The following is a 144,179-nucleotide window of genomic DNA, read 5'->3' on the forward strand; positions in this document are numbered from 1 at the left end:
TGTAAGGAGGAAGCGAGAAGCAGCTTTCCTGGTTCAGGTAAGGATTTATTTTCTCTCTCTGTAGCAAAAATTACAGTCTCACAGTCTTTGTGTTATGCACTAAGTTAATCTACAATCACACACCGCTTCACAAAATAAACTCTCATCATTTGTAATAAAAACTCTTTGCTTCTTGTTCGGGTCTGTGGTGCCCAGGCTCTCTCTCTCTTCTATTTGCGGTGTGTCTCTATTTATGCCGCTCTTCCTGTGCTTACTGAAATTAGAGACAGGTGTTAGACATCATTTATCTCAGGTGTAAGCGCCCTTACCACTTTCTCTCTCTCCGGAGAGATGCTTGACCACGCCCCCGCTGCCACATATCCCCACCGCCCGACTCAGGCCGGGGCGGCATCCGGCCTGCCTACCACTCCCCCCCATTCCTGGAAAGGAAGTCGGCGACAGCCATCTGCGCCCCTGGTCTGTGGACCACCTTGAACTTAAACGGCTGAAGAGCCAGGTACCAACGGGTGATCCGGGCATTGGTATCTTTCATGCGGTGGAGCCACTGGAGTGGGGCGTGATCGGAACAGAGGGTGAAGGCCCGCCCCAACAGGTAGTATCGGAGAGTGAGGACCACCCACTTGATGGCGAGTCACTCCTTTTCTACGGTGCTGTACTTAGTTTCCCTCAACGAGAGCTTACGGCTAATGTACAGCACTGGGCGCTCCTCCCCCTCCACCACCTGCGAGAGTACGGCCCCCAGCCCCCTGTCTGAAGCATCTGTCTGTAAAACAAAAGGGAGAGAGAAGTCAGGTGAATGTAAAAGCGGCCCCCCGCAAAGTGCGGCTTTAACTTGCGTGAACACCTGTTGACACTGCTTCGTCCACTGGACCGGGTCTGGAGCTCCCTTTTTAGTGAGATCAGTCAGCGGGCTGGTGACGTCCGAATAATTAGGTACGAACCTTCTATAATAGCCAGCCAGCCCCAGGAACTGTCTCACCCCCTTTTTGGTCTTGGGTCTCAGGCAGGTCACAATCGCCGCTGTCTTGTCAATTTGGGGACGCACCTGCCCGTGACCCAAGTGGACCCCAGATACCGTACCTCCACCCATCCAATCGTGCACTTCTTCGGGTTCGCTGTGAGTCCCGCTCGGTGCAGAGATCTCAGAACCGCCCTCAGATGTTGCATGTGCCGCTGCCAATCATTGCTGTAAATGATGATGTCATCTAAATAGGCAGCGGCGTAAGCTGAATGCGGTCTGAGGATTCGGTCCATGAGACGCTGAAACGTAGCCGGGGCCCCAAACAAACCAAATGGAAGTGTCACAAATTGGTGTAATCCAAACGGTGTGGAGAAGGCGGTTTTCTCACAGGAAATTGGTGTCAAGGGGATCTGCCAATAACCCTTCGTCAAATCCAATTTCGAATAAAAAACGAGCAGTGCCCAACCGATCGAGCAACTCATCAACGCGAGGCATTGGATACACATCAAATTTAGACACCGCGTTGACTTTTCTATAATCCACACAGAATCGCACAGACCCGTCGCTCTTAGGCACTAGAACAACTGGGCTGGACCAATCGCTGTGGGATTCTTCTATTACTCCCATATCAAGCATCGCATCCAATTCTTCCCGAACGATTTTCTTCTTGTGTTCGGGTAATTGATAGGGGCGGCTACGTACCACGAGCCCCGGCTCGGTCTCGATGTGGTGATGGATGAGGTTTGTACATCCCGGTAGAGGGGAGAACACATCCGCAAACTCCTGTTGCAACCTAGCAACCTCCGCGAGTTGACTCGGTGAGAGGTGGTCTCCGCAAATGACCGGGGTGAACTGTTTATGTTTTGAACTCACCTCCGGTCCGAGCTCCGCCTTCTCAGGAACTACCATAGCCAACATCACGGGAACTGCCTCCCTCCACAATTTCAGGAGATTGAGGTGGTATATTTGACGTGCACCCCCTCTATCGGTTCGTTTAACCTCATAATCGAGATCTCCCACTCGTCGTGTGACCTCAAAGGGTCCTTGCCACTTGGCGAGTAATTTAGAGCTCGATGTGGGAAGCAATACAAGCACTTTATCTCCCGGTGCAAATTCCCTTAGCTGAGTTCCCCTCGGCACTGTCGTTCTTGAGCTTGGAGCAAATTCTCCTGTGTTAGCTGCCCCAAAGTGTGGAGTTTTGCTCTAAGATCAAGAACGTACTGAATTTCATTTTTACTGTTTGAAGGTCCCTCCTCCCAGGCCTCTAGCAATACATCAAGCACACCGTGTGGGTGTTGCCCATACAGCAGCTCGAATGGGGAGAAGCCAGTGGAGGCTTGCGGGACCTCTCGTACTTCAAATAACAGGGGGTCGAGCCATTTATCCCAATTTCTAGCATCGTCATGTACGAACTTACGAATCATGTTTTTGAGGGTTTTATTAAATCGTTCCACCAGGCCATCCGTTTGAGGATGGTACACGCTGTTGCGAATCAATTTAATGCTCAACAATTCATACAGCTCACGTAGTGTCCGTGACACAAACGTTGTGCCCTGATCGGTGAGGATTTCTTTCGGAATCCCCACCCGGGAGATTATTTTGAAGAGTGCCTCCACAACACTGCGTGCTGAGATGTTGCGAAGAGGCACTGCTTCTGGATATCGCGTTGCATAGTCCACTAGGACCAATACAAAGCGATGTCCGTGTGCTGACCTTTCTAACGGCCCAACGAGGTCCATTCCAATTCTCTCAAAGGGGACCTCGATCAGAGGGAGAGGATGCAATGGCGCTTTTGGGGTGGCCGGTGGGTTAACCAGCTGGCATTCGCGGCATGCCGCACACCACCTGCGGACATCGCCGCCAATGCCTGGCCAATAGAAATGGGCTATTAGACGGTTCAGTGTCTTCCTTTCTCCTAAGTGACCTGCCATGGGATTATAATGAGCCGCCTGGAATACCATTTCCCGACGGCTCCTTGGAATCAAAAGTTGGGTTGTATCCTCTTTGGTCCGAGTGTCCTGTGTCACTCTATACAACAGCTCATTTATAATTGCAAAATTGGGGTATGAAAGTGCGATGTCAGGCTGGAGTCGTTGACCATTGATGACTCTCACTTGGTCAAAGGCGTGTTTGAGGGTTTCGTCTCGTGACTGCTCCAAAGGGAAATCCCCCTCAGGGAACACGCCGGGCGGTGGCACTGGACCCACTCCGCCGTCCCTTTTGGCAGTCGATGTGTGAATTGCTCCAGTACCACCTGATCGATAATTCCATCGACGTCGCGGTTCCCCGCTAGCAGCCATCTTCGGCAGGCATCACGGAGCCGCTGGGCGAAGGCAAACGGGCGGTCGGAGCTCTCCAACTTCAAGCTCCAGAAGAGTTGACGATTTTCCTCTGGAGTGCGACCAACCCGTTGCAAGATGGCTCTCTTTAAATCTCCGTAGGCCAGGAGGCTCATCGCTGGCAGTTGTTGAGCCGCGAGCTGGGCTTCCCCGGACAATAGTGGGATCAGTCGGGCCGCCCATTGGCCGAGCGGCCAGCCCCAGATCTCGGCGGTCCGCTCAAACAAATCCAGGAAGGCCTCGGGGTTGTCCGCCGCCCCCATTTTCTGTAATGCGGGCGGGGTTAATGGCGCGGGAGTGTCCGGGGTCGCGGCTGAGGATGCCTTCTGGCTGAGGAGGCTCCGGATCGCCTGCCGGTCTTCGGCTTGAGCGTGCAGGAGCTCGATAAACTGGTGATCTTGATCTTGTCGGAGCTCAAGCAGTGTCTGCTGGTGGCTCTGATGTAGGCCAGCGAGGGCTTGGAGGATCTCCGCCAACTGGGAAGACTCTATGGGACGACTTCCATCCATCTTCAACCCAAACTTCAATTCCTGGGTTTCGGCACCAGTTTAAGGAGGAAGCGAGAAGCAGCTTTCCTGGTTCAGGTAAGGATTTATTTTCTCTCTCTGCAGCACAAATTACAGTCTCACAGTCTTTTGCGTTATGCACTAAGTTAATCTACAATCACACACCACTTCACAAAATAAACTCTCATCATTTGTAATAAAAACTCTTTGCTTCTTGTTCGGGTCTGTGGTGCCCAGGCTCTCTCTCTCTTCTATTTGTGGTGTGTCTCTGTTTATGCCGCTCTTCCTGTGCTTACTGAAATTAGAGACAGGTGTTAGACATAATTTAGCTCAGGTGTAAGCGCCCTTGCCGCTTTCTCTCTCTCCGGAGAGATGCTTGACTACACCCCCGCTGCCACAGGGACTTACGAAAATAATTTTTATTTTTTTTATAAACCAGGGGTGAGCTGAATCTATTTTATTTTTTAATTTTTTTCCCTTTTCTCCCAATTTGGAATGCCCAGTTCCCACTACTTAGTAGGTCCTCGTGGCGGTGTTGTTACTCACCTCAATCTGGATGGCGGAGGACAAGTCTCAGTTGCCTCCACTTCTGAGACAGTCAATCCATGCATCTTATCACGTGGCTCGTTGTGCATGACACCACAGAGACTCATCTCACGGCGAGTTCGACCTCTTGTTCGGAGCCCGTGAAGCTGATGAGCTCTGAAGCGCAGCATCAGAGATCGGGCTCGTCCTGTCGGATGCAGAAGCCTCAGCTGGGCTCCCCCTCGGGGACAATTGCCCAGTCACAGGCTGATGCAGAAATGATGGACATGCTTTCCCGGGCGGCCGCGAGTGTCGGGCTAGAGTGGAACCCTCCGCTCTTCCCTGAACCCTCGCGGCTTGATGATTGGTTCCTGGGCTCGCGGTGCAGCTGAAAGCAGCCACACCACGCTCCAGTCCCTTTCTTCCCGGAAGTGCACGAGTAAATCGTGGGAGGCACCTTTTACTGCCCGGTCCTGATCTTTCAGCTCCCCTGCCCTCACTACCCTCGATGGCGGGGCGGCCAGGGGCTTTTCGGCGATTCCCCCGGTGGATAAGGTGCTCGTGGTGTACCTATGCCCGCAGAGCGCCGCCACCTGGCGCGGATGCCCAAAGCTCCCATCCAAGGCCTGTAGGTTCACTTCGTCCCTGATGGCCAAAGCCTACAGTGCCGCTGGACAAGCTGCCTCCGCCTTGCAGGTCCACCAAGCCAAGGTGCTAAAAGAACTGCACAAGGGTAGTTCCGCCCCAGATTTGATGCAGGAGCTGCGCTCGGCGACCGACCTCGCTCTCCGGGCGACGAAGGTCACGGTGCTGTCTCTCGGGCGGGCGATGTCCACCTTAGTGGTCCAGGAGCGCCACCTTTGGCTCAATCTGGTGAGGCCAACAAGGCACGGTTCCTTGCTGCCCCTATCTCTCAGGTTGGCCTATTCAGCGACACAGTCGAGGACTTTGCCCAGCAGTTCTCGACGGTGAAGCAGCAGACGGAGGCTATCTGGCACATCCTGCCCCGGCGCAGCTCAAGATCACGCACCCTGCCTGCTCATCGCCAAGGGCGTCCCCTTGCGGTGACTACCCGCCCCTTCAGCCCGGCCCCGGTGTGGAGCCCACCGTAGGAAGCAGACGCCACCCGTCTCACGGCCGGCCGCCAAGAACCCACAGAAGGCTTCGAAGCGCCCCTGAGACAGGCGACCCAGCGACGACGAAACCCACCTTGGAGCTGGTAAACAGACTACTCCATCCCCTGGTGGAGGGCCGGGAGGAGAATCTTTTGTTGCTTTTTCATTTAATTTCATAAATAATGCCTAAGTGGCTGTTCAGCAAAAGAGCAGTTTCCTCATTCCCTGGGTCACATCACCGGTGTGCACGGCCGTCATCACGACCACGTCCACCTTTTTATCTCCCCACCCCTGCGTGCCCAGCTGTGGCACAAATCCGCCCCCAATGTGACAGTCTACACGGGTCGTGAGGACAGGCCTCTTCCTCCCCCATCCCAGGCTGTTCTGGGGGTGGTCACAAGGAGCCAGGAAAGTGCTTCAATGTCCCTGGACTCAACATGGTGTGGCACCTCAGGCTCCGCCCTGCCGCGAGGCCCCACCTGCCGGTACATCCGACGAGATTGTCCCTTTGGTCCCCATCACTCGGAGCTTGGATGCGTGGCTCGCACTTTCCAATCCGTCGCGATGGTTGATCCGGACCGTCCAACTCGGCTACACGATTCAGTTCGCCAGGTGTCTGCCCAGGTTCAGCGGTTTCCACTTCACCTTGATGAAGGACGAAAATGCTGCTACCTTGCGCGCGGAGATCACTACCCTCCTACGGAAGGATGCGATAGAACCTGTCCCTCCGGCCGAGATGAAGAAGTGGTTTTACAGCCCCTACTTCATTGTACCGAAAAAAGGCAGTGGGATGCAGTCAATCTTGGACCTGCAAGTACTGAACCAGGCTTTACACAGACTCCCGTTCAAGATGCTGATGCAAAAATGCATTCTGGTGAGCGTCCGGCATCAAGATTGGTTTGCGGCGGTAGACCTGAAGGACGCGTACTTCCACGTCTCGATTCTACCTCGACACAGACCCTACCTGCGGTTTGCATTTGAGGGTCGGGCGTATCAGTACAAGGTCCTCCCTTTCGGTCTGTCCTTGTCCCCTCACGTCTTCACGAAGGTCGCAGAGGCAGCTCTTGCTCCGTTAAGGGAGGTGGGCATTCGCATTCTCAACTATCTTGACGATTGGCTAATCCTAGCTCACTCTCGGGATATGTTGTGTGCACACAGGGACCTAGTGCTTTTGCACCTCAGCCGACTAAGGCTTCGGGTCAACTGGGAAAAGAGCAAGCTCCTCCCAGTTCAGAGCATCTCTTTTCTCGGTTTGGAGTTGGACTCAGTCTCATTGATGACACGCCTCATGAACGAGCATGCACAGTCAGCGCTGACCTGTATGAAGGTGTTCAAACAGAAAACAGTGGTTCCACTGAAACGCTTTCAGAGGCTCCTGGGGCATATGGCATCCTCAGCGGTGGCCACTCCGCTCGGGTTGATGCATATGAGACCGCTTCAGCACTGGCTTCAGACTCGAGTCCTGAGATGGGCATGGCGCTGCAGGACACATCGCGTGGTCATCACGCCAATCTGTCACCACCTCTTCAGCCCTTGGACCGACCTCGTGTTTCTACGGGCAGGCGTTCCCCTAGAGCAGGTCTCCAGGCGCGTTGTGGTCATGACAGATGCCTCCAATACAGGCTGGGGCGCTTTTTGCAAAGGGCACGCAGCTGCCGGCTTATGGACGGGCCCGTGGCTGTGTTGGCACATCAACTGCCTTGAGTTGCTGGCAATTCTGCTCGCCCTGTGGAGGTTCCGGCCGTTGTTCCAGGGCAAGCACGTGTTAGTTCGGACAGACAACATGGCAACGGTAGCATATGTCAACCGTCAAGGCTGTCTGCACTCCCGTTGTATGTCCCAACTCACCTGCCGTCTCCTCCTCTGGAGTCAGCAGCACCTCAAGTCACTGTGAACCACTCACATCCCAGGTGACCTCAACACTGCAGCGGACACGCTGTCACAGCAGGTAACCCTCAGGGGAGAGTGGAGACTCCACCCTCAGGTGGTCCAGCTGATCTGGAGTCGATTTGGACAGGCACAGGTAGACCTGTTCACCTCCCAAGAATCCTTACACTGCCTGCTCTGGTACGCCCTGACCGAGGCACCTCTTGGTATAGATGTGCTGGCACACAGCTGGCCCCCTGGACTGCACAAATATGTGTTTCCCCCAGTGAGCCTACTTGCACAGACCCTGTGCAAGGTCAAGGAGGATGAGGAGCAGGTCATCCTGGTAGCACCCTACTGGCCCACCCAGATGTGGTTCTTGGACCTCACGCTCCTCGCAACAGTCCCCCCCGGTGAATTCCCCTTATTTCTCAGGGACGGGGCACCATCTGGCACCCGCGACCAGACCTCTGTAATCTCCATGTCTGGCCCCTGGACAGGATGTGGAAGAACTAAGCGGTCTACCACCCGCGGTAGTAGATATGATCACTCAGGCTAAGTCCCCCTCTACGAGGTGCCTGTATGCCTTTAAGTGGCATCTGTTCGCTAAGTGGTGTTCTTCCTGACGGGAAGACCCCCAAAGATTCGCAGTCGGACAGGTGCTTTCCTTCCTGCAGGAGAGGTTGGAAGGGCGGCTGTCCCCTTCCACATTGAAGGTGTATGTAGCTGCTATAGCGGCACACCATGACACAGTGGACAGTAAGTCCTTAGGGAAGCATGAACTGATCATCAGTTTCCTGAGGGGTGCCAGGAGGCTGAATCCCTCCAGACCGCGCCTCGTTCCCTCATGGGACCTCTCTTCAGGGTCTACGTAGAGCCCCCGTGAGCCTTTGCAGTCAGCTGAGCTTAAGGCACTCTCCTTGAAGACTGCCCTCCTGACTGCGCTCACTTCCATCAAGAGGGTAGGAGACCTGCAAGCGTTCTCTGTCAGCGAAACGTGCCTGGAGTTCAGTCCGGGCTACTCTCACATGATCCTGAGACCCCAACTGGGCTTGTGCCCAAGGTTCCCACGACCCCTTTTAGGGATCAGGTGGTGAACCTGCAAGCGCTGCCCCAGGAGGAGGCAGACCCAGCCCTGACGTTGCTTTGTCCGGTGCGCACTTTACGCATCTATTTGGATCGCACACAGAGCTTTAGAGTCTCTGAGCAGCTTTTTGTCTGCTTTGGTGGACAGCGGATAGGAAGCACTGTCTCCAAGCAGAGGATCGCCCACTGGCTCATTGACGCCATAACTATGGCATATCACGCCCAGGATGTGCGCCCCCGGTAGGGCTACGAGCCCATTCTACCAGGGGTGTAGCTGCCTCCTGGGCCTTGACCAGGGGCACCTCTCTAACAGACATTTGCAGAGCAGCGGGCTGGGCAATACCCAACACCTTTGCAAGGTTCTACAACCTCCGGGTGGAACTGGTTTCATCCCGTGTAGTGGCACGCACAAGCAGGAAGTCCGGGACAACCGGCCGGGTCTATCGCTTGCACATAGTGCTTTTCACCTCCCCTGAGCTGAAGACGTGTGCCATTAACTCCCAGTAGTGTTCACAAACTGTGTTCCCTGGTTGACTTCCTCTGAGCCCTGTGATAGTCGAGTTTTCGGAGAGACTCGCTGCCGGCCCAGTACACGTGCTAACTAAAGCCCTGTTCTGGGGTAGGTGCTCTGCATGTGGCGGTTCCCCGTAGGTAACCCCATGCGATATATATCTTCTGCTAATTCGTTTCCCTGTTGGCAAACTGCGTCTTCCTTGGGCAGAGGCCTCTCTGCCCCAGTCTCCATGCTTATAGTAACTCCTCCCCCGTAGGGTAGGACCTACCATGGGACTTCTCCACATGGCATACTTCCAACTCGGCAAGACCATGTGACATATTTCCACTTAAATACCCCCCCCCCCAGGTGAAGTGTGGTCTCCGCAGTGTCCTCCCCTTGGGATAATCCCCCTTTTTTTTAGGGAGTGGGAAAAAAAGGGGATAAGAGGCCATGACTGGGCTAACCCGTCTCTCTCTTTTGGGTAGTCGACTTGTCCCAAAGGGCTGTTCGACACTCATAACAGTGTTGGGGGAGGTTACGTGTTGACCTGGTGCACTGGCTACGAGGCACACAGTGGTCTGCCTGTCACACACCGCCAGTTCACGTAACATAGTTCAGCCAATTGCGCCGTTTTGTATAGGGACCCCTAGTGTCACTACATCGACACAACGTCGAGTGAGTGACAGATAGGGAACGATGGAGGGAATGATGGAGGGAATGAGACGTTGTGTCCCTCCTGCCAGAACGCTGAACTGCCCACTGAAATGGCCGGACCTTGTCTCGGCTCCTCAGCATAAAACCTGAATGAGTGGTTGCATACCAGCTCCTTTTATACCCGTATGTCCGGGGGAGTGGTATGCAAATACCACTCGCCAATTTTCATTGGAGGTGTCTCGGGCTCCAAAGAGTGACCCCTAGTGTCACTACATCGACACAACGTCTCGTTCCCTCCATCAGGGAACGGAGGTTACGCAAGTAACCAGTTCTCCCTAAAATGAAAACTCTCTCATCATTTACTCACCCCCAAGCCGTAAATCTCCACTTTAACATTCTTCTTCTTTTGTTTTTGGCGATTCGCATTCTTCGCACAAATCGCCACCTACTGGGCAGGGAGAAGAATTTATAATAAAAAAGGACTTAAATATTGATCTGTTTCTCACCTTCACCTATCATATCACTTCTGAAGATATGGATTTTACCACTGGAGTTGTGTGGATTGCTTTTATGCTGCCTTTATGTGCTTTTTGGACCTTCAAAGTTCTGGCCACCATTCACTTCCATTGTATGGACCAACAGAGCTGAGATATTCTTCTAAAAATCTTTGTTTGTGTTCTGCAGAAGAAAGAAAGTCATTTACATCTGGGATGGCATGAGGGTGAGTAAATAATGAGAGAATGTTAATTTTTGGGTGAACTATCCCTTTAAGTCTCCTGCTATGATGAAAGAGCAATAAACACCTCTGTAACTTAGTTTGAGAATTAAAACCTTTCTCCCTAAATAGAAAATACACTTTATTGAAACTAAACTGCAAATATACATTATTAGTTTGATATGAATACTTTAATATCACTTAGTGCAGTTATTTTATTGTATCAAATATTAAATTCAAATCAATGACAGATTGTCATAATTTTTAATTCAGCCATCTAACATTTCCTTCCTTATCTGTCAGCTCTACCCAAACGGTTTTGATTGATTCAGACAGGAAATGCTTGTGAAAGAGATTTATACCTCAATTCATCTGCAAAATAATCAAATCATTACCAGCTAATGACAGTCAGATGACTGATGATATGGATATTTGCCTGGTCCCACAATTGGTAGACACATCCTATAGACACACACGTCACAGCAAGACCGTAATTATGTTTCTGCAGTTCTGAGATCGGTCGCGCTCACAATCCCGATTTAATGAAGTCATCTGAGGCAGCAGCAATTACTGACTTCTGTCGCTATCACCGGGGGCAACGAGGTTTGGGATACACGTTCTCTTTGGTTGAGGGATCCCCCATTGCTTTCAATGGAGTGATGTAGAGCGCTTGTCAAAAGCAACATGGAATATCAGAGGATTAATTGGTAGGAGAGAAGAAGTGGAAGTCTCTATCATGACAGCGTAATTGAAACTCATTTAATTCTTTGTGTAATCAAACCAGCGCTGGGTTGAATTGTTTCTATTGGCTGATATTAGCCAGGTTAGATTTTTTATTTGGGCAGTGTCCTGCTGTAGTCCATCTAAAACTATTTCAAATGACATTGCAGTCTACATAGAAGAATTGTGCTCATAAAAGTGGTAAAAATAGTTCACCCAAAAATTTAAATTTTTGTCATTATTTATTCCCCCTCGTGTAGTTCCAAAACTATTTGCTGCTATTAGTGCTGTTCTGTTCCAAACATTTTGGAACCAACTCAGATTCCAGGTTTTCAGAATTGATGGAATCAATTCCAAGAGTCGATCTTAGACTAATTTTCTTGATTCATAAGAAAAAATGGAAGGCAAAGTAAAATCTTATAATAAGCAGTGCAGTATACAGTAAGCAAACTTTATTTATGATTTATAGTATGAAGATCTTGACATTTTCTGTGCAGTACTGTATATTCTTATAATAAACATGGGTCTACATATGGAACTCTTGATTCCCAAATGTTTGGAATCAAAGAATCAATTCTTTTTGGAATCGATTCCCAGTATTAGCTGTTATTTTTTCTGTAGAACACAAAATGAGAATTATGAAGTATATTCGCGCAGGTCTTTTCCATACAAGGACAGTAGTTACTGTACCACGTCTGTCAAGTTCCAAAAAGGGCAAAAACAAAAAACACATAAAAGTAATAAATTGTGTGCTATATTCCATATGCTAGCTTTTTTTGAGGAACATACTGAAATTTAAGTTGTTATATTGCTAAAAAAAAAATTCCCTCCTCCGCTGAAGCTATGAAATTTTATTTTTTGAATTTCATTTTGCTCAGATTCAAAAATGGCAACACATTGCTCCAGGTTTGAGCTTACTGGTAACCAAATACAGCATGTTAGAAATACAGTGGCAAGAAAAAGTATGTGAACCCTTTAGAATTAGCTGGTTTTCGGCATTAATTGCTCATAAAATGTGATCTCATCTTCATTAGAATCACAAGAATCGATAAAGCACAATGTGCTTAAGCTAGGAACACACAAATAATTATAATCTTTCATGTCTTTATTGAACACATCACATTAAACATTCACAGTGCTGTGGAAAAAGAAAGTGAAACCCTAGGCTAAAGACGACAAAAAAAGCTAATTAGAGTCAGGAGTTGGCAAACCTGGCATCCAGTTAATTAAAACGAGATTGGAAGTGTGGGTTAGAGCTACTTTGACTTATAAAAAGCACTCAAACATTTTGAGCATCTGCTGACGCGGACTGTTCCTCGCAAAAAAGAGATCTCAGAAGACCTACGATCAATAATGGTGGCTTTGCATAAAGCTGGAAATGGTTACCAAGTTATCTTGAAAAGCTTAGATATTCATCTGTCCACAGTTAGACAAACTGTCTATAAATGAAGAGATGATTTAGTACTGTGGATACTCTCCCTAGAAGTAGCTGTCCAGCCAAGATGACTCAAAGGTCACTACGCAGAATGATCAATGAGGTAAAAAGAACCCTAGAGTGACAGCTAAAGACTTGAAGGAATCATTGGAGCTGGTTTACATCTCTGTTCATGAGTCTACTATACGGAAAACATTAAACAGGCATGGTGTCCATGACACCACGAAGCCGCTGCTTTCCAACAAAAACATTGCTGTGCACCTGAATTTTTCCAAGGAATATAATTGTTTGTGTGTTGTTAGCTTAAACACACTGTGTTTGTCTATACTTTTGACTTTGATGAAGATGAGATTGGACACATTATGACCAGTTAATGCAGAAAACCAGCTTATTCCAAAGGGTTCACAAACTTTTTTCTTGCCACTGTATTAGGTATGGACAATGAGATTTGAGAGCTGCAAAGTAGGTGACATTTTTCAGAGAATTAACAACTTAAATTTTGGTCCAACCCGGTCTCATGGCAAGATGACAAAATCGTAAGAAATCATACATGTTGGCTAATACAATAACAAACAACTTTTACTCCCATAGGGAAAAACAAACAAACGAACAAACTGTTAAAGTTTAACCCCTAACTCAAACCTAAACATAACCACGATTTTAATATGAAAATTAAAATTACCACGAAAGAAACAATACATAAGCATTTGAAATGAGACGAGGGTAGCGTATTACAGGTTATTGACCTACATAATTTGTATTGCATAAATATTGTACATTTGTTCACTGATGTTTCCTTTCTTTAAATAAATAATTGGTTTGATAGGAGGCTGGCAAAAATCTGATGCATGTTTTGTATTGATTTGAAATTCAGTTTGTTGATTGGTTGGTCTCTTTTTGTACGTGCCAGGTCGTATGATGCAAAGATTTTGCAATCTCTTACAAATTATTGCGAGTTGTCATGAGACTGAGGGCCGGATATACTGGGTTGCTGGGGTGGGCTTCAATGATCCCAGTTGCCCCCCAAGCACAAGTAAAACAAAGGGTTGAATTGTATAGTCATAGCGCTAACCCTTACCGTAAAGCTAAATTAAAAACTTTCTGTCTAACTGTCATTTGATCTTTGGGTGCTAATTAGGCCTAATTTTTTTTATTATTTATTTTTTTTATTTTTTTTAAATGCAGCAAAACTGCCCTCTTGGATGCCCTTATGGTAGATAAAACATGATAAATTGCCCTTTACGGTGGCCCAGTGTGTAAGAAAACGTGAGAAAGTGCCCTCTAGGGTGCCCCAACGTGCGAGAAAACGTGATGTGCCCTCTAGCGTGCCCCAATGTGAGAGGAAATGTGATGCAGTGCCCTAATGGGTGCCCTTTCAATGGAAAGATTGTGATGCAGTACCCTCTAGGATGCCCCTATGTGTGAGGAAATTTGGTAAAGTGCCCTCCAAGGTGCCCTTATGTGCAAAACAATGTGATGAAGTGCCCTCTGGGTGCCCTTCCAGTGGAGAAAATGTGATGAAGTGCCTTCTGGGTGCCCTTCCAGTGGAGAAAATGTGATGCAGTGCACTAATGGGTGCCCCTATGTGTGAGGAAATGTGATTAAGTGTCCTAGTGGGTGCCCTTCCAATGGAGATAATGTGATGCAGTGCCATGTAGGCTGCCCTACATGCTAGACAATTAGTTGGCCTCTACGTGCTCCTACGTGTGAGACAATGTGCCCTCATGGGATGCCTCTATAGTGGAAAATGCCCTCCTGGTGCCCCTGATTTTATTATATATATATATATATATATATATATATATATATATATATATATATATATATATATATATCTCCTTTTAAAAAACAGTTTAGTGGCAGCATGATTCTACCTCAATTTTATTTCTGTTTGGAGCCAATAAACTCATCCAGACAGTTTTTAGAATCGATAGCATGTAGAAGTGAAAAAGCTAGCATGGAGAAGTTAAACATATCTTTAGAAAGAAAAATGTCAAAACTGTCTGGATGAATTTATTGGTTCCAAAAGAGAGTGCAAATGAGAATAATCTCTTGGGTGGAGTACCCCTTTATTTTTGGTACAATCCTTACACACACACACTCAGCCACACCCCCTGAGGTGTCAGTGGGTTTAGTGCAGTCTGAGCTGTAACCTTCACATCCCACTGCAGTGTGTGAGGTAGGTTACATAGCAATATGTTTTACACTTAAACCAGCTTACTAAAGATGCATTACTAATGTGTGTAGACTGCATTTTCTGGTTTGGTTTATTTTTTAAGCTGTATACCATGTTATACAACATGCTAGAGGATGCCTTGCTAGGTAGCTAGGTAGCTTGCTTAGCCATTTCTATGCTAACTGGTGGACTCGATCAAACTCAAATCAAGCACAAAGTGTACTAATATCTTTAACTTTTATCCTTGCCTAAGGGATTAAAGGGAACTATATGAGGGTAAATTGTAGACTTGCCACGATATCATCATTTTCACAGCGGTGTTCATGTTCAAACCGACTAACACTGGTATTACCGCTGGCTAGATGCTAAGTGGTACTATGGAGTAATTTTCGTTACGCAATTGCCTACACAGTAACACAAGGCAGCTTGATTTCAAACTTTGAACTTATTTATTTTAACTAAAAATTCAAATGAAACTAAAAAAAAAAATGAAGCGCAATTAGAATTGTGTTGTTTTTGAAAGATGGCTTTTCAACAGTTGTGAAGGGCAACATCTCTTTGGCAATGAACCTACTTCATCCGTGCATTCTCTCCATCATGGGCTACCAGACGGGTATTTCGTTGTCCGGGCAAATGCATCGCTTATTGTGGGTTGTTGTGGGTTTAATGTTGGTGTTTTGTTACCTTTCATCCCAGGACCCAGTTTAGCTGCTTCAGAAGGGTAATGACTTGAATATGTGTGAATAAATTCATTTTTGTTCCCTCCTATGGGGCGATATGTAAGAAATACAGTATGTTCACAATATTTTTATTATATACTAATATATATATATATATCACAATATCTAATTACATCGTCAAACCTCTGGCTGAGGGATCGATGAATATTCTTGCTTTAGTGATTTTGCATTGAAAATTAAATTCATTTATTTAAAAAATGAAAAACTTCAACCAAAGACATTTCTAAATTCAAACTGCACTTCAAACGAAACGAAAAAGCAATTAAAATAAAATGTGTGTGTGTGTGTGTGTGTGTGTGTGTGTGTGTGTGAAATAAATAGTTAAATAGTTAATAGTTCCCTGTGTGTTTTTATTACAGAGGTGTAGCAGTTATACTTAAAATATGAGTCACATAATAAAACAATTTTAATCTTAACCAGGGTTTGGAACTGTTTCACCATAAATGCATCATGCTGGTGCTCCACCATATGCAGCTGGTGCCCTTTTTATTTTTTATTTTTTTGCCCCTGACCCACAGACAGCCTGAGTCTGCCACTGAATTAATCTAGAGCATGTCAAGGCTGACTGGCTGGATGAGTCCCATGAATCTATATTATTGCATTATTATGTACAGTATATTATTGCTCGTTTCAGGACATTCACTGCCGAATTCAGACTACAATAAGTTTCCAATTTGTTCTGGGAGGGATTTTCTTTCTCTTTCTTTTCATGTTTTTTTGTATTTATGTGCATATTTTCAAGCACTGTAACACTTGAGATAAATGTGACTTTATTACAGTAATTTTAACAGACAAACCACACATTGATTCCTAAAATTCCATTGAAGTTTGAAGTTTGGCACTCACAAAGCGAGTGATTGCCTGCCATTAAAAGCATTTGACTGACAAGCATGAACACATCGCTTGGCGAGAGCTTTTATGAGGGAAACTTGCCGCCTATGGAGACGATCGATGACTACAGTATATTTTACCTGTTGTTAATTTGTTCATGAGTGAAGATCATCTATTCTGCATAATTGCATATGGCTGTAAAGCAGGATGTAACCATGGCAACATCTGTAAGCAATACAGCACACTTGTGCTCAAGTCAATCAAGACCATATTGGGGCAAGAACACAGAAGAGGTGAATTGTGGCAAACTGTTGGATTCATTACATTCATCAAAACACTTTACTGTAGCATTTAAGACCAGATTTCATTAACATTCATCAAGAAAATTACATTTACCATTTAATTCATGGACATGAACTTTTTTTTTCAACATTAAGATTTTAAGGATTCAGTTTACATCACTTTATCAAGATTTTTATTTTATTTTTTTTTAGATGTTATCACCATTTTAAATAATTATCACCAATTATTTAAATGAATAATTCTGTAATTATTTACTCAGCCTCATGTCATTCCACACTTCTATCCTGATATTTTCAGTGGAACACAAAAGGCAATTTTTTTTTTATTCTCTTTTCCATACATGACAGTTACAAGCAGTATGACCAGGCCCAGATGGAATCTGCATACTTTTCCCACATTTTCTGCGCAGATTTTGATAAAAAAAATTTTTTTAAAAATCTGTGGAATTCTGCAGAAGGTGAAGACATTATAAAATGTGTTTAAAACAGGTTAACCCTTTAAGCTCTGAAGTTGTTTTTAAAGATTTCCTGTTTCAGTGGCATGCCCAAAATGAATGGCTTAACTCGACAGAAAAAGTGTTTGGTATCATTGTAAAGAAGCATTTTCAAATGTTTTAATGATGTAGATTATGATATATTATGAGACTCTCAGCCTAAGAAACTGCTTAAAATCCCACAAAAAATTAAGCTAAATCTTTACTTTTTTCCTTATTTTTCTTATATGACATTCTATATGTCTGGGTGTAAATAAAGTGGCTTCGAAATACTGCTTTTGTTTCGTTCCCAATCATGTCAACTATATCTGAGAAAATGTTTGTGTTGATACGACAAAGCAATCAAAAGTTATAGCATTGCAAAAATAATTTCTCATAGTGTCCAAAAGCCTCTCCAAACAAATGAAACATAATAATTGTACATAAAAACTAATTACAAATGCAAACACAACAATGACTAAAGGTATGCATAGCATACAGGCATGATTTTAGTACTTATATTTCACAGAAAGAGTGCCTTTTCACTCAATGACGGCCGGCGGGCCCGTTCGAGCTTAAAGAATCAGAATGAGCTTTATTGCCAAATATGCTTACATATACAAGGAATTCGTCTTGGTGACAGAAGCTTCAAGTGCACAAACAATACAACAACAAGACAGAGATAGTAATAAAAAAATAGAATAAACATAAAAAGTGAATACAACTTTTAAGGATACTGTACATAGAAATGCAGAATGAGACAAAAAAAATATAAATATAGATGTATGTACAAATACAAATCTTTTATATACAGTGCAAGGGAATGTAATGGCAGAAGAGGTAGGATGTGTTGGATAAATATAAATAGACTAAGCTGTGTATTGCACATAATTATTGCTCAAAGGGGCAGTTTTAACTGTTCATGAGATGGATAGCCTGAGGGAAAAAACTGTTCCTGTGTCTGACGGTTCTGGTGCTCAGTGCTCTGTAGTGTTGGCCAGAAGGCAGTTCAAAAAGTTCAAAAAGGTAGTGGGCAGGGTGAGTGGGGTCCAGAGTGATTTTTCCAGCCCGTTTCCTCACTCTGGAAGTGTATAGTTCTTGAAGGGAGGACAGAGGGCAACCAATAATCCTCTCAGCAGTTCGAACTGTCCTTTGCAGTCTTCTGATGTACGTTTTCGTAGCTGAACCAAACCAGACAGTTATTGAAGTGCAGAGGACAGACTCAATGTCTGCTGAGTAGAACTGTATCAGCAGCGCCTGTGGCAGGTTGAACTTCCTCAACTGGCAAAGGAAGTACAACCTCTGCTGGGCCTTTTTCACAATGGAGTCAATGTGGGTCTCCCATTTCAGGTCCTGTGAGATGGTAGTGCCCAGGAACCTGAATGACTCAGGTTCTAAACAGCTGCCACAGTGCTGTTTAGAATGGTGAGGGGGGTCAATGTTGGGGTGTCCTAAAGTCCACTATCATCTCCACTGTTTTGAGCGTGTTCAGCTCCAGGTTGTTTTGACTGCACTAGTGAGCCAGCCATTCAACCTCCCTTCTGTATACAGAGTCATCGTCATCTTGGAAAGGGTTAAACTTTGGAAAAATCTTGTTAAAAACCCTGATATTTCTTTTTCTTCTGTGTGTCAGAACAGTTATTTTCCTATTAATATCATGGTTAGGTTTAGGGTTTGGGTAAGGCTTGGTCCATCCCTCTGCCTTTGGCCGACAAACAGAAATACCACCTCAAACTTACACCATTGGTTGAGCTACACTATATCAATCAAATAAACAGAGCGATGTTTTGAAAGCGCCACAGTGTTTACACTTTTGGGGATAATCAACCAATTAATGGGTTACTTATAGTTTTAATTTCGCATGTTTTTGCACACAGGATTTCTAAGTACATTTTAATGGTATGAAATTAAGTTAAATCTACTTAACTTCATGACATGACAAGTTACAAAACGTAACAACAATATCAACAATAAAAACAGTGTAAATAAACTTGCAAACAGTGAAACCATGCAAGCTCATTAATTATTTAAGCCAGGTGCATGCTGGGAAAACCATTTTCGAAATGTTAAGTAACATTTACTTGTATTTTTCAAATAAATATGACATGGTTTTCTATTTTACGATTGATACATGATGATGCATTGTAAAAATAACAAACAAACATAAATATTATTTACTTATAATCAAGAGAATTTTAACTTATTCAATGTAGAAAGTACTTAATCTTCTCTGCTATATTTACATATAAATACATATAAAATCATTGTTTCCAGTGCTGCACCTTTACTGCATAAAGACAGTATTTCAAAGGTGGTGGTTTACAAAGAGACACATTTTTAGACTTAACATTCGTCTCTTGCTGAGTTTTGTGCTTCTGTTACTTTTGTGCTCGACTAATAACGTCCAACCAGGCAAAACAAATTCTTCTCATGGACGATTCTTTATTTGTGCTGAGCATATTTGAGTTCAGATTCATCTGTTTAATTAAGCAGCAGTAATGGACTCGCTGCATCTCGCATGTCCTGCTGGGATTCATACATGGGATGCATGTCAGTAATTTTGTAGTTAACAAAAGGGGATAAATATTAAAGGGATAGTTCACCCAAAATGAAAATTGTGCTATCATTTACTTGTCCTTATATCATTAAGACCTTATATTGTTATTAATTTTGTTTTAGTCGTCAGAGAAATACAAAGTGAAATGTTTGGCAGAATGTCAGAGCTGCTTTATTATATGCAATAGAAGTGGATGGGGATTTATACTATCAAGGTTAATATATATATATATATATATATATATATATATATATATGTGTCTTCATAAATTCCATTGAACTTGTGTGTTTTATTCAAAGTCTTCTGAAGCCTAACAAATGTTTTGTGTGAGGAATAGACTGATTTTTTTTTACTTTTTGAACTTAGAAGTATAATTCACTATGGACTTCTGCCTAACATCTCCATGTTTTTTTGTATTAAACTTTTAAAGTGTATTTGTTAAACCACTAGTCACTGTCATTATATGGAAAAGAGCAGCCAGTACATTGATCAACATTTCTCAATTTGTGTTCCATGCAAGAAACAAAGTCATACAAGTTTGGAACATGATAAAGGTGAGTAAAAGATGATTTTTTTTAAAAAAATTTATTATTATTTTTATTTTATTTTTGGTCTTTAAGAGTACATTTTTTCTCACATTCTTTCTTCCACACCTCCTCCCTTTTTTATCCACAATTACAGATATTTATCTAGACTGTAGTGAAAGACTCATGTGCAGAGTTTGCACTTTTATAACAGATTGTTGTTGTAGAAAATATCTTAGATGGATTGTTTGTAATGTTAAAATGTTATTAAAAATAATTTAGCACACAAAGCGATAGCAGACTATTAAAGTGTCAACTTCCTATGAAATGCAGGTTTTTGTATATTTTGCTTGCTCATCACTTTCACATAGTAGAACCCTCTTCCTATCTCGAGAAATCTTCAGATCAACATCCTGTGAAGGTCTTTCATGGGTGGCAACTCTGAGAAATGGGTTATCAGCATCTCAAACTGTAATATTACAATGTCTGGAGTGAAGAGTGTAAAGGTTAAATCATATCGGCATCCCAGACATCATGATAATAATTTTGCTGGGTCACTATATTCTTCTGTTTTCAATGTATGGTTTGGAGCCCACTCCAGACGATCATCTACCATAAACATCAGGGTCCCGGTGACATCAGCCTGAGATAAAATTTCCTTTTAACTCTTCATATGTTTTTGTGAAAGTGAAACTAGCCAAGTCACATACTCTAAATACTGTACATTGTTCAACATGAACAACAAAATAATAAAACATTATAAAATTAAGCCAGATGTCTGATGTTTTCTGCATATTTTTTTTTTTTTTTTTTTGTGTGTGTGTTGTAAATGTAGTCTGTAATTAAAATGTACCCACTTGATGAAAACCTTACTTCTCATTCAGGATAGTTGTTAATCGTAAACATTAATTTCAAGGTGTTGTGCTTTTAAAATCTACAGCAGTTTATTGTCTAAAAACTCAAAGGAGGGCGAGAAGCTAGAGCCTGAACCTTTACTGTTGCTTTTTATTGATTTTTATTTACTTCAGTTTGCACAAACTTCTAAGTTCTTTTTCAATCATGCATTTTAATTTTACTCTCCATTAGATTTGTCTGGCAGAAAAAATGTGACTGTCAACACAATTAAGCTCACTTCCTGTGTCAGACACCCATGCCGCCACTTTCACACCTGCTGTCAGTTTGGGGATCTGTCCCTTCACTGCTAATACTGCACTGTTAGCGACTTCAACACATGCGTTCAGCTGTTATGGCAGTCTTGGCAGACTGTAAAATATTAAAGTCAACATGAAATCAGAAACTGACCTTATTTACCTCCTTAATGCACATTCCCGTTCTTACTGTGCACAATTCATTGGTGCACATGGTTCTAAGTTTAAAAGAATATGTTTGGCATTTTTAATCTAAATGTAGCAATTTGCTCCACATCTGAAACGACTCCTTTCCGGCTGACGTCATGAATCCCTCTTATTTTTCAACCCCTCTCCGCCAACCATCTGGCTTAATACTGGTATGCAACACCCACCCCCATCCAATCTATTCTCAAGGATAAAATCAAGCCCCACCCTAGATTTTTTCTCATTGAATATCCTGTGTCACTTGAGCAATAAGGTTTGAGAAGCCATGGTATTTTGTGAATATAGTCATGGCTAAAGAGCATTACAACCCCTTCAATGCTAAATGCAAATAATAAGATGCAACTAACCATATAATCATGCATAGTTATAGGTGCTGTAAGTGATTTTTTTTATTTTATTTTTTTATGGAAAATGATTCAAACAATGTTCCTACTCCCTGAAAGATATTTATGAAATAAGTGTCATGATATCTCACCAATCACTGTGACCGCTCTAGACTCTGTAAACAGCAAACAAATATGTGTCTGCAGGCCACAGTCTCTGAGGCTTTCTGCTTGTCAATCATTTTGCACGTTCTCATAGTATGTACTTACAGCAAATTTTTGAGGCTTACTGCCATTTTAATGCCATGTTGTTCATAACAGTTGTCAGCTGAGGGCGCTATTTTGCTGCTGTTTTTTTTAGCAACAGTTTCTGCCTGAAGTCGGTCTCAATAAAGCTCATTTCGTATCTTTGAAGTGCCGGGTTTTGGAAAGAGGTGACGTGGCTAATCCAACAGCTCAGTTTTGTGGAAGTAGAATGGCTAAAATCGCTTACAGCACCTTTAAGATTGCAAAATAAATATCAACTTTTAAAAGGGATGAGAAAATGATTCCCATAGCTTTTGTTGGTGACTTCAAAGGCTGGGTGTCAAACTCTGCTTTATTTTGGTGCAAAGTGTTCATTTAGTGTTTTTCTACGGATGGAATGCTGTTTTGAACAATCAGCATTCAGAACCAGATTATAGTAGTAAAATGCATTGCGAAATGGCATTCCTTGTTGACTTTTATACCTGTTTTGTTCTGCCAGTTAGCACCTACAGTATAAACTTACCAGCCTGATCTTACATTATTTTTTGTGACTGGTGACAATTTTGTACAATTATATTTCATGGTTCCTAACACATACTGGAGTGGAGTTCCAAGGTAAAATCTCTAATGGGTGATAATAAAAGGGAGTTAAATGTTCTCTCAAACAGATGAGGTTTTTAAGGTTAATGTTCTATCGTGTTTTAAATAAACAAAACTGATCTCCCAACCCTTACCCTTAAACCTAAACCAGATAGTGTCATAAAAAGCAAATGTGAAATGAAAAACACAATTGCTGTAGCATTCACATCATTTTGTGGTGCTTCTATGACACTTTCAGCCCACGTGTCATCTTGCTTGTGTAATCGGTCCGAGGATGCTTAAGGCTAAAGCGCCTAGCGTCAGTCACTAGTGTGCCTCTTGAGACCAGGGGAGTGAGGTTAACACAGTGTACAGCTACCTTTTACTCATGATTTGTATGAAAGTGAATAAAAAGTCACTCTATTGTTCATTTCACAAGAAAACTGCCTCAATACATACAACGAGCCACATACAAATCATTTTGATTAAATGTAGGTTGAATTAAAAAACATTCTATGAGACCAGGTTGAAACTTACACATGTTGAATGTAACTAAAATATACTGTTTCTTGTATGCAGTTATTTAGACCTGGTGCTTAATTTAAAGTTTTAAAGTTAAAGGGATAGTTCACCCAAAAATGAAAATTCTCTCATCATTTACTCCGCCATCCCAGATGTGTATGAGCTGAATACAAACAAAATTTTTAGAAGAATATTTCAGCTCTGTAGGTCCATACAATGCAAGTGAATGGTGGCCTGAACTTTGAAGGTCCAAAAAGCACAGAGAAATTATAGTAAAAAGGACTTGACTGTTGATCCGTTTCTCACCCACACCTATCATAACGCTTCTGAAGACATGGATTTAACCACTAGAGTTGTATTGATTACTTGTATGCTGCCTTTATATGCTTTTTGGACCTTCAAAGTTCTGGCCACCATTCACTTGCATTGGATGGACCTACAGGGCTTGAATATTCTTCTAAAAATCTTCGTTTGTGATCAACAGAAGAAAGAAAGTCATACACATCTGGGATGGCATGAGGGTGAGTAAGTGATGAGACAATTTTCATTTTGGGTGATCTGTCCCTTTAAGTTGCTGTAAGCGACTTCAGACGTTTTGCTAACTTCACCCACGCGACCTCTCTCCAAAACCCTGCCCCCAAAAGACATGTCAGCAAACCCAAACGTGCAAAATGATCGACAGGCAGAGAGTATTTCTGACTGGCTAGAAAAGCGTGGGTCACTCCCCTAACTCTATTTTGCTGATTACAGAGTCTAGAGATGTATCAGAGACAGGTGCAATTTCTCAGCACAACCATTTGAGTGGTTTCTCAGGCAGTAGGGGGATTTTAAAAAAAACACACACATACAGCTTGTTTAATACAGTAGCTGTACAAATCAAACCTTATCAGTGAAAACTGTTGGTCTGAAAAGGGACATTGCGGTTAAACAGACTCCGCACATACGGTGCCCTCTTGTGGTCACTTAGTAAAATGGCACATCAAAGTCTCGTCCACTTTTTGACCCAAACACCATGGTGACTGCAATACAAAGCCCTCTTGTATAGTGTCAAATATTCTCTATTACATATTACTAATTCAGACTCTGAGAGCTTTCTCCGATGTCTCTCTGTCTGTTTCTCTCCTACTCGAGGTCTCTCCCCTGAAACTAATATGTGATTATGATTCATAAAGAGAAATTGAAAATTATGTATGCCACTGATAAATGAAACCATTATGGCTTTTGTGGAGTCCCGAAGCCACTATTTGGGCGAGTTTTCTGAGAAGCAGTTACAGTGGAGGTGTGACAAGAAATGGCTCTATCGACAGCAAGATGCAATTGAGCTAATACTTGACTAAGATGCTACATAACTATACAGTAATTGCAAGTAAAACAGCTTGATTGACATTTTTAATTCATTTTATTTGAATGCATCCTTCTTTATCTGTCTTAACCATTACTCACGCACAGTATATTCAATGATTTTCCTTAGTTCTCAGCAATGTTTTTGTAAATGATGGCCTAGTTATTAAGTCTGAGGTGTCAGTGTATTTGGAAATTTACACAAGCTATGTTTCCATGATGTGAAGTTGAAGATTTCACACTTTAGCAGCCACCTTTCCGTTTCTTATGACAATAATACCACAACAAACAGACAGAAGCACAAACATATTTGGACGAGCGCCCTTGACCTTACTGCTGCAACAGGTGATGCCTGGCCAAGTTCGTTCTTAAAGGGCAGATCAGTGCATTGTATTCACTTAAGGTTTGTTTATGTTGCAGTTTCTATATCATGACATTACAAGTTTACATGGCAGGAATGAATAATTGTGCTGATTTTACATTCTTAAAAAAGGAAAAAGTTAGGAAATGAACTTTTGACATATCTTGGAACCTTTTGATGTTTGTTTTTGCATCTGTTGAAAAGGAATAGGAAAAAGCTGCATTCACTTTCTGATTGATTATCCAAAATATATCCGATTATGGAAGTAAAACTGCTGTGAATGATGTTTCTGTTTCTGCACTCTTAAAAAAGAACACTGAGACTTAAAATGAGCAATTTCTGGAACCTATAGGGTTTGGTTTTGCCGGTTGGGAAAATGTGCAATGAAAACGTCCTTTCAGTCAATCTAAACACTCATAATGGCCCAAGTTCAATGATGAACCACAATATTTAGCCACAATAAAGGTTATAAAAAGAACCCATTACAATATGCAATAAAGTGGGCTTTATAGAAGTTCAACTCTCAACCTGATATTTAGAAGTTCACATTTGAGCTCTTCTCTTCTCTTCTCTTCTCTTCTCTTCTCTTCTCTTCTCTTCTCTTCTCTTCTCTTCTCTTCTCTTCTCTTCTCTTCTCTTCTCTTCTCTTCTCTTCTCTCCTCTCCTCTCCTCTCCTCTCTTCTCTTCTCTCCTCTGCTCTTGTCTTCTCCTCTCCTCTCTTCTCTTTGTCTTCTCAGACTGTACATTTAATATCTCTTTGGTTGAAAAGCAACAATGTGTCTTTTGAGAGAGAGAGAGAGAGAGAGAGAGAGAGAGAGAGAGATGTTTAAAATGCATGGGTATTTTTACATCAAATCTAAATGATTATAAAGGACTGGCGTTCTTATTCTAATTTCAAACTTGGATGTTTAAGATCAAAACGTTGCTTCCGTAATCAAAACGCAGTGTACCGTTACTTAGATTACCTTCTTCACAGGGTGGAAATGTTTACTGGAAATCTTTTGCACTCTCTTTACTGTCGAGCAAATGGTAAATAAGCTCATGTGCGAGATTTATATCGGGTGAATCTGCTTTGAACGAGTAAACTAAAACCTTTCTAATAATATGAGTCACTATGTCTGTGCGTCTCTTCCTGAATTTGGCTTCGGATGACTCACATTTGAAAGAATTCATTCTCATCGTATCTGACAATAACCTGTGCGTAAAAATAATAAAAAAAACTCCTTACAATTTACCGTTTTGACCGAAAAAATAAAATGAGCTAAGTTTATGATTTTTATGATGCGTAAACAGGTGTTTGAAACCGTAGTCCGATTTTAAATCAAAATCAGGCACTCATGAGTGATTTAAATAGGCAACGAGACTCTTACAAAGTGCAATTAAGGATAAATTATAGGCTACAAATCGTTATTTTAAAGAAGAATAAAACGTCTTCAATTTGCGATAAAAATTCAAACGAACCATCCTAAATGGCCGCTTATTAAAAGACAACATTTTATAGGCTACAAAAAATAAAAATAAAAACAATAACAAAATCATGTCAACACACTGACAAAATCTAACATTAGTGAGATTTTTTTGTTATTTATTTTATTTTATTTTTTTTAATTCTATATCGAAATCAAGGAAAATATGTCTCTTACTCCAAAAAAAAAATAAATAAATAAATAAATAAATTAATAAAAAAAAAAAATAAAAAATAAAAATAGCTTTACTTTCATCCGACCTAAAGTGGCAAAGTAGCCACAAATAATTATTATAGCTTATATATGATAATTATTTCATATTATAAATGCTATATAATATATATTAAATCAAAGCGCTATAACGCATCTCAACATCAAATGCGCTTTATGGCAAACTCTTTAACACATTTCTTCTTGACAAGATTTTGTGCGTCTTTTCTCTCTTAATTCTATTCATTTTAATTCCAAACGTAGCTATATGTGCCCATGTTGTAAACATGTTAATTGATCAATAAACAAGCACATGTGCATTCAAATGAAAAACCAGTAAATGTTTAATTTTATTCTGGATCAAGATGTGCTAAAGTGTCAAAACTGCAAATGTATGTAAAGTCGCACCTTATATGTAATAAAACGACTAGAAGTGTAAACACACTCGCGGCTGAGGATGGCAAGTTTTGAATAATTTTCTACAGTCCTCCGTTCTGACATTTTTAACATGTGGTGTGTAAATATGAGAATGGCTTGTGTGAGAGTGTGGATGAATCCCCAGAGACGCGCGCGCGCCGCTCCAAAAATCAAAGTGGGGCAAGAAGACGCGCTGCGCCACAGCTGGCTGATCGTCTTATGGAGACGGGGAGGGGCGGTTCGTTTACCTGACACCCCTATCGTCGAGCTCAAACCCTCCTCCTCCTACACCTCCTCCTCCTCCTCCTCCTCCTCGTGCGCTTCTATCCCGCACCGCAGCCCACGTTGCGCGCAGTCCGTGCGCTCCCTAACTTCAGCGTCGCGCGCAGTGACAGCTCTCCATCGCCAGCAGCGAACAGTGATTGTAGACGCGCTCCGGCTCTGGATCTCTCAAGGTGGAGACGAAGTTAACGCGCATTCGCAACTTTTGGATGGAAAACAAGAGGTTTCGTGGAGATTGCTAAGTTCTCGAAGGTATTGTTGTGTTTCCTCGCCTTCTTTCTCCCTGATGTCTTGAGCATGGCACGTTCGCATGCAAGAACATCTGCTCCGAACGCAAAGCTGCTGTATATTTAACGAACAGTCACTTCTGTTTGCTGCCTTCTCTTATCAATAGATTGCATGATAAAGAATTGATAAAGCAAAATTAGGAGAAAATGTGCGTGCATTCTTTAACGTGCCAGTGATTTTTTTATTTATATTTTATTTTTTTATGTATATTCAGGAATTGCTCATGTATTGTTTTGTATCTAAATTTAGATGTTTGGCAATAGTTTTTTTTTTTTTTTTTTTCATAGTGTTATAACAAATACAAAAGAAACATTTACTTTGCACCGTAGCTTTTGGGATATGCATCCCAAGATTATAAAATAACATTCGTTTTGTATTCATTTTTAATATTTTTAAAAAAAAATGACAATCTGGTGGTCAGGACCAAGTTTAACCCATAATATTTACACTTCTATACATGAGAAGGGTGTGTGCTTTTATATGCACAAAATGTAAAATTAAAAGAACGAAAAATCTGACTTCAGGGAGTCAAGAGGCAGGCATACTTTTAAAAGCAATAATGTTGCAAAGAAATGATTTGATGTAAGACTATATTCATCACATTAATTTGAAAGAAATGCACAACATCAAATGCACATTAGTCAATATGTCTAAACAGTGCATAACAAAAAGTATACTGTCATGCATGCTTCTTGCAGTTGAGTTGTGATTATATTTACAGTTTTCCATGTAAAATCGTCATAACTGAGTGTCAATAACTTCATTGAGATTGGCACTAAAATAATTGCACACAACTAAAATGATTCCTGGTCATTTCTGCATATTTAGCTTGAGATGATTGCATTTAGTCACTCAGAACATGTAAAATGAATATATGTGCATATGTGTGTTTTTAATGTATATCTAACACACTAAATTGGCAATTATATGGGGTGTGATAGAATTATATTAAATTATATTACAAAGATTAAGTGTTACACTGAAATGCATGTAAATCAGTGTTATGGTTACATTTCTGTTAATACGTTACTGTTATGCACAGTGATGAAGTGCAAAGAGCTGAAAGAGTTTTAGGAAGTGATGTTCATCTACACCTCCTCTATTTATTGCGTTACTCCTCACAGTTATTCGTGGTTAAAGTGCTGTCCTCAAATTATATTTGCAAACAAGATCATTGCACACTGTAAGATTAGACAGGGTGCATGCAAAATGACTTGTAATAAATGCAGAGTGAAATCAGTGATCATTTTGACTATTTAGAATTACACTGAAGTGCATGGATGAAATATTACACATGTAACAGACACTGTTTTCGCAATGCAAAATGATCTGATCTGTTATTAAAAGGGCAATGCGGTAAAATCGAGGTTATTCATCTTGAGAATACTCTCAACCTTGTTATTTATCTGGGTTAGAATTAGTGTGGTTGATCTGGTCAGTGTTTCTCTGAACAGAGCGACTGAGCTCTTCCTGCCAAAGTCAGGTTTGCTTCTTGTAAGTGCCGTTCAACATCAAAGTTGCTGCTATTATGAAGGTTTCTCTTCTCCTGTTTCATTCTTACCATTTTTCTCGATGGTGACAGGTCGAAATGTACAGTCTGCTGATGTGAAACCGTGTGGGTCCCCTTGATGTTGACTCGAAAGTTAACCATTTTCATTGGTATGACTTAACCTCATTTCCACGGCTGGTTGTTGTTGAGATACTTTCCCTGATGTGATAACCATGCACTCTGATTCATCATCTGTGGCGATATCTGTGTCCCAAATCTGTGCGTGGTGGCATTGTTTGTTACAGTCTGATGGACTGTATAGAATAGGCATAAAATAAAGATGTATTTAAACAGATATTATAGATTTAACATTTGCCATGGACAGGGATAGTTCATCCAAAAATAAAAAATGTCTGTCTTAATTTACTACAAATCCTTTCTTTTCTTTCTTAGATGGAACACAAAAGGAGATGTTAGGCAGCCTCAGTTAAAATTCACTTTTATTTAGGTTTTATTTAGGTTAAGTTTAGTAAACAATGACAGAATCGTAATTTTTTGGGTGAACTATCCTTTTAAGGTCACTGTGCATAACACAATAACCAGTCAGGGCCCTAAACTGAATGTGTTGCACATCCTTTATCTGCAAAAGACAGCAGGAAGTCAGAGTTGGTTTAGAAAAGTCTGAAACGCAAGGTGATTTTCTTGCCCCTTCACACCATACATTCCAGCTTAATTGACCTTCAATTTGTCAGATCCCATCTGCAGAGAGCAAAAAACTCAGGTCAGAGAAGCCAAGCGTTGAAACGGCTCTCTGAACCCATGATAACACATTGATACACTCAGTGGTGACCAAAGTAGCATCGTTGTCAGAGAGAAAACACACAGCGTTTGCCCTCCGACCCTTTGAGACCAATTATCTGGCACGGTGCATTGGGGAAAAAGCACCCGAGAGCATAATCAGCGCAACTTGTCCTTGATGAATTATTTCCACTTTGTCTTGCTTGATTTGTCATGTTTTAAGTGACAGCAATCAAAGCACACACCCGTTCATATTTCCATTGGAACCGCAGGATGAGTTTGCAAACCTTAAATTCCTTACCTCCCAGTGGGATGCAATGAATGTGAGACTTGTGAACTTCTTCTTGGTTGGTCTGTGTGCCTGATTTGTTGTAGTGTTGAAGTCAAGAGTGATATCTGGGGTAAAACCATTAATTGTCTTTACCACTGCGGTAATGAACGGCAGGGTGGAATAACAGCTCAGCAAAGGGAAGAATTATACTTGTAGTTAGAGGAAGGTAAATACCTGTTTAGCTGCCAGCGTATGCATTTATTAGTCTGTCGCCAGCAAATAAGAGGTCTGTCTCGTTTTTTAATATGTGGCTGCTTGGAGATTCCACCCTGTTTGGAAAAAAAAAAAACGTATGATATGATTTCTAATAGTTAGGAAAGGTAACAATGAATCAGAGAGTTCTGATGACATGCTCAAACCAGTTTGGGGAAAAAAAAAATAAGAAAAAAAAAATAAGGATTGTTTGTGCATGCTTGGGCTCTGAGTCAAGCATTTTAAAACGGCAGGCGATTACATACATACCGATACAACTGTAGACGCATTTAATATGTAACTCAAGACTTTGGAATAATTTAGCCAACTTTTTAAAGATGATTTACATATTTCAGTATGTCGCACCGATTTGATGATTTTGTGTTGTTTATTTCCTGAAGCAATAACTCTTTTCATTGGGCCCATTTTACCTCGTGTTAAGAATCGTCGCTGGGTCTTTTCAGAGGACAAAGCGTCAAAAGTGCGTCATGTCAATTTTGTCATGCTTTGGCTAAATGACATTTGTGTAAAATTGGAATAGCAATATTATCATTCTCCACAGCACTATAACTAATAGAATTTGAAATACACACTCGGAGCAACCTTAAACCGTTTTAAATTTCGCCTAAGCTAAATGCAGACACTCCATATGTTTTGATCTCACGTTATTGTCTGGTATTTCAATGCTTGTCGTTATCCGATCTGTGTTGGTTTTCTCGAATCCTTTGTTCTGGTAAAGCAACACAATGAAAGCTGTATGTATCACAGGAATGCACATACTGCAAAAGATCAGGGTTTTAATACCCTCCCACATACTCTGAAGAAACAATTAAACAAGATACTCTCTTTTACAGCGAGCACACACTTATTGAGGTTTGGAGGGACACAGATTAACTCGCAGTGAACACTATACAAATCTTTTCCTTTGCAGTATTGTAAACTGAAAAGAAGCAAAGAATTTCATTTGTTGCTTTTGATTTGTCTTGCACACACTCACACAAAAAGATGAAAGTTATATTGATAAAACACCGCAAATCCTCCGTATTGTCACAAGGCCTGCAATGCAGTTGATGGTATACAGTCTACATACCGTATGATAACTATATTGGTTAGCGCTTTTATTCAAAGTGACTTACAGTGTGTTCAAGATATACAGGCGAGACTGGGGATAGTTGTCACACTTTTTACTCAAGTGAATATTTCTCAGAGGTTTATTTTTGAAAGGCAAAATACATTTCTGGCTGCAAAAAAGCTATTGAATATTGCCCATGAAAAAAGATACAGTTCATTGAACACACATTGACCTTTTGGGGCAAATTGTCCCAATAGCGGGGCATGTTGTCATGTTGAAAATTGTCATTAAATCAGTTGTGAAGGTGAAAAATGTGCTCAACCACACACCTAAACAAAATTTATACCTCTCTTTAAATATATACTGTACGTCTGCATTAAGCAGCCTGTTCAAAATTTTAAAAGTAAAACAATAATGACAATAAACAGCATAAAAAGGTAACACATAAATATAAAAATGTTAATTTGGCTTACGAATATTGTAATTGATAAATTGGATATTTTTTTATGTTATTTTTTGGCATTTAAAGCATTTAATGTGACAATTTTCCCCGACCTGACTTTCATGTAAAATACATTTGTCCTAAAATAACATTTAAACCTGTTGGTTTAAAATCATAATGTAGTTGACTCTTGCCTAAATACATGCAACTGTGGTTTTATTGTGTTTGCTTGTTTACCCAAAGGCTATAATGGCAATATATTGATAGTGAAAATGTATTTGGATGGTAGAATTCATAAAAAAATATTCTAATGTAAGACTAGCAGTTTAAAAACCAACGTGCAAAACCTCTGCTAGAGAAAACACACATTTACGCAATTGGACTTTTGACTCCAAATCTTATCGGTACTGATATATAGCCATTGTGAAAAATAGCCCTGGTCTCCTCTACATTTTATCAGTATACTGTATGCGTTCTCTGGGAATCGGACCCATGATGTTGGCATTGCTAGCCTAGCGCTTTGCTCTACCATTTGAGCTACAGGAAATTGAAGCGTTGCCATCGTTTGGCACACTAAACTAACTTGTATACCTTTCAGCACATCCCAAACACGTGCACCACAAACGAGTGTCAGATCTTACAATCAATACTCAGCACACTCAGCGGTAGGCAAACTGAAATCCGCAGACTTTTGGTCACACTTTCTGTGCCGTTTTAGGGAATGTGTGCAGAATTCTGGATTTAAACATAATAAACTGTGTTAAACAGAGCTGAGAGTACTACATTCTTAATGTTTGCTGAATACATTATCATATTAGCCAAATTTAGCTGAAAACAACATGCATAGAACTTTGTGAATTTCTCCTAAAAGTTCTGCTGGTGCAAATTCGTTTGCCCATGCATTACATACTGTATGTTTAAAACCTCAACAAAGCCTGGACAAAGAGCTTCACAGCGTTTTTTTCTTCTTCTCCCTGTTGCTTTAAATCTATTAATTGTTGATCTGTTGCAATCCACGAGGCAGAAATTAGAGAGCTAATTATTTGATCATATGATGCTGCCCCGCTGCAATGACAGAAAAGTAATTTCCAGGGCCTTGAAAATTATCATAGTTGATTGTTAGGCGACGGATTTCTTTTTTAATTCAATAAAAGCAAGATATAAACAACCGATGAGCTGATAAAGAGCCACTCTCGTGCACAGAGAGCGAATAATTGTTTTTTTAAATAATTAATACGGATTCCTTTGGGCATTCAAAAAGAGCAGGAGCTTATTTGTTGTCGTTCAGCTGTGTAGCCGAACTTCAGGACACCATCTCTCTCTCAAAATAACACTCAAACACACATACACACGTGTTCGCACAAACACATTCATTGATTTGAAAATCACACACATAATCTGGTTCATGTTCAGGTGCAAAGAAGCCACAGGGGGATTTTTACAATGTACACTACAGATTCAATGACACAGTGTGCACTAGAGAGAAATTACTGTGCACTAGGCTGCATCAGTCTGGTCTATTTTTACTCCAAGTGCTTATAAAACAATTAAATAATTAGTGTGAAGATGAAAGAGTTACAGAATCCTGCCCACTTTGGACGACCTCAGAGCTTCACAATATGTGAATAACTGCATTACTGCTGTTTACCTTTTATTCAATACACAAGTCATGTGAGTCGAGCATAAGTCAAGTGCAAAATTATTTTGTCAACCAATATTTAGGCGCTATAATGAGTTCCACGTTTTAATACTTCCAGGAAATGTTGAACGCAGTCGTGTTGATGTTTTAATGGATATTTGTATACTGCCCATTTGCCTTGGCACTGATTGGCTCTCTCTCATCAGTATGAGGTGGGCACTGATGATTCTACCCCATGCTGTTTGTGATATCAAACTGCCGAGATGCTCTTGGCTCTGATTTATCATACCTCAAATAATCTCGTTAATGCACATTTAACATTGAGGAAGTGGCAGGCACATAGACTAAACGACACCTACGCGTGCGAGCATTTGGAATAGCGCTGGTGAAATGTGCCGAGTGATAAAGTGCCTCCAGTGTTGCTAACTTTGGATGTAAACATAGTGTGTTACTGTTCCTTGACAATAAGGATAGTAATGAAAACAGGATATTCAGCATCTGTGTGACGCATTAAACAAGCATCATGGAAGTTTTAATGTGGTAAATTGTTTTGTTACTTGTTAGATGCGTTGAAGGAATTCAGAATGGCTTATTTCTAAACCTTACTAACTTCTAAAAAAATTTCTATCAAGAAATGAAATAATGCGATTTCAATATGACCAACAAGTTGTAAGAACATATGTGACAGTATGAACTGACATAAAATGAAACATGTCCTTGTAATCATGCACATGCATATTGGTTTAGACACTTAGAATTCCTAGATAAAATAGTTAACAATATAAATAGTGCTAAGAAATTAACATCTTAATTTGTTTTATTTTTTTGTAATTGGACTTATTTTATAAGTCAAAAATATTATTTAATATGACTGAATCAACTTGACTACATTAGGTTACACCAATGAAAGTCATTTTTAAGGGTCCGGTCAAATAGAAATAGCTTTTTAAGGCAACAACTTTACATTTTTACAGTGTAGTTTGTGTATTTCTTTGTTGAAACTGCATTATCATGCATTTATTTGTTTATATTTGGTAATCAGAAAATGTGGTAACAAATTTTAAGTCACAAATATTATTTAATATAACGGAATCAACTTGACTATATTAAATTATACTAACGAAAGTCGTTTTTAAGGGTCAGGCGGGGTAGAAATATCTCTTTAAGACTAGAACTTTAAGTTTTTACAGTGTAGGTTGTGTAGTGTTTTGTTATATTGCATTATCATGCAATTCTTTTTTTTCAAATGGTCTTCTTTTACATTTTCACTCAACAAAGATGTATTCATTATTGGTTGCCTTGAGCGTGCTGCAAATATTGGCATTTGCAACTCTTCAGTTGTGTTTACCCTTCTTTAAATAGGCTGGAGCAGAATTCTAACCACAGTTGATCAAATCATTTCTGCTCGGTGAATCTGTGTGCCCTTCTGGATGTCAGAGTTGGTGTAGTTGGTTGGTATGTGTGTGCCAGGGCTCTTGGCACTGTGTGCACCTGTTGGCAGCATCAGCACTCTCCTGGCAATGCCCGCAGAAATGGTGTGATGCTCTTGTACAAGTGCAGGGGAGATTGCACGGCACGTCAACATGGCGGCCACGCTCTGCTTACCACTGCGCTCTGCTGGCGTTTCCATTTTAGGGCGAAGAGAAAAGGGGGAACACTACAACTGCACAATACATTTGTGATGCTTCTTGATATTGAAATCAAAAATCTACATGCAGTAACCCGGTGCAATGAAGTGTCTTATAACAGACATCAGAAGTCTAAGTTGTCATAATGCGCAAATAGCATACTTTCAGCATCAAAACTGTGCTGAATCTGACTTTCCTTAAAGAGCTGGTGTACATAAACTGTTTATAATAATATAAAGTTGGCCATATTAGTTTTGACGTAAAGTGATGTGCAAGTGTTAACATCTCAAAACTGCCAACTTTTTGAACATTTGAAATATTAGGATGATAATGAAACCAGAAAATAAACTATTCAGATTCCATGGGACACCCTAAAACAACAGTGAAATTAAAGTTTTAATACATTAAAAAGCATTGAAGACATTCTCATAAACTTTGCTCTTTTGGTAACTCTATAAAATAGACCTGTCTCGTTTTGTGCACTTTAGATTTATGTGATTAAAATATGACCAAAAAGTTGTAAGAACATGTATGACAATATATGCACTGACAAACAACAAAACACTTTCTTGCAAAAACAAACTATTTTCAGTGTTCTAAAGTTGACCATATTCGTTTTGATCTATTCTACGCCGTAGCTGCTACGCCGCCCACTCTCTTGCACAAGGGCTAACACTTCAAGATGGCAAATTCGCATCAACAACGGAAATGTGTTAAGCACCCTTCGTTTGACATATCAGACTTTGATATGAGGGATTCAGCTGACCAACACTGAAAGACTTGAAAATAATTCAGAAAAACTGTAGGCCTATAGGCTACTCGTGTTGAAATTATGAATGTATGTTATGTACTCAGCGACCTCTTGAGAAATGTAGCCACTTTTTAATGTCATCGCTCTTCACTTACATTTCCTGTTTTCATATTTTCAAAACAGTGATGGTTCTAGTTCACCACCACAGTTGATTTCATATAGCTTGATCACTTTCATTTCATGTCTGTACATGTTACACACACTGCTATTTAAAAACAAAAATAACAAAAAAACTGTCACTGTCTCAACTATAATTAATTATTGGGCTATTCGTCATTATGATTGTTAATGCTGGTGTAAACCAGACCCAAGCTTTTTTTTATATGATCAAATAAATGATAAATACTAGTTTCAATTTCACTTGGCATCATGATCATATACAGTGGGAGATACAGGAAGTATCTATGTTCTAATATACAAATATGAATGTATACACTGTAAAAATGTCAGATAACCTAAAATGTAGCTACATTATGTGGTAATATTAGTTTAAGTCAAAAAATGTTATTAAATTATATCTGATGCATGGTTTCCACTACAGCAAACATATTTAAAAGCAATTTTTTAACCATTCAGAGTGTAATGTTACATCCAAACCACCATGGATGATAACCTTTGACCTTCACCTGTAATTCTAAATCACTGATCTCTTTATGTGTCATTATATTTTTCATATACGGAAACATAAATTCAGAGTCGCTCTGGAATATCTACCATCTTATATTACAGGAGATAGTGTAACTCTTTCAAAATACACCATTTTCCAACCAAAAAAACAAACCAAAAAACAAACAAAAAAACAAAAAAAAGGTATTTATTTATTTATTTTTTAAGTAAAAAGATTTATATTTACTTTTGTTACTGAATCATCCATGCAAGGGGGTTAACTCTTTCAAAATATATAATTTTCCAAAACAAATAATAATAATAATAATAATAATAATAATAATAATTATTATTATTATTATTATTATTATTATTTAATTTACACAAGGGATTTAATATGACAATCAAGCTGACAACAATAGGTTACAACAACAAAAGTCATTTTGATGGGTCAGATTGGGTTTCAGATTACATATTTTCTCTCTAAATGACTTTGAAAACTGCTTTAGAAAGCTATATTAATAAAGATTGTTATTATTACTATATTTACTGAAATGTGATGTATGTGTGAACCTTTGACTTTTGCTGTCACCTGTGTGTGTGTGTGTGTGTGTGTGTGTGTGGTTTATAAGGACCTTTTGTAGGTTATAAACTGGTAATTACAAGGGTATTATGCTATAAATGTGGTTTATGAGGACATTTCTAGTGTCCCCATAATTCAAATCGCTTAAAAAACATACTAAACTATGTTTTTTGAAAATGTAAATATGCAGAAAGTTTTTTTGTGAAGGTTAGGTTTAGGGGTAGGGTTAGGGTTAAGGAATAGAATCTATGGTTTGTACAGTATAAAAATCATTATGTCTATGGAGAGTCCTCATAAGGCTAGCCACACTAACATATGTGTGTGCGTGTGTGTGCGTGCGTGTGTGTGTGTGTGTGTGTGTGTGTGTGTGTCGTGCACCAGCATCATTGACAGATGGCGCGTCATTTTGCAGTAAGAAATATTGTAGCCTACTACTCTTCAGGCTTTTTGCAACTTTTAAACCACAATTGTGTTACAGAACTGTTATAACCAAACTGATTGATATGATCTCAGAGGACTCAGAAATGTACGGTTGCGTGCATGCTGATTTTGATGATCAGTTAACATCTACACACATGCAACCACGAAATCCAGTATGCACACACACACACACACACACACACACACACACACTCAAATCGTTTATTTTGCAGCTACCAGTCGTGGAAGTGTAATGACGACACCGAATTTCATTTTCATGGCGTGTGAATGCTTATTGCTGTCTTTTCTGTCTCCCTGTGTAATCGAAAACAAAACACTACTGTACCGATGCAGCAGCGAGCCTCATACAAGCACCCTTTATCCTAGAAACAATATCGTGTGTTGTGTGCATCCAGTGTGTTTGTGTGTGTGTGTAGATGTATGCGTTATTATTCTGTAATAAATGCAGAACCGCTTCACTCTAATCAAGCTGTTTAAAAATCCTGCGCGCATGTACAGGCGGAAATCGCGCATCATCATCATCTCTCGCTCCTGCGTGTTTATTTATTTATTTATTTATTTATTTTTTCACTTTTACTTTATTTTCGAGTCCATCCTCCTTCAGGACATCGACCGACGCGGGAGGACTCGAAATCCGCCTTGAATCGCGTCGTTTCGGAGGTTTAATTCGCCAGTAGAGATGAGGAACAGGCAGTGCGCGGTGAGGGGAGGGATGAGTCAATGCAACTAATAATTTAATGGAGAGAGAGAGAGAGAGAGAGAGAGAGAGAGAGAGAGAGAGAGAGAGAGAGAGAGAGAGCAGAACAGAAGGGAAACAGAAAGAAACGGACCGAACGCGAATTGTTTGAATGGAACAAATGGAACAAGCGCCGGATACATTATAGCGCTTATTAAAGGCAGGAATGCGCGGAATGCTTTGATGTTGCGTTCGACGTTCGAAAGTGTATCGCGGACTTTTAAAGCTGTTTTCGGGGATCCGCATATCGGCTTGAGATGAGAAGGCAGATCGCCGTGGCTTCGGTGCTGCTGTTAGGACAGATGAGTGGCTATTTGTGTGCGTTTTGTTTTCAGAAAGGCTCGTAGTGTTTAAGCAGAATGGGATATGTCGGCAAGGCGGATGGTTACTTTTATTTTTGACGGTTATTTTGATCACACAACGCACTAACGTCCCGGTGGATGTACCCCAGTTGTCGCCTATAAACTCTATTGAACTCTATAGACTTATTGGAGGTCGGTGCAAATAAGGTTCATTTCAAGCATCTACATTTTTCTTTAGGTTTCTTTAGATTTAAAGTAATAAAATAGGCATTGCGGTTCATAAATATAGTTTTAAGTCTATTATATGCTGAAATGAATGAATATATAAGATCTTTGGTGTGGAAGATATGGAAATGTTGTATGTTTTAGAATAGAAGAGTTGTCATTTTTCATCACCGGAGGAGTGTTGACACAAGACTGATATTAGAGGGAATAAAAGTGAAGTTTTTCCTTCTCCTGCCAAAACTTGAAGGCGCTGTTCATCTAGAACTCCTTATATGCACGTCTTAAAGTGGTGAGTTGCAGCCTTTTTGTTTTTTCTCATTATTTCTTATTCTTTTTTTCCCTCTTATTGAATGGCTTGAATGTTTGTAGTCCTGTTGTTTTTATTTTATTTTATTTTTTTAAGGCCTAAAAAAAAAAAAAAAAAAAAAAAAAAAAAAGGAAATATTTGTTGACACCTGCGCAAGTGGATTATTTCTTGATCATTTGATCCTATTATATACATCAACATTCAGTTTTGCATAATAGTATTTGTATATAATTGTATATAATCCAACATGTTTTATTGTTAATTGGTAGCAGATTATTATTTTTTTTAATACAATGTAAAAAAAAAAAAAAAAAAAAAAAAAAAGAAGTTAAACAAAGACGTACTTCATGTAGTGACATTTAAATGAACTGTTTTTATTCAGGTCAGAAACATTATTTAATATGACTGATTCAACCTGACAAATCAGGTACACAAATGAAAGTCATTTTTAAGGATCAGATCATCCATGAATAGCAAACTAAACTCAGAAACCCATAGACAACTGCGCACTTTCTTTTTTACAGTTTATATACACTATACCTGTTAAATTGGTTCTTTAAATGAAGCCACATAAGTTCACCTTGTGTTCAGTGCTGTGGAATTTATCGTTGCATGTCTGATGTCTTGTTTGGCCTGTTTGATGTAATCTAACCCTGTCTGTCTGGCGCTAGTTCTCTTATCAGTGTAAAAGCAAAGCAGAGACAAGGTGGATGTCCTTTTTCTTGTAATCCTGGATAGTGTATGTACCTCTATGTTTTGTGCTGGCATTTTAAAGAAACCTTTAAAAAAACAAACAAACAAACAAACAAAAAAAAAAACAAGATGCCTTTGAATACAAACAAATGAGATATTTCAAATCTTCACCAGGATTTTCACTGTTGTATATGTGTCTTCACTCTCATGTGGCATTTCGGTTGTTTCAGAACAGTCTCATTTCTATGCAAAGAGATTTTAAACACTGAATATTTTACATTTTACGTCCATCTTGTTCTCGATGGAAAGGTTTATTGTACGGTGTGCTGATCATTGAAGTGGACTCCTCTGCACATTAATGCGATTGCACAAAAACTAGCTTGTTTCCTCTCCGCATGGGATTCTGGAGCGGATTACACATACATAATACATGCACTGAAGAATGGGAACATGATCGTTGCATGAAACATTGTAAATGCCATGTAACATTAAGCTTGATTTGACATTTCGGTCTGCATGGAAGAGCTGCAGTTTAAAGGGATTGTTCACACAAAAATGAAAATTCTGTCAACATTTACTCACTCTCATGATGTTCTAAACCTGATATTCTTTCTTCTGTGGAACACAAAAGAAGATGGTAAGCAGAATGTTCAGTCTCAGTCACCATTCACTTTCACTGTATGGAGAAAAAAAGCTGTGTCAACACTTTTCAAAATTTGTGTTCCAAAGAAGAAAGAAACTTTAAAAAGCATATAGGTTTTAAACAGCATGAGGGTTTCATTGTTTCAGGTGAATAATCCCTTCAAGTTGGATTTGTATTAATTTATTTCTTACCGTAGCAGTGAATCTATTTTTGTGTTCTTTTGGTTTAAAAATATTTTTCACCGTTTACTGAAGAAAAAAAAAAAAAAAAAGTTTGGATGTCAATATAGAGTTTTGATTGCATATGCAGGATATCGCCACTTCATTGACACCAGGCTTCTCCCAGCTTTCCTAATGCCAATGTTCTCACTGATTTTGTTTCTCAGGTGACCGTGAGTAGTGGTGCTGAGAACCATGGAGCACCTCAGCGAGTCATGCCTGGGGAAGGAGAACTGTGAGATGGTTAACAGTATGAACGACACCAAGGCCCCTCCAGCCAAGCTGGCCCGACTAGAACAGAACGGAAGCCCACTAGGAAGGTCTCGTCTAGGCAGCACTGGAGCTAAACTCTCGGGAGTGCCCTTCAAACCGTCTGGACATCACCTGAAAAACTGCCACAAGAGGGGTAAGCTTGCTTTTTACCAAAAATAAAAATCCCGTCATCATTTACTCACCCTCATGTCGTTCCAAACCCGTATAACTTTCTGTCTTGCGTGGAACACAGTTTCCAAGCTGCTATAGTTGTGGTCACCATTCATATTGTTTGGAAAAAAGCAGATTGAACATTCTGCTAGATATCACCTTTTGTGTTCCACACAAGATAGAAAGTCGTACAGGTTTATAATGACACTGAATTTTCATTTTTGCGTAAACTATCCCTTTAACACAGTGATTCTTGACTGGTGGGTCGCAGGTCTGTTTGTATACGGTCACGGACAGCAAGGAAAGAACACCGCCAGGGTTATCCCTCCATTGAAAATTGTTTGGCAGCCACCCAAGTGAAATTTCGAGCCGCTGAGGCAAATGTAATTGTAATCTTGCGTTCTTCGCTTTATACATGCTAAATATGCTTCTTCGCAGTGCAATTAAAGGTTTTCTTGCTTGTGTGGCGCGAGCCATCACAGAACCATTCGTGTCAATGATCTACTCTTAACTGCTGTATTTCTGGAGCATGCATGTCAACTGGCTTCCCTCTACGTCGCAGTGCAGATCACAAAACTGATTCGACTTTTCTAGTATAAAGCGCAATGGAGGAAGTCAAACCTCTCAAACAGACAGCCCTGACATGCTTAAGAGCACAGAGGAGGAAAAGATACAACATTCTGCAATGCGCCAAAATAAGGATTTTACAAATTACACACTACATCATCATCCTTACTAAAACTGATCACGATATAACAGTTATAATGGTAACTGTGGTATTTCGACAAAAGTCTTAAAGTTTTGTATTAAAGTCTATTGTTTAGAGCTATTAGACCTACTTTTTATTACAACTGTGGCAGTTGTAGTTTAAGTTTCTAAATGTGTTTAGGCTATTTTTTCATAACCAATACTATAATTGTTTTTTATATTATTATTAATTACTACTCTGACCTAACCAGGGGAACGAGGAGCCGTCCATGGTTTTACATGAGCTTATATGGCATTGCACTGTAAATATAAGGGCAAGTACATAAAGGGCTTTAAAGTCTGGATCTCCAAGACTTATGACTTCAACAACAAAAATAATGTCACTTGATACATGCCCTTATACTTGAAAAACATGAATAAAACTACGCAAGATAAAAATGTGACCCAGGCTATATTAAATACAGAAAACGTTTTCTTACTATGTTGGTTCGCCACTTTATGTCCAATGAAAAGTCTGGGTCCTGAAACACCAATTGTGCACCACTGCTTTAACATGTATCCTAACCAGGTGCGATGCTATACGATTCCATGACAAGCAATTTTTTGCTCCGCACTGAACGTGAAACTGCTGCTTGCCGTGACATAATCACAACCAATTAGAACCTGATGTTTAACGTACAGATCTGTAGAGTGGAATTTTGGACCAATGACGTTTTGAGATGGCGGGGCTACCCAGCGCAATGCTGTTAAAATAGAAACCAAGCAGCCGACAAAATGAGCATGTTTACATTCACACCAATACACTGAGAGCTATCAAAAAACACAAGACACATTTACATGAGATTTGAAATCTTGGGGTTGTTCTCTGCTTTTGACGTCAAAATGTTAAAAGTCATGCGCACAACATATGCCGGTAAGAACGCTGGCAAAGGTGTTTACATGCAATGCAAAAGTGCGGTAATGGGCAAAAATCTATGTGTGCTGATCATTTATGACTTCACCGCGATAAAGGAAAACCGTTTAAGGCGTTTACACTTACACATTGTCGGCTCATTAAGCATAATGGGTGTACAAATGTGCATGTAAAGGCACTCACTGTCACTCGTCACTTGTCGCATCGTGACTGGTTAGGACAAATCTCAGATTTACATGGAAGAGATGGCTTTTATTGCTTGTTGCTTTATCGCGTGGTGCATGGTAAGGACATGCAGATTGATCAAAGAGCTTTGTTGTTTTCCGAGTTCCTGCCGACACGTAACTATGTGTACGATTAGCATTTATCATTAGCACTTGTTTGCAGACGTATTTGTCTCTCGCTTTAGTGCATCAAATAAACCATTTTGTTGAATTTCAATGTTTAGTAAATGCTGACGATTTATAGGTTGCTGATTTCTCGTATTAACGTGTTGATATTTTTTTAGCCCAATCACTGCTGCAGAAATTTTAGAAATCTGCAGTGTATAAGGTTTATGCCATAACAACTAACATCAGTTTTACATAGTCCACATTCTATAGGTCTCTGGGCAACCACTATTATTATTTATGGGAAAAACAGAACTTTTGCTGAGTGCTCGCTGAACTTTGGAAGCTACTGTATTCATTGTTTTCATCTGAATAATATTTACCATGGGCTTTTCTCAGCTCTCTGGAAACAAAGCATGTATTGATCCTGAAATGAACCGACACAGCAGTCTTTATTGTTAGATCTTTATCTATTAAAATTGGAAAAGCTTCAGTTCAGCACATTCCTTGGCATCTGCTTATGATTTACCCTATTTATCGATTGTTTTCCAGAAAACGGTGGCCTTCTTAGGAAACTGCGACTGTGAGGAGCAAAAATATGATTTAATGCGATTGCCCGGATAGACAACATTGATATTACCCCCATACTCTAATAAACCTTGTAAAAATAAAGGTCTTGGGTCAAAGAGATCACAAAGTTCCTGATATTTCTTCACCAGAATTTCTTCACAGCTGGCTGGTATTATGTGATATTTGCGCTGTAAACCCGAACACATGATAGAGGCTTTGGAGAGAGATTCTTCGTTTTTTCCCTGATAGCAGCGTGCTGTTTACACAGACTCGTAAACCTCAAGGCTATACGGTGATGCGTTGGGAGCCGTTGCATGGCATAGGGTACTGGGATCTGCCTGAAGAAGTATTCTAATGTGATTTCAGCACCTTAACAATAAATAAAGCGCTAAACCCTGAAGAGCTCTAACCTTTTAGCACGCTAACACGTTTAAAAAAAGAGCTGTTTTGTTGATGCCGTCTTGCCTCATTCAGCATTCTGATCTTATTATATACGTTACAATGCTGATTTATTGTAATACCATTATAGCATCACATCAATTGATAATTAGATGTGTTTGCTAAGACAAGCATTTCTATTACTATTGCTCATACTTAGTTTTAAGGATTTTTTAAAACCCTAAATTGCAAATTCTGGCACGCCACTCATCCTGCACCATTTGTGCTACAGACATGAACGATATTTCCAATCATACGGCTTGTTGAGGAGAGTTGTGCTATTACTTTTTTAAGTGATTGGATTTGATAAAATGGGCAAAATAATCCCATAGATTTACATGAAAGGAGTGACTCAAACTATATCTACAGATTGAATTGGACCAGTCAGGAACTACCCAAAACACCCTAAAGAAAAAACATTAAAGGCACCAGAGAAAATTCTAGCATAATGGTGGTGAGTAGATTTTATTGTTAGCTTGAGTATGATTTCCAAGACATACTTAACCTAAAATGCAACACGAATAATAATACTAAAATGCATTTTTGCATGTCCCTCTTGTGGTGAAGTGTTAAGCGTGCCCTCTTGTTTTCACAGGTAACATGCTGCCAGTGTTTTGCGTTGTGGAGCATTACGAGAGCCCCATCGAATTCGACAGCAAAGAGGAACATGCTGAGTTCGTGCTGGTCCGAAAGGACATGCTTTTCAATCAGTTGATCGAGATGGCCCTGCTCTCGCTGGGTTACTCGCACAGTTCGGCTGCACAGGCTAAAGGTACAGTGCGCTTTCGCAATCCAAATCCAAAACTTGGTGATAACACACATAGACAACGACATTATTAGATTAGATTGCTATTGCTTTTATTTCTTTTTAATCTCCAATTTTTATTTATTGCAGTGTTTCAATCATGCAACCTTTGTTAAGTGAAAAGGTTTAAATGCGAAAACGAAGGTCGCATGACCGAAACTTTGCAATAAATAGTTATTATTCATACACATTATAGTAGTGCGTGAGATATTTTCTTTTTTTCCTTTACCATTTTAATAGTTGATGTCTACTAGTAACGTTTCGAGTGTGTAAGGTCAATTCATTTATTGATCTCAAATGTATGCAATTAATTCAGAATATTAATTTGGTACAGAATTAATTCAGCCCAAACTGTGCGGGTGGGCCTTATATTGGCTAAATCAATATAACGGTTGAAATATGTCAACCGGTAGAGGTTTTTGTATTGTTTTTATCGCGATTTTGCAAAATGCCACTGCACGGGGAATGCGTGTTCCAATCAGAAGTTGTGCTACAAATACTCATTATATTATAACAATTATATTATTGTTATGCGTCTTTATTTATTTTTGGGTAATTTTTTGAAGGTGCCTTTTTCTCATGGATGAGGGCACTTTCATGATACTTTTCATTAATATTCTTTTAGATAACTTTCATTATTTTGGGGAATTTCTTTTTAATCACTTTCATAAAATGAGTATATTGTGATATATATATATATATATTGTTATCGACCAAAACTTCAACCAAAGAATATTGCGATATTCATTTTTGCTTATTTCATCCACCTCTACCGAAATGCTTACAATTGTTTTGTTCATTATTTCAGTGTTAGGTGTACTATTGGACCCACTTTATATTAGCTGGCTTTAACTACTATGTAATTAAGCATTTGCTATAACATACTTATTATTTACATATGTGTTGTTGCATTGTACTTACAGTTAAAATACCTGCATTTAATTACATTTGTAGTTACACATTTAACCTTACCCCTAACCCTAAACCTAACCCCAACCCTTACCCTAACCCCTAACCCCTAAGCAGCAAATGTGAATCTTGTGAAAATGTTGCAGAACAACATGTAGTTACACAATAAATACAATGTATTTATGTATTTTAATGTTAGTACATAGTAGTTAAAGACACCTAATATAAAGTGAGACCGTACTATTTATTTTTGTTTTTGTAAATGTTATACTTTCTAGAACATTTGAAGACCTGTGACATCGCTTGGCTGACTTTCATATGCTGACGTACTTCCTATTGAAACAGGAAGCTCGGGCAGGGAAATATCGAAGGGTTTGTCCCTTGTTTTAAATAGCCAATAGGCTTTAGGTTTAACAATCTGCTAATTGCTAGTTGGTTGCAGATGGTATCAGGGGGAGGGACATTCGATTCTAGAGTGCATTTGATTGGACCAAAATCTGTGTGCAAGATGAGTCATCAATATTTTTGGTCAGTTTTCCCAGAAGATAAAGAATGTTTTAAATATGTAAATATCTGCAAAAGGTTAATTTTGTCAACTTTGAGAGTATATTAGCTTATAGATAGCCACGTTAGGGTTAAGATTAAAATTTGAAAATGCAATTCTCATTCTGCGAGACACAGAAGTCGCGTGATTCTCATGGACATCAGTCAGCAAACAAGACGAATCAATGCGTCTTTTAAACTTGGTAACACTGTCCTTTTGCAAGCACCGCTTATACCTTTTTCCGGAACATTTACACATTACCTTTAGATCAGAATCATAAGTCATAGAATGGCAGGCTCATGTATTTTTGGGCGCTAAACAGATCAACAAATCATTTGTTGGCGCCGTTCTGGTTGCCCTCAGCAACATGGTTCTGCTCGGGCTGACCTCATCCAGGGGTCAAAGGGGGTTGTGGGTAGAAGCAGGAACACACAGGTGCACCTCAGCTTCTACTGCTCTCTGTAATCACACTTTTCTCAATGGGAACGAGTGCGGAGGTGGGCCTGCTGTTTCTAATTGCTCTCTTTATGGAACCAGGGGCTATTTTAAAAGCTGTAGCCTTCAACCTGTAATTTATTGCAGGCTGTCCATCATATTTTTTCTTTGGATGTTCTGGATCTAGTTTTTTTTTTTTTTTTTTTTTTTTTAATCACTCATTTATTGTCAGTCAAAGGGACTATATGGTAGAGTTATATTTTTTAAAGAGTGAAAATTGCCTCTCTTATGTCGCAAAAATTCCCACGGTATTCAAGAAATTAGAGGGAACAAATGTGATCATGTAAGAATCAACCATTAAAAAACCAACTGAGCGAAACAGTCTGGTCTTGGAAGTAAAAATCCCATTAATTTTTTCCATAGGGGATTATATTATTAAAGATAACTTAAAAACCTTTAAATACAGACCTACCATGAGCATGAACAAAGTCATGTTTAATAGCAAATTCCTGGTGGGAACTACACTACCCATGATACTGAAGAGAAACATCCACCAATCAGAGAATCACTGCAAACAAAGTGCATCAAAAGAACTCTGCAGCGACACTCGCACGACACACTTGTGAATGACACAGTCAAGTCACTCTCCCTACATTCTCAAACTACTTATATATTTGTATATTAATATTTTGCAATATAGTGCTTCTATACTTAAAATCAACAAATTTAAATTAATAGTTTTATAGATTTCTATAATCTTTCATTCGATGATGCCATTAGCAATGCTCCATGGGATTGTAGTTCATTCCATCATGAAATACTTTAAGTACACAAGCCTTTGATGTTTTTGCTTCAAAACAAAGTTTTGATTCACCTCGGGGCTGGTTGGTTTGGTTAATGGCTAAGAATGCTTTGATGAAGGATTTTATGAAATCCCTACGGAAAAAAACCCCCAAAAATATGGGAAAAACACTTCCGGATCCAAGACAGCTGGAAGGGCACTGTTGCCCTCAATAGAGTTTGCCGTTAGCATGTTGCTAAGCTAGCTATTCGATACTCTAATAAGCATAAAAATGAATAGCACACACAAATATTGTTAAATAGTCCATTTTTAATAGATTTTTATTTACTTTTCTATTTGCCAGTTGCTCACTTGCCTTCTCCACAAAGAATACACATGCAGTGTCATCTTAGAATTTGGCCAAAAGAAGGCATCTTTGTGTAGGGAGCATGCCTACAGGTGCATCTCAATAAATTAGAATGTCGTGGAAAATTTCATTTATTTCAGTAATTCAACTCAAATTGTGAAACTCGTGTATTAAATATATTCAATGCACACAGACTGAAGTAGTTTAAGTCTTTGGTTCTTTTAATTGTGATGATTTTGGCTCACATTTAACAAAAACCCACCAATTCACTATCTCAAAAAATTAGAATACATCATAAGACCAATACAAAAAACATTTTTAGTGAATTGTTGGCCTTCTGGAAAGTATGTTCATTTACTGTATATGTACTCAATACTTGGTAGGGGCTCCTTTTGCTTTAATTACTGCCTCAATTTGGCGTGGCATGGAGGTGATCAGTTTGTGGCACTGCTGAGGTGGTATGGAAGCCCAGGTTTCTTTGAAAGTGGTCTTCAGCTCAACTGCATTTTTTGGTCTCTTGTTTCTCATTTTCCTCTTGACAATACCCCATTGATTCTCTATGGGGTTCAGGTCTGGAGAGTTTGCTGGCCAGTCAAACACACCAACACCATGGTCATTTAACCAACTTTTGGTGCTTTTGGCAGTGTGGGCAGGTGCCAAATCCTGCTGGAAAATGAAATCAGCATCTTTAAAAAGCTGGTCAGCAGAAGGAAGCATGAAGTGCTCCAAAATTTCTTGCTAAACGGGTGCAGTGACTTTGGTTTTCAAAAAACACAATGGACCAACACCAGCAGATGACATTGCACCCCAAATCATCACAGATTGTGGAAACTTAACACTGGACTTCAAGCAACTTGGGCTATGAGCTTCTCCACCCTTCCTCCAGACTCTAGGACCTTGGTTTCCAAATGAAATACAAAACTTGCTCTCATCTGAAAAGAGGACTTTGGAACACTGGGCAACAGTCCAGTTCTTCTCCTTAGCCCAGGTAAGATGCCTCTGACGTTGTCTGTGGTTCAGGAGTGGCTTAACAAGAGGAATAAGACAACTGTAGCCAAATTCCTTGACGCGTCTGTGTGTGGTGGCTCTTGATGCCTTGACCCCAGCCTCAGTCCATTCCTTGTGAAGTTCTCCCAAATTCTTGAATCGATTTTGCTTGACAATCCTCATAAGGCTGTGGTTCTCTCGGTTGGTTGTGCATCTTTTTCTTCCACACTTTTTCCTTCCACTCAACTTTCTGTTAACATGCTTGGATACAGCACTCTGTGAACAGCCAGCTTCTTTGGCAATGAATGTTTGTGGCTTACCCTCCTTGCGAAGGGTGTCAATGATTGTCTTCTGGACAACTGTCAGATCAGCAGTCTTCCCCATGATTGTGTAGCCTAGTGAACCAAACTGAGAGACCATTTTGAAGGCTCAGGAAACCTTTGCAGGTGTTTTGAATTGATTAGCTGATTGGCATGTCACCATATTCTAATTTGTTGAGATAGTGAATTGGTGGGTTTTTGTTAAATGTGAGCCAAAATCATCACAATTAAAAGAACCAAAGACTTAAACTACTTCAGTCTGTGTGCACTGAATTTATTTAATACATGAGTTTCACAATTTGAGTTGAATTACTGAAATAAATGAACTTTTGCATGACATTCTAATTTATTGAGATGCACCTGTATAGTATGATGCCTTAAATGCTGCCTACGTAGGCAGCTCAGTAGGTTTTGGAACATAGCCCATCATGTTATTTTTATTCATGGCATATGAATGTTTTCGAACAGTACCACAGTATATGCCAAAGTACCATAGTGTAACCATCTGTAATACTTTTTATGAGAATCTGTCTGTGGTAAATCATGCTTACCTGCGTGGTACGTGTTCCCTCACCGCAGGTTTGATTCAGGTGGGCAAGTGGAACCCCGTGCCCCTCTCCTACGTGACGGATGCGCCCGACGCCACAGTGGCGGACATGCTACAGGATGTGTACCATGTGGTCACGCTGAAAATCCAGCTTCACAGGTCAGTGTGTCCCATATACTGTACCCACAACACAAGAGACAAGAGACACCACATATAGTGTTGTTTCCCACAAGCCACTGCTGTGGGCACACACACACACACACCTCTTCCTCTCTCTGCTGATATCCATGTACACCTGTCTGTCTCTCGTCCCCCTGAGGGTTTATAGCTGTCTTACACTTTAAGGTGTCCCTACTGTGATCTTTCCTTCTTGGTGTGTATCTGCAAACATAAACGTGTTAATTGCACGTTACAGCAGTACTAGCTTGTATCCAGTTAATTCCTTCATATATTTTCAAACCTCCAAATCATTGACAGATTTAAGGTAGTCGCTACTGATATTGTTTTTAATTGCAGATACTGATACCAATGTCTAGATGGTCCTATGGATGATATAATTGATGGATATATATATATATATATATATATATATATATATATATATATATATATATATATATATATATATATATAGTATACATGTATATGTATGCATGTATATACAGTATATATATATATATACATACACATACATATGGGTACTTTTGCGCTCTGCAGAGTTTGCCGTTAGTGTGTTGCTTGTATAGTGCAATATGTTTTACAAATACAGTATAGACCATATCAAGGACAGTAAACAATATCAAAGGAATTCGAATGCTACTGCGCATGTCTAGCCTAGAAGCATTTCCGGTAGCAGCAACCCAGAACTGTCAAAATAAAATGACTATCACAAACTTTTAGAGTCTAGCTAAAACAGAGCAAATGTGATATTTGCAAAAACTGAAAATAAACAATGAGGTGTCATTACTGGATCCTTTAAATAAGACTCTGAGTCAACAAATTTTCTCAAACATCAAACCTGAAGTAACTTAACCAGACGTGTTTTTGATACTGAGCATGTCTATGCGATAGAGGCGATGAAATTGATCACTTTTAGAGCTCTACCTCTCAAACTTACAATTAGTTTGCATAATTTATTTCCCCTACCAGAGATTATATGTATGCTACAGTTGTTAGTACTGCACGTATCCATCGGAGGGTGATTTATCTAGTTTGGAACGCAGTCTGAGGTCACTTCTAGCAGGAAATGTTCAAGGAACAAAAAGACGTAATTTCCTTAAACCGTCTTGAAATGGTCTATATTGCACTTTATTGTTTGCACTCTATATTGTTGCACTGGATACTACTATTCTGATGCTAGTGAAACTTTGTAATGCAGCACTTTTTGAACCACTGTCTCAAGATGAATCGCTTATGATGTATTATTCCTCCTTTGTAAATCGCTTTGGATAAAAGCATCTGCCAAATGAATAAATGTGAATGTAAATGAATTGCACTATATATATATATATATATATATATATATATATATATATATATATATATATATATATATATATATATATATATATATATGCATGTATAAATATGTATATATAGTGTACTGTTTACTAATGTTTAAGGTTAATGATTAATTTTTGATTAAATTTTGATTTTTATCGAAACGTGCAATGAGTAATCCAAAGGTAATTCTGAAGTAATCAGATTAGATTGCCTGAAAGTGTAATCTAAAATATTTAGTAACTGATTTCAATTTTAGTTGTGTAATTTGTAATCAGTACCAAATTACATTTTGGAGGTAATCTACCCAACACTATATATATATATATATATATATATATATTATTTATTAATGTTATTTTATAAAAAAAATAGGGCTGTCAATCGATTACAATTTTTAATTAAATTAATTGCATGATATGTTGATTAATTGATCAGATTAAAAAAAGCCCCTTAAATAACAATAATTCAACATATAATTGTTAAATAATTATAAATAGTTATATTTAAATAATTATAAATAAAACATATATATTATAAAAATAATAATACAGGCGATTAAAATGCATTACATTATTTTGGCACACAAGTAAAGCATTAAAAAAGACAATACAAAAAGTGGCTTTAGAATGCAACATATTGTTTATTTCCATATTATTGAACATAAGCCTACAGTCCATAGCAATCCATTTTGCAACTTAATTCATCAGTCAGTCAGAGATGTATTACAAGGGCTTGTTTCAACGTACACCTGTGTCAGATGGATGCTTTTGGAGCGTCATAAACGTACCATTGTTAGGTCGTTGTATCTAGTTCAACAAAGTTTGGAAATTAGAAAAACATGCCATGAGATCCCTGCATTTGAATTTGCTCTCCATCAAGCTGTTTCAATGCAAGAACGTGTTCTCATCTCGTCTGCCCTTGGTAAGTGTCGTTTGTTCTCTGTATAAGCTGCACGTTGCCTATACATCTGGAGTTCTGCTTACTGCCCCCTGGAGAAAACAGGTGGTACTACAAGTTTGAATTGCTGGGATATAAGATATATTCCTTATTACGGTACGGAGACATGATTAATTGCATTATTTTTTTCTTATTTTTTATATAATTAATTGCACAGAATTAACAAATTAAACTGACAACCCTAAAAAAAAAAATGCATTAATTATTATTCCGCTACATGAACACTTATTTTATGCATTATTTACACTAGCGCTTCAAAACATGGGAGTTCGATATGAGTTGGGAGCGTGACTATCTGTTGTGTAACCAATCCCAGATGGTTGTTTTTGAAACTTGTTTAAAAATGTTAGCATTTCCATGTGGTGACACTAGTGGCACATAAATTACACACTTCCCCTTTAAAAAGGTATGAAACCGTCAACATTATACTTTTAAAATTATTAATCTGGAAAACCATTCACGCTAAGTTTATGTAAGATACATTCAAGAATGTGCTGTTACACTACATTAGTGATGCATACTGTCATTGAACATCTCGGAACATTCCTTGCATTGATCAGTGCGATATTTTCTTGGCAGTGTGCCGTTTATTGCATCCTATTAAACAAGCATTTATTAATGACACTCTGAATGCAGCTGTGTTTTCTCCATTGATTTGGTGGCAGCACCTTTTTTCTAACATGCATATATAAATACAGAATAAATGCTCAGAATACGTGATTTTTTGTTTTTAGATAGTTGTAAATGCTGGTCGTATTGTCATGCATCTAGCTTCTAAATCTAGCTGGAAACACCTTAAATTATTTTAGCAAGCACATGAAGGCAGGAAGGTAGAAGAAACATGAAATAATAGCCGCCACATGCAGCTGATGTATAATTCATGCATCAATACAGCAGATGTGTTGTATAAAGTAATTAACTAATCAGAACAATCAGGAAAGAGAGAGAGGGAGAGAGAGACTCCAGATGCATCTGCTACATGCGCCAAATGAAATCTGTCTGTCTTAAAGGGACGTTTGCAGCAAGGAAGCAAAACCCAATGCTCACTAGTCTCACGTAACCGGACCTTTGACTGATCTGCATAAGGTCTGGCCCACATTGCAGCTTATTCTGGCCAAGAACCACCCACTTTGATGGGAAGAGACCATCTGATTGACATGTAAAGCGACTAATCATGGTTTGTTTTGTTTGGGAGATCATGGGATGTTCCAGGAGAGTTCCATGGGCTGTATGTAAATTCAGTACCATAATTTCTATCCCAATTGGTAGCTGAAACAACACACATTTCCTTACCACTGAAAATTATAGTTTACACATATCTGAAATACTTCAACTCAATTGTTTAACAGCCCTTTCGAAAACAATAATAATAATAATAATAATAATAATTAGCAGAACCTGTAAAGTTTCAACGGAAACGGTACAGTCTGGTCAAAAACTTGAAACATCCTCCTTATTTTCTCTTTGTGTGGTGACATCTTGGCTAATGTTCGCATGTTCATCCATGGAGTGTCTATGCACAGTGTTGAGGTGCTTCCTGAAGTCATTGTATGTATGAAAGGAAATGGGACATCCTGCTTTAAAAACTGCAAAGAGTTACCTCGTAGGAGAGACTGAAGATGTAGCGGGCTTTGAACAGCTCATCAAAAGTTGCCACTGATGTCTGAGCCTTGCATGGGACCGCCTTCTGTTCAAGGATGGTGTGTCTGGCTCCTATCCTGTGGTCAATGAGCAAATACAGTTAAGTTTAGTTCAAGTAGTGTTTTCTCAAGGAATAACACATCTATACAGTTTAAGATATAACTTTTAAAATGTTAATTGCACAACTATTCAAAATGCCACACAAACTCATGTTTACAATGTTGGTTTTTTGCAGCTTTTTCCATGCCCTTAGATCAGTGGTTTTCTTCTGTTTTCTTAAAGTTCAGGGGAAGAAGATTTTGCTAAAAGAAAATTGATGGCATTTCACTATCCCATCTTAGAGGCAAACTAAATAAATTAGCCAAATAAAAGTAGTTAAATGCAAGAATAAAAGGATTTCTGAAATCAGATTGTAAAACTGACCAAAGTGTGTTCTCAGGTTGAGGTTGAAGTGATGCCAGCAGCCCCTCAAATACATATTCGGGTGTTGAGTCCTGTGGTCTGCAATGAAATGGGACATTCGCCACTTCGCCAAGATTTTTTATATCTTGTCTCCAAACAGAAATCCCGGTCAATCTTTCCGTGGTTAATTTTATGTGGAATTTCGAAAGGTCATGAAGCTAGTGATTTTCTCACCAATCCAGGCACATCTAGGAAAGAAAATGAAGCATCCTCTTCATGAACCATCTTTTGTCTAGAATTAAAAGTTGCTTTCATTATTCATTTGAATAAGTGTGGGAGGGGCTCATGAATTAACACTTTAAGAGTTAACAGCGAGTACATAGATCTTCATATCAGCACTGTAGGTTTAACACTACATTTGGACACCAACTCTTTGTTTAAAGAGAGGGAAATACACTTGTTTTAACTCAACTTTGTGTTAGATTAACTCAAATTTGAGTTAAAATAACCCTGAACTCCTAACCTTTTCATTAACACCACAATTGTAACTCTGGTAAATTTGCTGTGTACAATAATGCTGTCTTTACCATCAATATATGCCAGTGGAAGTTGTTTAAAGGCAGCCAACCGCATTGGAACTGGCGATTTCGGTCAGCTCTTTCCAGTTTTGTGTGCAATATGCATTCAATTAGTCAGTAAACCCACTGTAGGCTGAGACTTAGTGCTAACATTCTCTCTCTTTTTTCTCTTCCCATGTCTCTTGCCCTCTCTGCAGCTGTCCTAAACTGGAAGACCTTCCGCCAGAGCAGTGGACCCACTCTACAGTAAGAAATGCCCTCAAGGAGTTACTCAAAGACATGAACCAGAGCTCTCTGGCTAAAGAATGTCCTTTATCACAGGTGCTGGAAACTTCCACCTCTAGTTGGCAAGACTGCAAGTGTCCCTTTTCAAATGCCCAGAGTTTGATAGAGTGGAAATGGACAGAATTGCCATAGAAATCGAAATCAATAGCCATTGTCATGCCCTTAGATCAATGCACTGTATTTTCATGTGAACGCAGCAGCACTAGTTGTTAAGAATGTAAGGTATTGTTGTGTACACAATGGGCGAAGGGCAATGATCTTGATCATGCGTCTCACGCTAAAAACCATCATAGGAGAATCTCACAAAACCTCTTGAGAATGTGTCTGGGTCATGTTTGACCCCAAAAACAAAAGAAAGAAATAAGAAATGATGGTAACACTTTGCAATAATATTGTATTTGCTAACATTAGTTAATGCAATAGGTATCATAAACTAGCAATGAACGGTTTTATTTTACAGCATTTATTAATCTGGGTTATTTTTGATTTACGAAATTGATAATTGTTTGCGTTAGTTCATAATGCATTAACTAATGTTAATGTATACAACTTTTACATTTAAAAGTGTGTTAATAAATGGTGAAATTAAGATTAATCAAGATAAATAAGTAACGTAAAAGTATTTTTTTATCATTAGTTAATTTTATTTTATGTTACCGAAATTATATTTTGCATAAAGAAAATGATGCCTGTTTAGAACCGTTAAGCTTTTTTCCAATGTGACATTAATTTCATGAGAATTAAGCACATTTCATTCACATTACTGTAATGCAGAGAAATCTAATTATTGTTACTGTTATGCAAAAAGCCTTATGATAATTAATTAAATTTTACGCATTTATTGTGCTGCCTTTAATAAATGTTGAATTTAATACAAAAATAATTGTATTACAGAAAAAATGCTGTAAAAGTCATGAGAATTAGCATTAAGAATAAGAATTACATAAAAAAAAAAATTGTAATGTGAAATCCTTTTTTAATGAAAATTAAGCACATTATTTACCCCTGATACTCATTACTGTAATACAATTATTATAATATTAAAAATAATATTTTATTTAAATTGTATGTATTTATACATCATCATAGTATTTATTGTGCTGCCTTTAATTTGTGTGGATTTAAATACAAAAATCTTGCAGGAAAAAAAAAATGACTGTATTACAGTAATGGAATCTAATGACAATAACCATTGAGATTAATGGGAATTACAGAAATCACTTAAAAAGCAAAACATGTTGGTGCATTACGATAATGAGAATTTTGGGGGGAAATGTGCTTAGTTGTCATGAAACCAATGTCACAATACAAAATAAATAAATAAGTAAATAAAAAATCTCAATGGTCCCAAAATAGGTTTAATTTTCTTTATGCAAAATATATTGATTTTGGGATGAAATGTAACCTGGACATGTTTTTGTTTAAATGTATCCTTATGTGACAGGTGTAGCAACTTTAATAGCAAAACTACAGTGTAAATATTCAGGGAAAGACATTTCAACCAGCATCCAGCTTGTGTGTTGGAGTGATTGTAGTCTATTTCATCTTAGGGAAGCTCATTCCTGCAGGTGCATGTTTGTGTGTATTAGAAGAACTGCAGAGTGTGGTGATGTAAAGAGTCCCAGGGTGCTCTTCAGGCAGCGCATGGGCCGGGCCGCCCCACATCTCTCTAATCACTCTGTTTACAGTCCATATGTGAGCTATTCCCACCGAGCACCGGCCCGGTACTTACACTGAATTAGAGCCTCGCTCGCAACGAGCATGCTGTAGGCTGGGCAGCCCATGCGCGTGTGCTGGGGGAGGGGAGGTTTCTGCTTTTGCTTTTTGATTTCTCTCACCGGCTTGAGAAGAGGAGTGTCATTTTCTCATTTTAGTTGCAAACGTGCAACTTCTCCGTTAGAACAGGGTGCATTGTCTGCCACTTAGGAAGGAACGTGTGGGTTGTTTTCTGTAGGTAACCCAGTCCAGGTGACCTGCTTTTTCAGTTGAATGGTAGTTGTATTGGAACAGGAAGAGTGGGAGAGATCAGACCGATTTGGGAACTGCAAATTTTTATAGGATTAGTGTCTCCTTGATACCCTGAAAGGTAATCCCTAAAGAAAGTTTTAAAACGGTAACACTCCAATAAAGGTGAATAAATAGAGAACACAGATAATTATGCCATGTTGATGAAAAAGGAGGGGGTCATGAAGTCTTTTATCCACAGCTGTGTTACATGTTTAGGCTTATACACTTGCAGTAGTAGCCTTCATTGTAGGGATATGCAAATCTGCATACCTTCAAAATCGACTACTAAGTGGTTGGTCTGAATTACAACTAGTAGGGAAGCTCCATCTCTGCTGAAAAAACACCTTAAACCAGCCTAATCTGTTTTGCTGGTCTTAGCGGGTCTCCTAGCCTTGCTAAGATTGTCTCTTTGCTGGTTTTAGAGGGGTTTTGGCTACTTTTCAAGCTGCAGACCAGCTTCAGGTTTGTCTGGTTTAAGATGTTTAAGAATGATCTGTTTACTGGCTTTAGAGGGGGTTTGAGCCCTTTTCATTTGGTCAGGCTGGAAGAATAGCTGAAGACCAGCTTGGCCAGGCTGGGAGACCAGCTAAGTGCAGCAGACCAGCTTAGGCTGGTTTAAGCTGTTTAAGGCTGGTACGTTTGCTGGTTTTTGAGGGGGTTTTGGGCCCTTTTTAAATTATAAGGCTGGGAGTCTAGCTGAAGACCAGTTTGACCAGGCAGGGAGACCAGCTAAGACCAGCAAACAAGCTTAGGCTGGTTTAAGGCATTTAAGGCTGGTCCATTTCCTGGTTTTAGAGGGGGTTTGGGCACTTTTCAGTGGTTCAGGCTGGCAGACCAGGCTGGGAGATCAACTAGACTAGCTAAAGACTAGCTTTGCCAGACTGGGAGAACATTTAAGACCAGCAAAACATCTTAGACTGGATAAAGGTGTTTAAGGATTGTTTGTTTGCTGGTTTTACAGGGATTTTGGGCACTTTTCCAGCTTGGCCAGGATAAGAGACTAGCTGAAGACCAGCTTGGCCAGGCTTGGAGACCAACTAGACCAGCTCAAGACCAACTTGGCCAGGCAGGGAGACAAGCTAAGACCAGAAAACCAGTTTAGAATGGTTTAAAGTGTTTAAGGCTGGTCTGTTTGCTGGTTTTAAAGGGGTTAATGCATTTTTCAGTGGGTCAAGCTGGCAGACCAGGCTGGGAGATCAACTACACCAGATAAAGACCAGTTTTGCCAGAATGGGAGAACATCTTAGACCAGCGAACCATCTTAGGTTGGGTAAAGGTGATTAAGGCTGGTTTGTTTGCTGGTTTTAGTGGGGTTTTGGGCACTTTTCAGTGGGTCAGGCTGGCAGACTAGGCTGAGAGATCAGCTATACCAGCTAAGAACCAGCTTTGCCAGGTTGGGAGAATATCTAAGACCAAAGAACCATCTTAGGCTGGATAAAGGTGTTCAAGGCTGGTTTGTTTGCTGGTTTTTGTGGGATTTTGGGTACTTTTACAGCTTGGCCAGGCTGGGAGACTAGATAAATACCAGCTTGGCCAGGCTTGGAGACCAGCTATACCAGCAGAAGACCAGTTAGGCCAGACTGAGAGACCAGCAAAGAGTGGCAAACCATCTTAGTCTGGATTAAGGTGTATAAGGCTTGCTTTTTTGCTAGTTTTAAATGGGTTTGGGCACATTTCAGCAGGTCAGGCTGAGAAACCGGCCAAGACCAGTAAACCAGCTTAGGCTGGTTTAAGGTGTTTTTATGCAGGGGTATAATTACACTGGTTTGCTGGTCTTAGCTGGTCTTAGGCTGATCTGTTTGCTGGTTTTAGAGGGGTTTGGGGCACTTTTATAGCTTGGCCATGATGGGAGACCTGCTAAAGACCAGCTTGGCCAGACTCAGAGACTAGCTAAGGCCAGAAAACCACCTTAGGCTTGATTAAAGTGTATAAGGCTTGCTTTTTTGCTAGTTTTAAATGGGTTTGGGCACATTTCAGCAGGTCAGGCTGAGAATCCAGCCAAGACCAGTAAACCAGCTTAGGCTGGTTTAAGGTGTTTTTATGCAGGGGTATAATTACACTGGTTTGCTGGTCTTAGCTGGTCTATGCATTTCTGAAAGTGTTGTTATTGTTCTTGGCGGAATATAATTCGAATTTATGCAGACTGATTTCTTGTGTAATATAGGGTTAGCCCAACTGGTAGATTATAGTGTTAACAACACCAAGGTCATAGGTTCAATTCCCAGGGAATATACATGCTGAAAATGTATATGTGAAACATTAAAGAAAAGAGAAGAGCAAATTGCTCCAGCAGGTTTGCGAGCCGAGTGATGCTGAGGCCCCTCCTGCTCATCAGCCGTCTTTCAACACACGTGTCCCTGTTGTCAAACGTAACCCCTGTGTCCTCTCAGACGACCTCAACAATAGATCTCCCCACCCAGCCTGTGGCCCTGAAAGAGCAGCTGTGTAGTTGCATAGCAGCAAATAGCTGTCAAATGCAATCTTACCAGGCTGAGCTCTGGATTTGACATGGGCCTCTCTCCCCATCCACACAGAGTGGACGAAAAAGAAGCTGTAATTAAGATGTTTTTTGAAAGAAAAAAAAAATTAAAAGGTTGTTGGGGGGTTCACCCACCTCTCCAACACAATGTAAATAGTCTCTCCGTAGGGAGACAGGATTGAACATTTCACATTTATATTTGTGCTAGTCACCAGCATATGCTGTGTTTTGAATGCTGGTCCACAACACTAACAAGCTAACAAGGCTTTTTCCAGCATAAACCAGCTTTGATCAGTATAGGAATTGCATGCTGGTTAAGATTATCTTTTCGGCAAGGTTGGCAGATGTTTTTTTCCAAAGTGTCTATTAGTGTATTCTGGATTTACATAAATTCATACGTTCATATGTTCCTTGGGAATCGAACCCATGACCTTGCTCTACCTGTTGAGCTACAGGAACAAAGAGCTCAGAACAAGGAAGTACCAACTGGGAGTGCCTGGCCAGATGAGCATTTTAATGCACCTCTCCCGTGACAGAAAATCAAATAGATTGTTTAGGTTGATAACACAGAGTCAGACTTCCTGGGCGCACCGATAAGGCCTTGTGATGGTTATCATTTAAAGGGACTCATCCTATTTACCTGTAGATTGTTCCTGGTGTGCAGTACAACGAGGCTCAGCAGCGTTTATTCGCCTGGTTTGTTGGGTGTCGCCGTGGCATACGGGCTCAGGAGATGTGGCGTGATGTTTGCTGTGAGTCGAGTGATTAATGAACAATGCTTTCCACAACATCTGTGACAACACGGCGAACCGTACTCAATATGGGACTCAGCCAGGATTTAAACATTTCACCCAACATGACTGGCACTCTCTTAACCAGAAAAGTAGATATAAAACAAATCATGATGACTCATGAAATGTATTTATTTTTTTCCTCTGCTATTGTTGATTGATTTTATTGGTTGGTTAGCCCTTTTCTACCATCACTATCTCTGATGATTGTTGTTTTGAGATTAGCAATAACCGGGGGTGACATTTAAAATGCCCGTTGGCCTTCAAAAGGGCACCTGCCTGGCCACCTATCAGCCTGGCAGCATCTTGGAGGGCTCACTGTGATTTCATATTCCTCTCCTGCTTTAGGAAAGGGTCTTCTGCTACTCAGGGTACAGTAAAATACTTTTAATTTCTACAGCAGCATGAACTTTGGCAATAAAGGTTAATAGTCCTTCTCAAGCATACACAGTGATATGTGTACTTGAGTGAGCAGTTAACCCTCTTTTGCCTGTTCCTGCTGAACTGTGCATCTGTTCATAAACTATGATGCCATAGAATACTTTTTTTTTTTTTTTGTTCCATATGATGCCATAGGAGATCCTTTTTAAATTATATGATGCCATAGGAGATCCTTTTTAAGTTCCATATGATGCCATAGGAGAACCTTATATAAATACCATATGATGCCATAGATAATTTCTTTAATTATATGATGCCATAGGAGATATTTTTTTAAGTTCCATATGATGCATTTACATTTACATTTACATTTATTCATTTGGCAGATGCTTTTATCCAAAGCGACTTACAAAAGAGGAACACAATGCTATAGGATAACCGTAAATAAATTCCATATGATGCCATAGGAAAACCTTTTTCAGTTCCATATGATGCCATAGGAGAACCTTATATAAATTCCATATGCCATAGATCCTTTTTAAATTATATGATGCCATAGGAGATAATTTTAAGTTCCATATGATGCCATAGGAGAACCTTATATAAATTCCATATGCCAAATATCCTTTTTAAATTATATGATGCCATATGAGAACCATTTTAAGTTCCAAATGATGCCATATGAATTCATTTTTAAGTTCAATATGATGCTATAGGAGATCCTTTTTAAATTATATGATGCCATAGGAGATCCTTTTTAAGTTCCATATGATGCCATAGGAGAACCTTATATAAATTCCATATGATGCCATAGATAATTTCTTTAAAGATATGATGCCATAGGAGATATTTTTTTAAGTTCCATATGATGCATTTACATTTACATTTACATTTATTCATTTGGCAGATGCTTTTATCCAAAGCGACTTACAAAAGAGGAACACAATGCTATAGGATAACCGTAAATAAATTCCATATGATGCCATAGGAAAACCTTTTTCAGTTCCATATGATGCCATAGGAGAACCTTATATAAATTCCATATGCCATAGATCCTTTTTAAATTATATGATGCCATAGGAGATAATTTTAAGTTCCATATGATGCCATAGGAGAACCTTATATAAATTCCATATGCCATAGATCCTTTTTAAATTATATGATGCCATAGGAGATAATTTTAAGTTCCATATGATGCCATAGGAGAACCTTATATAAATTCCATATGCCAAATATCCTTTTTAAATTATATGATGCCATAGGAGATCCTTTTTAAGTTCCATATGATGCCATAGGAGAACCTTATATAAATTCCATATGATGCCATAGATAATTTCTTTAAAGATATGATGCCATAGGAGATATTTTTTTAAGTTCCATATGATGCATTTACATTTACATTTACATTTATTCATTTGGCAGATGCTTTTATCCAAAGCGACTTACAAAAGAGGAACACAATGCTATAGGATAACCGTAAATAAATTCCATATGATGCCATAGGAAAACCTTTTTCAGTTCCATATGATGCCATAGGAGAACCTTATATAAATTCCATATGCCATAGATCCTTTTTAAATTATATGATGCCATAGGAGATAATTTTAAGTTCCATATGATGCCATAGGAGAACCTTATATAAATTCCATATGCCATAGATCCTTTTTAAATTATATGATGCCATAGGAGATAATTTTAAGTTCCATATGATGCCATAGGAGAACCTTATATAAATTCCATATGCCAAATATCCTTTTTAAATTATATGATGCCATATGAGAACCATTTTAAGTTCCAAATGATGCCATATGAATTCATTTTTAAGTTCAATATGATGCTATAGGAGATCCTTTTTTAAGTTCCATATGATGCCATACTGTAGGAGAACCTTATATAAATGTCATATGATGCCAGAGTTCCTTTTTTATATTATATGATGCCATAGGAGATAATTTTTACGTTCCAAATGATGCCATAGGAAAACCTTTTTAAGTTCCGTATGATGCCATATGTGATCTTTTTTAAGTTCCATATGATGCCATAGGAGATCCTTAAGTTCCATATGATGTAATAGGAGAACCTTAATTTAAATTCCATATGATGCCATAGGAAAACATTAAGTTACATATGTTGCAATAGGAGATCCTTTTTAAGATCCATATGATACCATAGGAAAACATTTTTAAGTTCTATATGATGCCATAGGAGAACCTTTTAAGTTCCGTATGATGCCACTGGAGAACCTTTTTAAGTTCCATATGATGCCATAGGAGATCCTTTTTAAGTTCCATATGATGCCATACTGTAGGAGAACCTTATATAAATGTCATATGATGCCAGAGTTCCTTTTTTATATTATATGATGCCATAGGAGATAATTTTTACGTTCCAAATGATGCCATAGGAAAACCTTTTTAAGTTCCGTATGATGCCATATGTGATCTTTTTTAAGTTCCATATGATGCCATAGGAGATCCTTAAGTTCCATATGATGTAATAGGAGAACCTTAATTTAAATTCCATATGATGCCATAGGAAAACATTAAGTTACATATGTTGCAATAGGAGATCCTTTTTAAGATCCATATGATACCATAGGAAAACATTTTTAAGTTCTATATGATGCCATAGGAGAACCTTTTAAGTTCCGTATGATGCCACTGGAGAACCTTTTTAAGTTCCATATGATGCCATAGGAGATCCTTTTTAAGTTCCATATGATGCCATAGGATAACCTTTTTAAAGTTTTATGTGATGTCATAAGAGATCCTTTTTAAGTTCCATATGATGCCATAGGAGAACCTTTTAAGTTCCGTGTGATGCCACTGGAGAACCTTTTTAAGTTCCATATGATGTCATAAGAGATCCTTTTTAAGTTCCATATGATGCCATATGAGATCCTTTTAAAAGTTCTATACTATTCCATAGGAGATCCTTTGTCAATTCCATATGATACCATAGGGAATCCTTTTTTAATTCCATATGATGAATTAGGAGATAATTTGTAAGTTCACATGATGCCATAAGAGAGCCTTTTTTAATTCCACGGTTCTTTAAAAAAAACATCAAAATAACCATATAGCAACTCAAGATCCCTATACAGCAAACAATGTTTCTTATAGCAAGAGCGTTTTTGTTGAAATCCTACAAAAAAGCATTTTATTTGTAAGAGTGCATCTTTAGGCCTGCTCCACAATTAGGAAAAGGGAATGCTAAAGTGTAAAGGTGTTGTGTTCTTCACTGAGGATATTCTGAGCCACAACCCCCATTTTCCCCCTCCACCCTCCACGTCCCCAAGTGCTCATGTTATAAAAATTATAAAGTTGACATACCTTTAATTTTAAAACAGATGGTTTCATCTTTTTAATATTTATAACAATCAAAACAATTTATGTGCTAGGTAGCCTAAGGCCATTAAAGTGTTAAGTGTTGGGTTTAATGAAAAAGAATCTCAGCTTTTTTTTCTTTCTTTTTTTTTTTTTTTTTTTGGAATGTATTAAAATAGAGGAAATGAATGGAAAATGTGGTGTTAGGGCAGCGTGGAGACATTGACTTGTTGTGTGGTCTCAACATGCTGAAACCAAAATGTAAATATGAGTTGTGTTCATATAGGGCAGAGGTCTCCAGTGCATTATCTGCCTTGTTATCTGCATTACAGATCTACTTGTACACATTCTGCTGTTTTTTGTCTTTCAGTAACTCACTGAGCTGTCCTTCATACTCTGTGGCATTTGTTTAAAAGGGACATGTATTCTTTTGCTTTACATTACTGCCGAGATGCACTACTGCAAAAATTAATGCATGAATCACATTTCTTACCGTTTATGTTACATCTAGATATGACAGTATAATATGTACACAATGTTATTGTCTATGTACATAGTGCAGCACGTTTGACAAGCTTTTGAGATAGTACTGTATGTAAAAGTGAATTTTAAATCTTATTTTCCTCTCTCTCTCTCTCTCTTGCAGAGTATGATTTCTTCAATTGTTAACAGCACTTACTATGCAAATGTTTCTGCTGCGAAGTGTCAAGAATTTGGACGCTGGTATAAACATTTCAAGAAGACAAAAGATATGATAGGTAAGCAGAATGTTGCAAACAAACATTTGTCAAAATTACATCTACAAGTATCTATCTATCTATCTGTCTGTCTGTCTGTCTGTGTATCTATCTATCTATCTGTCTGTCTGTGTAACTATCTATCTGTCTATCTATCTGCCTGTCTATCTGTCTGTCTGTCTGTGTATCTATCTATCTATCTATCTATCTGTCTATCTGTCTATCTGTCTGTCTGTGTATCTATCTATCTATCTATCTATCTATCTATCTATCTATCTATCTATCTATCTATCTATCTATCTATCTATCTATCTATCTATCTGTCTGTCTGTCTGTCTGTCTGTGTATCTATCTATCTATCTATCTGTCTGTCTGTCTGTCTGTCTGTCTGTGTAACTATCTATCTATCTATCTATCTATCTATCTATCTATCTATCTATCTATCTATCTATCTATCTATCTGTCTGTCTGTCTGTCTGTCTGTCTGTCTGTCTGTGTAACTATCTATCTATCTATCTATCTATCTATCTATCTATCTATCTATCTATCTATCTATCTGTCTGTCTGTCTGTCTGTCTGTGTAACTATCTATCTATCTATCTATCTATCTATCTATCTATCTATCTATCTATCTATCTATCTATCTATCTATCTATCTATCTGTCTGTCTGTCTGTCTGTCTGTCTGTCTGTCTGTCTGTGTAACTATCTATCTATCTATCTATCTATCTATCTATCTATCTATCTATCTATCTATCTATCTATCTATCTATCTACGTCTGTCTGTCTGTCTGTCTGTCTGTCTGTGTAACTATCTATCTATCTATCTATCTATCTATCTATCTATCTATCTATCTATCTATCTATCTGTCTGTCTGTCTGTCTGTCTGTCTGTGGTCTTAGTTATCTATCTATCTATCTATCTATCTATCTATCTATCTATCTATCTATCTGTCTGTCTGTCTGTCTGTCTGTCTGTCTGAGGCCTAAATATCCTTCAAAATTTCTAATTTTTGTAAACTATTGTAAACTTTCAGACAAGTCTTTGTAAAGCCAATATCAAAGATTGTCTTTATGAACTTTCCTTTTCTAATTTATTTTGATATGCCTCATTTCAAAATTATTGTATATTTTTGTACATTTTTATTATTGTTCTTTAGATTCAGTTAAAATGCTATCTGACTTTTGTACGCAAATATTAAATTTTTGAATATATATAAATTTTCAGAGCAAGAGGACTTTCTGTGATGTGTTAAATTCAAAATTTTTCATGCCACATAAAACAGTGATTTGATTTTTAGCTTTTAAAATGTTCAAACATACACCTGTCATCAGTCTGTCAGGTTATGCTGCAGTTCTTGACATCTTTCTCTTGTTTCCTGTTCACTGTTATACCCACTCTCTTCTTCTCTCTTTGCAAACCTGTGAATGCATGTGTTGTATGTTTGTGTGCATGTGTTCACCTGCACAGTCGTGCGCCAGCCCTCCCAGCTGGAGGGATACCTGGGGTCATGTGTCCTGCACGACAGTCCACGTGCCACCACGTTAGGTAGGTCACATGACACCCTCCCCACCTCAATATTCATGAGCTCACGTGCCACGCTCAAATTATATATATATATAAACTCATAAAAAATTTAGTTTTGTATAGAAATTCACATGTAGGCGCAATTTATATTTGTCAACAAAACTTATTCCAAGAACCTAAGCATAAGCCTTTAGGTTAAAAGTTTATAAATTCAGTCAAAAGTTTAGAAAAAGTGTACCTTGAATGCATCGAATACCAAATGCATAGATGCAAATGGTTAGGACACAGTGTAATATCAGTTTAGTGCATCCCGGAGTCTCCATCTTATTTTGGATAAGTGGTCAGTGAGATGGAGGCCTCTTTAAAAGTCGATCTTACAGAGTACAGCGAGCTGTCTCTCCATACAGCAGTGGGGCTGGAGTGCACCCACCGTGCCGTGGGTATTACCTCCCCTCCCCTCATTCCACATTCTCTAACCCATTGTCCTCTTAATCCCAGCGCGCTTTGTGCCGAATTCCACAGGAGGGACTCTGGTTCTCTGCTGTGAACAGGGCCTGTGAACGCTTTCTTACAACCTTTTCAATTTGCATGGAAAAGCGTGTGCCCCCCAGCAGTTTTCAACACCGAAGAAGACAACCGAGAGGCATAGCGTAGCATCAGAGTGCAGGAATGAGGGGGATTATGAGAGAGCTTTGATTATTACCCAATTTTTGGTTTGTTGTTTTCTCTCTCACTTTCTGGCGATATTGAAAAGAACAGCCGTGTCTTTGTGCGTGCTGTCAGTTAAGACACATGTTTGTGTCCTTGCGATTATTGTTCATATCTCTGGAGAGATTCCATGCGCTTAATCTGTTTTTTTTATCTGCTGTTGAAAAATGTATATTTTGATGATTTGCCATAACGCTTTATTTGCGCTTCATGAAATCTGAGTTTTTTCTTTTTTTATTTTCCTTTTTTTTTTCCTCCAAATGTTACTCTTTAGTCCTTAAAGGAATAGTTCACCAAGAAAAAAACAATGAAAATTTATATTATTATTGCTCACTTTTAATACATGCATGCTGTTATTTTCTTTGTAGAACACAAAATAAGAATTTTTGAAAAATCTTTAGGCAGCTCTTCATCATACAACAACAGTTTATAGTGACCATGACTGTAAATCTGTTTTTTTAATCTGCAGTTGAAATAATATATATTTTTTAATTATTTGCCATAACGCTTCATTTGCGCTTCATAAAATCTGTAAAGACCGTGCATTTTATTTTATTTTATTTTTATATATAAATCTGTTTTGACTGACTACCTCCGAATGTTCCTTAAGGAATAGTTAAAAAAAAAAAAAAAAAAAAAATATATATATATATATATATATATATATAATTATTATTATTATTATTATTATTGTTATTGTTTTGACTCATAACAAACTTGCATGCTTTTATTTTCTCTGAAGAACACAAAAGATGGTTTGTTGAAGAATCTTTACGCAGCTCTTCTTCATACAACTGCAGCTAATAGTGACCATGACTGTAAATCTGTTTTTATTTATTTATTTATTTATTTTTATCTGCAGTTTAAATAATTATATTTTAATGATTTGTCAAAATGATTATTTGTGGTTCTTACAATCTGTAGTGTTGTACAGTTCATTTAATGTTTTACACAAACCTATTTCAAATGACTACCTCGAAATGTTTCAACTAATTAATTAATGTCATAACACTTAATTTCTGAAACGAATAGGTCACCAAAACAAATAACTTTTTATTTACTCACTCTAATGTTGTTCCAAACCAATACACTCCTATTTTTTCAGTGGAACACAAAAGGAGAATTTTCAAAGATGTTTTATGCAGCTCTTTTTCATACAATGAAATTTTGTAAAAAAGCTCAAAAAAGGACAAAAAACACAATAAAAGTAGTAAATATGTTGTTCATACAACTTATTTTCTATATACCTTCAGTAGTCTATGAACTTATCTGATAGCTTTGTGTAAAAAAAAAAAGAAATGCGATTTAAGTTGTTATTTACTGATAATCTTCCCCTATTTATAACAATCTTTATGTTTAATGGGAAAAAAATAATAATAACAGCTAATAGATTTGGAATGAAATGATTGAATTTACTCAATTCTAACTATCTTTTCATTTTCAGATTTTTGAGCTGCTTAGCTTTCACCAAAAACATATCAGTTAAAGAGTCTGAGTTATTTGTAACCCAAAACAGCATCAGTAGCTTTAAACAGGGCTGGCCTGTTTAAAAGGCTGTGCTCTAAGCTGCCAGCGTAACACGCTCTAGTTATATTTAGACTTTCCCAAAATTTCATATTAGCCAGCTTGTGTACCTTGTTTTAGAATTAAGAGTATAAAGGACGATTCAAGTGTATCTTTCTCTGGCTCTGTACATTTGGAGGCATCCTGAATGTTTGCTGCTAAAGTAGAGCATCAACACTGGCTTGTTGTTATTGCTCACATGATTTGGCCATGCACGTTATAAACTAATTTCTGCCGCTGCCAATTTATGCAGATACAGGTCACACACTGCGCCCCATTATATTAGAGAGGCTGTACCTGGTTACTGTAGTAATGTCGGGCTGGAACAGATTATTAGTGAATTTTAGTAAAACATTTTGCTTTTTGGTTTCAGGTCATGTCCAGCACTTTATCAGAGTGTTTATGAATTTATTCGTATTTTTTATGTCTTTGTCACCTGGAAATATATATGCCTCTTTTTTGTGGCTAATGTCTTCTGTTTGGTATAGAGTAACTATAGTCTGACATGTAAAGTTTTTTTCCTAACGTTTTAGTGATTTTTTTCCTGCTTTTCCTTCACTATCCGCTCCAACTAATCCATTTAATAATAATAATAATAAATAAAAAATACAACTTTAGTTTTGTAAAGTAATTCTATTATACTGTGGATCAAGTGTGTCCAAAATTCTGACAAAACTTTGGACTACTGTATACATCTGCCATTTGCCATCCTGCTTTCAAGTTATCAGTATTGGCCATTGAAAAGACCCTTATTAGTTAACCATTAGTGTAGTAAAATAACATCAGGTGTAAATATAATTTTGATGAGTGTCAAACTTTTCTGTTTACTAATCTGCATGCCCATCTTCTTTTCTCCTTTCGTTTAGCTGAGATGGACGGCCTCTCTGATCTTTCTCCACCCGGAACCAACCACCTCAGCTTCAGTCAGCAGCCCATCCCGGGCAGCACAGCGGAACAGCCCCCGTCCCCAGTTCCCATGTCCCACAATAGTCAGGCCCCTGGGCGGGCTCAGCTCCCGGGCCTCCACCCTGGCCTGGTGTCCACTCCCATCAGCCCTCAACTGGTGAACCAGCAGATCGTCATGGCTCAGATTCTCAACCAGCAGTACGCCGTTAACCGCCTCCTCGCCCAACAGTCGCTGAGTCAGCAGTACCTAAACCACCCGCCCGTCAACCGTGCGCTCAACAAACCGCTCGACGCGCAGGTGTCCACCAACGCAGAAGTCTCTTCGGAGATCTACCAGTGGGTGAGAGACGAGCTGAAGAGGGCGGGCATCTCGCAGGCGGTATTCGCCCGGGTCGCCTTCAACAGGACGCAGGTATGGCCAAAATGAAAGATCCCTTTCAGATAATATAGCACAAACTGCGTTTCTTTTAGTTTTGTTGGTTTTGACACGTTTATTCATAAGTATGATGGGGAATAGGATCGGAAACTGTCGTGTAGATAAGGCGCTCAACATAGACCAAACTTAAGGGTCGTGATTATCACTATCGGCCAATAATTTATGGAGGGCCAAATTACTCAGTGATGTACAGAAGAACTGTAACCCTGAAAATTTGGTGCTAAAATGAAAATACAAGGGATATTTATATATATATTTTCTCTTGTGATTAAATTAATAATGTAATGATTTTATAGATTAACTATTTCATTATGTATTAAATTATTTCTTTAAATATTTAAATATTAAATTTGACATTTTATTCAAAAATACATTATTAATTTAATACATTTTATTCAGAACTACATAAAATACAATATATTTATATTTTTTTCTGAGGTTTTAAGTAAAAAATGTCATGTGGTGTAACCGTCCAGAGAAATTAAAAAAATAAAATAAAAGTCTCATTGAAAAAATAAATTTTGGCATGAGTAGTGCTGAATGATATTTTATTATAATTTCTTAAAAAAAAAAAAAAAAAAAAAAAAATTGAAACGTGTTTTAAACTAGATTTTTAAAAGATTTCACATTTTTAACACCTCGGACAACATTTTTTCAATGACTTTTAAATTAAAAAATGTTGTGTGCATCGTATTTGTTATCATAAAATTGTATCATCGTGTGGTGGTGGCGGCGTAGTGGACTAAAGCACTGAACTGGTAAGCAGAAGGTTGCTGGTTTGATCCCCACAACCACCACCATTGTGTCCTTGAGCAAGGCACTTAACTCCAGGTTGCTCCAGGTGGATTGTCCCTGTAATAAGGGCACTGTAAGTTGCTTTGGATAAAAGTGTCTGCCAAATGCATAAATTTATCATGTATCTATATATATATATATATATATGCATTATATCAGCCACTGGTCACCCAGGTCTTTAGATATTGGCATCAGCCATTAAAAAACCCATATTGGCTAACTGTGGTGTAGTGGTTAAAAGAGTGAGTTAGCAACCAAATGGTTGCAGGTTTGAACCTCTCAAGGGTTGATTCATAAAAGCATCTGCTAAATGTCAATATAGTAAATATGTAGAAATGTACTCTTTGGCAGTAACTTTACAATGATTGACATCATCAAGTGACAGTTTTTCAACAAATATTGTCTATTTTACCCTAGTTAGGCAGACAGACACATTAAGTTCTTTGTTTTTGTAGATGGCTGTCAAATTATTTTGTTGATGATTATAAATGCTGAGTCATATGCCCAGCTCCATCCCAGCATCATATGTAAGCTGTGACATGTTTGTGTAAAGCTTGCTACTACACGTACAGTACATCATTAAAATTCAACATGCCTTGCTAATAAAGCAGTAACAGAATGCTCACAGTTAGATGCTTTATCTGCTGTTGTTTTGGGATAAACAAAAAGGGAAGGACTGTCCAGGAAATTAAGGGTTATCAGGACAAAGAGCAAGTCAGCCTAGTTGCACAATCAAGCATTTCACAAACCATCAGCATTCTGGCAAGGGTGAGTGATTACTGACTCACATCTTTTGGGTCGCAAACCCATTGTTTTGACCAGTTTTTCACCAATGCACGCAATCTGTTGTCCAGAGCATGGACAGTCATACACTGCTAGCTGGTATGATGCTCTGCTTTATTATTGGTCGGAATACTATTACTTTTCTAAGTAAACAGGCAAAAAGTCCCATAAACTTGCATTAAAAACCACCTAGCAACTTCAGTTGTGGTTGAAAATACGTGTTTATATTGGCCTAATTTCAATATCTAGAGAGCATGTTGGCTGACAGTCATTATAATGCTGATATATACATATCCATATGTGTAAAATACAGTGAAATTATTTTTGAATGTAATTAATTTAACAAAATCCACTTTCAAAATATTTTTAAATACCCTATAACAGGGGGCCTGGGTAGCTCAGCCAGTAAAGACGCTGACTACCACCCCTGGAGTCGCGAGTTAGAATCCAGGGTGTGCTAAGTGACTCCAGCCAGGTCTCCTAAGCAACCAAATTGGCCTGGTTGCTAGGAAGGGTAGAGTCACATGGGGTAACCTCTACGTGGTCACTATAATGTGGTTCTCGCTCTCGGTGGGGCGCGTGGTGAATTGTGCGTGGATGTCGCGGTGGATGGTGTGAAGCCTCCACACGCGCTGTGTCTCCGCGGTAACGCGCTCAACAAGCCATGTGATAAGATGCATGGATTGACGGTCTCAGACGCGGAGGCAACTGAGATTTGTCCTCCGCCACCCGGATTGAGGCGAATCACTACGCCACCATGAGGACTTGGGGAGAAAAAAAAGCAATAAATACATAAATAAATAAAATAACATAAATAAAAAAATACCCTTTAACAATGTCTTATTAAAATGTGTTAGATTCATGCCTAAGACAAGAACAAACAATTTACCTATGGAGTGAGAAAAGTTAACTTAATTCAAGATTAATTCTATGAAAACAAGTCTTGATATCTTATGCAATTTTACCTATCTATCTGACAGTTTATCTATTTATGTGGCAGTCTGTCTGTCTGACAATCTAGCTTGCTGGGCGTTTGTCTTACTATAATGTCTGTGTAACAAATAAACTTTTAAAATAATATTTTTTCTTGACAAACTTTACCTACTTTATCTAGCTTATCTTGTTTTAATGATAATTACATTTTTTGGTAATACTTTCTATGAAGCCCATATTTATAATGCATCGTAAAGGCATTATTATGCATTAGTAATATCTCATAATACATCTTATACTATATTATAACTTCTCATGAATAATTATAACCACAATTATAATACATTATTATAATTACCTATTCATAGTTATACCTTAGAGTATAACGCATTATAACACAAGCAACATTCAATTTTATCCGCAGAAGTTGTAATGTATTATATATATTTGTAATACATATAATAGGTATGCTTTAAGTATAGTGACAAAAGCAATGTCTTCTTATAAACATCCATTATATATTTTTATGTGGTTATAAGACATTTTAGTCATGCTATAACTTACATATATTACACATTCACAAAATACAAAATAACACACATTCAATGTAAATTTTTAGATATTATGAAAAACACTTGTAAAGCATCTTGTCTGTAGACATTAATGTCTGTGCATCTTGTCTGGAGACATATTTTATAAATAACTTCCATTATATAAGTTTGACTTGTAATGTATTGTATCTTCCAAGTTTATGTTATGGCTGTTTATAAGAAGATACTGCTTGTGTAACTTAAAGCAGACAAAGAGCACTTATAATATGATCACGTCAAGGTCTTTTGACTGTTTACACTATACAGCACTTATACAATTAACTTTATTAACATCTGCTACGTTAATATTGGATGTCGCCTGTGTTATAACACATTATACTCTATAACTATGAATAGGGGAAGTCTTGCAGTGAAGAATAACTGTGGTTATTATTATTAATGTGAAGTTATAACTTATTATAAGGTGTATTATGAGACATGATGAATGCTGTATAATGCATATATAATTATATTAATTATAAAAACGGGCTTCATAGAAATTTTTACCAGTATTATTACTGGAAAACAACAGAACAATTGCGGATTAAGAAAATGATTTTTTTGCAGTGAAGGTCGTCGATATAGATTTCAAAACTGACACTATGTGGAATGAATGCTTTTCTTAATAAACACAGTTATTGTCTGATGGTGATACTCTCAAAATGTCCAAATATAAGATAATTAATCATCCTGGCCGACATATTGCTCCATCACTAATAGAAACCACTCAGAACACCTTAGCAAATACTGGGAAAGTTTACAGTTTCTAAAAATCTCGTTTTATTAGTACAATTATTACTACGATTCCAGCTGAAAACCAGCACCGTTACAACTGTCTGCCGTTACCAGGTGAGACAAAGAGAGCTGTACCTGGCGTCCTGCCAGAATGGGGGGTGGGCCCTGGCACGGTCACGGACTGTCACCGCAGCAGAGAAAACGGAAAGATAATGTCTCGGGATGTTCTGCATTAAACCTCAGCTTGGCACAACATGGCTTTGAAGATGTGTTAAAGCGATAAGAATCTACTGGAATCAGAGACAGACGTGCGTTTTTCTTCAAATTGGCATCTTTAGTTAGTTGCGCCGTGAAGAATTTGCAACATGCATTTTTTCTTAGTGCCCTTAAATGTTTATTGTACATTCTTCCCCACATGACGGGTGCTTGTGGTGACATGTTGCGTTGTCTCAGAATCAGAATGTCTCTGCGGGTTTGGTGGCCCTCCTTTGAGATTACGGGGTTTTAATCACACCCTAAAGGTTTATGAATATAAAACATTGCAAGGCACCAAAACATTGACAGTGCTTGACAGTAATTGCTTTGAGTGCAGGGAATGTTTTAATTGTGCTTGTACTAACTGTTCTTTTACAAGAGGACTTTGCATTTTAAAGGAGAGTTCACAAAAATGATGTCATCATTGACTCACCCTCATGTTGTTCCAAACCTGAATTAGTTTCTGCCTTCTGTATAAAAATAAATAAATAAATAAATAAAAAAGAATATCCTGGCCGCTCTTTTTCATGTTATGAAAGTAAATGGGGACTGGGTTGGTCAAGCTTCGAAATTACAAAAAAGCACTATATAACTATATCTTTAGGCTGATATAAGGTGGTTTGTGCGTTACATTAGAAGTCTTCAGCAGCAGTATGATATCTTTGGGTAAGGAACAGCCTAAAATTTTAGCTTGGTTTGGGTTTGGAATGTAAATAATGAATTTGAGCTTTTTGAGTGGACTATCTCTTTAAAGCTGAAGTATGTAATTTCTGCTCTACTAGCGCCGCCAAACGGAACTGAAAAAATAAACGTTGTTTTTAAAACAACTTTCTAAAATACGGCTACCATCTGCCATTGGTCAAACAAAGAGATAGTCCCGCCCCCAACTCACACCATTGGTTGAGTAACATTGTTGGGGCTGGTCTAAGCAGGTTGCTCAAAACAAACAGAGCAATTTTCATAGTGTCACAGTGACACAGTATTTACAGTTTTTAAGAAAATTAACCTTTGAATTGCGTATAGTGGTCTTATAGTGGTCTCTGCATATTAAGCTGGGTTAGGATAAAGTATTTTAACACTGAAAAAGTTTCATACTTCAGCTTTAAATTCCTTGTCTCTCTTTTTGTCCGTTTCTCCCAGGGTCTTCTCTCCGAGATTCTCAGAAAAGAAGAGGACCCCAAGACAGCGTCTCAGTCTCTCCTCGTCAACCTGCGAGCGATGCAGAACTTCCTGCAGCTTCCGGAGGCAGAGCGAGATCGCATCTACCAAGACGAGAGGGAGCGTAGCTTGACCGCAGCCTCTGCGATGGGCCCTGCGCCCCTCATTAGCACCCCTCCCAGTCGCCCTGTCCAGGTAACACGCTTGAAATGACATGAGACATAGATTTTGATTTGTAAAGCAAAATGTCAGACATAGGGTCCTAACCAGTTTTCAGACCCATTTTTATTCAATAATCAAACATATTTCCTAGTGACTGAGAAAAAAATGTATGCTGAGAATTGTATTTGTCCATCGGGAATTGATTGGATCTTGAAAATGTGGATGTTATATACCAGAATGGAAAGAGGTAGTTGGAGGGAAGGGGTTGAAAAGTAAGAGGGATTTGTAATGTCATCCAAAAAGGAAAGTCGTTTCAGAGCAAGCTATGACATTTTAATAAGATTACAAAGACAATTTTTTTTTTTTTGAATAATATGAACCAATGCATCATTCACAAAAGCACCATAATTTAAATACATTTGGAATGTAAACATGCGGGATTTGTGCTCGAGGCCTTGCACTGTAACATAATACTACACAGAATTATTCTACTAATAGTTTATTCATTCTAATTGCTTTCTTTGTCCTTAATTTTATTACTTACTGTTTACTGGTCTTGAATAATTACTTGAAACAGTGTTTAGTTAATTAAGAAATACTTGAAGGCTACATGGTATTGTTAATTAGTTAATATTTACATTAATATGTACATTATATTATGTACGAACATCATTAATATTTATTAGATGGCTTTCTGGAATACTCTATTGTGATTGGTCAATCACACCATCCAGTGGTCAGATATTTTTTAATAATGACCGCACATCTGGAAATAAAGTGATATTTCACCGGGTATTGAGAGTCATATTTTCTCTACAAGTAAGCTTATAAAATAACTCAAATCAATGTTTCTTGTCCATTTATTTATTAAGAAAATTATCTTGTAACAAGCAGGAAAGTGAGCAGTCAGACAGTAATTTTGCAGAATAAATACCAACAGAACTCAGATGCAAACTGGAGGTGGAATTCAGCTGTTTCTGGAGACTCTGCAGTCCCTTTCTTCTCACAAAATAACAGAATTTCATCTCAAATCAATATTTCATGTCCATTTAATTATTTATTCGGTAAGTAGCCATGTAATAAGCCAGTCATTATTGCAAAATAAACCCCTTCAGGGGATTCAATACCCCTCAGCTTCACATCAGGGTCCTGACAAAGTTTATTTTGCGATAATGACCAGCTAGCCGACTGTAGATCATCCCTTACATACATTATTATATTTACGCTAATATGTAACTTTTTGGAGTGCGTCCAATACCATTTACGTTTTTTACTGTGGTATTAAAATCAGGAAATCTTATTGAAATGTTGGCATCGTAAAAATCTCACTTTGGCAAAAATGTTTAATGCGGGATAGAGCTCAATAAGCGTTTATTTTACACCCAGCCACTTCTACAGCTCAGAAATCTCCAAACAGGGCCGGAAAGGTATGCAGAAAGGTTTCAACTGTGGCCTGCTTCAAATGCACTTGAATGTTTCATACTGGAACACAAAGCCTTCCTGTGTGTGATGAAGTGAGGAAGGTCTTTTATATGGGATAAATCCTCCCTCACACACACACTCACAGAGAGAGTGTGTAAAGACCGAAATGTCATCAGTGTTCACTCAAGTGTACATGTATTTGTGTGTGTGTGTGTGTGTGTATCATGTATTAGTGTGTGTGTGTGTGTGTGTGTGTGTGTGTGTGTACCAACCAGATGCTCCTTTCCTGTTCAGATCGCATCATCGGATGCTTCTGTAACCTGATTATTCAGCAATTGCATCTAATTCATCAGTCCTGCACAGCTCTCTGAAAAAATCTCCATTATCAGATGATACTTGTACAAATTGGTGAAATTTTAAATGAAACGGCGTAGCGATGCACAGCCAGACACATATATAATGGTTCTGACCCAAAACTTACTAAGCTGCCTTGCTGTATACTGCCTTTATAGGCAGCTGCCTACTAAGGTAGCATCCTAACTGAAATGGAGCCTCATAAATGAGAAATCTGTAAAGCTCTACATAGGCAGCAACTTGCGACTTACAAGTAGCAACATGCATCGCAAAAATAGCACTTGACTTTCAATTGATTTCAGTAGAGTTTGGCATTAGCATGTTGCTAAGCTAACATAAAAGTACACAGTACACACAGTTATTGGGTAGAATAGTCCATTTTAAATTAGATTTAACTATTTTTATTGATACTTCTTTCTAAGGCCACAATCCATTTTCATTTCAAAACTCAATTTTCTAATGTCATTGTATTCCAATGTTTGCCATACAAGAGAGTCTCAATTCGAAAGTCTCAATTTTCAGTGGAGGAAAATGCTGTTACAGTGTGGATGAGAGGCGTAAACATAGCAAAATAAATGTAGTATTTCAATAAGCAAACTCTATTATTTCAATTTAGTTTGCCGTTAGCATCCGGCTAAGCTAAATACACAACATTAACAAATATAGAATTAAATTATGTAATTTTTAACCGGATTTAACTATTTTTGTCAAGTCTTTTCTTTTCTAAGTATCTTAGGCCACATCTATACTAATGCATTTTCGTTTGTGAACGCATTGACTTTGCTACTTTTACTGCTCTCATCCACACGGTAACAGCGGAGACTTTCTAGTACAAAGATGACATTAGGAAACTGAAAACAAATGTTTTTTTTATTTATTTTTATTTTTTATTAAATGGATTAGTGTGGACATGGCCTAGAAGATAGCATATTAATAATAATAATAAAAATAAACTTTATTTTATATATAGTGCCTTTAAAGTTTGCTTGTCAATGCGCTTTAAATTCATATAAAATTCATGCTTTTTTATATTCATACTACCTAACATTTTTGAACATCCTTTGAATCAGGATTGTGCCAATAATGTCTTAAAATACTGGCTACATAGGCAGCACACTACTTGTATGCATGTTTAGATGAACTAAGGTTTTTTGTCGAACATAGTACTAGTCAGCTCAGACAGTGGCTCATATTTTGTCCATCAGTCTTGTTTGGGTAAAAATGAGCAATAAACCAGGTAGAGCAAGGTATTTTGATGCATGCCAGCTTGATGCTGACAGATATGAGTAAGATGTTCGAAGGATCTTCTGCTGTAAATCAGCAGGGTGACACGTCTTGTGGTGCTGCAAGGGTTTTATGACGCCCATAAAAACAGAAGTGAAGGTATGTTTCCCACATACGTTAATGGATCCTCAGACAGTGCGTGCAAGTCTGCACATGCTCATCCCTTTATAATTAGATATGGTCACAAAATAACTCAACGAAGACACTCATGCTTACTGCTCTTGTTGACAGCATCTTCACAGGTTCTGTATTGGCAGTTTGGAGACCTTTAATAAAAAATACAAGTTATAACCGTCTTTGCAAGTTGTTTTGCTGCAGAAATCGGTTGTGATTGCTTTGGGATCTGTTTTGTTGCAACATAAATCTGATTATGTTATAAGAGTATTCTGAATATTTGATGAAGTCATTTTGATTTTAAATGATATTTTAGCTCATCGTCTTAAACACCTCTCTCCTTCTTTCTCTCTGTGTTCACAGCCCAGAAGAGAAGAGTGTAACAATGTGAGACCAGAGGACTGGAATCCAAGAATTCCTGTGGGCATCTCTCCCGTGAGTGTATATATCATGGCATGGTATACCATATATGGAATAGTTGCTCATTGTTATGTCCATTATTTTGTGCCAAAGTGGGATATCCTTGATCAGAAATTTGCATACATATGTTAGGAAAAATATGTGTTTAAACAAATGAACAATAAACTACATTCAATTTATTTGTAAAACACTTTGAGCTATTACCTGTATGACAGGTGCTCTAAAAAGGATTATTTATGCATTTGACTGTTGATTTAAATTTTGCATAAACCAATATATACATAGATCTGAATATTGCTGCAGATTTGCTGTTTCGATATGATTCTGATTCACAAGCACTCAATTCGATTCTGATCTCGACGCGATTTGATTCCGATTAATTTTGGTTATTTTTCATATAATGTACATTTTGCTTACATATGAAATCAATTCTCTCTCAGCTAATACTGTTAATAATACATGCTTTTAAAAATTTACAAATTCCATGTATGATGTCTTCATATATACTTTATATAGTTACATGTTTATTTTTTACATGCATAATTTGCAATATTTACATTCATATATAGAACATGTGCTAAAACGATACTGTGTCTTTAAAGGAATATTCCGGGTTCAACACAGCTTAAGCTCAATCGACAGCATTTGTATCATAATGTTGATTACCACAAAAAGCATTTCAACTCATCCCTCCTTTTCTTTAAAAAAAAAAAAAAAAAAAAAAAAAAAAAGCAAAAATCAAAGTTACAGTGAGACACTTACAATGTAAGTGAATGGGGCCAATTTTTGGAGGGTTTTAAGGCAGAAATCTGAAGCTTACAGTTTTATAAAAGCACAAATTAATTATTCTGTTAAAACTCATGTATTATTTGAGCTTTAAAGTTGTTTAAATCTCCATTTTTACAGTCGTTTTAGGGTTTCTTGACAACACATCGTCATGGCAACGAAGTTGTAAAATTGGCTATATTGGCTTTACACAGAAAGGTAAGGGTATTATTCAGTAACGGATTTGATCACACTAAAATCATGTTAACATGCATATTGTTAATGTCTTGTGGCTATTGAGTTTGAAACAGTGAGTATTTTAATGTTTCCGGATTGGCCCATTCACTTCCATTGTAATTGCTTGACTGTAAGGGGGGCAAGTCAAGATAAATGTTTTTGGTAATCAACATCATGCCAAAAATGGTGTCAATTGAGCTTAACTTGTATTGAACCCGGAATATTCCTTTAAGAACAGCAGCAGTTCAGCGAGAGTCTCACAGACGTGTTTTGGGTGAGTGCATATTAACGAGTTGCGCAGTTTCTTTGCTGCATGTGTATTTCAAATTAAATGTTTTTATTTTTGTTGTTTTTGATCAACAACTGACAGATCTCTTCTTTAGACACACACTATTCAGAGAGCAATGATTAGTTGCACTGGCAGAGCAATGAAAGACATTTCTTACTTACGTTTATGATGACAGAATTTTCATTTTGGTGTGAACTATTCGTTTTAATCATCTGTGTGCTTTACTGTTTTGTTGTCTTCTCTAATCCGCTCAGGTGAAGCCCAGCCCTCTGTCCTCTGAGTGGAACGGGAAGTCTGAGAATTGTGTGTTAAACATCAACTCGTCAATCTACGATGAAATCCAGCAGGAGATGAAGAGGGCCAAAGTGTCCCAGGCCATGTTTGCCAAGGTTGCCGCCTCAAAGAGCCAGGTATACAATAGCAACACACTCGACATGAATAGACGTTGACATTTTGCGTGGCTTGTTTCGGATGTACACAAAATAAGCAATTCAGTGTACATTTTATTAATGGAAGTTTATCGCAATTGCAATATTAAGGGAAATATTCATCAGTTATGCAACGCTACTAGACAGGTACTCGCACAAATTGACGTTTCATGCAAACCTTTCACACAAACGCAGACTTAGATGTGCAAAATACGACTTTCTCTGGTCGTTTGTCTTTGTCAACCATTTTTGTGTATAGTCTAAATGAGCAAGAATTCTCAGATAGAAAGATATAAGTGGAGAAGGAGAGCTTTGTTAAGCCTTTGGCTCAGCGTTGGGCAGCACTATAATGACTTATTCTGCTTTATTGTGGGTTTGTGAACAGCAGACAGTGTTGCAACATAAAACAAATGTGTTTATATAATTTAGCTCGGCAAAGACCACACTGTTATCTCACATGGTGAACAAGTGTCTGCTGAATACAGGCCTCTGTGAGAGACATTACCGTCTGCTTCAGTCTATTAAAACTAGGCCTAATTAAAGAAACACAAGGCAAGCCCCATTATTAAAGGTTTCGCATATCTGCGTGCTCACTTAAAGATTTTCAGAATTACATCTGATGGGGAGAAAAAAGCGAATAAAAGCCCTAAATTATCTGGAAATATCAGCCGTTTTTTGCTGATTGCGCTGATTACGGTGCCAGATAGTTTTGTTTTACCAAATTACAGTTTGATGCACAAACCACTGTTTTTGTCGACGACTGTTCAAAGCCGAGAAGGGTGGAGGTGAACAGACAAACCAGGGCATTTATGCAAGAAAGATTCTCTTCTAAAATGATCGTTTGAGAGACAAGAGCCCCCTCTCTTTCACTCAAGCCCTGCCTGAACTTGCGTGCTCCATTCATGGCTGGTGTGAATGTGAATTGAGCAGCCGATAAGAACTGTGCTAATTATGCAGCTGAAAAAGGGGCCTGGGAGAGCACTTATCTCCCGCTCCATCTCGTAATGTGCGCTCCCCGGGCAGCTGGTACCCACCTCTTTCCCTTTTTCAGCCCCGTTTTGCAAGGGTCCATGGGGGTCGCGAGCTGAATGTCCGGCCTAGTGTGGATGCCGGTGGTGATGACTTATGTTGCCATCTTCAAGTTATGTCGGAATGATCGTATTTACGAAATGAGCGCACATGAATGTTGTAATTACCAAGGAAACACTTAATGCCCAACTTTCTGAGTTGGGTAGGTGTGCCAATTAATAAGTCATGGTGAACGCTGTACGATTTTGTCCAGGAGTTTGCCATCTGAGACACATTTTGGGGATTCTTAATGATTTCTCTTGTTGTAGGGCGAAATTGGAAGTCTTTGAATGCTTAGTGTGACATATTCACCAGCGACCGATTAATTGCCTTTGTGATGAATCTCTGGCAGTGTCCGAAATTTTGCGTCGCAGTCGTGCAGTATGACTGCTCCTACAATGGCAAGATGATATAAAACACCCAGTCAGTGCTGTCAATTAGGACATTTGTGACCAAAGTCTGCGTATAGTTTTACTGCGTAAAATGTCGCAATGTATCATAGCTTTTACTCAAAATCTCCCAAGAATTGTACAGTCTTGCAAGTAACAATCATAAAGGATCGTAAAAATAGCACTGTTTGCATGCAGCTTAAAAGCGTGTTCCAGGTTCAATACAAGTTAAGCTCATCCCTCCTTTAACAAAAGCAAAAATTGAGGTTACAGTAGCCACGTTTCCACTATCGGGCCAAATGAGGGCGTGCTAGTGCATGCCAGGGCCAGTTGCGTTCCCAATGTCACTTCTGGGGCTTCATCGTGCCTCCTCTGGGCTTTCTCTGGGCCAATGGCCTTTGGCCCGCTGATTGCCCTTGGGTTAAACAAGGTCAACTGGGGATTGAGGCTGGTTCAGTGTCAAAGGTGGAGTTTCGCAGAACCTCCCAGGTTGTGTATCCAGCAAACAATGGTAAAGGTTTGGGGAAAAAAATCATAAAAAATGTGGGTACAGTACAAATCCATTAAAATGCCCAACGGACAAAGCAGTTCCCAAAAAAATTACTTTCCATGGTTCATTGAACTTTCATAGATGGTGTGCTGGGACATCGTCCTGCTGTTAGTGGAGAGACCACTCAGGACACCATTGCAGTTGCAGTCAGTGAGTTGTCAGCGCTAACTTATCTTGCTATTTACATTCTATATAAACTCGATATTCTAGATAACTAACAGTCCAGATGCACACTAAAATTTCCAAACAGCTTCAGTTGATGTAGATCGCAAAGTATGCAAGAAGCACTCACGTTGTGAAATAAGAAGCAAAACTTGCGTGTCGAGCGTCTTTAAAGGAAACACCCCGGCGTTACATCTTTAATGCAGTTATATTTAATGTGTTATAGCTTTAATTAAGATCAAATAATAAGGAAGCAGGTCATGTAAATAACTACAAACTCCAAAACTGTAATTTCTCTGTGCGGTCAGCACCTCTTCTATGAGTTGCACGAAGTGTCCCGGTCTAACTGGGAGAGATTGAAACTGCACACGGCTGATGTACACTCTGTCACGGGGACGCTCATCCCTCAAGCGCACGCGCTTGCTGCGGCTAGATTATAAGGTGATGGCTCGCAACTTATTGAATCATAATATATGCGTCATTGTGCATTTCTTATTGTGAGGAAAATTGGCAATAAGCAGCTTTATTAATAAGAGAGAGTTTTTTTTTTTTTTTAGTTAAAGATGGATTGAAGTGAACAGAAAGGTGAGAAAGTATTCACCCCATTATACACTGCAACAAAATACATTTTTGATTTGTTTTTGTTTTGGCTTGTTTTCCAAAACTAATATCTAAAACTCCTTTAAAACAACATACATTTACTTTAGGAGCTATAGTGCAGAATAAAAAATGTCATCTGAGAATGTTGAATATAATATTAAAAATACAAATATTTTAAAATATCTAAAAATCCTTTTAAAAATATGCATTCACCTGAGAAGCAGCATATAAGATATTTAGATTTGCTTTTAAAGAAGAGATCTTGAATATAAGTATATTTTGTCTTTACTGCACTTGCAGAATTATAACCAAGTGAAAAAATACACTTATATACAAAATACACTTATATTAAAGAAACATTCTCTAAAAGCAAGTATAAATATCTTATATGCTGCTTCTTAAGCAAATGTATCTTGTTTGAAGGATTTTTAGACAATTTTAATATGGAAAACAAGACAAAAACACTTTTTTGATGAATTTTTTTGCAGTGATTTTTTTACTGAATTAAACTTAAGTTTTTTTTTTTTTTTTCAATTCAGTGAATGTCATTTAGAGGTATTTTTAAAAGACGATTTTGTCCTCTTTATTGTTAGTAATTTAATACAACCTTTTAAGTCGAGGCACAAGCTGAATAGTCGGTTAAGAGCTAATGATTAATCATTGCAATAATTGCCGAATAGCGGAATAATCATTCTAATAATCGTTAGGTTAGTCGATTATCAAAATAATCATTAGTTGCAGCCATAGTTGGCACCGCAGCGGTGCATTAAGGGCGGGTTTTTGATCAATGCTAGGGTATACTTAATTTTTTCACGTAGCGTACGTTTTGAGCACTGTCAAACGCTCTAGCCTTTCAAAGTTTTCTCTTTTCACCGTGACCCCATACAGACACATTTGATGCATATGGAACTACGCAAACAGACGCAGATAGTCTGCTTGTCTAGCAAACTGGGCAGCATGCGGAGAGTCTGCACAGACTGTGCTGATGACGAAATTTTGCACAAAGTATACTTTGGCCTTAAGCCAAACTAAGTAAACTTGAGTTTGCTGGTCTTAGCTGGTTTCCCATCCTGGCTAGTTGGGTCTTCCAGCTTGACCAGCTGACAAGTACCCAAAGCATCTCCAAAACCAGCAGTCCAGACCGGGCTGACCAGCCTGGAAGACCTCTTAGACTAGCAAGCTATCTTAAGCAAATCTTTCTGCTGCGTAAACTGCGTGTCCTGGGAGGCGCTTTCCCATACGGCTATCGTTCATATGGCGTGTCGCATTAATTTGTGCAGTGGATTTTGCTATCAGTGCGGGAATCATCGGTCATGGTGAAGTGAGATTGCAGCGCCGTTAGCTGCAGCATGGCAGAGATCTGGCACTGCCGTGGATTTGGCTTCCATGATCATGGAGCTATACAATCAGCTTGGAAAGGGGAAAAGGCAAGGAGATGGGAGGTGCAGAGGAGGAGGTGCTACGATCGTCCCCAAGGCTTTAAAAACCGTCTCGAAGAGGTTAAAGAGAACGGTTGTGTGTGTACGAGTGTGTACCTGCTTACTCGTGTCTGCGTGTATTGCTGCTGAGTAAATCAGTGTGTTTGTGTGCATGTGTGTGTGTGTGTGTGTGTGTGTGTGTGTGTGTGTTTGTGCTGTTTATTGGGGGATGGGTACTGGATCGGAGCCACGTCGTCCCCCTCTCTGGGCACACGTCCATACAGGATGTGAGTGCCAGGCTTTATCTGTTTGGTGGCACTTTCATACTCCGAGTAGCATTTCAATTAAATGTAGCATTTCCCCTCCTGCACCGCTGAAAAGCTCCAGTTTTTGCAGCTTGTAAACTGAGAAAGAAACATGTAAACTGTTCGCTCTTGTGCTCATATGGTTGTTTGGTGTGGCGTTCCCAAAATCGCAACATTTCAGGGGTGAACGCAAGCTGTCAGGGTGCCTGTTGGATGATTGTTTGAGGCCACATCCACACTAATCAGTTTTCATTTTAAAACTCAGTTTTCAGGTTCCTAAGTTTGCAGTAATGGGGAGTGTTTCGAAACGCTCAGTTTTTCGGTGGAGGAAAATGGCCTTTCTATAGTGGATGAGAACCGTAAATGTAGTCAAATTAATGTGGTTTCTAACGAAAATGTATTAGTGTGGATGTGGCCTGAGACTTGAGCAATTGGATGCACTGCCACAGTGTTAGGGTGGTTGCCAGGGCATTGCTATATGGTTGCTAGGGCTTTGTAGGTGGATGCTAGGTGGTTGTTTACTGGCCTAAGTCAAAAGAGCCCACCTTCTTGTTTAAAGTGTATTAAGAAAGTAAATAGGGAACTGATTTCATGTTGAGTTTAAAGAGGTAGTTAACACAAAAATTAAAATTATTTTACCGTCATGTAGTTTCAAAAACGTCTGAACATGAGGAACAACTCGAGGGTGAGTAAATAATGACATCATTTTTATTTTTGGGTGAACTATCCCTTTAATAAGGTTATAGATTTGTTCAGATCCGTAACACTCAACTATGAACAATTCTAACTGTACTGACTTAGCAAACACCCTTAATAAAGACATGACAGCGCTGTACTGGCATTCATTAAGCTCTACTGGGCTGAGAGGAGAGAAAGAGTGAGAGAGAGAGAGAGAGAGCGAGAGAGAGAGAGAGAGAGAGAGAGGAGAAAGGGGTTATGGGAGTTGTGTTGACACCCTCTGATGGTGAAAACAATCATGGCTCCTGCTGTCAAATGACAAGCACCTTAGAACCCCGAGCCATTCCCGGGGACTGACCCTCTCTCTCTCTCTCTGTCTCTCTTTCTCTGAGTCTGTCTCTCTTTCTCACTCCTGGAAGAGCCTGTGGTAATTAGCAGGGCTCTAATGAGACAGAATGTCAGTGATCTGCTGCAGTACAGAGGGGGCAGGCGATAGGCCGGTGTGTGTGTGTATGTGCGTGTGTGTGTGTGTGTGTGTATGGGGGGGATGGGGTGGGTGCGGATGGTGTGCCATCTGTCACTAAGAGCCTGGCTCGCTACTCTCTAGGGGGTAACAGTGGGTTGGGAAGAACGAGAGATATATTTATATATTTATAAAATGAGTAAGATAAAGTGTACTGTATATTATATAAAAAAAAAGAAGTAACATTTCAATTAGTGATATATTGTGCATTTGCCAATAATTTGGCCATTTTTTTTATTCTTTTTTATTTACTAATATTTTGATTTTTAATTATTAACTATTTATAATTATTATTTATTATTATTTTAAAATTATTGTTATGATGATTTTGAGATATTTTATATATATATATATATATTTGTTCTTTTTTTTCTTTTTTTTTCTATTTTACATTTTTGTGGCTTTTTGTCCATGTCAGTTAGCTGTGAGGCCATCTGTATCTAACCCGGTCACATGACAAGTCATAATAATTAGTACAAGATTGAAAAATCGTACAAATCGCAAAAAACGTACAGCTTTTACCCCACAGAGAAAAATAAAGGAACCAACAAGCAATGTTAGTACGAATTTTACGAAGTGTAACCTCTGATCCAAACCCTAAACCTAACCCTTATATTTATAGTAAAATAACTTTTGTATACCACAGAAGAAAGTAAGCATAGGAGTGTGGAACGAGTTGAAGGAAGCATATTACAGGTTATTGACGTACAGTTGTGCTCAAAAGTTTGCATACCCTGGCAGAAATTGTGAAATTTTGGCATTGATTTTAAAAACATGACTGATCATGCAAAAAAAATGGATAGTGATCATATGAAGCCATTTATTATCACATAGTTGTTTGGCTCCTTTTTAAATCATAATGATAACAGAAATCACCCAAAAGGCCCTGATCAAAATTTACATACCTTTGAATGTTTGGCCTTGTTACAGACACACAAGGTGACACACACAGGTTTAAATGGCAATTAAAGGTTAATTTCCCACACCTGTGGCTTTTTAAATTGCAATTAGTGTCTGTGTATGAATAGTCAGTGAGTTTGTTTGCTCTCATGTGGATGCACTGAGCAGGCTAGATACTGAGCCATGGGGAGCAGAAAAGAATTGTCAAAAGACCTGTGTAACAAGGTAATGGAACTTTATAAAGATGGAAAAGGATATGAAAAGATATCCAAAGCCTTGAAAATGCCAGTCAGTACTGTTCAGTCACTTATTAAGAAGTGGAAAATTCGGTGATCTCTTGATACTAAGCCAAGGTCAGGTAGACCAAGAAAGATTTCAGCCACAACTGCCAGAAGAATTGTTCGGGATACAAAGAAAAACCCACAGGTAACCTCAGGAGAAATACAGGCTGATCTGGAAAATTACGGTGTGGTTGTTTCGAGGAGCACAATATGACGATACTTGAACAAAAATGAGCTGCATGGTCGAGTTGCCAGAAAGAAGCCTTTCTGGCAACAAAAAAGCCCGGTTACAATATGCCCGACAACACCTTGACACGCCTCACAGCTTCTGGCACACTGTAATTTGGAGTGATGAGACCAAAATAGAGCTTTATGGTCACAACCATAGCGCTATGTTTGGAGAGGGGTCAACAAGGCCTATAGTGAAAAGAATTACAGTATACAGTGTAATACACAGTATTAAGAACTAAGGGTATGCAGACTTTTGAACAGGGGTCATTTCATTTTTTTCATTGTTGCCATGTTTTGTTTTATGATTGTGCCATTCTGTTATAACCTACAGTTGAATATGAATCCCATAAGAAATAAAAGAAATGTGTTTTGCCTGTTCACTCATGTTTTCTTTAAAAATGGTACATATATTACCAATTCTCCAAGGTTATGCAAACTTTTGAGCACAACTGTACATCAGTCATTTGCATTGCACAATTAAATGTGGAATGAGTAACTAAATTTCTGCACTGTCGTTTCCTTTCTTAAAATATAGTGTTGGGTTGGACGCTGGCGAAAATTGTATGCCTGTTTTGTATCGATTTAAAATTGTGTTTATTGATTGATTGGTCTCCATGGTAATAAAGGTCATACCTTTTTGTGCAAGTCAAATCGTATGATGTCTTACAATTTTGATATCTCAAATTATTATTAATTATTACGAGTTATCATAAGACTATGTTGTCTACATCCTGGTGATGACATCATCTGATGACATCATCTTGCACTCAGCGGTGTATCTGTTTTTTTTTAGAAGCAAATCATAGTTCATGGCTATGATATAAATTAAAGCCTATTGGCTATAAAAAAAGGGATAACCCCTTCCTCATTTATGCTCCACCCCAACTGTGCTCATCAAAAGATTTCTTGGGGTCTTTAAATACCTTTGATTAGTAGAGGTCGTCCTGTGGGTGAGGCTTACAGCATCAGCGCGTTTGAGGAGCAGGTGTAGTCTTGCGTTCCCCTGCCGCACCTAAATCGCATTTATCTAGCCTCTATTTCCAGGTCTAGACGTATCGTCTGCCATGCATCTGCATTTACTTTCATTAAGAAACGAGAAGCTCAAAGCTGGATACAAATTAAATTATGTTTTTATAGGGAGCATACTATCCACCCTTCCTGTTCTAGCGGCCCCTATAATTTTACAGAGAATATCTATTTTTCTTTATTGTGCTTCATTTTCGAGAGTTGTTTGTTTATGGTTATGAATTCGTCCACCTCCCAGGGGCACGTGCGAGGCAGATGGGAGCAGCGTGCCTCTGAGAGAGGAAATAGGGCTATGACTGTTTATTAATTGATTTATTTATTTATCTGGCTGCCTGGTTATTAGGTTGCCTGGGAAACAGCTGCACTTCCCCTGTATTATTAAAGACACAATATTCCTGAACCGGAGACCCAGATGTCTGGGAAATTAATTTTGCGTATGATTTATCGCACAAAAGGTAGTGCTGTCTTACAAACTAAGCTTTTTCTTTGTCATTTAACGGACACAGAAATCCGCATCCGCAATTGCTGTTCTGTTTCTGAAGACTAGCATTGCTGGTTACCACTAGGCCTCTTAAAGGGATAGTTTGCCTCTCAAAAAATTTAATTATGTCATCATTTACTCACCCTCATAATGTTCCAAAACCATATGACTTTCTTGAGATGTTAGGCAGAATGATAGCCTCGGTCACCATTCACTGTCATTGCAATGAAAGTGTAGAATGGTGACTGAGACCAGCATACAGCCTAACATATGCTTTTGTGGTCCATGGTAGAAAGAAAGTTATACATGCTTAAGGGTGAGTAATTAAATTCTTCTGGCGTTTTACCAGTGCTGGTCGACCAGCACTAACATGCATAAACCAGCATGGAAAATCATGCTGGTCTAAGTTGGTCATTACAGCAGGATGGTGACCAGGATTTTGCTGTCGTATTAATTTTTCTTTCATGGAGCACAAAAGGAGATTTGAAGCAGCATGATAGTCTCAGGCACCATTCGCTTTCATTGTATGGAAAGAAGATGTAATGAAAGTGAATGGTGACTGAGACTGATATGCTGCCTAAAATGTCCTCTTGTGTTCCACGGAAGAAATGACATCAAACGTTTGGAACAACATGAGCGTGAATAAAAAGTCCACCAGTTAGTTCGGCACCAAACCAGCATAAACCAGCATAAACCAGCCTAGGTTGTGACCAGGATTTCTCTCTCTTTCCCTCGTCTTTGTGTAAGGTACTGTTATAGGTGGGTCGTTCTCTTGCGCTCTCCTCTGTCAGACCACACAGGGCTTTTTCTGAGGCCCATTTTCGCTAATCTGATCAGGCAGCCAAATACGCCGGGAAAAGCTGCTTTAATGATCCCTCTAATTACCTCAAGTCAATACCAACTGTATTATTAGACTCCGGGAAAATATTCCATTAGGGTTCCCCCCTCGGGACTCCCCGCACGTAGCGATGTCACGCGCCGCGCGCCCCCATGCTTGTAATTAATTTTATTTACACACGCAGGAATGCACAAGGTCGCACCTGCAGCCCGGAGCCACCTCGCCCAGCCCCTGACTCGCCTGCTTAATCAGATCTGTCATAATTACCATTCTGCATGCTTCTGACACACGCTGCAAAATATTTCAATTTAACTGCAGCCAATGGCTGTGGTGGGCGGCTCTCGCTCACAGTGGACGGAGACGGACAGCAACATCTCTCCCATTGCTCTCCCTTTTCTCCTACTTTTCTCATCACGTTCGGAAGTATGGAAGTATGCAACCTGCATGCTGGTATCTTTGCTCAAGGGCACTTCTGGAAAAAAATGTTTGCCAATCACCTGAGCTGTAAATGACATGTGACTAATTACTCTGGAGCCACAAGAAAATAATGTCACAACAAAGCTGATTGGCTGATGGCACTACGAGAATGCGCACAGTCCAAAACCCTTCACTAGCAGTGATTCTGAGGAGTGATGTAAATTTTGACCAAAAATTAGGGCAGATAAATTTAACGTGTTATTTTCAGTGATTAATAGTTGTCTGTTTAATGCGTTAAAAAAATTAATGCAATGAATGCAATATCTGTTTTATTCACTTCCTGAAACTACACTAATATTTTCCCCCACTTCCTGTGGCTAAAATTGGCTTATATACATTTCCAGGTGATATACGCTCGAGTCGACTGCACATCCTAGCACTGAAACTGATTGTGTGGAGCAGTGCACGCTTATTCATTACGCGCAACGCATATCCCGCAAGTGGTGAGCCAGGTGTGGGAGAGATATGTAAATCTTTACATACAATTTATTTTGTCAAAATTCACCGGTACATTTGAATGGCAGTTAATGAAAAACATCAAAAGCATCAAAGTTCGTCCAACACTACTTTCCCGCATAACGACTTCATATATTTTTGCCGTTTCAAAGCAAACTTGTGTGCTAATAAAGGATGCTGTTGAAGCTGACATGTACAATTTGCAGGTTTTATGCAGTTTAAATCTATAATTCAATAAGATCAGGCATGATTTATCTGCTTAATTACACTCTGATATTAGCAATTAAACTCCAGCTTTGAATTAAATCTCAATCACACGCTTATAATTGATGGACTCGCATTTCTCATAGGTTGTGCTTGTGTCGAGAGCTTCTCGCAGGCACGATGCCCTTTGTTTGAATTATTTTAGGATCAGCCTACTTACACTTTACTGCTTCCTGCTTTTTGCTTTTTCGCATTTCTTGAAAATGTTGACCTAGCTACGGGCCACCAAATATGGCAAGTTATGCTTCTGCATTTCCTAAATTTGCATACAAATATTTGTATACACATTTGCTGATTCGTATCAAGGTGCAAAGTATATTTAGGTATATTTTTTGCCACAGTTGTTGTCAATTAACAACTAATTGGTGCTAAATTATGATGTCGGTTATTTGTTTCCTATTAGAGAAGATATTTATAACTTCTTAAGATGGTTTAAAACAAGAATTTTTAAATATTCGACTTATGCATAGTCTACTCAGTCAGGAAATCTCTTCATTTATACACTCAAAATTTTAAGTTTTATGTATAGTTATAGTCTGTCTGTCTGTCTGTCTATCTATATGTCTGTCTGTCTGTTTGTCTGTCTGTTTGTCTATTTATCATCATGTTTTTCTTGAAGAGTGTTTGCATCTTTATTGAAAATGTTTGCCACTTTTATAGTTATATTTGATGATCTAATGCAATAACATTCATACGTTTTAAGTGAGGCTTAAGTGTCCAAATACTTTTTGGCGTCACTTTACATGAAAAGTAATTGAAAACTCACAGGACACGTATTAATGGCATGCTGTTTAGTGGGTCCCGCACAGCTTTTTGTCTCTGAAGAGAGATGTCTAGATATATGTATAGACAAAAAGACAGCTATTGTTGATCCCTGAGGGGAATTTTGGTAGAAAAACATCTCTATACATTGATATGTTGCAATCAAACAAGCCAAGACAGAACACATACGTGCTAAAGCGTTACATACATACTGAGAATCTTTTGAATATGAATTTTCTATCCAATATAGGCCAAAAATAAATTCCCTTTCACCATCATGGCAACCAGAGCACATTTAAAGCTCTCATTTAAGGGAAATGGTCACTCAAAATTGAAAAGAATTAGAATGACTTCAGAGGACTTGCAATATGGCAGATAAAACGAATGGACTTTTATGGTGCTTTTTATGTCATCTTGGTGCTGTACAGCCCTAGTCCCCTTTCACTTTTATTATATGGACAACAGCAGGCAGGATCTTCTTTAGAAATTCACTTTTTATGTTTACGAAATAAAATGAGGGTGAGTAAATGATGACAGAATTTTCATTTCGGGTGAACTGTTCCTTTAAGGAATGAGGTAGTAATATTTTTATTTGCCTGACCACATCTGTAGGGATCGGATGCCTTGATGTTTGTTTAGAGTTCATCTGGGACACTGGCCTGGTTTTCTCTTCCGCCATGCCAAGACCATTTTAATAAATACCGGGAGCAGGTCTGTTTGCATAGCAAGATATCCAAAAGACAGTCCATCCTCTGCCTATTTTTGGCCCGCTTGTCTTTTTTGCTTATTGTTGCAGTAGATTCACATATGCCGTGCGAACACATTAATAAATTTCAGCCAACAGATGGACTTTGACGCGCATACGGCGAGTCCATTTCCTTCATTCGTACGTCGTCAAACCCCACACACTTACGTTCGTCTGCAAAGCCCCACACGCAGACAAAAAAACAGGTTTGAACATACTGTATTATCTTCTGAATTGATCTACATGACACTGTCTGCCAAAGCTGAGTGGCTGCCAGATTCAGCAGGGGCGGCATAGCAGGAAACAATAATGCTTTTGTCTGGTGAATGCTGCAGCCCTCTGCTTGACATCAAGATGTTTGTTTCTCGCTTTTGTTTTTACTTCGACGCGCTCAAGTCTGAAGCCATAACAATGGATTTGCCTCTTTATTTAAAAACAATCAAAACGAACGAAAAAGAAAGAATGATTCTTTAGCATCTGCCTCCAGACTTGTTTTTTTGAAGTGAGTTTGTGTATTTGTTCCATAGGTAGGCCCTTGTGTCTTTAGGGGCTGTATCTCTACCGAAACTTGCTAATTTGTTTGAGAAATGCAGCCAATGATGTTATGACTGATAAGACAATACCCTAATTCATATACTAACCATACTATATAGTATGTGAGGTTAGGATTAGGTGTCTGGATGGCATACTGTTTCCTTTGAGTTTTCAAAATATACATTATGCATGCTTTTTGTGGCTAATATTGCCCATATCTCCTCGCACTAAAAAAGGGGACGTTTGCAACGATTTTCTTTTGACTTTTTTGATTGTACAAAAGTGGAGAGAGATGTGAGAAGCAGGGTTTTTTATATTTATTTTTTTATGTATGAATCTGAAAGTTAAGTCATATTGAAGTTCATCATAGTGAAGTTAGCTACACTACACCAAAAGTTTGTGGACACTCCCTTCTAATTAACATGTTTGGATGAGATCTTTTCATTCAAGTGGAGACAAATCTTAATGGTACAACATTCTAGAAAATTGCATGCTTTCATATTTGTTGCAACCGTTTTGAGAGGGCCCTGTTCTCCACATCAAATCTTAAGAAGCTTTTGGAAGTTCTATACGCTCACTGTATTTGTACGTGTATATGTGTTCTCTAAATATAAAGTATTTGAATAATTATTCTATGTATCATCTAACCATGTATGCATGTTGCTATAAAAATGGATACACTATTAAAAAGTTCTTAATAAATCCACAAATACAAACAGGGCATTTGGTTACTGTTTTCAATTGAGTTTCTAAATTAATGCATTTCAAAGAAGCCCTCATCCACCTGTCCATAATTTTAGACACTCATTTGTAAAAACACATGTTGCAAACAAACATTTCAAAGGTGTCGGTCACATGCAACTTTGTTCTTTTGTACCATGCAAATGTACATTGGCCCATGCTTCAGGATGGCAGAAAAACATCTGTCTTTGATTAAGGCCATATCTTCTCATGAATAATTATGAGGAGGTAAAAATCATACATCTTTTCTAGAGACATTCTCTCATTATTAATTTCAAAGCTGGATAATAAAAAGTCCAATCCCTATTCCTAATTTCTTAAATAATAACAATTGGTTTAAAATGAAAAATACAAACATGTTATCATTGTCTTCTATCTTGAGTAACATTAATTTTTATGACCCTTAAAGCACCTTTTTTTAGTCAGCAACTGACAAATTACAATTTTCTGTTTGATTTTCTGTTTACTAATGTTTAATGAAAGGAGTGTTAATTGGTACTTAATACATTTAAAATGAATTATTATGTTTTCATAAAAAATATGCAATAGGTAATCCAAAAGTAATCCAAAAGGAATCAGATTACATTACCTAAAAGTTAATTAGGTAATAAGTACCTGATTACATTTCAGAAGTAATCAACCCAGCACTGTATATATATATATATATATATATATATATATATATATATATATATATATATATAGTATAACCTGATAGTATTTATTTAAAAACAAATTGCCCCATTAACTAGCTTCAGTGTAGTTAGCTACTTTTTGTTTGTGCCTTGAAACATAGCTAGCTAATTTTTCAAAATAGTAGCTTGACTGTAGTTTAATTACTTTGAGGAATTTGAGCTTGGGGAGCTCCAATTTCAAAATTATTTTCCCTATCTCTTGTTCCAACAGAACACAACAGTCTGGTTCCGGAAGTAAAAAATGTTCCATAGTGGAACTGATTATTAACGATAACTTATAAACATTTAAAAGACTGACCTACAATGAGCTCTGAGGTTGTTAATCGATGGTGCATGCTACTGTTGAACGTCAATCCTGAAGAGAAACGATCCACCAATCAGAGAATCACAGAAAACAAAACACACTAAAATAGCTGTGCAGTGACTGCCCTCTTCAATGATGCAATCAATTACTGCCCACTTCAAATGATGCAATATACTATATATATATATATATATATATATATATATATATTGTGGCAGAGGAGTTAAGCATTGGTAAGACAGTACAAGTGGCTTTAGAATCCAATATATTGTTTATTTTCATATTATTGAACAAAAGCCAATCACTGGCCTACAGTTCACAGCAATCCATTTTGCAATTTAATTTGTCAATCAGTCCGAGATTTATTGTAAGGTTTTGTCTAAGGACCCGTCAATGTATGCTTTTGTAGCGTCTCACTTTGGTTGCATCATGTCATAAACATACCATTTTTAGGTCACTGTACCAATTTTAATATCGTTTAATATGTGCTGTCTGCTGAAGGGTTGGTTTGTTCTCTGTATAAGCTGCTCGTTGCCTATACAGCTGAAGTTTCGCTTACTGCCCCCTGGAGAAAACAGGTGGTACTTCAAGCTTGAATTGCTCAAGAATCGTCCTTATTATGATCTGGGGACATGATTAATTGCGTTAATATTTTTAACGCGTTATTTTTTTATATAATTAATCCCGCTGAATTAACGCATTAAATTGACAGTCCTACTTTATTTCCATTGTTTTTATTGATCACGTCTTTTGCAATGCTTCATGAGATTGTAGTACATAATTTTAGTGCATAGCACAAGTATACAAATTGGGATGTGGTCCAGTGATTCTGTGGGGCTGTTGTTTGATTTGGGGCCAAGCGATATGAGACCATTATCGTCTCGGAGGACTCTGAGGCCTGGCAGAGCAAAGGGAATGATAAGAACCAAATGAGATAATAAAAAGGTGTTAATGGTGCCATGTGACTGTATGTGGACAACCGCAACTGTCTCGGGCTCCTAAACTCAATCCCAAGTTTATTAAAGTGTTTGCTGGCATGTTGGCGAGGGACACAAACACCATGCTGTTTCTCTCACAGTAGAGTCCTATACACACTATCCTGCTTAGCTGGGAGAATCTTACGCATGAATTCAGTCATTGTGTGCAAGAGAAATATTTTTATCAGACTGCCCCACTGCTATTTATACCACGAACACAATGGGGGCTCTGGATGGCTTCCTGGGACCTCTCATCCGGGACCTTTTGACCCAGTCCACCAACCACAACCCCTTTGTCTAGACGACTGGGGAAGAAAATCTAGTAAAGTTGGTCTGCAATTGGCTGGATCTCACGAAACCCATCAAGAACATGTGCAAGTCATATTTCACACCAAGAAAAGTTACACCAAATCAAAAGATAGAATTAAGAAATTATATTTTGCTTTGAACAAAATAAAGAGTATTTTTAGGATATTTACCTTTTTTTTTGTGACATTATTTTTATGTCATTAAGAACTACCCCACAAATTCTTAGTACTGTCATGCAAAATAATGATAATAATAAGTTAAAAAGGATTTAATGAAGTTTAATAAATTATTATTTTTATAATAATAATAATAAATATATTAGTTAAACATTAATAAATAAAGATGAATTAATTACTATTATTAGTAATAATAATAATAATAATAATAATTAAATTAGTTTAAACTATTAAATAAAGTTTAATAAATCAATATTTATTATTATTATTATTATTATTATTAATAATAATATTTAAAATGATTTAATAAAGTTTAATAAATTATTTAATTAAGCATTTATACATCATGGTAGTATTGTATATGTTGCACTGCTTTTAATCTATACTTGTGTAAAAATGTAAATAATCATTGCATTATAGTATTATGCTTTATTGTTATGAAAACACAAATAAGCTTAATTTTCATAATATATATATATATATAATTTATTAGGGTGAATTGTGACCTGGAGGTTTTTGTGCGATATACCTAATCACCTTAACAAAAGAAAATTATGATTTTATTAATATCTCCTAGACAGCAATGAGATTAAAAGGAAACCATATTGAGACTTTTATGTCTCCTGCTTCTCATTCTTTTTTACTCCTGTAATCTCACATGTATCTCCTTTTTTAATTCTAAGAAGAAATCTCAACAATGTCTCAAACTGTGCACCAAGATACCAAAGTCTGCAATCAAAAGTCAAAGATCTCAATATGAACTCAAACGTTTCTTGTCAAATTCTTTCGACACAAGTCATCTGAGCTATGCTGTCCATTTTAAAAATAATTCTCTTACTTTTAGTTATTTAGCAGATGCTTTTATCCAAAGTGACTTTTTTTTTCATTTTTATTTCTCCAAAGGATATTTTGGAGAAACATGTGAAACAAAGTTGACAAATAAATAAAACTTAACTGAGAACTTTACTAAAAGCCGCTATACACTGTAGGATGTTTACAGTCCTTTAAGATTGTTACTTGTCAGACTTTATGATATGTACACATTGAGATCACCATGGCACACTGTGTGACATTATATCAGACTGTACGATACACATTGGTGGTCCCAATCGTCCCGATTAGTGAACATGATCGTTAATATAATAGAAGTATATAGATCGTTAATAATCAATAGAAGCGAAACGGCGAGATTTGCCCGGAGGATTTTCTTTTTTGAAAGTCAGGGCATCAGGATTTCCATCGCTCCAATACCACTCCATCACTTGTCATATAAGCCTTTAATAAGACACCCTGATCACAAATACACAAAATTCCAGATGTTGAGAATGAACGCCAGTGGGGTTAGGTTAGGGTTAGGGTTAGGGTTAGGGTTAGGGTTAGCAAAGATTCATTGTGGAAAAAAGAAGATTTGTGGCCCGAAAAATGATAAAGTTCTGCGTTCACATAGGGAAAACAAAAAAGGTGGGTTATAGTACGTCTTTCTCCTCTTTTAGATTAGTAACCTATAGGCCATGCAAAATTTCGAAAATTCATGAAGGCTAATAATTTATTGCGCTTGCAAATTCCCTATGGATAATGCACAAACATGACATAAATTTCTATAATTGTATCCAGTTGTATCTGCTGATTTGTATTAAAAAGTCCCATAAATACTTAACAATATAAATTGTTCATTTTTGTAATTTTTGTGGTGTGAATCTTAACTAGAAGTTTACAGACGCTTAAAGTAAATGTATTAAAAGTAAATAGTAATTAAAATAAAGTTGTAAAGAAAATGCATGATAAATGGAAAGAAAAAATATGTTAAGAAAATGCAATCATGTATTTATATTCAATTTGTAAGCTCTGTATTTAATTCGGGGAATAATGCTTTCATATTGCTGAAGTGTTACACTTTTCTCCAAGTATTTTTTGCTTATTTATTTATTAAAATTTTTATATTAAATGTAAAGAAGAAAAAACATTTCTTCCCAAGGAGCACAGTGGGGTTTCTCTGAAAAAACAGTGAATTGGGGAGCGATAGAGGAGAGGAATATCTCATCTGGCTGCCGTAATAGCAGTCACACTATACGAATACGATGCTAAATTTCTGACACTGCCAGAACTTCGTCGGAGGCTAAAGATCATCGCAAAGGCTATTAATCGGCCGTCGATGAGCATGTAGACATTGTTAGATTGCCGATTTTGCCCTACGACGACAGACATCCTTTAGGATTCCCGAAATTTGTCTCAGACAGCAGAATCGTGGCCAAAATCGTACAGTGTGCACCGTTATGAAAGAGCAGCCCGTATCCAGGCCGACCGTCTCCTAATGCTCTCTGTGTATGACAAGACAGTGGAAGAAATGCAATTGAACAAATACAAACAGTTTTTCAGGTCTTTTATAGACCCAGTTTCTGAAGCTCTCCGTGAGAAATCCAAAATTATTTTATTGTTTTTGTTTTATAATGCAATGGTATTAATACTAATACCTCTGTTTGGTTTGGTTTTAGTTTGGTTTCATTGGTGTTACAGTAAAGTGCATTATTTTTTATTTATTTTTTTGTCAGTTGCTTGTTCTGTGGCTTGGTGGGATTTGTTTAGTTTTATCTGCAGCGCTTGCAGATGTTTGATTGAGGATTGTGTGTGTGTGTCTGTGTGTTTGTGTGTGTGTTTGAACTGAGTTAGGCTACAGACATCATAGCAAGAACAAGAGTCAAATCCCTGCACATGCAAATAATAATAAAAAAAAAAAATGCAACAATAAACGTGGCAGAAGAACAAGGTGTGCTGTGATGAGCCCCGTCTCTCTCTCTCTCTCTCTCTCTCTCTCTCTCTCTCTCTCTCTCTCTCTCTCTCTCTCTCTCGCTCTCTCTTTCTCTCTTGTGGCCTTTATTTGGCTTTTGGGAAGAGGGAACATGGGACAACAGAAATGCTGAGTTATCTCTGCCATGCAGTGCCGCTCTGGTGTGTATGTGTGCTGTGTAATCCTGTGGAAATGAAAGGTGCTGCCACACACTGGTCTGGAGATTATGGCATCACTTTTGAAAGTGTGCCAGGACTGGACTGCTGGAACATACTCTAGAGAGCTCTCTTTTATTTATTTATTTGCTGTTTCTTTACAAAAACTAGGAATTTCCCATACTCCATAGACGTTTGAATTAAAAGTAAGGTGTGATTTTTCCGTGCCACTTGCAGCACCAAACTGAATTGTGATTTGTTTGTTTGACTAATGGCAGAATTGAAAATAGTCACTATAGTGACGTTTTAGTGTGTTGTCCCGATTTTTTTTTTTTTTTTTGGGCAGAAAATGCACACTTCAGCTTTATTTTCTAATTCACTTATTCTCTTGGATCATGAATATTAATTATTTTACATGACATCTGCCAGGTAGTTCTACCTGATTTGCATACTTATTTAGGAATTTAAATGTAAATTTTAGTTAAACTGGTTCCTACGCTTCTGTATTCCCTGTCATTCTACACTATATTTACTATAAAATAATTTACTACTTCTAAGTAACTTTTTCATATTGATTATATAATATGTCTAATGTTATGGGGACCAATAATTTCAGCATTAAAGACACATATTGAATGTCTGATGGTAGTTTTTATTTTTTTTTATATCCCACATTACTCAGGCTTTAGAAGCATGTTAAACCGTTATGTCTAACATAATCATACAGGCCCAGTTAAAACTGGTTTAGTCGATAGTAAAAATAAATTAAAATTAAATTAAAAAATAAAAATACATACTGGATATTTCTTCACAATAAACCATAGATATCCGTTTATAACTTTAACTTTAACAAAAAAATAAAAAATAAATAAACAAAACAAAAATAAATAAATGACAAAATGAAACCATGACCATGAAACATCTCTTTAAGTAAATTAAATCTTACTGTATCATACTGTATATGTTCTCTCTTTGTTGTGTTATCTGTATACTGTAAATGTGTTGTCTTTGTGTAATTCTGCAGGGCTGGCTCTGTGAACTCCTGCGCTGGAAGGAAGACCCATCCCCGGAGAACCGCACACTCTGGGAGAACCTTTCCATGATCCGTCGGTTTCTCAGTCTGTCCCAATCAGAACGGGATGCCATATACGAGCAGGAGAGCAACGGAGGACAGCAGCATCACGCAGACAGACCCGCTCACCTACTGCACATGCCCACAGACCCCCTGCAGGTCAGTGTCTTACAAAGACGCACCAAACTCTTATATCACTATATGTGTTTTATATCATGGTGATGGTATATATATCACATAGAGTTATTTTTGCTGAAAATTCCAAAAAAAAAAAAAAAAAATACAACCTGGTTTCATCATGTTACTGTACCTTTATTTTTTGCAAAATTATCAAATTGCACGACAGCTCAACTCATAGAGCGTTGCACTTGCGATGCAAAGGACCGGTGTAGGAGCCCTGAAGCTCATGTGAGTTGAAGTGAGCCGAAAGTGTCATAAAAGCACACAAAATGTGGTTGCTTCAGCAATTGCGTTTTTCATCTCACTTTTGCTTTTATGATGCTATCGGTTACTTTTAGGTTTAAGTTTTAGGGTAGGAATGTAGATTTTGCTGATTTAATACTCGATAGAACATTAACCTTAAAAACCTCATCTGTTTGGGAGAAAATGTTACTCTCTCTTTTAGTGCTACAGCGGGCATTTCACCTTGTAACTGCCACAATACATGTAATGAACCATGTATTGTCATTTTGCCAAACGTGTGCAACAGTTGCCAAATTTTCATGATTTTAGGACAAAAAAATAATGATAAAAAAATCCGGGAATGATAAACATCCACGAGCTGGACAAACTCATTTAGCTGTTTATTTTGCACTATTTTTTACGCGATGGACTATACGTAATAATTCAATATAATAATGACAATCAAGTCAAATGAACGATAAAAGTTTGTTCATTATAGCTGATTTTCCATAAAAATAAAAATAAAACGCCCATCATGGAATTAGAGTCTAATTCAAAAACGCTTTCAATAGGGTGCAAAGTAAAAAACAATAGCTTTTCGTTTACAAAGAAATATTTAAATCTGATAGTTAGGCTATATCATATAATTTAATTGTCACCTTGGCTAATACACTTGGCTCATTTTATTATGACTATTTCCTCATATTTTTCATAGCAGCACAAACGTTTTTTGCTGCAAAAGTGAAGTCAAACTTGTACGGTGTTTCTCTACAACTTGAGATTCACATAATCCCGTGGTGTCCTTCTCCTCCAGAAGACGGCAACGCAAGGTTGTTTTAATGCGATTCTGAAGTGACAAGCTTCTGACTGCGGGCACGCAAGATACAGTAACGCAGGCTGCTTTTGCCGATGTGTGGGATACAACGCAGTGCACTCCCAGATTAGGAATTCGCAAGCTTCGGGAAAGTTAAAACCTCTGTAATCACTGGGATGGCATCACGCTAGGGCTGGGCAATATGAAAAAAATATTTTAGTGATAATCCAACATGATCACGAGAAGTCGGCATGCTGTTTCTGAAAGTTCCGTTACCCTAGGATCGGCAACAGTATGCCGACTCACTGACATGCCTTATCTCCCATCGGACATATTTAGAGCGGCTCAACAACAATTACTTTCCCTTGTGGCTCGACTGGTAGCGTGTTGCGACAGTTGCATGGGAGACCACAGTTCAATCCCCAATCAAATAAGGAAGTAATCATGTTTGTATAAACAATCACAAGCGATAAGAAAGTTGCATTTTTGTCCCTAAAATTTCATTTTATCTCTACTAATGGTTATGGTTATATTTGGGTTTTGGTTGGGGGGTAGATTAAATAAAATAAACATTTCTCTTCACTGTTTTACACCCTGTTCAGCTGAAAACAATTATTTTTACAACTGGCTTCTGGCAACCTCTCCTGGATAGAAATGGATGTCACACTTGTTTATATGCTCTGAAACACTTACCGCTTTAGCCTCTGGAGGCAGTGTTTTCAAATTCGGTCATCGTATGCCGATTTCAGCGAAAGAAAAATCGGCACACACTTGCCGATTTTTATATGAGATCAGGCCTGATAATAGGCTTAAAAATATTGCGATATCTGATTATATCATCAACCCTCTGCCGAGGGTCGTTGAATATTTTTGCTTATTGATTTTGCTTTAAAAAAGTAATTCATTTATTGAAACATGAAAAACGTTTCTATATTTCTAATTCAAATTGCACTTTAAATGAAAAAAAAAAAAAAAAAACGATTAAAATAACAAAGTGATCAAAAAAATCTTATATAACCAACAACCGAAATCCAAACATTTACCGTCTCCAACGGCCCCATTTGCCAACACGCAAGTATTCGTCTATGACAACAGGTGGGAAATTACTAGTAGCCTAAAAATTAAGAACTAAAGACAACTGTAAAGATAATAACAATTATAATAAGAATAATGATTTAAAAAAAAAAAAAAAAACATTACCTCAAAAAAGTTTAACACAATCCACATAATTTATACTTTCAAAATGGCTAAAACATCTTACAGGTCACCCACCACTGTTGCAAAATTACCCGCACATGAAATACACATATTTAGACGAGGAGCTTGCGAATAAGGAGCTGGATTCAGCCTTGTCGCATTTGGCTGGTGGTGGGTGCAAATTTCACACCCTGGGCTAATATTTAATATATCTGCCGACTTCCCAGATCCATGGTTTTGTCATTTACCGATACTGTCGATCATTGTCTGTCAATGAGTGTCGAAATCAACTTCGGGAGATTTGTAAGACATCGTCGATATCCGATAATATCGTCCTATCGCCCAGGCCTGCATCATGCTGTACAAATGTGGCATGAACTAAAGAGGTTGCTGATGCTTTGTGTTAATATTTTCACTGGGCATTGTGTCCGGCAATGTTTGAATTTGTCAGACATTTGGATATTTTAACGGTCAAAAACCAGCAATTACTGGCTAACGGAAACCCTGATATACTGTGTGTGTATATATATATATATATATATATATATATATATATATATATATATATATATATATTAATATACCCATTGGCCACCCCACTCGCAATTGCCATTTTGGTCATTTTTTGTTTTGGGCACAGTTTAGTTAGTCTTTCTACACCAACAATGTGCTTATACTAATGTTAGACAATAAACAACACATCATAAGATCATGAAGCACAGACTTTATTCACACCACCAGACTACAAAGTAAACCTATCAGTCTTATGCACTAATACGCCTCGGTTGCTTTCTGTGTATTCTTCATGAGTTAAAAGCAGCTCTTACATTCATACAGACGGGATCATCACAGACATTTCGTAATATTGTGACCAAATCAGAGCAGAAAATAATACAAGCACGTGTAACTTCTGAATGAGAGATGTTTACGGTGATGTACCGGTAGGCGTATGTACCCGCCGGTCACACATCAGACTCGCAGACAGATGAATCGTGGATAAAATATATTTAAATGTCAGCGAAAGTCAAATTTGGCAATATTTGTGCAGACCTTAGACCTGTATACACCTTTCCTGGGACCTGGCATGGATCAAAAGCATTTTTTTGAGGTTTCATGGGTGTTTTTCCATTCACCGCCTTTGTTTCCTCCAGCTGATGGTCACAAAGATGGTGGCTGCGAGGACAAAGTGACGTCACTGAAACAGATCAATAAATGCAAAAAGTTGCAAAGTTGCTTGGCACTGACAATACTTCTTGACTTTGTTTGAGACACGTCCCTCTGTGTATTTTCGCATTAGTTTATATAAACGGTATAGCAAAATCTCTATTTATTTCTACCTTTGCATGGTATATATCATACAAACCAGTATATACACACATTTATACACAAAAACATACACACACTCACCCTCTCCTTTTGCATACTTATTTGGTTTTCTTTACATGTTTTTAGTTTATTCGTTTATAGCAAATTATGTCTAATTAAGTCTCTTTTGATCACTTGAAGTTTTGAGAAGCTGTTCGACTTTATAAAACAACTAATTCTGTGCTCCCTTGCCGTGTAAGCAAAACAGTCATTAGCAACATCATTTGTCTGTGTTTAGATATTAAGGACAGCTGGCTATTTTGATAAATTCATCACTATTAAGAATCTATATTTAATCATAAAAATCTCCCAAGTTTGTCTGGTTACAGCTGTGTCTTTGATCAGATATCATTTTGTTTACTCGCAAGCATATGGTCAATCCGAGAAAATAGAAAAAACATCTATTCACTTCCATTTTCACCACTTGCATCTGCACATGGCTGCTTATGTTTTAAAGATTCACAACTGTGAGTTAAATTTCTTCTAAGACATGCAGTGGCATAATAAAGCAATAAGCCACAAGAGGCTGCGTAACAGGGTTCTTAGGCAAAACAAGTTAGCTGTTGTTGATATTATAGATACAGTATATAGACCTAGCACATTAATAAATCTTTGCATTGTGGTGAGAAGTTTTAGATGGGAAAGAACCACTCACATTTTCTTCAACGTTTCTTCAAAATGTAAAAACCTGGTTCGATGTAATTTACTGCATGTCTGCTTTGTACAGTATGATATGCTCTTGTACTATTTATTTCTTCTCATTGTATTCCAAGTGTCTTTGATATGTTATCTGTTGACTGTTGTGTATTTGCTAAATGTTATCAAGCATTCCGGGTGCTCTTGGGAATGTCCCAGGAAAAGTGGTCTGTATGGTGTTTGGAAAACAGCAGCTGCCTGCTACAATGCCCCAAACTCTCAAACAATGGCACATTTCAGAGCAAATGTGTCATATGTTTACAGCGATGTGAAAGTGACCTAAACACAGACACCGATAGTGTTCTGTACATCTCTGGCAATGCCCACACGACCCCATCTCGCTGCACATTGAGTTTTTATTTTTACCGTGTTAAGCAACAGCTTTTGAATAGGGCTTGATAAGCAATCAACAGACCTGCGTTTTCTATGTGACTATTCTGATGAAAGAGTTTGCATTCTTGTTAAGAGCCATACATGGAAAGGAGCAGATAAAGCTATAAAATCCCCACATTTGATTGCGTGTACTGGGGTGGGTGGTATGACCAAAATCTTATATCACAAAATTTGTGACAAGATAAATAATGTAAAACATGTTTTTTCTTTGTTTTAGCTGGAAATTCAAAAAAATAAATAAATAAAAAATAAATTATATATATATATATATATATATATATATATATATATATATATATATATATATATATATATATATATATATACACACTACCGGTCAAAAGTTTTGAAACGCTTGACTGAAATGTTTCTCATGATCTTAAAAATCTTTTGATCTGAAGGCGTATGCTTAAATGTTTGAAATTAGTTTTGTAGACAAAAATATAATTGTGCCACCATATTCATTTATTTCATTATAAAACTAAAATTTAAGTTTTTGAAATTGATGACTTGGACCAAATAATAAAGAAAAGCAGCCAATAAGTGCCCAACATAGATGGGAACTCCTTCAATACTGTTTAAAAAGCATCCCAGGGTGATACCTCAAGAAGATGATTGAGAAAATGTCAAGAGTTCATGTCTGCAAATTCTAGGCAAAGGGTGACTACTTTGAAGATGCTCAAATATAACACAGTTTTGATTTATTTTGGATTTTGTTTAGTCACAACATAATTCCCATAGTTCCATTTATGTTATTCCATAGTTTTAATGACTTTACTATTATTCTAAAATGTGAAGAAAAAATGATAATAAAGAATGAGTGTTTCAAAACTTTTGACCGGTAGTGTATATATATATATATATATATATATATATATATATATATATATATATATATATATATATACTGTATATATATATATATATATATATATATATATATATTAGTGTACACTGTATATATGGGTGTTTCTTCCACTTTAGGCACTTTTTTTTTACTACTTACAATGTTCAACAGTGTATGTCAGGGGCATAGATTCCATGGGGGATTGGGGGGAGGTAACCGCTGTACCCCCCCCCCCCCCATGTTCAAGCCAAATCTACGCCCATGGTGAATGTACATGCATCACAGGATATTTATGTCATTTTTGTCATTTTTTCTGAAAGTCATGAAGATTCCTACCACAGTGTCATTTCCAGCACATCTCAAATTCTATACTGAAATATTAACAGAATTCTGTGCTAGAAATGATGCTGATGGAAATTATATTTTTAAAGTTTATGAAATAAAATGACTGACTCCTTTGTCTTGCTAAGGCTAATTTCATAGCTAACATTTTATGTATCCTAAATACACACAATTAAATAATATTTTCACTCTTTTTGCATAATTTTACAGTTAATTATGCATAATTACAGTTAAGTGGAAATGACAGCAAATAAAAATACACTGCTCACAAAATATATATTTACCTTTATTATTTTTTTTCAAACATCACATATTTCATCTCAAGTATGCTCTTCACTGACACTTTTGCCCACTTGTTTAACAAGTACACTAACTTTTGGAACATTTTTATAAGGAGGCAGATCTGTTTGTTGTGTTGGAAATGACGGGGACACAACTGTGGGACAGTGATCATTTCTGAATAAATATTCAAATGGTTTATGTTTGTTTCACTCTTTGTTTGGGTTATCGTAGATTTAAACATTAATAATTTGTATTCTTATAATGGATTTTCATAGTTTCATATTGAAAGTCTGGGTCTGGGACAAGGCTAAAAAAGTACAAATCTATACATGAAGGCATTTTAAAAAGTTACAAAAGTATTTGATGAAAGCCTGATAAAAATCAGTTTCAATGTTCCCTTCATAAATTATTTTTTTTATTTTTTTTTTATTCAATCAACCCCTGGTACATGAAATTGCCTGAACTTGAATAAACACTTTTACAAAGTATATATAGAAATTATATATAAATTACCACATGGTAATGCCTATTTTGGATATTCCAGTGAATTAAATACTTTTCAAATTTAATGTAGGTTTTCAAACAGGGTTTCCAAACAAACAAAACTCACGCTATTGGTTGAGCCAATGTTGCTGTGTCCAGCTGGTCGGGATGCTCAAACAAGGAGAGCAATGTTTTGATCTTGCCACAGAGCAAAAGTGTTTACACTTTTTGGGGAAATCAACATACAAATGGCTTACTTACAGCTGTCTCTGCATTCTTAGATAAAATAGAAGATAGTATTTTAACATTCTGCATTGAAATACAATATACAACACCTTAATTTGACATGCAGCATCATTCTTTCTTTCTTGCCCCTTTCAGGCTCATCAACAGCCCTCCTCTCAACTCCAGGCACCCCTGCCCCTGCCACACCCCTCCCAGCCGCCTCTGTCCCAGCAGCCCTTACAACAGCAACAACAGCAGCAGATGGGACCGAGACTCCCCCCTCGACAGCCGTCCACAGCTTCTCCAGCAGAATCTGAGGATGACAACCGCTGCAAGAGTCGCCAGGGCAACCGCATCTCCATGGAGGCGCTGGGCATCCTGCAGAGCTTCATCCAGGACGTGGGGCTGTATCCAGATGAGGAGGCAATCCACACCCTCTCGGCCCAGCTAGACCTGCCCAAACACACCATCATCAAGTTCTTCCAAAATCAGCGCTTCTATATCAATCACGCCGGCAAGCTGAAAGAAGCGTCCATTGGGTTCCCCTCCAACAACAACAACAAAGACGAGGGCCTGACGGACTTCAAAGAGGGCGAATTGTTGACGGAGCTCAACGAGAGCGTGCAGACCAACAGCACAATGTTCTCTATTAAAATCGAAGAGCACCTGGCACCCGAAATGCACACACTGGGCCAGGCCCAAACTGAGCAGGAGGCTAAATAGTGACGCTGGCGTCGTGGATGTCTTTTTTGTGTTAAAATCTTATTCTCATATTTCTCTCGTTCTCACTGTCTCTGTTCCATGAGCGAACCTGTAAGACTTTGTACACAAGACTGAATAATGCAAAGGTAATTAACTTTCACAGTTTTGTAAAGCGTGTATTATTTCACTGTAAAGACTTGTGCATTATTTCAATAACCTGCACAACTTAATAAAATGTAAAATAAACTAAATAAAAAACTTTTAAAGGGATAGTACACCCAAAAAAATAATTCTGTCATTATTTACTCACCCTGATGTTGTTACAAACCTGTTTGACTTTCTTTCTTCCATGAAAAAAAAAAAGGGTCATTTTTGAAAAATATCCTTGTGCCAGTCGCCATTTATTTCCAAAATGGCAAAAATGCACCATCAAATTATTGGGTCTGTTCCTCATACAAAGCTATTGTATGACTCCAGAAGACTTGGAACATAGTGAATGGGTTGAAGTAGTTTATATGACTGTATATATATATATATATATATATATATATATATATATATATATATATATATATATATATATATATATATTTTTTTTTTTTTTTTTTTTTTGTAAATAACGACATAAAATAAAATAGCTTCAAATACTTGAAATAAAGTGCATGAGTCATATGGGCTACATTTAATAAACTTTTATGGACCAATCATTTGCCAATCGGGAATCATGTCAAATATGTTCTTATTCCTTCTTTACTATATCAGGCAAAGACGAAAGTCCAAAATGAATAAAATCCCAGATGCATTTTTTTTTTTGTTCAACCAAAATCCCAATAATAACCAGGAAAAAATTAATGATTTGGTGCATTATGTGGGAGTTTTAAGTATAAACATGCCCAAAACACACCAGGGACTGAAATGATGAAAAAACTATCTGCAACTATCAACAGATTTTTGCCGATTGTATACTTCCAAAAAGCAACTATCGGCACAGATTAATCGGTAAAACTGATATATCGGTCTACCTCTAGTAAGAACAATAAACTTTATACAAAAAGAAAGCAAGCTTTTTTTTTCTTACACAATTGGTGAATAGTTTTTATTATTATTAATAATAATAACAATAATAATAAGCATAAAAAAGAAAAAATATTTCTCTGAAAATAAGAGTTAATGCCATATGTCATTCTGCTTAAAAAGTAAAAGCGTCTTGTTTAAAGCATGTTTAGTTATTTTTACATGAATAAATACAAAAATACTGATTAATAAAATATATATATTTTTTGCAGTGTGTGGCCAGAGTGGCCAGAATATTTTTCAAAAATTCATCTTTTTTTTTTTTTTGTTCCATAAAAGAAAGAAAGTCATTGGGGTTTGGAACAACATGAGTATGAGTAAATTATTACAGAATTTTAATTGATTGGGTAAACTATTTCTACAACAGTATGTTGCTGTGGATAATTGCTGACTGCACTTGTTGTCTGTTTTTACACTGATTTCAAACTACTGATTTTAAAAAAAGGAAAGTCAATAGAGTTTGCTAGACTTTGTTGTTTACGTATGTGATGTTAACTGCGTTTTTTTTTTTTTTTTTAATGCATGAAATTGGAGAAGAGATGTAGACAAAGGCCTTAATGATGAGGTACTGGGTCGAAACACTGCTGGTTAATGAGTTATTCTCTTTGAAATAAAAGAAGAATCGCTACTTCTCGGGATCCCCACGACCCGCAGGTAAACCGGGGAATACGGCTCAATCTTATTATTTGGTTTGAAGAAATATAGATAATATATATAAAATATATACTGTATATATATATATATATATATATATATATATATATATATATATATATATATATATATATATATATATATATATATATAGACACATATTAATTGTAAAAAATATACAGTCTTATATATACTATGCCAACAAATGCCTTGTACTATATATGGCACTGCCGATGTTAGATTATTTTGCAAAACTTTGGTCAATGTAAAATTCTGGATTTCCATAGTTTGAAATGTGAATCACAACCTCATTTTCATTGTTTTTTGGCATCGTCCTGCATTATTTATTTTTCGTTTCACGCTGCGTTCCGATGTAATTACATTTTTCCAACATTTTACCATCACCTGACGCTTTTGTTTTACTGATCTTTTTCTATTTATAAATGTAATTTTGATGGGCAGTAAAATCAGAAAGTGTCTTAAGCGTTTTAAATGGAAATTGTGCTTTAACAGTTGCCTAAAAAAAGTGCTGTATGTCAAGCAACTCGTGCGAGCTTCACAATTAATGTTGTATGCAATTTTTACTATCATGCAAATAAGCTTAGGTAAAACGACTAACCTATAGATCACCTTAGAGATGAAAACATATGCAATTTGTGTGAAATCGATGTTTTCAATGTGTCTTCCTTTGGTTAATGATCCAATTCAAAGCTATTCCTGTATAAATATGATGTATAAAAAAGTATTTCTTTTTTATGAGTTTATTGCAATGAGAACACCAGTTATTTTGTTACGACTGACTGTTTTATAAGTGTTTCTCCGTTTCTTTATGCAGCAATGTTCTAACTAGGAGTGGTTACTGATTGTTAATGACACAATTAAACTGTTTGTATTGTACTCCCGAATCTTTGCGTTAATGTGATGATGCATTAAAGATATCCACAGCGTAGGCTGGATTTGAAAACGCCAGCCGAGAAGTTCTTGTTGGTCTTTCCAGTATTAAATAAGGAATACTCTCCTGGGTGGGGGGCTGGATAAAGTCATATTAAAAGCACATTTGAGGGTAAATAGACGGCGGGTGTTAAGGCTTTGTTAATGAGATGATCTGCAGGGATTGGAGGTGTAAAACTGTGAAGGTGTGTTGACTTCTCAGTGAATTCCAGGTAAAGAGCTGCATATGGAAAAGTTCTTGCAGACTAACACCCAGATGGAGGTAAAACATCAGTGACCTCTATGTAATCACAAATTTATTTTCCCCTAAACATACAGTATTAGACCCAAAACATCACAAATGTTTTTTGCAGACATTTTTAATGGATGACTAATGAAAAAAAATCACATGAAAGTATATTCTTTCAAGAGTGAAATATTTAATGCTGACTAGAAGAGGAGGGTAAGTTGTGCAAGATTTTTGTTGTTGTTTAAATGCAAATCAAGGATCGCTCTAAACTGTTTAATATAAATTCATCTTTTGCATATACTATATTTACATGAAAAAAGGCCATTGCTTTGGCAAAACAAATTATACATATGTATATATGCATATATATGCATGAGGCAGGAGAAAGGATACATGCAAGTTTGTACATAACTATAAGATATATGAAACATAAATACATTACTGCAGGTATGCAGATTGATTATTTCAGCAAAAAAAAAAAAAAAAAAAAAATACAATTATTGTGAAAAAAAAGTGGGGATGCAACATGAAAAGTTTTTGTTTGTGATGTTTAATATTTTAATGTGTATACTAACAAGTAAAAAAATAAAATAATAAAAAAAATAAAAAAAATCTCATGAAAATGTTAAATAAAGTTATTTGTACCATGGAGGCCCTTGACTTAAATGTGTTCCAATGACAAACACATGTCCAAGTTCATTTTCTTCAATCAAATTATACAGAAAACACAACAGAAACACAAATAAAGTGGTAACACTTTACAATAAGGTTCCATTTGTTTACATAAGTTATCAACATTAGTTAACAAGAACTAACAATGAACAATAATTCCAAAATTTTACAGCATTAATTAATTTTAGTTAATGTTAATTTCAACATCTGCTACTACATTTTTAAATCAAAAGTTGTATGTGTGAACATTAGTTAATGCACTATGAACTTACACGAACAAACAATGAACAATTGTATTTTCATGAACTAACATGAACTTAATTAATAAATGCTGTAAAAATATATATATTGTTCATGATACCTTATGCATTAACTAATTTTAACAAATGGAACCTTATTGTAAATTGTTACCAATAAAGTTATTATAATGATAGTGATCTCCATGGAACCATTCTGTGAAAGGGTATTATTTGGTATTTGGATATTTAAGTCGAAGTAACACACTTTCTTAAAGGAATAGTTGAAAAAAAAAAAAAATCTGTCATTATTAATTTGTCCTTATGACAAATCATTTGGTATGTTTTCTTCTGTGGAAAAGAAAAGATAAAAAAAAAAAAAACAAACAAAAAAAAAAAAAACACTATATCCTGGCCATTCTTTTTCATATAATGAAAATTAATGGGGACTGGGTCTGTCAAGCTCCAAAATAAAAAAATTAAATAAAATAAAAATAAAGCATCATAAAAGTCTAATAAAAGCAGTCCACATGATTGACTCACTATATGTTCCAAGTCTTCTGGAGTCATACTATAGCTTTGTTTGATGACAGACCCAGATTTATATCAATATTCACTTCTCTAATCCCTGAATTGGACTGTTAAATTCGTTTGGACTACAAAATTGAGGCATCGACACCATATTTAAATAAACTGAAAAAAAGCACAAACAACACACAGCATTCAAAATATTGGGTCAAATAGTCCAACATAGTCTTATAACAACATGTAATAATTTGTATGAAAATTAAAATTAAAATTAAATTGTATGAAAAGGTACAACAGCCATTAACTATTTTTTTGACTTTATGATTAGGTTTAGGTTTAGGGTTAAACTTAGGAAAAACCGTAATAACAATGTTTGTTGATTTGCTTGTTTTTTTCTCTATTGGAGTCAAAGCTGATGTATGTAACTTTTTCAGTGTTAAAATACTTTCTTCTAGCTTAATATCATCTCGGTTACTGTCGTAACCTCCGTTTCCTGATGGAGGGAACGAGATGTTGTGTCGATGCAGTGACACTAGAGGTCACTCTTGAGAGCCCGGAACACCTCAGATCTTTGAGAAAAGGCCAATGAGAACATATCTAGTATGGAAGCAGGCCGCGCCAGCCGCGGCCTTTTCTCTCTATGTTTTCTCTCCACAGAGTATTCAGTTATTCGGCTGGGGCCGTTTTAACGCTCAATATATGCGCCGGGGAAGGTGTTCTTTTCCTATCCTATACTTTCAGGGGGAAAAGACCCCACGGAGACCACATCCTGCCCGAAGGGGAGGCAACATGTGGCAAGCACGTCATGTGGGCTCAGAGCCGCACATGGAAGAGGCGTGGTGGTAGGTACTGCCTGAATGGGGAATGCTCTACAAACACGGCGACCGGGCGACCGGGACAGAGAAGACTCTGTCGAAGGGAGACGCAGGTCTGCCGACAGGGAGACCGTACTGCGGAAAATACATCACATGGGTTTACCAGAGTAACCGGCACCTGTGGAGCACCTACCTCAGTAAGGGCGTATTAGCACACGTACTGGTTCCAGCTGTAAATTCCTCCTCTGAATTCGTGAGCCACAGGTCTAGGGAGGAAGGACATCCAGGGTTCACGGGTTCGTGAACTCGCATAGGAAAAGAAGCTCACATCTTCGCCTCTTTGGAGGGTAAAGGTGCTATACGCAAACGATACACCCGGCCAGCTGTCCGTATTCCCGAACTTACCTGCTTGTACCTGACAGTACATGAGACAAACCGGCTCAACCCGGAGATTGTAAAATCTCAAAGGTGTTGGGTGTCGCCCAGCCCGCTGCCCTGCAGATGTCTGCTAGAGAGGTGCCATGGGCCAGTGCCCACGAGGATGCCAGACTCCTTGTGGAGTGTGCTCGTATTTCCGAAGAGGTGGGCATGGCCTGGGCCTGGAATGCCATCGCGATGGCATCCACGATCTGGTGGGCAAGCCTCTGTTTGGAGACAGCGTTCAATTTCCGCTGTCCGCCAAAGCACACAATTTGCTGCTCAGAGTGTCTAAAGCTCTGCGTGCGATCCAAGTATATGCGTAAATTATGCACCGGACACAGCAACGACAGGGCTGGGTCAGCCTCCTCCTGGGGCAGCGTTTGCAGGTTCACCACCTGATCCCTGAAGGGGGTTGTGGGAACCTTGGGCACATAGACTGGCCGGTGTCTCAGGATTATGTGAGAGTCACCCGGACCGAACTCCAGGCAGGTATCGCTGACAGAGAACGCTTGCAGGTCCCCGACCCTCTTGATGGAGGTGAGCACAATCAGGAGGGCCGTCTTCAAGGAGAGGGCTTTCAACTCGACTGACTCTATCAGCTCAAAGGAGGCTCCATGAAGGCCCAGGAGGACCACGGAGAGATCCCAAGAGGGGAACAGGCGTGGCCTAGGAGGATTCAGCCTCTGGGCGCCTCTCAGGAACCTAATGATCAGGTCGTGCTTCCCTAAGGACTTACCATCCACTGTATCGTGGTGTGCCGCTATAGCGGCCACATACACCTTCAAGGTGGAGGGGGACAGCCGTTCCTCCAACCTCTCCTGCAGGAAGGAAAGCACTGACCTGAATGCACATCTCTGAGGGTCTTTAGCTCGGGAAGAACACCAATTCGCGAACCGTCCCCACTTCAGGGTATAAAGCTGCCTCGTGGAGGGAGCTCTGGCCTAAGTGATTATGTCTACCACTTCTGGTGGTAGGCCACTTAGGTCTTCCGCGTCCCATCCAAGGGCCAGACATGGAGGTTCCAGAGGTCTGAGCGTGGGTGCCAGATGGTGCCCCGTCCCTGAGAAAGAAGGTCCTTCCTCAGGGGAATCCACCAGGGAGGGGCTGTCACGCGGAGCATGAGGTCTGAGAACCAAGTCTGGGTGGGCCAATAAGGGGCCACGAGGGTGACCTGGGAATTATCTAACCGCAAGGGCTCAGGGGAGGGGAAGGTTCCACTCCAATCCCACACACACGGCGGCCCGGGCAAGCATGGTGGTCATCTCGCTGTCAGTCTCAGACTGGGCAGGCCGACCTGAAGGTGGCAGCCCAGTTGAGTCCTCGGCGTCTGACATCGCCAGTACGCTCTCCGATGCAGCGATCGAGCACTCATCCTTCTCCGGAGCTCCGAAAGGGACACTAATCTGACCCTGGCCCTCGTCAGGGGCAAACGAGCGTGCTGGGAAATGGGAGGTCCACGGGGATTTACTCGGCAGAGCCATGCCCATTGAAGCCCCCCAAATCGCCTCCAGCGCCAGCCGGGCCGGCCTCGCACCCGGAGGTAAAAGGCGAGGCGCGGGGGGCGGCTAGAGTGGCTTTCCCCCAGAAGAAGGCAAGCCGCGACCGCAACATTGCCATGGTCATATTCTCGCAATGAGAACATGAACCATCCACGAACGCTGCCTCAATGTGATCGCTGCCCAAACACAGAGATAGCGACCGCATCCAGGAATCACACAAAGATGGAAAGGCATCTTTATAAAGACGTGTCAATGTGTGTATTCTAACAGAGAAAATATACTCTTTAGCAGGAATATAAACTCTTTTAGCACTGTCGAAGTGCCCAGGGGAGAAATCTGCACTCATCGTGCAGAAGGAGAGAAAGCCGCTGGAAATGCGCCGTATATCCAACAGCATATGCTTCTTAAGAGGTGAATTGGACAGCAGTAGTATTCAGCTCACTGATTGTACAACCAATCAGCTCCAAAGAAAAAATCTGAATGAGTGGTTGTGAGCCAGCTCCTTTTATACCCATATGTCCGGGGGAGTGGCATGCAAATTCCACTCGCCAATTCTCATTGGCCTTTTCTCAAAGATCTGAGGTGTTCGGGGCTCTCAAGAGCGACCCCTAGTGTCACTACATCGACTCAACGTCAAGTGAGTGACAGAAGGAGAAGCAGAGACATCTACACTACCGTTCAAAAGTTTGGGGTCATTTGCCTGAAATGTTTCTCATGATTTTGTAGACATAAAATATAATTGTGCCAACATATTAATTTATTTCATTACAAAACTAAAATTTTATAAAAAAAAAAAAAAAAATGTTTTTGAAATGGATGACTTGGAAATAATTAAGAAAAGCAGCCACTAAGTGCCCAATATAGATGGGAACTCCTTCAATACTGTTTAAAAAGCATCCCAGGGTGATACCTCAAGAAGTTGGTTGAAAAAATGCCAAGAGTACATTTCTGCAAAATCTAGGCAAAGTATGGCCACTTTGAAGATACTAAAATATAAAATAGTTTTGATTTATTTTGGATTTTTTTAGTCACAACATAATTCCCATAGTTCCATTTCTATTATTCCAAAGTTGTGAAGACTTTACTATTATTCTAAAATGTGGAAAAAATAAATAAATAAATAAAGAATGAGTAAGTGACCCAAAATTTTGAATGGTAGTGTGTAAGTCATTCATAGGTTAATTTTCTCGAAAACTAAACACTGTCTCTGTGGCACTATAAAATAGCATGAGTTTGGGGCGGGACTATCTGATGGTTTGAACAATAGTAGACGAGGAGCGTATTTAGATGCTGTTTTGAAAACATTGTTTTTTTTTTTTTTGTTTTTTTTTTTTGCAATTCCGTTCGGTGGCGCTAGTGTTGCAGAAATTACATACTTCAGCTTTGAAGTCATCCGAGATGGCGAAATTGTAAGATGTCGTACGACTTGGCTCATATGAAAAGGTACGGCATCCATGAACTATGATTTGCTTCTTAAAACAATTTGGATACACCCCTGAGTGCAATATGTTGTCATCAGTATTTTTGCTCCATTTTTAGGAAGAGAAAACTGTACATTTTAAATGCATATATCTGCTAAATGTTTATGCACTAGGATATAGACAACATAGTCTCATGACAACTATAGTTTGTGCGAGATGGTGAAATTGTAAGGTTATATGCGACTTGGCTTGTATGAAAAGGTACGACTTTTTTTCCCAAAGAGACCATCCGAACAAAAAACACAGTTTCAAATCGACAATTTCAAAATGTCATTGAACACACTTGGTTACTCATTCCATATTTATTTATGCAATACAAATGACTGATGGATGTCAGTAACTTGTAATACACTTCCCTTGTCTCGTTCCAAACCACAATATTTTCTTTCTTCCGTGGTATACAAAAGTAACATTTTATAAGATTTTACCATCCCGTACTTTTATTACGACTTGTCATGAGACAAGGTTGAATAGTCAATCCTCAATTATTGAGTTACTTATAAGTATAAATAAAACATGTGATGCAACCTTCAAATTTGGCTTATGCTTTGGGAGCGTGTCTATAAGCCTTAAAATGCAGCATATGTAGGCAGCTCACTAGGTTTTGAAACAGAGCTTAGAATATCAACTGACCTGGGTACATTTGAAAAGACACATATCATGTCATCTTTAGCTGTCAGTCACAGAGTCACATTAAAATAAAATCCATCCAGAGAAAACTGATGTAATGCTACAAATGATGAATCCCATTGTTACAAATTGCCCTGCCATCTTTTTCCAAATCTGGGTCATTTAGAGTGCCTGAAATCACTCTACTGGCTCAGCTATGGCTTCTTGGAACGACCTTACGGATAATCGTGTTTTCCTATTCTCCTCCCTCATACTTTAAGCTAAATGTGGCCCTCGCTCTTATGTTATGTAAAGTTATCTCTCTGGCATCATTGTTAAACTAATTTTCAGGGAAGTTTAAGAATGATGTATTGACTTCACCCCAGATAACATTTGAAATTAGGAAAAACAAGAACAAAGCGCTCATAAAATCTATCTTAAAGTCAGATTAATCTAATGCTTCATGTTACCATCGTTTTTGCTAATCTTGTTTGAATTTATGGCTTTTTGTTTGATCTGAAAAGCTTTTTCTAAAGGTTTTCATTGCACAGCAGACTGGATTCTCAGATACTGTACACAAGAGCTGTTTTATAGATATTAGTTTAAGTTTTCACTGTTTAAGATGATTTGGGTATCAGAGGGGTATGTTTCTCAGAACGTTTGCACCATTAAGCCTCTGAATTTTACACAGAGTACACAACTTTTATAAAGAGAAATGTCACTTTACCAACTTTTATTTGTGCAGCCCAGCTAGATAGCTTTTTTTGAGGAACAGACCAAAATCTAAGTCATTATTCATTAAAAATCTTAACCTTTCAGATTTCATTTACATTTCTGCATTTACAAACTTGGTGTGTCGTGAATGGTCACAAGACACACAAGAACCACTGCTGTTTAGAGTCATTAATGTCAAAACTGGTGGCAAGTTTTAACATGTTCATGCATGAATGACTTCCGAAAGCAATAACACAACAGAATGGATCCAAATTCTTGAAATATTTCTCTTTAGAATAATGTGCATTGATGAATCGTGCACAAGAGCAGGAACATGCATTCAGCATAGGGTTCACCACAACTTTTATGAACAGTAGTAATATAAATACAGGGCTTGAAGCAAGAATATAGCACACGAGTCTGGTTACGTAAGTAAAAATCCCATTCGTTGTTTCCATAGGGGAAGTGACTTTTCAAGATAACTTTTAAACCTTACAAGACAGACCTATGGTGAGCTCTGAGGTTGTTAATCAATGGTATATGCTTCTGTTAAAGCCATCAGTCTGTATTATTTTAATTTTTTTTTTTGTTTTTGTTTTTTTTTTACAAATTGTGCTTAAAGGAATTTTCCAAATTCAATATAAGCTAAGCTCACTCGACAGCATTTGTGGCATAATGTTGATTACCACAAACATTTATTTCGACTTGTCCCTCCTTTTCTTTAAAAAAGCAAAAATCATGGTTACAGTGAGGCACTTACAATGGAAGTGAATGGGGCCAATCCGTAAATGTTAAAATACTCACCGTTTCAAAAGTATAGCCACAAGACATAAACAATATGCGTGTTAACATGATTTTAGTGTGATAAAATCTCTTACTTGCCTTTTCTGTGAAAAGTTATATCCAATTTTACAACTTCATTGCCATGACGACATAACGCCTGAACCATGTAATCCCAGTAAACGATGATTTAAACAAATTTAAAGCTCAAATAATACACAAGTTTTAACAGAACAATTAATGTAAGTGGTTTTATAAAAGTATAAATCCCTAACTCTGCCTTTAAACCCTCCAAAAATTGGCCCCATTCACTTCCATTGGAAGCGCCTCACTGTAACCTCCATTTGTGCTTTTTTAAAAAGAAAAATATGCCACATTTTGCCACAAATGCTGTCGATTGAGCTTAACTTGTATTGAACCCGGAATATTCCAACCCTTTAAACTCTGGTGCATTTCTGCTGCCCTCAATTTTTCACACTCAAATTTAAAAGCTCACCATTCACACGCACTGTGGACTAATTGCAAAAAAAATTGGTCTCATTTTTCAGAGAACTGTCCAAAATAATAATAATAATAATATAATAAGACTCCAGTTATTCATAAATAATATTGTATGTGTTTATAATCTAATGATAAACATTTTTTGTTGTTGTTGTTTTTTATTTTTATTTATTTATTTATTTTTGTACTAAATTTGTAAACATGTAATTATGGGTCTGTTCACTCTACCACACTTTGAAATGTCTAATTTTATTCCACTAGGTTGCAGAAAGCACTATAAAAAATATATTTTTCTCTATCACATTCCATCACATTATACAGATCTGAAATGTAGGTGGCGCTGTAATGTATTTTAGCCCTCACAGATGTGCTCGTCCTTAGACATTCAGTCTAATTTTCAGTTCAAGCACCACCATCATTGTTTCATTGAATATCTTGTCCTCTGAGTGGACTAGAGGCTCATATAGGAGTCATTAGAAAGCTGAGATCCTCCCCTTTGCAATGATATAAAACATTTTATCATCCATAGTCGAAAACATATTTTATGATGATTTGATTGCATGCTTTTCCTTCTGGATGGCATATTTTGTTCTGGACATCTAAGATATAACATTGGATTATTCAGCCAAGCAAGCTCACAGACAAGTAAACAATAGCTCATTTTTTTAAGAACTTCCTATGGTTAACGCAGATATAAAAGTTTTTTGATATTTGGGGCTTACAGCAGCAATTGTCAGATCATCTTTCAAATGTGGTTTTAGGGCAAAATAATAAACCGTATAGTCACATTTCTGAGAGTGAGAGCTTTCATTTGATATATGACTTGTCCATGGATGTGCTATGTGAAGGACTTTTATTTTTATATAAATATTTCTACTCTATTAGCTCACGGGGGCACTAATATTTAGCTCGATTGTTTGGAGGCCTTATTTTGTTATTTTAAGTAACAAATGCAGATGTGATGGTTATCTCTGAAAAAAGTTCAGATTCTAAGCTTTCATATGATACCTCATATGTCTGACCTATGTATACAGAGACTTAAGCGTAAACCTTTTCCACGATATAGCGCCCCCCTTTGGACCCACCATCCTTCTTTCTGGAGAAGAACTACACAATTTATGATCCCATAGAGGTAAATCCACGAATCAGAGAGTCACGGCAAACAAACCGCAGCAAAAGAGCTCTGCAGCGATCACCCACTTCCATGACGCACTTTAAATGATGCAACCAAGTCGGTGTCCCTACACAACTATTTTTTATACCTGGATATTTTGCAGTACTCTTTAAATAAAATGATTCTATAATTTAAATCAATAGTTTGATATTGTTTCATCGTTTTTCATCCAATTACGTCATTCTCAGTGCTTTATAGGAAAGTAGTTAATTCTCTCATGAAAAATGTTAAGCTGTGTATCTTCGCCTTTTTGTCGATTTTCAAATACTTTTTTGCTTCTAATCAAAGTTTGTAATGTTGTCATTAACCTTGGAGCTGGTTGGTTTGGTTCATGACTTTTATGAACTATTTAATGAAAACTGAACTTAATAAAATCCCTATGGAAAAAATAAATGGAATAAAAGATGGCTAATAAAGTGGCCAGGCACTCTTGTGCTCTATAGGCTTAACTGAAACACACTGACACAATGCATTGGGCATATTAAGCCTCGTTATGGCAAATTTAGTATTTAATCATGTACTGTAAACTCATTGTGAAAAGCACAGTAAAGCAACAGTACTCTTTCTGCTCTTATCCATCTGGGTTTGCTCATGGTGCTGTTAAATGGAGAGATGTGTTGTACAAGCGTGGCTCTCAGCACGGCTGGATGGCCTGATAAAACCAGAAGAGTCATCAAGTCCAAAACAGCCTGATAGATTCAAAGATAGCATTGCCTCTGAGCAGACATCTGAAGAGGCAGGAGGGCAGATGCAGGTTTGGATCAAAACAGCACACTGTACTTACCAACCAGAATTTGTAGCTAGGTATAGAGTGGAGTACTAGCTTACTACATGCAGCACATACTAAAATACTGTGTGGTATAAACTGCATAGTACCTAATATATAAAAAAAAAAATAGAACATGAAACAGCATACATTATGCAATCATTAATGTTTAAAATAGCAGTAGGCCACATTTTTATCAAATGACCTCATCACATTCCATTTGAGTGGCATCCATTTTTCATCTGATATATGTATATATATATATATATATATATATATATATATATATATATATATATATATATATACAGGTGCATCTCAATAAATTAGAATGTCGTGGAAAAGTTCATTTATTTCAGTAATTCAACTCAAATTGTGAAACTCGTGTATTAAATAAATTCAGTGCACACAGACTGAAGTAGTTTAAGTCTTTGGTTCTTTTAATTGTGATGATTTTGGCTCACATTTAACAAAAACCCACCAATTCACTATCTCAACAAATTAGAATACATCATAAGACCAATAAAAAAAACATTTTTAGTGAATTGTTGGCCTTCTGGAAAGTATGTTCATTTACTGTATATGTACTCAATACTTGGTAGGGGCTCCTTTTGCTTTAATTACTGCCTCAATTCGGCGTGGCATGGAGGTGATCAGTTTGTGGCACTGCTGAGGTGGTATGGAAGCCCAGGTTTCTTTGACAGTGGCCTTCAGCTCATCTGCATTTTTTGGTCTCTTGTTTCTCATTTTCCTCTTGACAATACCCCACAGATTCTCTATGGGGTTCAGGTCTGGTGAGTTTGCTGGCCAGTCAAGCACACCAACACCATGGTCATTTAACCAACTTTTGGTGCTTTTGGCAGTGTGGGCAGGTGCCAAATCCTGCTGGAAAATGAAATCAGCATCTTTAAAAAGCTGGTCAGCAGAAGGAAGCATGAAGTGCTCCAAAATTTCTTGGTAAACGGGTGCAGTGATTTTGGTTTTCAAAAAACACAATGGACCAACACCAGCAGATGACATTGCACCCCAAATCATCACAGACTGTGGAAACTTAACACTGGACTTCAAGCAACTTGGGCTATGAGCTTCTCCACCCTTCCTCCAGACTCTAGGACCTTGGTTTCCAAATGAAATACAAAACTTGCTCTCATCTGAAAAGAGGACTTTGGAACACTGGGCAACAGTCCAGTTCTTCTTCTCCTTAGCCCAGGTAAGACGCCTCTGACGTTGTCTGTGGTTCAGGAGTGGCTTAACAAGAGGAATATGACAACTGTAGCCAAATTCCTTGACATGTCTGTGTGTGGTGGCTCTTGATGCCTTGACCCCAGCCTCAGTCCATTCCTTGTGAAGTTCACCCAAATTCTTGAATCGATTTTGCTTGACAATCATAAGGCTGCGGTTCTCTCGGTTGGTTGTGCATCTTTTTCTTCCACACTTTTTCCTTCCACTCAACTTTCTGTTAACATGCTTGGATACAGCACTCTGTGAACAGCCAGCTTCTTTGGCAATGAATGTTTGTGGCTTACCCTCCTTATTAAGGATGTCAGTGATTGTCTTCTGGACAACCGTCAGATCAGCAGTCTTCCCCATGATTGTGTAGCCTAGTGAACCAAACTGAGAGACAATTTTGAAGGCTCAGGAAACCTTTGCAGGTGTTTTGAGTTGATTAGCTGATGGCATGTCACCATATTCTAATTTTTTGAGATGGTGAATTGATGGGTTTTTGTTAAATGTGAGCCACAATCATCACAATTAAAAGAACCAAAGACTTAAACTACTTCAGTCTGTGTGCACTGAATTTATTTAATACACGAGTTTCACAATTTGAGTTGAATTACTGAAATAAATGAACTTTTCCACGACATTCTAATTTATTGAGATGCACCTGTGTATATTTTTTTTTTTTTTTTTTTTTGACAAATGTCTTACCTTTTGCACTAAATTTGTTTTATTAAGATTTATGTATTTTAATTTAATTACAAAATTCCATCAAATTGAATTGATAATCTTATATACAAAAAAAATAAAAAAATAAAATAAATAATAATAATAATATATATAATATATATATATATATATATATATATATATATATATATATATATATATAATTATTATTATTATTATTATTATTATTATTATTATTGGGTTTTTTTTATACACAATTCAATTTGATGGAGTTTTGTTATGAAACTGAAATGTGTCAATCTTAAAAAAAAAAAAAAACAACAACAAAAAAATACATTTGAGTGTGGCAGTCTGACCTGATTTTAATGAGTTAAAATAGAGATGTTACATAATTGCCTGAATAGTCCAGTTCATTATTGTGCATAGTGCTCTGTTGTATTTTAGCAAATGTAGTAGATTATCTGGGTTTTCCATCCATGCATAAAGAAAACATTATAGTTTGGCATAAATAGTATGCTATTTTAAAAATAGTCTGAGAACTCACCTGCCATGAGTTAGGTACTTTTTATACGGCAGAAATAGTACAAGTAACATGGTGGATGATTTAAACGCAGTATGCTATTGTTTGAAAAGTTGATCTGTGCATACTGTTCCTTTTACTGTGCATACTGTTTACTATTTATTAAATAATCTTATATTTCATTTCATTGTTGGCCAGTCAGAATTAGGTCTGTAATTACTTTCAAGACTGTGGTCTCTTTCCTGCACAAACATTGCTCAGATTTATTAACCCACACCAAACTCAGCACCTTATGAAAATAATTGAATTTAATGGTTTAATTGTACTGCAAGGCACCATTTTAGTCTGTTCAAAACCTAAGCAATAGATTAAAACTGGAACAAAGCAATGATGACCCTCTACAAAGCATGTCGTTGGAGATCAAGATATCATCATGCACAATATTTATCAGTGCCGATCTCAAACACCTCCACTTTGCGGCTAAATTGAGATGTTGCCAAGCAACCGTATGGTATAGTGCCAGGAACGCAGCTTTACAGCGTTCCCAGTTGTGTGTTTTATCTCTCAGAAACACTAGACTGTCTTTGCCTTTTCCTGTAGAATGACAAGTTTAAAGGTGTCGTGCAAAATTACCCGACACAGAATGACTGAATGCATAAAGCTGTCCGTTTGCATGGCAAGTTCACATGACAGCATGATATTTTAGTTGCTGTGTGTGCGCAAACATAATTAGTGATGTTTGCTAAGGGAAATATTAGCCTACTATTACTCTTGCTCATACTTATGGTTAAGGATTTCAACAAACCCCAAACAGTAGGTATTAAACTTCAGCATAGTTGCAGACATGAATAATACCTAAAACTGTGTGGCTTGTTGAAGGGAGGTGTGCTGTTATTTTTCTAAATTATCAGACTTACTATTTTTGCCTTGTGGATGATAAAACAGGTTAATAATTCCATAGACTTACACTGATGCAATATCTAGGGAGCAAAATATCACAGAAACGTGAAGGTGACCTCTTTTGACTTGGGCCAGTAAGTAACCACCTAACAACCATCGAGGAAACACCCAAGAAACTACATAGCAATGCCATGGCAACCATCCATAACACAATACCATTGTGGCATGGAGTTTTGCATGGCCAAGTGCCATGCACATTTTTCTGAAAATGTACAAATCTAGTTTTCAACAAGGACCACTTATCATTGTAAGAGCAGACAACCAGCCAAGTTTGGTTTTTGGAGATAATTAAAAATACAATTGCTACTTTGAACATTGTCTTTGAACAATGTTGTAACTTTTACTGTCAACCCTGCTGAAAAAAACCCTGCCGTTACCTTGTTTTAGAAAAGTTTTGGCCACTTTTCAACTGGTCAGGCTGGGAGAACAGTTGGGCCTACCAGCTAAACACTAACTTGGCCAAACTGGCAGACTAATTTTGACATTTTACCTGCATTTTAACATTTTATGCATTTGGCAGACGCTTTCGTCCAAAGCCACTTACAGTGTATTTAAGGTAGGCCTATAATTTTTTTTTTTTTTTTTTTTTCAGTTTGTGTGTTCCCTGGGGAATCGAAGCCATGACCCTGGCATTGCTAGCTCTATGCTCTACCAAAATCCTAGACCACAAACTAAACCATCTTAACCCTTGTGCTGTGTTCGTTTGTGCTAACACATTTTGTGTTCCTGGTCAAAAATGACCGGCCCAATGCTTATAAATCTTTCATATTGCATATATTATCACAAGATATTGCATTAGATCTTTTTGTCAACTTCTTTTTTAATCATTATGATGGTTTTGTACTTCTTTTTTGAGCATATTTTTAAAAAGATATATTTTTATTGATAGAAGGATTAATTGAACTGAGCTCATACCGGGCTAGTGGGGGGCACTCCCTGTGTAAAATAAAAAAGATAAACATAATAATTACATAATAAATTAATAATGACTTAGGTGTCAAATAGGTGTCATTTTAAAGCTTAGAACATGCATATAGCTGATCCTACCAATTTTTAAATAATTATTTCTAATTTGCTGACAAATAAGAACTTTCGTTCTCATTATTTGCAAATTTGTTATCACAACAGTTATATTAAGAGTTGGTGAAACCATAAAAAGGATGAGATAGCCATGTGTTATATATTGTTGGAAAGGTCTCAATTTGTAGAGTGCAATGAGCAAATTTGTTTTAATCAGAGGCCAAACTGCAATGAGTATTAGTGTATGAAATACCCACAGACACTCATAAATATAATAAATAGGAGTGTCTTTTTGTCATGTTTTTCCTTCTACTTCCTGAAGCATACATATATCATAGACTATAACATAACATAACTTACAGCAGACTGTCCAGATTCAAACGAGCCCAAACACAACATAATATGATAAGCAGATCTTGAAATATTCCTCAAAGAGTGTACATGGAAAGACGACGCACAAAAGGGCGCTCAACAAACTTTGTGTGTGTGTGTGTGTGTGTGTGTGTGTGTGTGTGTGTGTGTGTGTGTGGACATGTCCAAGGACTTTGTGTGTGCAAACACACATCCACATATGTGCTCATCTAAAGGACTGGGATGCTCCTGAACACTTAATATTTCTGTATTTTGTAGTCTAATTCAATATCTTCCAATGGCCGGTCATTTTTGACCGGGAACACAATTGTAACAAAGTGAAATAAAACCAAAAGAATGTAAAGGAAATGGTAATTTTTTTTTTTTTTTTTTTTTTTTTTTGTGTGCGTGCGTTTTCAGATGCCATATGTGCACAAAGTCAAGGATTTTTTTCTTTTCCAATTGAACTTAGTGAAAAGAAAATTAGTAAAAAAATAAAATAATAATAATTGTTCAGGTCAAAATAACTGGTACACAAGGGTTAAACTAGCTAAGACCAGCAAACCAGAATAGGCTGGTTTTACCTACTTATATCCATCAGGGATATGCAAGTGCATATGCAATCAGCAATGACTGAAATCCAGTGCTGGTTAACTGGACAGTTTATTTTTATCAGCATGAATGGTTCAGGTGGGTTAAAATCCTCTAAACCACACAGCCTTCACCATTTACTCACTAGGTGTCTACTTGTTCATTTTCAGGAAATTTAGCTGAAGTGGCCTCTTATTATCTGAAGTACCAATTGAACCTATTTTCCTTTTCTAAACCTGTCTACCTGCATTCATTTTAAAGCAATAACTCATGGATGAACAACAGCACTCATTGGCAGCCACTCACACTGATGGCTCCACTTAAGTGATGACCAAACCAGCTGCACATTCATCTCTACTTTATGCAGTAACGCAAGTATATTTAATCATGGTCAGTACTGTTTGACCTACCATTTCTCTTGCAAACTCTGATGATCTGAATATACAGTGGGCCACATTTACACTAATTCAAGGCCCAATGCATAGACTTTTGGAACATATACAATATTTTTTATCAACATAAAAATTACACATAGCCACCTTCAACAAAAATGATTTGGTTACATATTTTTACAGTAATTGCTATGTGTAACTAGGTGGGTAAGCCGATGGCATCAATACTGCATTTAACTCTAAGAATCCTTTCTGTATCTTCAGTTGCATTAATGTAACAAGCAAAATAACACTACAAGTCAGGAATCTCACACCTGTTTGTTTAAACTCATCTCGATGAATATAATTTCCACCTCTATCTACTTTATAGTTGAAGCATTCTGAGACCAAGCCTTAAATATAATAGTATGCCGCAAGGCAGATCGTTTGCAACTTACTCTTAGCAAGCCATTGTGCTGGGAAAAAAATAAATAAATGCAAAAACAAAAAAGATAAATGCAAAAAAAAAAAAAAAAAAAAAAAAAAAAATGTTTGAATGGCTGGAACAGCTGTGAAGGGATGAATAACTCGTTAGCTCTGTGCATTTTAAGCCATTATACTCACACCTCTCACCTACCCCTCATTTGCAAAAAGGACAGGATTGAGGTGCTAATTAACGTGATAAAGAGTTGAGCAAATCTGATGGTGGCGCAGGATTTTTGGAGAAAAAAAAAATTATCTGTTACATCTGTATTCTCCAACACTCGGAAAGGTGTGACTTTCATGTTTAATTAATTAAACGTTCTCTTTAACTGTATCTTGATAAATACAAGCCAATTAGAAATGGAGGAGAAATGTTTGTGACTAATTAATGGTTGATTTCAGGGGAAAAAGTACAAAATTTGGAACAGATTTAACTTGCAACAGTGATCTCACACCTGGATTTTCACAGCACTAAATGCTGATTAGCAGGAAAATTAACCGTGGTGTGGTACAGTTAAAGTAAAGCGTCACCTTGCAGCACTTTAACTGAGATGAATAGGACTAATTCACCATCTTTGGGTGGGGCTGTTGGATTAATTGAACAGAGGAGAAACTCCAAAAGAACACGTCTTTATTTCATGGCTGAGTTATCTTCATTTGTTTGAAGCTCAATTTGAAATAATTGTAGTGTTTTGCTCTTCTTTACAAGTGGTTGCTCATCTAAGAGTTGGTACAAAATAAAAGTCATTCCTGCAACATTCCGCAGTGATCCACTGCATTACACTGGGGCAATATACAGTAACAACAATAACTAGTAATAGCTTATTTTGACATAAATATCAGCTACAAAGTTACAATGTTCTCTTTGATTATTTGCAGGGTGCGTTCATGTTAGAATGGAATAACAATTTATGAACTTTTGATTTGACTTTAAAAATATAAAATATTATTATTTTCTTAAAAAATGTACCTGTTTGACATATAGAAAATGGGCGGGGTTTAAAAGCCTTGACATTATCTCTAATTGATCAAACAAGATGGTTCTTAATTGTGTTATTTTACAACACAAGTGCCATATGTGTCCCTCATATTCATATTCATTTTTAACACAAATATTTCATATTTTTTCTTTAATTACATTTTGTTTAATATATATATATATATATATATATATATATATATATATATATATATATATATATATATATATATATATATATATATGCCATGAAGATAACCCCCCTTTTTTTTTTTTTTTTTTTTTTTTTTTGGCCCATCCCCACCCCAAATTCTCTTTGTTTCCAAATTCATATAGCTATTTTAGCAGATATGCACATTTTGATGAAAACTAAATATATGGTACTTCAAGCTATAGCATTTTGTCTTTATTCTCTCTCTGTATTTTTTATTTTATTTTTTATTTTTATTTTTATTTTTTTAGATGACAATAAATTATTATTAAGAATTTGTAACCATGATATTTTCCCATTTTTAAAGCAGCCCAAATGAAGTACTTCAAAAATTAAATAAATAAAATCCTAATGACATCATCATATCTTCAATTACTCTTCAAGGACAAGTTAGTCTCCTTTTTTTAACACTATATATTGTGCTTTAAGTTTTTTTGGTTCTTAAAATTTTATTTAGCAATCAACTGGAAATTTGATATTTGAAGAAATATAAGTGTTTCTACATGGCAGTATTTAACACAACCTTCGAAACGAGACACAGCTGTCTAGTTTGGAAGGCTGCGTGCTAGGTAGGTCACGTCCTTTGAAGGCTGCAGTATACTGAGTGTCCTCCTTTAAACAAGCCTCGTTTAAACGAGACGGCCTTCGTAGGACAAACGGAAACGGAACATAACAAGGTTGCTATGACAGCAAGCCACTCTTTAACAAGCGCGAGCGCTTTGAGTGAGAAGGGAACAAAGTCCCTTTGGAAGGGAATGTATGAGGTACATTTTAGGAGAGTTATAATGATATAAAGAGAAAAGAAAATAGATTTTACAGGTGCACTTTTAGTCTAATACTTTATTTTAATTATATATTAATATAATTATACATATTATATAGTCTGCACCCATCTACTGAGGTACTTCAACTTGGGAATTAACATTTCTTGCATTTGAACATCATATGTATGGGCAAATTGGCGTAATTTTTTTTAGACATTTCCGTTGAAGCAAAGAATTGTGGGTTGTGAGTGCCCACGAAGGATATACCTCATGCATCCTCCGAATTCCCACGAAAGAAGGTCGCATTCGAAGTGTCCTGTTTGCTTTTCTGAAACGAGACAGCCTCGATGACATATGCGGCCAACAAATGCAACCTCCGGAGGACGCAGCCTTCCAAACGAGACACAACCATAGCTGAAGTGATTTTACATTTTTATGTCAGGTACCGAAACTTTAAAACATATTTAAAAGAGTATATTTTTAAAGTACAACCGTCTAAAAAAATCACCTTCCCAAATCTCTTAATATCTCACGCTAAAAAAAATTTTTCTTTCGTCAAACTACTCCCGTTTTCATAACTCATGCTAGTTTACAGTTATTTAGCCTTAACAATTTAAGCTTCAACAACATTATCAGAAACATATTTAAAGTAGCTAGCGAATAAATTCAGCAAACAGTTACGCCCTAAAACTGCTGTCCTGAAATGTTTATTTATTTATTTTTACGTGAGACCAAAAAAGCGAATTATGAGGGGAAACTGACCTCAAATACTCACAGTTTTGCACTTTGCCTGACCTAAGAGAAGGTAAGAAGCCGTACTGATTTACAATTAAAAATTGTCCCAAGTATTTTCTCATGCACAAAACTGCTGTTGGTTATTTAAAGGTGCATTCACTAACTTTTGTCTTTGTGTCATCTTGGACACTGAAACCTAGTGGCTTGGATGCAGCATAATTTAAAATCAATAATTTTCAGTTTCAGATGCCATTGTAGAAATGTAGTATTCACAGTCAGCCATGATTACTTTAATCAGTGAGTGAAAGTGTCAAATAACTGAGATTAAGTGAGTAGTACTCACTTAATCTCATGTGATTCTAACATGGCAGCCCCCATGTGCGTACCATCTCCATGAAGCAGTGTTGCAGTACTCGAAACCGGACTTGGGCTATGATTCATTCATTTGATAAAGTGGATATTCACCTACAGTCAACAAAAGACTACTTTTTTGAAAGGTAACTTTGAGAAACTTCCATTGGTGCTGTGTCTTATTAATAAGGGGCTGTTCACACCAAACGCGTTGTTGTGTCCACCCATGCTGTTTTTCAGTTGCTTTTCTATGTAAACATTCTAAACAGATGTCTTTGATCGTTGCATTATGTATCGCTGTCTTTTTGGCGTCTCGTGCAGGAGCGCCCAAAACATTTTTCTTGCCTAGAGGACGATAAAACAGGTTAAAAATTGCAAAGACTTACACTGATGCAATATCTAGGGAGCAAAATATCACAGAAATGTGAAGGTGGCCTCTTTTGACTTGGGCCAGTAAGTAACCACCTAACAACCATCGAGGAAACACCCAAGAAACTACATAGCAATGCCATGGCAACCATCCATAAAATTTTTCAACAAAGTTCTTTTGTCGAGTTAAAAAGAACATCAACTGTTAAAAACGTGTCTCGAGATACCTGTGTTATACTCTTTTCCCTGACAGCACACGTACAACACCCAGACGTCTATTTGATGTGTGTGATTACATCTGGAAGACGTATATTTTACATTGTTTGCTCATCTGCAATACGTCAATAAGACGTAAGTATGTCAGTAAGTATGTTTTGGATGTCAATAAGACATTTAGCAAATGAGATGTTTATGATTTAGAATGACTGTAAATATGATCTTTTTTCTTTTTTTTTTTATTTGGAATGCCCAATTCCCAATGCGTTCTAAGTCCTTGTGGTGGTGTAGTGACTCGGTGGCGGAGAACGAATCTCAGTTGCCTCCGTGTCTGAGACCGCCAATCCACGCATCTTATCACGTGGCTTGTTGAGCGCGTTGCCAGGAGATGTAGCGCATGTGGAGGCTCACGCTATTCTCCGTGCCATCCACACACAACTCGCCACGCTCCCCACCGAGAGCGAGAACCACACATTATAGCGACCACGAGGAGGTTACCCCATGTGACTCAACCCTCCCTAGCAACCGGGCCAATTTGGTTGCTTAGGAGACCTGGCTGGAGTCACTCAGCACACCCTGGATTCAAACTCACGACTCCAGGGATGGTAGTCAGCGTCAATACTCGCTGAGCTACCCAGTCCCCCTTAAATATGATCTTTTTAAGATGTTTAGCAGATGTTAGATGCTTTTCAGATGAAAAGATCTAAAACAGACATCTCGGAGACATACGTGTGCTATCTGGGTTCGTTGCACTGCGTTGGTCTGAACGGCCTCTAGTCTTTTAGAAATACTTTAGCCATTAGTTACATGAATGCTACACATACTGAAGCAAATGTCAAAATATTTCTCTCAATGCCATCAGAATTGAATGGTTTCTGAAAAAAATAAACAAATAAAAATGGTTTCTGTGCATACCCCGAAATGAAATCTTGCAGTCAAAAAGTAGGCAGGAATGCTTCACTTGACTTACAGTGAATAAAATGTAGTGCAATTGAGGAAATTGTTAACAAATTTAATGTAAATGTTTAAATGAATTTCTGCATAAACATTGTCACATTTAATACTTTATTGTTTGTTTTTAGGCCCATTTTAGTTATTGTACAGTTATACTGTATTTTGTAAAGCAGAAATGTAAAAATGATAAATGAGGTTTATTCGATATATGCACCTATAGTTCTTTAAACTACTAAATACATTCATAAAAAACTTTTGTCTTAGACTCAGCCTTTACTGGTCTCGGTCACGACTCGGACTTGGCCCTCTCCGGTCTTGGTCTTGACTCATACTCAACCCTCTTCTGGTCTCGGTCTTGACTCAAACTCGACCTACTCTGGTCTCGGACTGGACTCGGACTCGGATGAGCTGGTCTCGACTACAACACTGCCATGTGGAATAAAACAGCTTTTATAAGTTTACTGGTATGACTGGAGTCTTCATTTTACTGTGAGTGCTCATGATTTCCTACATATACTGCAAAATTACAATTCATGTCTTTAGGAGTTAAACTTTTTTAGTGAGGAAAAAATTACAGCATGCACCTTTAAAAAGGTGACTTTGATTTTCTGAATGCATTTATGTATTACAATGCTTGGCAAATGGCTGCTGTCTGCCATGGACAAAAAAATCTTTCATAATTTATTATGTGCAGTTTACCTGCAATATACAGACAAAAAAACGTCATCATGTGTGCGCCTGTGTGATAGAAGCATCAAAACAACAGATTCAACACCACAGAAGGATTTACACAGCCGCTCATCATTTCTTAACACTCAAACTCAGGTATGCAACTGACTGAGCTAACAGCCAAATATTTTACACAACACGAGAATCAATTTATATTTTCCTACAAAGCTAATTTCAAACATTTAAGCATAAGCCTTGGATCCAAAAATTTAAGACCGTAAGAAGCATAAATTGAGTCGAAAGTGTCCAAGCTGTTGATCGGTCACAGATCTGTAGTTTGCACTTTGCAAGCAAAATTGGATGTTTGTTTTGCAATGTAGTGTATTTCATATTGCATCAAGCTGTTCACCCCATGAATTCAAAGAAATAAAAAAAATGGAATGTTATTAAAGGGATAGTTGACCCAAAAATGAAAATTCTCTCCTTTACTCACCCTCATGCCATCCCAGATGTGTATGACTTTCTTTCTTCTGCAGAACACAAACAATTCTGCAGAACAATATCTCAGTTCTGTAGGTCTATACAATGCAAGTATATGGGGTCCAAAACTTTGAAGCTCCAAAAAGCACATAAAGGCATCATAAAAGTAATTAATAAGACTCCATGGGTTTAATCCATGTCTTCTGAACAGATCCAGTTGGTTTTGGTCCTGTTCTCACCCAAAATATATATATATATATTTTTTTTAAATATAAATCTTGACATCAGCAGTCTCCTTGGCGATCATGATTTTGAGCATCTATTACACTTCCTAGTGCCATCTAGTGCTCTGCTGGTGCGTTCACGTCATGTCGGAAAGATGTTATTTATGAGTGAAATGCACATGAATGCCACAACAAACTCGTAATTATGAGTGGGAAACTCACTCATAATTTTCTCGAAGCCCAGACTTTCCTAGTTGGGGGGCGTGTCGATTTAAGAATCATGACGGAAGCAAATTTGTAGTGGTAATAATTCAGTTGTACTTGAGGATTTTGACTGTGCAGTTTCATTTTTATGCATTTTTTGTTCTGTTACTGAAGAATAGCAATAAAACTTGCCAGAAAGTAAGAGTCATTTAGCTGATTTATGCAGCGACAAGCATTTGCAACAAAACTACATTTCCCATCATTCTATGTCACACAAGAATTATAAAATAGGTAGATAAAGCATTTATTTCTCACCTGATGTGTGGCTTTGCTCTTCATGTTGTTGCATTGGTGCTAAAAAGCTTTCAAAAGGAGTTATATTTTGGTCTGTTCTCACCCAAATCCGATTGGATCACTTCAGGATTAAACCACTGGAGTCTTATGGATTACTTTTATGTTGTCTTTATGTTATGTTGTCTACCTATCTACCTTTTGGAGCTTCAAAGTTTTGGACCCCATTCACTTGCATTGTATGGACCAACAGAGCTGAGATATTCTTCTAAAAATCTTCGTTTGTGTTCTGCAGAAGAAAGAAAGTCATACACATCTGGGATGAGGGTGAGTAAATAATGAGATAATTTTTCAACTGTTTCTTTAAGGCATAAACTAGTTATTCAGTCATGTACAGTAGAATCCTGTCTGTGTTTTGAATTAGCCAGCAGAGAGACCATGCTTGTGATTTTTATATAGATTTATGAAATGTATATTTGTATTGATTGATATTGCAGTTCTAGCCTAACTAGTGTGTTTTGTTTATAAGTGGTACTTGCTAAGGCAACCCCCTCCCTAGTTTATATTGGTTGTCACATGAAATGTAGGCCTTTTTTTCATCTTCTTTTCTTGTCTAATGTGAGCACAGCACATGTTGCAGTGCCTCAATTTAGTCACAGGAAATGTGAGTTGTTTTCTCTTGTTTTGATGCATGTGTAAGTTTATATCCATCCTCACCCAATAGTTCATACGCAGCACACAGACTGACAGCACAAAAGCTCAGAGTCATTAAACGCCACTAACACACACATCAGTCTCTCGTCCCACTGAATTGTTAAATGATGCCGTACAACATCATCATTTCCCTAACTAGACAGCACCACAATTCATCCAGAGTGCATTTCTTCTCTTAAGCTGCGCTTTCAGACGCGTCATTTCCGAGTAATTCACACATTACTGTAACTCATATGAAAAGAGCAGAGTGATAGAAATAACATCTGAGACAGGATATGATCTAATAATAAGAGTCCGTCTCAAACATATCAGTGAAATTCGAAGTATTGAATTCAGAATGAGATTTCTGCAGGGCCATGAAAATGCCCTTTGTGCCTCAGCGTTTCCCACAATTCAACCCTAGCAAAATGATCATTCTCTTGGAAACAGAATCTGTCATGCTTTTTCAATTGCTCTACAGTAGGTGAAAGTCAATGAAGTCCAAAAATAATGTGCTTGACACACAACAAAGGGAGTTTCAACATCCTTTAGAGTTGTGGATAGTTGACATGAAGTAGTTTTGGGAAGTTGACGTGTTACGGTGTGTAACTAACTATAATAAATGTACTCCATCTAAAACTATTTTAAACAACATTTTGGTCATTCTTTTATCATTGTTATGCATGCAGCTTTTATTTCCTCAAGAGAGATTAGGTGGAATATTTGTACTTTGAAAAATTCATTTGTCAGTTTCACCAAAATTAGTGGAAAAACCACTTGTGAAAATCTTTCAATTTTGCATATGTATTAAATTCTATTTAGTAATTTTATTTAATTAAATATAAAAATAATTTTAAATATTTACATATGAAATAATGTAAATTAAATATTTGAATGTTTCTTCAACATTGGGAACTTTTAGCACTGTGAACGTTTAAAAATTAAAGTCTCGATAAGACATTTTACACACTCAATATATATATATATATATTATTTTCTACTAACTGTGTACAAGCATCACAAGAGATTTATGACATTTTCTTCTGAAATTCATGAAAATTCCCACAACAGTGTCAGTTCCAGCACATCTCAAATTCTGTATTGTGTTTAACAGAAATACTTTGATGGAAATGACGGTGATGGAAATAAAATCTTTGACATTTTTAATGACATTTTTGGAATAAATTTCCTACTCCTTTGTCTTGCTAAGGCTAGTTACACAGCTAACGTTTTATGTATCCTAAATACATTTAAATAATAATTTCATATTTTTTGCATATTTTGGCAAAATTACAACTTGATTTACCTTGATTTTTCTTTGTTTTCTTCAAAAATCATTATTAGGGGCAAAATTGTTTGGTGTGATGGAAATGACACCCACAACTGTAGGACAGTCATGTTTTTTGAAAAATGGAATGAAATCATTTTCCCACAATCAATATTGAAATGTTCTATGTTTATTTCACTCTATAGTTTTGAACGTGTAATATTTTGTATATTTTCATAATTTAATACTGAAAGTCTGGGTCTGGGACAAGGTTAAAACAATAAAATTTATAAAAGGCATTTGGAAATTACCAAAAATGAAAGCCAGGTGAAAAGTTTCCCAAAGTTGAAGAAGCACCCATTTATTCTTCATTTTACTTTATAGTTTTTCTTTCATTTATTTCTTTCATTTATATATATATATATATATATACACACACACATTGGCAGCCAAAAGTTTGGAATAATGTACAGATTTTGCTGTTTTGGAAAGAAATTGGTACTTTAATTCACCAAAGTGGCATTCAACTGATCACAAAGTATAGTCAGGACATTACAGATGTAAAAAACAGCACCATCACTATTTGAAAAAAGTCATTTTTGATCAAATATAGACAGCAGCCATCACTCCAACACCTTATTCTTGAGTAATCATGCTAAATTTCTAATTTGGTACTAGAAAATCACTTGCCATTATATCAAACACAGCTGAAAGCTATTTGGTTCATTAAATGAAGCTTAACATTGTCTTCGTGTTTGTTTTTGAGTTGCCACAGTATGCAATAGACTGGCATGTCTTAAGGTCAATATTAGGTCAAAAATGGCAAAAAAAGAAACAGCTTTCTCTAGAAACTCATCAGTCAATCATTGTTTTGAGGAATGAAGGCTATACAATGCTTGAAATTGCCAAAAAACTGAAGATTTCAAAGGTGTACACTGCAGTCTTCAAAGACAAAGGACAACTGGCTCTTACAAGGACAGAAAGAGATGTGGAAGGCCAGATGTACAGCTAAACAAGAGGATAAGTACATCAGAGTCTCTAGTTTGAGAAATAGATGCCTCACATGTCCTCAGCTGACAGCTTCATTGAATTCTACCCGCTCAACACCAGTTTCATGTACAACAGTAAAGAGAAGACTCAAGGGTGCAGGCCTTATGGGAAGAATTGCAAAGAAAAAGCCACTTTTGAAACAAAAAAACAAAAAGAAAAGGTTAGCGTGGGCAAAGAAACACAGACATTGGACATCAGATAATTGGAAAAGAGTGTTCTGGATCTTAACCCCATTGAGCTTTTGTGGGATCAGCTAGACTGTAAGGTGTGTGAGAATTGCCCGACAAGACAGTCACATCTATGGCAAGTGCTACAGGAAGTGTGGGGTGAAATGTCACCTGAGTATCTGGACAAACTGACAGCTAGAATGTCAAGGATCTGCAAAGCTGTCATTGCTGCACATGGAGGATTTTTTGATGAGAACTCTCTGAAGTAGTTTAAGAAGTTTTGAACATTGTTTTCAAATTGTAATAGTAATTTTTCACATTATTAATGTCCTGACTATACACTGTGATCAGTTGAATGCCACTTTGGTGAATAAAAGTACCAATTTCTTTCCATAAGAGCAAAATCTGTACATTATTCCAAACTTTTGGCTGCCAGTGTGTGTGTGTGTGTGTGTGTGTGTGTGTGTGTGTGTGTGTGTGTGTGTGTGTATATATATATATATATATATATATATATATATATATATATATATATATATATATATATATTTTCCAGGTTTAAATGAAAATAACCCCAGATTTTCTGTGTGATCTCTGACTTTTAGAACCTACTGTATACGTTCATATAAATGTACATTTAAATATTGATGTAAATGGACAAGTTATGCATTAAGTACCCCTGTATAATGATACTCAAACTTCTGGTGCATGTTTAATTCACGGCATACCCTTCTACTATATTGTTTAGCTTTCAAGCCTGAGTACTAGCCATTGTGAGAATAAATGTTAGTTGTTGAACGGGACCGTTCCGGACTCAGATCAGCTCTAATCATTCAGTTTTTAAAACCTGTGTGTTTAATGCACAGTCCCTTGGCTCTTAATTGAGTCTTCGAAAGCCCCTCTGATTCATCTCATATCCTGCATGCAAATGCACAACTTTCTAGCTCAATGCCATCTACAGTGGCAGCACCAGAGCAGAAGGCGTACGAGGACAGAGCTGTATGAATTTTAATTGCCCTCGCAGCCACGTAGCCACAGCTACAGTGACACGCTTATGTTCCCTGAGGTATAAAAACTTAAAATCAACTAAGTAAAAAAGAAAGTTTCCGTAAATAGGGGGAAGTGGCATAGCCGAATGAGTGGCGCGAGCTGCCTCAATTCCCCGAAGATGGTTTATTATTCCATGCTAAAATGAAGCGCGGAGCAAGGAGTGGTAGTCATCCAAGCATCAGAGTTGCTCTTTGAAGGCATTAAAAAGCTGAACGCACAACAAAGACCAGATGTTCCAGCATGCTTTATTTATACTGCCATCAGCTATCTTCTGATGTCCACGAAAACACTTTACACCATTTTTGTTTTACCGTACTGGCAGAGCCCTTTTTAACACGTCTAACACATAACTGTAATACTCCACAAACTCCAGTCCCTACTGATTGGTGCTACCCAAGTAAAAGGGACTTAGAGCTACTTATTTGAATGTAGTTTTGTAAAGTGGTCTGGTCAGTAAGTGAAAATATAGTTAGTCGTGTTTTGTAAGGCAAACATCACTATTACTATTGCTCATATTATGGATTAAGGATTTGAACAAACCCCTAAACTTAAGTATTAAGCCACAATAAACGATAAATACAAGATAATTTTTTTTAAAAATATAACATGATGATTAATGGAAAAAATATATATTTTCGCACTTCTGTTTTTGAATTTCTAAACAACATTTTACATATTATTCATAATATCCATAATTTTTTCATATTTGCATTTTCAGGCTTCGGATCAATATGCCAGTGTTTTTAATTAGGTCACAAATTAGCCAATAATATACACTGATGCATCCCTATATTAAACTTTAACTTGTAGCTCTTGTTTGATGATTTCAAAAACCGTTGCTGGATGATAAAACGGGATGACGAAGAAGGAATGGACCTGAGCCATGTCTAGTAGGGCTGGGTATTGAGACAGATTTTCCGATTCTATTTCGATCTCGATTTCGATATCGATTCATATGGGTATATTTTAGTTATAATGTCCCTTTTGCTTACAAATGAAATAAATTCTCTCCCAGTTAATGGTGTTAATTATACAGGGGACCTTTTAACTATGTACAATTTAATTGAATTTAATTCGTTTTTCATCATTTTGCTCACATTTTTAGCTTTTTAAAAGTGAGCAAATCAATGTATTTAATCAATAAATATGATATTGCATTGCAAATATGTTACATGTTTATTGTTTAATTGCATAATTTTTACTATTTACAGGTATTTACATAGATTTGTTGAATGCGTGCTAAAAACTGGTACTGTCTCTTTAAGGAAATCCGGCATTTCTGTAAACAGCGTCTTTAAATTAGCGCATGTTAACGAGACTCAAATGGCTTTATCTCATACTTTCTATGCCTGATTAGAATTAAATGTTTATTTTTGTTGTTGTTTTTGATCAACAACTGTCTGTAAAGAACAGAAAGAGTTTTAAAAGAAACATTATTCAATGACAAATCGGTTGCGTGGATCTCGTCTTTGGGCACACACGGAACAACTTTTACTCTCAACACTCAGTGGAATAATCTAGCTGCTGAATACTCCACCAGTATACTACACAATTACTGGTGAGTGAAATCTAAACCAGCCAGTTGCCAAATGTATAAATGTTTAGTCAAATAGCGTGAAATTTGGTTGCAAATATGAGTGATTTCCTCTCATTATAGTGGAGGGTTGAGCATTGAGTAAAAGATCGATCTTGGGATTTAAGAATCAATATCGAGATTGTTCAAATGAAGACTGCAGTGCATCGGGAAATTGATATTTTTACCCAACCTTAATATCTAGGGACCAGAACACCATATAAACTAAATGAGGAACTTTTAAAACTGTGTAATCTGAGGAGATTGACACCCATTTGAGTGGCCTTTTTTAAACATTCTGTCCAGTTTCCCAACCCAAATACAAACAGATGATTCTATTTACACACTTATGTACTGTATGTAAACAATACCAGCACAAGCACTTTTGCTACAACAGCATGTAATCTGAATAGAGGTTTCTGCGTTGAAGGGCGTTTAGTGTGGTTTGAATGACAATAAAAGGGTACCAGGCACATTATGGTTCTACACTGCTGCGGTTTTGTTCGTTCAAAACCCAAAAGGCTCTCCGACATGTGGCTGCGCTAGCTTTTGTTTTTGCGTGAAATGTTTGGGGCCAGACGAAAAAAATCCTCAAACAAAGCTGTTCGCTTCAATTAAAAGAGGAAATATCTCTTCCTGAATGAGGGATCTATTGAAACAAAGAGTGTTAAATTGATGGTGCCACAATAAAACTATTAGCAAGGGAGTAGACAGATGCTGATGTGCCGGTCCCCTTTCCAGGGATTATTATTTATTTACACTTCTCAATCACAGCATCCCAGATGCCACCCGGACTCTGCTGTGGAGTGTGTGCTGGGGGATGGGTGTGTGTGTGTGTGTGTGTGTGTGTGTGTGTGTGTGTGTGTGTGTGTGTGTGGTATGGATATAACCAGGGGTGTACTGGCTCAGCTCTGGCAATGTGTGCCCCTGTTATGCCATCGATGACACCTGCACAAACAGGAATCCGGTTCGGAATCCGAGGACTGATATCCAGCTTATGGAGAAACCCATTATTGATTTGCGCTGTTTATTTCAGAGGCACGTTCATCGCAGCAGAGTTATAATAGGCCTGCTGTACAGGCCCACATCTGTCGCTAAGGCACAAATTGCTTTTCTTGGAGGCACATAAAATTAACGCTCCAAAGAGAAGCAGTTTTCTACCAAATATCAGCCAAATCAAAGAAAAGGCTTTTATGCCTATTAATAGGATTTGCACCTTAAAATTCTAGCTAATACTGACGAGGGATAAGGGATTATATACAGTCAGCCAGTCATTTTCGCAAAATAAACCCCGACAGGGTGATCTTGTATCACCCTGAAGGGGTTTATTTTGCGATAATGGCCAGCTCATTGTACATTATCCCGCTTATTACATGGCTACTTGCCAAATAAATGAATAAATGGACATGAAATATTGATTTGAGTTGAAATAATTTTATTATGTGAGAAGGAAGACATTGTGGAGTGATAAAAGAGACATGAAACTGCACAGCCATTTAGAAAATCAGTCGTGTGCTGAGACAATGGTCAATTATACCATTACCATAACAAGTGTAGCGTTTTCAAAATAATATTTATATATAAAATATATATATATATTTGACTGCAAAGTGCAGCGAGTGACCAGTCTGAATCTTGAGCTCTCTGTACTGATTATTTTATTAACACTTTACAATAAGTTTCCATTTGTTAACATTAGTTAACAGCATTAGTTAATACTTTTACATCATTTATTAATCTTGGTTAATGTTAGTTTCAGCATATACATTTTTTAAATTTTTTGTATTTGTTAACATTAGTAAATGCACTATGAACTAATATGAACTAACAATGAACAATTGTATTTTTATTAACTAACATTTACAAAGATTCATAAATACTGTAAAAATGTATTGTTCCTTGTTCGTTCATGATGCCTAATGCATTAACTAATGTTAACAAATGGAACCTTTTTTTTTTTTTTTTTTGTAAATTGTCACCATTATGTTTTATGTATGGCAGATAATCTGAGTCATATGATGAATCTGTTCCATTTTGTGTAGTACTTTTGCAAACTTGCATAGAAAGGGAAAATACTGAATTACTGAAAAGATAAGCTGTAATATTCAATATCAGGATCATCAGAACATTGCAACAATTAAAACACTACTGTTGGCTGGTACTGATTATAGCAGGGTCGTATTGGGCATTTGGAGGGGCGGGACTTTTAATGGTGGGCCAGTGGGCTGCTAGGGCGATACGCATAATGATATAAAATAAATAAAAAAATAGCCAATTAAACTAATAAATCCCTTTAAAATATCATATTATTATTGTACAGTAAATTTGATAATAAAATTTTGTTTTTTGGGGGGGATTTTCTCCCTTTTTCTCCCCATTTTGGCATGTCCAATTCCCAGTGTGCTCTATTTCCTCGTGGTGGTGCAGTGACTCGCCTTGATCCAGGTGGCGGAGGATGAATCTCAGTTGGCTCCGCTTCTGAGACAGTCAGCCTGTGCATCTTATCTTGTGGCATGCTTAGCGCGTTACAGCGGAGACCTAGTGCATGTGGAGGCTCATGCTATTCACCGCGGAATCCACGCACAACTCACCACACGCTCCACTGAGAGTGAGAACCACCTTATAGCTACCACAAAGAAGGTAATCCACATGACTCTACCCACCCTAGCAACCGGGCCAATTAGCTGCTTTGGAAGCCTGGCTGGAGTCACTCAGCATACCCTGGATTCGAACTCGTGATTCCAGTGGAGGTAGTCAGCTTCTTTGCTTGCTGAGCAACCCAGGCCCCTAATGCTTCATTTCTAAATGTTTAATGCACCCAGCTTTGTCAACATTTAATGACATTGGATCGAATAAAGAGAAAGGGGCCGTTAACAGCGAATGCGTCCTTGCGCCAAAAGAAAGCTAGACGCAGTGCCACGAATAGAACAGAACCCACTGTGTTGTCGCAAGACACGTTTTCAACAGTTGAAGTTCTTTCAAAAAACATTGTACATTTATATTGTACTTTTAAATGTGCTTTGCCAAAAAGATTATCATTGCATAAAACTCATTGCTTTTAGCAAGGACACCATGGAGGCCCACCATGACCTGTCACGTGACTACGTTCACTTTTATGCGTTACAGGACGCTTACCAGATTTGGTTGGATTTTTCAAATTGACAGAAGAAGAGTTTGAAGCAATGTCTTACACGGTCAGTTATATGTACTTTTTTAATTATAAACCGATCCACAATCATGCGTTATTGATAGGGATGTGCATGGTATTCAAATACCAAAATCACTATTCGGTTATTCTGCACGTGTTTAGAGGTCTTCAACCCGATCTGAGTCCGACGGTACCCTACAAACCTGAAGGTTTTGGACCAGGTTCGGGTCAGTTTTTCAAGTAGGCTATAGGCTGAGTTACGGGCTGTTCACACGTGCGTCGAGGCCATGTAAACACACACTGGACGGACATCTTTGATCATTGTGCCACAAGTTTCTGTAAAGTTTAAAAGAACTTTCATATTTATAAACACATCTCAAGACACCTGCATTATGTTTTACAATTCGTTGTGCTGGAATGTCAAATTTGTTTAGACACTGTTAACTTAAAAATAATTTGAATATTTATTAATGCATCTCGAGACACCTGTATTTTGTTTCACAATTTGTTGCATTACATCAAGATTTTTCAGCGCTGGTGTCACAAATCGACATTCTGATGAAGTTCAGGTTGCAAAGGGGACTTAATATTTCACATGATTCCAGATTGTTTTTCACCTGGCAAAGTTTCAGTGCTTGATAAACGGTGAGCCAATGTTTTCCCTATTTTGCTCTGGTGTGCAGACAATAATTACACAAGTTAATCCTAAATCATTTAAAAATCAAAACATCCCGAAGAAGTCCTATAATCCGTAGCGTTCGCTGCCTCATGAAAAGTGAACCTTCCCGCGCAGAATTAGGCATTTTCCATTGGTTAAGAATAGGCCTACTATGTTGCAGGCAGTGATAGAGATTATTTTTATTCGACTTTAATGTGATTTTATCATTTGAAGGTCTATGTATTGTGCTATTTAGGCTCATAGCTCACTGGGCACTTTATTCCCTGCTATCTGAGTTTGTGTTTGACGCATCCATGACAATAAACGTTCTTTATTCCAGAGTCTCTCACGGTTAACCAAATATTACAAAAGGTTACCGTGCACATATTTAGGGTATTAAAGCACGTTTCTCTTTATCATTAAATATTAAACTCATGCAGGACTTACACATTTTAAAGTCCTCCATAATTTTGCATGAATTCTTATCTGAATTTAAACCATCAGAACACAGCCAGGGTAAACTGCACCTTATCTTTGGAAGTTTGGAAGTGTTTTGTAAATCAGACGCTGTTCTC

At 37.7% G+C, this 144,179-nt stretch overlaps 1 protein-coding gene across 7 annotated transcripts; it reads left to right on the forward strand.

Moving 5' to 3' along the window:
• Nucleotides 1–27,163: 27,163 nt before the first annotated feature.
• Nucleotides 27,164–111,764, forward strand: LOC127454124 (DNA-binding protein SATB1-like). 7 transcript variants are annotated; one of them, XR_007899495.1, is made up of 14 exons: nucleotides 38,026–38,995; nucleotides 40,735–40,973; nucleotides 44,544–44,720; nucleotides 49,676–49,802; nucleotides 54,922–55,045; nucleotides 64,640–64,751; nucleotides 66,201–66,278; nucleotides 69,395–69,846; nucleotides 75,102–75,314; nucleotides 78,819–78,890; nucleotides 80,421–80,576; nucleotides 100,449–100,655; nucleotides 107,699–108,390; nucleotides 109,856–111,764. XR_007899495.1 is itself a non-coding variant. In XM_051721102.1 (14 exons), the coding sequence occupies exons 3-14, from the start codon at nucleotides 40,763–40,765 to the stop codon at nucleotides 108,263–108,265; spliced, it is 2,496 nt and encodes an 831-aa protein (XP_051577062.1). In that variant the 5' UTR covers nucleotides 38,026–38,688; nucleotides 38,856–38,995; nucleotides 40,735–40,762; the 3' UTR covers nucleotides 108,266–108,755. The 7 variants fall into 7 exon arrangements, 6 of the variants coding, with proteins under 6 accessions (XP_051577061.1, XP_051577062.1, XP_051577063.1 ...); XM_051721102.1 differs by lacking the exon at nucleotides 109,856–111,764 and having other exon boundaries at nucleotides 38,026–38,688; nucleotides 38,856–38,995; nucleotides 107,699–108,755; XM_051721103.1 differs by lacking the exon at nucleotides 109,856–111,764 and having other exon boundaries at nucleotides 38,026–38,673; nucleotides 38,851–38,995; nucleotides 107,699–108,755.
• Nucleotides 111,765–144,179: the final 32,415 nt, after the last annotated feature.

Source organism: Myxocyprinus asiaticus, chromosome 16 (assembly GCF_019703515.2).
Source record: "Myxocyprinus asiaticus isolate MX2 ecotype Aquarium Trade chromosome 16, UBuf_Myxa_2, whole genome shotgun sequence".
Lineage (NCBI taxonomy): Eukaryota > Metazoa > Chordata > Actinopteri > Cypriniformes > Catostomidae > Myxocyprinus > Myxocyprinus asiaticus.

Excerpts from the sequence above, each read along its gene's own strand:
- LOC127454124 (XM_051721101.1), top strand. The coding sequence starts at position 40,763 with ATGGAGCACCTCAGCGAGTCATGCCTGGGGAAGGAGAACTGTGAGATG. Across the intron at positions 55,046-64,639 it reads AAGAATGTCCTTTATCACAG|AGTATGATTTCTTCAATTGT; the intron begins GTGCTGGAAACT and ends TCTCTCTTGCAG. Across the intron at positions 78,891-80,420 it reads TTCCTGTGGGCATCTCTCCC|GTGAAGCCCAGCCCTCTGTC; the intron begins GTGAGTGTATAT and ends TAATCCGCTCAG.